Source organism: Camelus ferus, chromosome 18 (genome assembly GCF_009834535.1).
Source record: "Camelus ferus isolate YT-003-E chromosome 18, BCGSAC_Cfer_1.0, whole genome shotgun sequence".
NCBI lineage: Eukaryota > Metazoa > Chordata > Mammalia > Artiodactyla > Camelidae > Camelus > Camelus ferus.
Window position 1 is genome coordinate 30,984,413 of NC_045713.1, and position 142,649 is coordinate 31,127,061.

At 47.1% G+C, this 142,649-nt stretch overlaps 3 protein-coding genes across 5 annotated transcripts in view; 2 read left to right on the forward strand and 1 right to left on the reverse strand.

Moving 5' to 3' along the window:
* The first annotated feature begins 2,779 nt into the window (after positions 1 to 2,779).
* Positions 2,780 to 29,667, forward strand: GGA2 (golgi associated, gamma adaptin ear containing, ARF binding protein 2). 3 transcript variants are annotated; one of them, XM_032460868.1, is made up of 17 exons: positions 2,780 to 2,971; positions 9,860 to 9,944; positions 10,728 to 10,803; positions 11,700 to 11,798; positions 13,069 to 13,192; positions 14,412 to 14,515; positions 15,497 to 15,577; positions 16,060 to 16,197; positions 18,393 to 18,474; positions 20,351 to 20,476; positions 21,216 to 21,338; positions 21,620 to 21,648; positions 22,028 to 22,161; positions 23,724 to 23,881; positions 26,067 to 26,236; positions 27,204 to 27,314; positions 27,998 to 29,667. In XM_032460868.1, exons 1-17 carry the CDS (start codon positions 2,866 to 2,868, stop codon positions 28,106 to 28,108), a joined length of 1,857 nt encoding a protein of 618 aa, XP_032316759.1. In that variant the 5' UTR covers positions 2,780 to 2,865; the 3' UTR covers positions 28,109 to 29,667. The 3 variants fall into 3 exon arrangements, with proteins under 3 accessions (XP_032316759.1, XP_014421852.1, XP_006193193.2); XM_014566366.2 differs by lacking the exon at positions 2,780 to 2,971 and adding an exon at positions 3,221 to 3,239; XM_006193131.3 differs by lacking the exon at positions 2,780 to 2,971 and adding an exon at positions 7,080 to 7,131.
* Positions 29,668 to 37,169: 7,502 nt separating this feature from the next.
* Positions 37,170 to 96,375, forward strand: COG7 (component of oligomeric golgi complex 7). The gene is given in 18 exon segments (XM_006193119.2): positions 37,170 to 37,555; positions 41,453 to 41,601; positions 41,907 to 42,023; positions 44,802 to 44,970; positions 53,651 to 53,733; positions 54,494 to 54,616; positions 63,685 to 63,883; positions 65,147 to 65,274; positions 66,235 to 66,389; positions 72,299 to 72,415; positions 74,319 to 74,384; positions 79,293 to 79,479; positions 81,102 to 81,242; positions 86,451 to 86,534; positions 90,610 to 90,724; positions 93,524 to 93,667; positions 96,074 to 96,219; positions 96,221 to 96,375. Coding segments are annotated over 18 exon segments (2,313 nt in total). The 5' UTR covers positions 37,170 to 37,386; the 3' UTR covers positions 96,242 to 96,375.
* Positions 96,376 to 101,003: 4,628 nt separating this feature from the next.
* SCNN1B (sodium channel epithelial 1 subunit beta) overlaps positions 101,004 to 142,649 on the reverse strand; it is a 55,523-nt gene continuing 13,877 nt past the window's right edge. Inside the window, 14 exon segments of the mRNA XM_032460876.1 lie at positions 101,004 to 101,618; positions 101,620 to 101,904; positions 102,156 to 102,231; positions 103,511 to 103,572; positions 104,217 to 104,274; positions 104,349 to 104,424; positions 104,973 to 105,090; positions 107,389 to 107,496; positions 107,775 to 107,938; positions 109,805 to 109,908; positions 119,017 to 119,207; positions 121,308 to 121,584; positions 123,939 to 124,045; positions 124,047 to 124,258. Of these exon segments, the coding sequence (XP_032316767.1) occupies positions 101,523 to 101,618; positions 101,620 to 101,904; positions 102,156 to 102,231; positions 103,511 to 103,572; positions 104,217 to 104,274; positions 104,349 to 104,424; positions 104,973 to 105,090; positions 107,389 to 107,496; positions 107,775 to 107,938; positions 109,805 to 109,908; positions 119,017 to 119,207; positions 121,308 to 121,584; positions 123,939 to 124,045; positions 124,047 to 124,250 (1,926 nt within the window). The 5' untranslated portion in view covers positions 124,251 to 124,258 and the 3' untranslated portion in view covers positions 101,004 to 101,522.

Genomic DNA, 142,649 nt, shown 5'->3' on the forward strand with positions numbered 1-142,649 from the left:
CCAGCCACATAGGCCATCCTTGGTGCTGCCGTTCTGTCTGGAACACTCTTGCCCACCTGCTCTTCCTGCCCTTTGCCTGGTCACCTCTCTCAGCCTTCAGATCTCAGGTCCATTACCATCTCTTCAGGAGAGCCCCTGACTTCCCCCCGGAAGTTCTCTTTCCTGTCATTAATCGTCTGCATGCAGTCAGAATTGATTGTGTAAAGAATGTAATTCATTCTGCAGTTATTTGCTAGTGTCGATTGTTAAGTCCACCAGGACAGAGACTTTACCTGTCTTGTTCACCACTGAACCCCCAGTGCTGAGAATGGCTGCCTGTTTCACACAGTAGGTGCTCAGTAAATATTGTTGCGTGAAAGGCCCAACACACATCTAATTGAATCGAATGGCCAGGGTGAGCAGTCAAGCACACAGTCACTATGTTTAGTTACGATACTGTTTTGCAGTGTTCAGAAACTTCACATCATTTGTGGTTACTATTTTCACTAGTGAATTACAGGATATGCTTTTTTTTAAGCAAAGAACGTAGTACAAGTGGGGCTTGGCACTCATTAAGCTCATTATCATGCCCTGGGGATCTCCAACTTAGCCTTCAGATCTGGGCAAAATGTTGGGGTCCCAGCCTTTCCCTCCAGGCTGGAGTGCCCTCTGTTCTATCCCTCCGCCAAACCTGATTGCAGTAGGACAGCCCAGCTAAGGAAAGGGAGGCCTTCTCTATCTAGGGAACCCCACTTGGCTGAGTCCATTCAATCCTGTCCTCATTCATTCACTTGACAAACACCTACTGTGTGCCAGGCCCTCTAGGCCTGGGAGTGTGGAGAGGAATTAGACAAAGCCTTATGGATGGTGGGGGCTCAGTCCCCAGATTTTTGTTCATTCAGTCATTCAGTGTGTTAAGCTTTTAAAAATAAAACACAAATGAACGAAAAATAGGCTTCTGCCTCAAAGAGCTCACAGTCTCATGGGTGATTAACAGTTGTAATAGTTAAGAGGTGGGGGGGCAAGCAAAGTGATGGCAGGGATGTGGATATCCTTGGGTGGGGGGAGCCAGTCAGGAAATGCTTCCTTGAGAAGAAACTGAGTGGTGGTTTTTCACTCTTCATTTCAGATAAATAGGGAATAATTTTTTATTATATAAACATTTTTTTATTGAGTAGTAGTCATTTTACAATGTTGTGTCAAATTCCAGTGTAGAGCACAATTTTTCAGTTATACATGAACATACATACATTCATTGTCACATTCTCTTTCGCTGTGAGGCACTACAAGATCCTGTATATATTTCCCTGTGCTACACAGTACAATCTTGTTTATTCTATATTTTGAAATCCCAGTCCCTTCCCACCCCTCGGGAATAATTTTTTTAAAGTCCCATGCAATATTTGGGACATACTTATGCTAAGAAATTATTTATAATTTTCTGGGGGTGGGCAAAATGGGTGAAGGTGGTCAAACAGTACCAACTTCCAATTATAAAATATGTAAGTCCTGGGGATGTAATGCACAGCATGATGACTCTAGTTAATAATACAGCATTGTATATCTGAAAGATGCTGAGAGAGTAGATTTTATTTTTTTATTTGTTTTTAATGGCGTTACTGGGGATTGAACCCAGAACCTTGTGCTCTACCCTCTGAGAGCAGATTTTAAAAGTTCTCATCACAAGAAAAAAAAATTGTAACTATGTTTGGGGCTGAATATTAACTAGATACATTGTGGTGATCATTTTGTAATGTATACAAATATCAAATAATGTTGTACACCTGACGTAAATATATGATAATTTCTCAATTAAAAAAATTCTTTGTCGTTTGTTTGAAATCTGATTCAACTGGAATTACTACATTTTTATTGGATAAGTCTGGCAGCCCAACCCTGAGTTTGCCAGGCAACAGAGGGAAGATGTTCCAGGCTGAGGGAACAGAACATGCGAAGGTATGCAGTGGGAAAGAAGGAATTGAGGTACAGTTAGCTTCTATCTGGTGTTAAGAGCTGAGTAAGGAGTGCCAGAGGATTCAGTTTCCACCAAGAATTATTCTGTGTCTATTAAGTGCCCGAACATATCTTTCCAGTTCCTCCCCTTTGTTTCACTGTCTCAAATGCCTTTACAACTGTTAGTGGTATATAACTGATAGCAATGCAAATAATTCTTGTCTATAAACATGGAAATTAATCCTGTGTGCTGGATGGATAGCCAGTTTTGTGTCCCTTTGTGCATCTGTTCCAACATTCCTTTTTTTCTCTATAAACTTGCCCTTTTTCTTACTTTTGAACAGACTGTAGCATCTGCTTGGTTCCCTTACTTAATTAAAGAGTTAGAGAAAATATTTAACACGTGTTCATTCTAAAATGTATGGGAGCCATGACTTTTTTTTTGGTGTGGGGGGTAGATTATCCTTTGACACAAGAAGTAAATATCCTGTACACTCACGGTGTAATGTATTATGGAGGGAAGTGGGGCCTGTCCCTCTCCCTTCCAGGAAGATCCTCTGGAATAAAGATGTTAGAATTATTCGTTATCTGAGACGTAAATTTAACAGGGCGTCCTATATTTTATGTTGCAACTCTACTTCTGCAGGACAAGAGGGCGCAGGCCTTGCGAAGTTGACTTGATGAGCTTTGACCCGGTTGAGTCTGGGAGGACACTAGGCCAGCCCGACCCACGCCAGGTGGAAAGACCTTACTTAGCGAGGCAGCGCCCCCCGCCCGGAGCCTGCGCGGAGGCGGGGCCCGGTGGGCGTGACCTCGCAGGCCCCGCCCCATCACGTGCCGACCCGCGCTGCCGCGTCGGCAGGCCCGGAACGCGCCAGACGCCGGCGGCGAAAGGGTAGGGGTGGCCGTGGCCTCAGCGGCGACGGTGGGCCCATGGCGGCAACGGCGACGGCGGGGGCGGCGGGGACCGGGGCCCCGGCTGGGGCCGAGTCGGCCGAGGGGCCCCCGGGGCCGGCGGCGGCGCTGGAGCTGTGGCTCAGTGAGTAGCCAGGGCCGCCCCTCGGCGCGGGCGCAGTGCCGCACGTGAGGCCTCCCTTCCCGCCTCCGGGGGCCTTTCTTCTGAGGCAGGCCGGCGGGCAGGTGGCCGCGGAGAGGCCGGCCCTCGGGTAGCGGGGCTGGGCCCGGCGCGGGTGGGAGGCTCGCCCGGGGGGAGGCCTGGAGAGGAGCCCCAGGAATCCGCCGAGGCTGCGGACCCCACTGCCCCCGCCCCGAGTCGCGGTGCATAAGCACTGTTAACAACATAATGGGTAACGTTTATTGAGCTTCGCTTTTATGCACCGTGCTAAAAGCTTTTCAGCCACTGTTAATCCTCATTTCGACCCCGAGAGACAGCTTCTGTTACTAACCCTGTTTTAGAGATGGAGACCTTTAGACCCAGGGAGACTGAGTCGTGCAAGATACGCATCCTCTGGGAAAGCTCTCTCTGGCTGCCGTCTTTAATGTCAAAACAAGCTCTTTTATCTTTTGTACTTAGTTGGCTCCGGCCGGACTTCTTAAGTGTATTGTCTCCAATAAGCTTCACGACAGTCCTGGGGGTCGGGGTCGTTACTGTCCTTTTGAACTGAGATGCAAAGGGGATAAAGCATATGCTCCTTGTATTGGGCTCTGCTAGCGCTGGGAAACTGAGACGCATAACCCAGGGACCTTGCTCACAAAGACATTTTTTAGTGGGTTCAAGCTGGCAATAACAGCACCTTGTTACAATTGACGCACATTGGAGCCGGGGGACGCGTTTGTTTAACGTGTGGTGGTAGGAGTTGCTTTGTTTACCTGGGGATTGCCTTAGCCAACACAGTATTTGAGTGGACAATGGAGGCAACATTTCAGATACAAGAAACTGCATGTGCAGAAGCTGGAGACAGGAGAGTGTGGAGCATTCTGGGAAGAAGGAGGTCAGTAGTGCTGAAGTGCAAAGCCTAAAAAGACAGTGCACACCTAATTGGGGCAAGATCTTCAAGGGCCTTGTATGCTGCAGAAAGGAGTTTGGAGTTTATCCTATGACATGGTGGGGGAAGTGAGTGCTGGAATTTTCAGCCTGGGAATCTGATCAAGTACACCCGGAGAAAGTATCACCTGCAGCCATGTATCACCTGCAGCCATGTGGAGAGCCGAACTGGTTAGGGATGGGAGAGTTCAGGCAGAGTAGATAGCTCTTCTGCTAGTATGTAGGGGCCGAAGTAGGACAGAGGTACTGGGATGGAGAGTAGAAATGATTAGCTGCTACAATTAACAGCCTTGATGCATTAGAATAGAGGCAAGAGACTGGAGGAATCTAGAATGGATTCCAAGTTTCAGGCTCAAGTAACTACTTGGTTACTGATGCCTCAGTTGTGAGGAGCTGGTTTAGGAAGGAAGAGACTGTTGAATGGTGGAGTTTGAGGTGCTTTTGGCACAAAGAAACTCTAGGTGGTTGGTGGGCTCCAGAGAGGATAAGAGCTAGAGGTCACTTTTGGGGTGTCCAGTTCATTGGCAGTGAACTTGTCCAGGGAGGCTGTATGCATCAAGAACAGAGGTTTGCAGCCAGAGCATGGAGAACCGCCTCATAGAAGAAGCAAGTGGGAAAAGCAGCCTGGAGACAGAAGGCAGAGCCTACTGGCAGCAGGATGGTAAGGGGTAGGGGCAGCCACAGATCTCTAAGGAGGGTGTAGTTGGTAGCTGGTTTTGCTGCTGAAAGAGTAGGATGAGGAAGAGTAAAGGGGAACATTGAATTTAGCAACTAAAGGGTCACTAATGAGATATCTTTGCATTGAATGGTGGAGACAGAAGGTAGTTGACTAGGAGGCAGTGGAGTTGCAAAAAAGTCAGATGGGCTGGGTTAGAGGACAGCTAGCAGCTGACCCAGGTGGAGGAGAAAAAGGGACTGTGGCTGCTCAAGGAGGAGGGTTCTTCAGCTCTAGCTGTTTGGGGCCGCTGTGGTCCTAAAATGGAATCTTCCAGTTGTTCAGGTGGGGCTAGGACCTACACTAATAGCACACCCCCCAACCCAGTCATGAGAACCAAAAATGCCTCTAGATGTTACCAGATGTGCCCTGGGGGAGAGGGGCAGGCTCACCTCTCCCCTTTCCACCTGAGACCCCGGAGTGCTCAGTGGACTTCAGAAATGTATCTTGTCTTCTTCCTGGTTGTGTGACTTCCCCTGATCTCCTCCATAGGAACAGAGAGAGTGAACTGTGGTTTAAACCAGCTTTGTGGGTGGTGGGGCAGGGTGGAGATGGCCCTGTGGAAGGACCCCGGGTCCAGGTTGGGGGTATGGCAAGAACAGGAGTGTAGTGGAAGGAGGAACGCACCGTGCGTCTAGGCTGGATGGAGAAGGAAGTCACTCTGGGGGACCTGAGGAACCTTGAGCTTGGCTCACTGACAGATCTTGCCTCAACAAGCAAAGCAGCTGTGTCTCTGGGGTGGGAATATAGTAACGTGTCCCTCTTGGGGTTGTGAGGATCAAAGGAGTTAATACTTCTGAAGCAGTGAGGACAGTGCCTGGCACGTAGTGTTAGCTATTATTATCGCTAGTCTTTTTAGTTGCGAGTGACAGAAAGCTAAGTCATGTTGGCTTACCAAAGAAAAAAGGAAAAAAACATTGGACCAAAAATTGGAAAGGAGTGGTTCCCCAAAGGAACATCGGGAAGCTGTTTCACCAGAAGCTCATGCTTTAAAAATACAAGTAGCAGCTTCTGTGCGTTCCGCAGCCACCCTCCCTTGGTTTATTTTGGTCATTGTTCCACATGCCTGCATTTAGAGCTGCCTCATTCTTGTTAAGGAAAAGACTCCCCATGCCCCATTGCATGCATGGAGGTGCTTTCCGTTGTTTAACCAGCTCCTTGTGGACACTGCAGGTTGTTGGGAGTCTTGTGCTATTGGGGCCTCTTGGTCTCTGGGTTTCTAGCTCTGGTAGTGCTGCTAGGGAGGCAGTCACTTAGGGTTGGGTGCTCGGTAATGCCTTTCTTCCTTCCACCTGGACCCACCCCCAGGTGATATGTCCTGTCTTCCTTCCAGCCTCACTTTTATCCCTCCCTTGGGGATGGGAGTGGTCTGGGTTGCAATCTGTGCAATCTCTTTATTAAAAATTTTTTTATTGTGGTATAGTCTGTTTACAACGTTGTGTTAATTTCTGATGTACAGCATACTAGTTCAGTCATACATATACATATGCTCATTTGCATATTTTTCATTATAGGTTACTATGAGATATTGAATATAGTTTCCTGGGCTCTGCAGTATAAACTTATTGTTTTGTGCAATCTATTTAAATTCTCTGAGCTTCTCAAGGGCTGAGCTCACTCTTTGTCTTGGAGCCCAGCAAAAGACATTCCTAAGGTGGATCTGGGACTTTCAGTTCTGTGTGCTTAAATGAGTGATTGCTTGAGTGTAGGGGTCCTGTTGAAGGATTCCCCCAGGCAGTGAATACTGCTGGAGGGTTGAATTCTAAATATTCCTCAAGGTGAATGCCTCCCCACAGCTTCAGGGCTCACCTTACTAGCACAGGCTGCTCCTAGCACCTGGGGCATGACCCTCCCTAGTGGTTGGTTGGCAGCTGATGTGAGATGATTTGGCGTTTGAATTAATCACTCTTCGATGAACCATTGCACTCACAGCTGGAGGTCTCAGCTGTTTTCTTAATACCTCCCACTCTGTAGCAGACTTGAAATGCATACAGACACTGCTTTTATTAAGCAAATATATGGCAGTAGTCCTATGTTTGTCCTGCCCAAATGCCAGCTAAATAGACCGCCTTGGTACCCAGGAGAGCCTTTCTTAGTGCACCAATGGGGCTGGGATAGTCGGGAAGCAGAGAAGGGCTTCAGTGAGTTTCTACCTGGCCAGGCCTTTCTGGCCCCTAGCCACTTCTTGAGGCAGACTGGAGTCAGACAGGGCTGGAGGGCTGCCACGGCCTGGTCAGACCCAGCTGTTGGTCCTCTGGGGGTCATTTTCTCTGGAGCTGCTCAAGGCCCTTGAAATAGCTTGGCAGGGTGGGATTAGGTGTTCGGAGACCCAGTAATTTCAGAAGTGGAATGGCCGTCTCCTGATGTCAGCAGTGTATCAGCCAACTGGCCAGACTGCAGAGCAGAAGATGAATCATTCATTCATTTGTAGATAGCCGTGCCATGCTGCGGGCTGCTGTAGGCGCTGGAGCATGGGAAGGTGAGTGAGACAGACCTCATTCCTGCCTTGGGGAGCTGATAACTTGCTTAGTGGTAAGAAGGTCATAGAAACTAGTTCCCCAAAGAGACCCCGCCTTTGTCAAGGAACCGAAGACTCAGCCATGAGAAACTCTCGGGCCCTGGAATCAGGCAGACCTGGGATTGAATGTTTGTCATTTTCTAGCTTTGTTACTGCGCAGATTTCTTCATCTGTAAAGTGGTGAGATAATAGTACCAACCTCAGTGGTTCTGAGGGTTACAGGAAAGGGATGCTTGAGTGTTTACTCAGCATGGTGTCTGGCCCACAGTAAGTTCTTAAAAAACAAAAAAAAGTGGGACAGCTATTACGATTATTGCTATTATTTGGAGGCTGTGATAAACCTTGAGGGAATCCTCATGAGAGAGATTATGTATTTATAAAATAAAAAATCTTACTTTATAGATCTATTTACTACTTGGCCTTGGTTAAGGTTTTAGGACATTTATTAGCCTTATAGAGGTTTTCTTCTTTCTTTGGAAAAGCTGGTGGCGTGGTGGCAGGGGATGAGGGAAAGAGCTGGATTCTGCCTGGTGAGCTGGGGTCCTGCCTTTCCCCAGGTCCAGCCATGTACTGAGGCCGGATGCCTTTGAGGTGTCAGTCTTGACGTTGTTGTGAACTGAAACTTCATGAAGCTTAAATGGTATAGGATTATTTTAGATGAGTCAGACCTTCTTAATCAGACTCTGAGAATCATTGCTTTAAGTTTATTTCATGAGTAATTATTTTGTACCCGGGGGTCAGGCATCGTGCTAAGTACCGTAGGGAATATGTGGCCTCTGCCTTTGAGTTTTGAATAAACTCTTGAAGTTCAGGTGTAGTAAGTCCTGTGTATTTTTAAGGTAAGAGGCAGAGGCTATTATGACAAGATTAGCTCTCCTTTATTGATTGCTTAATATTTGCTGCTATACCAAGTGATTTAGACACCGTCTTTTAAAAATCTCATGACTAGCCCATGAAGAAGGTACTGTTTTCCATATTTTATGGTTGGGAAAACAGGCTCAGAGAGCCCAAGGACATGTAACCAGTAAGGGATGGAGCTAGAAATCCCATCATATAAGTGGGGCATGTAGAATGTGGGCCTTTTGAGAAGGAAGAGATGCCTTCTGTTTTGTGGGGGTGGGAGATGAAGAGATCAAAGAAGTCCTCATGAAGAAATGGCTTTTGAATTGGGACTCGAAGGGTGAACAGCATTTCGAGAGATGGAACATAGGGAAAGAGCTTTGAGGAGGAAAAAGGTGAAGGGCATGTTGGAATTGATAATCTGATGCCTTCGCTCTCCTTTGTTGTCTCTTTTTTTCACTTAAGATGGAGTTGGTGGGAGGAAGATGGGTGATTGAGTACCTGTTCTTGAATCTCATTGTTGAGTGGGGATTCATATGACTTCTACATGACGGAAATGTGCCTGCAGTCAGGGAGATCTCAGCTCTGGTTGACCGAGGAGTAATCAGGAGGAAGGAGAAATAGTAGCAGCTGGAGCAGTAGGAGGAGGTATTTGGGTGGAGATGGAAATTCGATGGGCCTTGAGAAATGGATAGGATTTTAAGAGGAGAGAGTGGATATTCAGGCAAGAGGAATGATATCAGAAGTACGACCCTAAGGATTACATGTTTGCGGAGCTTGAAAGAGCTTCTCTGTCAGGACCAGTAAGATATTTCATTGGAGAGGCAGGTAGACCAGGATGGGCTGGAGAGTGGGGAGTAGGGGAAATGTTATGAAAAAGTGGGTCAAAGACAGTCTTAGCACCTCCTCTGTGAGAATGTGACCTGGTTCAGTCTGGGGCGGGACGTGTGGAATGGGCATCCTCGTTGCTGGGCAGGGATTCCTGGCGGCAGCAGTGGGAGGAGAGGAAGCTGCTGCCATCTAGCACCAGGAGAGATACACACACCCCTGTTTTGGGAAGGTCAGGGATTGCCCCTCCCCTCAGTGGAGCTTGGCCTCAAGTTAGGCCTTCTGATAACCCTTCTTTCTCCAGGTATCTCTTGCCCCTGGCTATGCCCTGTTACCCTTCATGCCCCATGTCCTCAGATTCCATCCAAATATGAATGTTCCAGTGCGGGAGACCCTAGCATGATTGGATGTGGGTTCCTTGGGCTTGTGTAAGGTGGCAGAGAGGGATGGCATCTTGAAGAGTGAAGGCGAGGAGATCTCTTGCCAGACTGGACAAGCCACTGACATGTGAAGAGGCTTCTCACATGGGATGGTCAGGGTTTCAGTAAGCAGAGGCTCGGATTTAGGGCTGTTACTTTGAGGACATGGTGGGATGACTAGGAAGAGCCTAGAGCCTCATGGTGTGTTCTAGTCTTCCTGTCTCATAGCTGAGAAACTTATGGGTAACTCCCCAGATGCTGGCCCGTGCCCATCCTCATTGCAGGGCCAATGGCCTGGGCATGAAGAAGTGCACATCGGCCAGCCCCTGCGCTGGGACTGCAGCCCCTTTCAGGACAACAGCTTGTTACCCAATTTGCTTGTTCACTTGGTTGGCAGACATTCCCTGAGACTGTATCCTGGGCCAGGCACTGTGCCTGACAGTGGTGAGCAGCACAGGTCCCTGTCCCTTCCAGCTGTCTGCCCACTGGCCTGATCCCCTCGAGGTGGGGTGTCATTGCCTTTGGCTGTCATTTGGGGAGGAGGGCGGTTATGTTCTTCTTTATTATACTTTCTTCAATTTCATTTTTTATTTCCTTGACAGATAAAGCCACAGACCCAAGCATGTCAGAACAAGATTGGTCAGCCATCCAGAATTTCTGTGACCAGGTGAACACTGACCCTAACGGGTAAGGCGGCTTCACACTCAGGCTCTGCTCCAGGGCACTCACACTGTGTGCCTCCGGGTCTTGGTATTGTTCTGCATGGCCGGGCTCCGTTTCCTTCTTTTTTTTTAATCCCCCTCCATGTTTTCCTGAGAACATTATTTTTCTAGAAATAGCAAATTCATGTGGTTTTCTAAACAGAATAGGCAATTTGTGAACTGGCAGTTATTTTAAAAATGTGAAATTGTGTTATGAAACACTACTGCTGAGGAGACCTGAGCGTTACGGATAGAACATAGCCAGGGTGCCTGGCAACGCGAAGGACCAGCTTGTTCTTCATAATTTAAATGCCGTCTCCCTGAAGAAAAGGCAGGAAAAGGCTAAGATTTTGTTAAATTTGGTTCCCAAAGTATCTGGGTGGGAACTGAAGGAACAAGTCAGTCATCCGGATGTATCATCTCCATGGCGCTGACTCGTCAGCATTTTGAAACGAGCAGGAAGTTTGATCGCGCTTTCTGCCGTGGTGTTGCCTGAGCAGTTACCATGTGACGGACCGGGTCTGTGCTGCTCACCACCTGGTCACGCACAGGTCTGGGAGTTGTAAGGGTGGGGTGGCTGGAGGGATGGTGTGCCCTGGAAGCATGGCTGCAGGAAGGGTCAGGGAAGTCGGCCTCCTTTGGGGGCTCATGCGTGGCCAGTCTGGGACCTAAGCCCCTGGAGGAGAAGGGACTGTACTGAGTGTACTCAGCCAGACCGGTTAGCATGGTCCTCTCTGCCCAGAATCCAGGTGTCTTTGTTTTCCCTTAGCCCAACCCATGCGCCCTGGCTGCTGGCCCACAAGATCCAGTCTCCACAAGAGAAGGAAGCTCTTTATGCCTTAACGGTGAGTTTGGCTTGCCTCTTAGCCTAAGCTCTCTTGTCCCAAGGCTAGTGTTTTGGTGCTGGGAGAGCCTCTGAGAGGTTCACCTTCACTGGCCTTGCAAAAACAGGCGGGGCGGAATTCTGGCCTCGGCTTGTCCCATCCTGGATCTGTTACTGGAGAGTAGCGTTGAGCCTGCTTTGGGAGAAGGAAAAGAAGGCTTCATTTCCTTTTGCCCTTTTTAGACCAGAGCTGGCAAGGTCAGGTGTCCACCGGGCCAGACTGGTAGCAGAAATGAATGAGGCACTGGGTGGGGACCAAAGACCTGGAGAGCCCATGCCTAGTCCAGAGAGGGCAGCTGCAGTGCAGGGCGGGCTGGCTGCTGCTGGGCCTGAGTTTGGGCCCAGTGTTGCTAGAACTTCCTGGGTTTTTGTGTTTGTTTTTTAAGAGAAACCAGAAATCCAGATTTTTATATGAATTCTCTGAATTTTTCAGTATTGGTGACTGTGAACTGTTAAATAATAGTGTAGACCAAAGAAAACATTTACAGGTCCAACTTGTCACTTGAGTGCCAGCAGGTGACCCGTAGTTTAACAGTTCTTGGATATTACATAATCCAGTTTCTGCCTCCGAGGAGAAAGGAGGAAGCGATCTCTGACCAGTTTCACCTGGCCAAGGGGTCTCCTTAAAAGGTGGAGTGATTTTAGGGTACCCCCACTGAGCTGTTTCCTGGGCACAAACCTATCTGTTACAAGAGCAAATAGGCACTTTTTTTTCTTAATCTGAAAGCGTCACCTTTTCTCCCACACTTTAGTGTCCTCATAGTCTTGAGCCATGGTTCCAGCAGATACTTACCAGGTTTGAGATGAACCCTGGGGCCAACGGTTTTCCCCTTCTCTGGAGGTCCTGTGTCTGTGCAGGTGCTGGAGACTTGTGTGAACCACTGCGGAGAGAAGTTCCACAACGAGGTGGCCAAGTTCCGCTTCCTGAATGAGCTCATCAAAGTATTGTCTCCAAAGGTGCGTCCCCTGGGCTTGGCCCTGCTCACTGTACTGCGCGCCCCCCAACCTTCAAACTCCTGTCACCCTTCTTGGCCTAGAGGCAGGCCTGCTCATGGACAGAACCTGCCAGCCTGTCCCAGGTTTGTGAGAGCTGAGAGGTGAAAACTTTCCTCCAAGGTGTGTTATGATGGTTGCAGTCATCAGCTGATCCCTGCCCTTGGATTGTTAGCGTTTTCAGATTCTCCCTTTAAAAATGGCCTGATAGATGGGTGTCCTAGAGGCGGGTGAGGAACTCTAGCTGATGGGCACAGGTTTCCTGGTAGAGAGCAAGAGATGTCAGGTGTAGCTGTAAGTTTCCTTCTTTCCTTGTCCTCCATAACCCTTTCTCCTGGCACCTGTCTTAGCAACACCATTTCCAGGTAACTGACAGTAATGGAGATTTCCTTTGCCACTTGCCAACAATTCTCTCCTACCAACTGTGTGTCCTGTGATTTAATTCATTTCTGATAATAACTACTCAAGGTTAGGACAGACCCCACAGGTTAACAGCTCAGTCCTACCTGTGCTACCCCTACTTCGGACACCAGTGAGTCTTAGGGATCCCCAAGCTGCTTGCACTTCTTCCTGACCAACTACAAGTTCACAGGTTCCTCTGAGCCCCTCCTCCAGGTTCCATAACTCACTCAAAAGATTCACAGATACAGGGAAGCACTATACTTAGCTAACATCCCTTTGTTATAAAGGATATAAATGAAAGAGATACATAGGCCAAGGTCTTGGATGTGAAGGGGGAGCAGAGCTTCCGTGCCAGGAACTGGGGACAAGGATCAGATATAATCAGATATATTGTTGGTTTTTTTTTTTTTTTTTTTTTTTTGATCTCCATAATCTTTCTATTTAATCTTAAAAGGATTTTTTGAGAAATAATGATTCAAAACATTTTAATTTCAGCAATTCCTTTCACTTCACCTTGTTTATATTCCAAATACCTTCTTATATCCTACACTCACCCCAGTCAAAAAATGAATGTCCCCAGTAGCTGTAACCTAGGCCAGTATACGGTGGGATTGAATTTTAGTGGCCTTAGAGGTTGGCTCCTTGAAACCCAGAGAGAGCCCTGGGGCTGGGTCCCAGATAGTTTGGCCTCTGGCTTTGCCTCAGCTCTCAGCCAGCCTTCGGCAGCTCCCTTCCCTGGGCCTTAAGCAGCTATCTCTTCAGTGATAGTTTGGGCCGGGCAGCCTGCTAAGCCCCTTCCAGCTCTGTAATTTTCTTGCCTTTTTGTTTTCAGTACCTAGGCTCCTGGACCACAGAAAAAGTGAAAGGAAGGGTCATTGAAATACTCTTCAGCTGGACAGTGTGGTTTCCAGAAGACATCAAGATCCGAGATGCGTACCAGATGCTGAAGAAGCAAGGTCTGGCTGCCATACTTAACATCGCACTGCCCGTTCACAGTGGTTCCTTCTTGCCTTTTCTGTGCTTTGTCATTTTGGGTGAAAGCTGGAGACCTTGTGTCCAGCAGACACAGCACTAGAGGCCGACACAAGTACTCTTCATCCTTGGAAGTGGGCAGACCTTTCCCTCTGGTAGGCAGGAGTTGAGCTGGGTTTGAGACAGTTGTTGCTATGGTTACCCTCACTATACCAGGTTTCAAATACAAGTGTTAGCATGTGTTTAGGGTGAGGGCTGATTTGCTAGAGAGTTTCTCTCAATATCTGCTCCACTCTTAGCTTTGGGTGTCTTCTGCTCCACACCTCAGAGGGGTCTCATCCCGTTGCCTTTCCTGGCAGTAGGCCGTTACAACTTGTTACCCTGTGCCCGTTAGCCTGGTGGTGGTGGTGGTTCTATTCTGATTAAGCCTCGATCTTGGCAGGCACCGTGTCGCTGGCCTTGGTGGGACCTGTGTGTGACCCTGCCTCACCCCAACTCGGGTCTGAGCCCAAGACATGTTCCTGCCCCTTCCCACGGGGCACAGGCTTTTTTTTGTCCCTTTTGTCCAGCTGCAGCAGGTTCTCACCACTGCTCGGAGGACAGCAGGGTTTGTTCTTCCCCCAGCAGAGTGAGGCTTTCCTTCTGGGGAGAGAAGGGTTTCAGTGGAACATCCAGTCTCTCCCATTCTTTTTGGGAAGACCGTGGAGAATGAGCCTACTCTTCCTGTGTTGCAGGCCCCTGGGGGTGTCCTGTGTGGAAGCTGGGAGTCCACGTTCCTTTTCTCTTGGGCTCTGTAGAAGGAGGGACCTGGATTCGGGATGGACTGTCTTCCTGTCACATGCACTCACGTAACACCTCTAGGAGTACCAGGGATCTTGCACTAGTTTCTGGGCCCCGGGAGGTTATGATCTTCATAAAATGATCAGTAGTTTTATAGCGTAAGGCTCATAGTCCGCTAGCCTTAGGGTCTGGTTCTGCTCTGATGTAGTTGGCTCTGACATGCCCATCTTTGTGCTGGTTCCGTGGATTCTCCTGAGGGAGGATGCAGAGCTTTGATCATACCCTGGATGTATTCCTTTTCAGTCGTTGACAGTGTTTTCCTGGCGGGTCATCAGGAATCAGGGGTTTCTGGACTTTATACTGGATCCTGCTGAAGTCAGCGGGTGCCTGTGTCAGTATAACTTTATGAATTGCATGTTTTAGGAATCATAAAGCAAGACCCTAAACTTCCAGTGGATAAAATCTTGCCCCCACCTTCTCCCTGGCCCAAGAGCTCCATCTTTGATGCTGATGAAGAAAAATCAAAGGTAAGGTGCTTCTTCCTGACCTTGGTGGCCTACCTGGAGTCTGACCAGGCTCCTCCTTTTAGGGACTCTCCTGAAATGTCCCTTGATCCCTGAACCAAAGTGTGGGAGAGTGTGGGGAGGTAGGTTGTGAGCTCCCTCTGGAGGGGGTGCTAATGAGTAAGGTAGCATAAGGTCCGGGTGTTTTTTTATGGTAGGCCAAGTATTAAGTACCCCGTGCCTTTGGTACCCTCTGCCTTCAGCGGCACCTCTCGGCATGGGTCTGCCCTTCCCTTGGATCTAGCTGCTGGCTGTAGGCAGAATGAGCAGAGCTGTGCTAGGCTCTGGGCTGCCTTTCCCAGGGGACTCCTCTCCCAGTGCCGTACAGTTGCAGAGGGTGGGAGGAGCTGGGGGGGAGGTGTGGCATGAGCTTCTGAGAATGATACTTTGGTGTCAGCTAAGCTACTTAAATTCTCTGGGCCTCAGTTATCTCCCATCTTTCCTGCCATCCATCCAGCGAACATTGAGTGACTCCTCTGTGCCAGGCATTTTGCTAAGCACTAGGAATAAAGTGGACAAGGTTGCCAGGGTCTGTCACATCACAGCATGTGGTCCAGGACAACCTCAGCACTACTTGGCGTTTTGTGCCAGGTAGTTTTCTTGTTGGGGGCGGTTGTGTACCATAGGATAGGATGTTACAGTGTCCCTGGCCTCCACCCACTAGATGCCAATGCACCCCCAATTGTAACAGCCGCAAGCATCTCAGGACATTGCCATGTCCCCTGGGGGATATACTTCTCCACCTCCTTGCCCCACTGAGCACCGGTGGTCTCTGGGGGGTAGTCCTGATACTGACTACTGTGTTACTGCTGTGAGGATTTGGGGAGCTGTAATGCGTGTGAAATGTACGAGCTGTTAGTGTTAATTCTGTTACTGCGGGTGCTGCCACTCTGGGCCATTTGACACTGGGGGAATTAATTTCACCTGGTCTTGTTTCCTTTTCAGCTTCTGACAAGGCTTCTGAAGAGCAGCCATCCTGAGGATCTTCAGGCTGCAAACCGGCTAATCAAGAATTTGGTCAAGGAGGTGGGCATTTTCCAGTGGGTTCTGCAGAATCAGTGCATGTGAGTGTGTGCTTCAGGGGGCGGGTGCCCAGTTGGCTGCGAGAAGGGATGGCCACCCAGCCCTGAACTGGGGAACAGCTGTGGGCTCCCTGAAGGGTAGCAGAATGGTGACTGGAAGCAGAAGCCGTGCTGTGTGCTTCCTAAGGACATCTGTCCCAGAGCTCAAAGCATTTCATGAATGCCAGCTTCTGTCCCACTGACCAGTGTTGGTGTGAGAGCCCAGGCTGGGGAGTCTGTTTCTCGGAGGGGTTAAAGCTGGTGGTGCGAAGGAGCAGATGGCCAGGTCCACACCCCGCACTGTCTGTCCCAGGAATTCCGCCGAGTGTTGTGGTGGCCTCCCCGAGCTCTCCACAGTGCGGTGCTGCGGTGCCTGTCCCTGCCTTATTCATGCTTTATCCAGGTCTTCTGTGCCCTCACTCCCATGCTCTTCTTTTCTCCCAAAAGGAACAAGAAAAATCAGAGAAGGTGTCCAAGAGGCTGAGCACAGTGGAGGAAGTGCGGAGCCACGTGAAGGTCCTGCAGGAGATGCTGAGCATGTACCGCAGGCCAGGGCAGGCCCCACCAGACCAGGAGGCCTTGCAGGTACTCTTCCTGAAAACAAACAATTCAGACAGCACTGGGTATGTACTAGAGATACTAGAAAATGCGCACTTTCACAGGGTAATTGGTATGTTTTGACATGTGTATGTCCAGGAAGCCATCACACAATCACAACAGTAAACATGTCCCTCACCCCCCACCCCTAAACTTCCTCATTCCCCTTGGTCATCCCTCCGTCCTGTTCCTCCATCTCCCCATCCCCAAGCAGTCACTGATGTGCTTTCTGTTCTGATTAGTTTATATTTCCTAGACTTTTAGACAGTGGAATGATACAGCATTCCCTTTTCTTTTGGTCTGGGTTCTCCCCCTTGATATAATGAGATCCAGGTGTGCCATGTGAATCAGGAATCTATTCCTGTTTGTTGCTCAGTGGTGCTCTGCTGAGTGCATGTGCCACAGTATGTGTATCCATTCATCTGTTGATGGATATTTGAGTGGTTTCCATCTTCGGGTGATTATGAATTGAGCTGCTGTAAACAGTTGTGTACTGGGTTCTGTGTGGGTGTACACCTTCCTTTCTCTTGGGTGAGTGCCTAGGTGTGGGATTGCTGGGCCATATGCTACGTGTATAGTTAACTTTTTAAGAAACTGCCAAACTGTTTTGCAAAGTGGTTGTACCATTTCATAACAGCAGTGTATGAGAGTTCCCATTCCTCCATGTTTACACATCTTGAGATCTTTCTTTTTAATACATTTATTGAAAATTTATATAACTAAAAGCAACCGTCACCACTATCTAACAAGAATATTTTAAACGTTCTTTATATATTCTGGATACAAGTCCTTGTCAGACAATTTTCTCCTCTTCTGTAGGTTGTCTTTTTACTGTCTTGACAGTGTCTTTGAAAACAAAAGTTTTTTATTTTGAAGTTCAGTTTATCTTTTTTCTTTTGTCGCTGGTGCTTTTGGTGCCGCAGCCAAGACGCCACCACGTGGTGCAACAGGTGGCAGCGGCACTGAGATGCCGTCTGGGGCCGCCCTCCTTGGTCTCTCTGGGCCTCCCCACTCTGCCTCTCTGCGTTCCAGCTTCTTACGCGTCTCTGCGCAGGAGAGATGGCCTTCACGTGGCTCCTTAGTTTACCTGTTCTTCCGTTTCACAAAGGAACTGGTGTCTTACCCAGTTCCCGAGAGGGAAGTCTGTCCGGCCAGCTTGGCTCACGTATCTACAGCGCAGTCAGCTGTGACTTCGGTTGGGTGGTTAGAGAAGCTCCTGCTGGCCTTCTGTGGCTGGGGGGCAGCACTCCGCAGGGCGGGCGGGCTCGGGCCAGGCAGACACGCCGAAGCTCGTGCCCGGGGTGGGCTTGCCCCAGAGCCCCTCAGGGAGGTCGGTCAGCTTGTTGGGCTTTTACACAGCACAGCCTCCCCCCAGCCCTCGCCCGCATGATAACCAGCTACGAGACCGGAGAGGCAAGAAACAAAACTCCGTCTTTATAATGCATGGAGCTGACTTTGGAAAATGCGGCAAATAAGCACTGGCAGGTAGGAGCCAAGCCAAATGCGGCTTCTGTATAGGCAGTTAGCTCTCAAGAGCAAAGCAGGAGGAAGGGGCGTCCTCTCCTAGACTCACCAATCAGATACGTCCCTTCACCAGCCCTGGGAGAGGGGGCTGCAGGCAGAGGGAGGCCTGCAGTTAGTTAGTTGAGCTTCCCTGCAAGGAAGGAAGCCTAAATACAGAAGCTGTCTGTCTGCCTTAACGGTATGTGGAGGGTGAAGTTGTCCGGGGGTGCACTCCCTGGGAAGAGGAGGAGATTTCCCGGCTGTTTCTGAGGAGAGTGAGATTTAGTTCCGGGAGAACCCGTGGTGGGGCTCGCGGGAGAGTTGCTGTAAAGGGACTACTGGCGTCGACAGGAGCTGGATGGCAAGACTGGATGTTAGTTTTAAAGCCAGGGCAGTCACTGCAGGGTCATCGCATTGTTAAAAGCTGTTCTGCGGCCGTGGGCTCGCGGAAAAGAGAACTTGAAGAGAGAGTGCTGTACACACTGAGACTTTCGATTCTTTTCTGAACCAAGGTCTTGTCACCTTTTTAAAATACTTTTAAAAAATGGTTAACTGTAGCCCATACTCCTGAGACAAACACCTGCATCATGAACTGGGGGCAGACTGCCCGGACTCCGCCGCATCACACCCAGGGCCTCGCCGTGGGGCCAGGTGTGTGGCGAGCAAGCTCTGTTTTCTAGGTCGTGTACGAGAGGTGTGAGAAGCTGCGGCCCACCCTGTTCCGGCTGGCGAGCGACACCACCGACGACGACGACGCGCTGGGTGAGGGCCTTGGTCCCCACGTGTGGCCGGCACCCAGGGCGCGGGACAGATGCACTTCCTGCTGTGCTGCTGCGCCGGAAGCCAGGCCGTGGCCTCTGGGCTGTGTGGTGGTTGGGCTTGGGGAGGTCGTGACCTGAGTTGATTCTTCTGACTTCAGAGGAGTCTAGGCTTGAACAAGAAATCAGCAGGTCTGAAAGCACACGAAGGGTGGAAATTTACTGTGTGGATTGGGTGTGAAGGGGGTGGAAGAAAGAAGATAGCACTGCAGGTCTAACAGCAGTGAGGGGCACATGGGGGAGGTTTCACACCCTCAGTGGCCTCGGGGGCTGGGCTGGGGGTGGTTAGTGAGGTGGCTGTTGTGTGGAAGGGACCAGTGGAGAACTGTAATGCTGTACACAGGGACTGAAACATTTCAAACTTGTATTGTGTTAAGTCTAAAAGACGTAAAAGGGTTAATTCTTCCATTCCCGTGTACTCTTCACCTTTTGTTAATCATTACCAACCCATGGCCGGGCTTTTGCTCCTGTTTTACCTGTACTGCTCGGTCCCTTTGTACTCCCCCTGACCCCAGTTCTGTTTTTAAGCAAATTCCAAACATTTCAAAGTAATCTATCAGCATTCACGTTTCCCTGAGCATTTCTTTCTGACCCTAACCCTCTTTTTTCCTTTCTTTTTTTTTTTTAAGTTTGTTCTAAATCAGAACTGAGAAAGAAAAAAACCCTGCTTTGTTATTGGTTGATATTTAAGTCTCTTTTGGTGGATAACACCCCCACCCCCCACCCCTTCGTTCTTTATTTCGTGCATGAAGAACATGTCCTTTGGCTTGCTGGAGTTTTTCTTGGTCTCAATTTTCTGATGGCATTTCCCATGGTATTTAATGTTTCTCTGTTCATGATATTTCTGAAATTCCTGATTTCTTACACATTCAGATTGAAGTCCCATTGGGGGCTGTGATGGGAGCAAGAATACTGCATAGGTGATGTTAAGAGGCCCTTGGTATCTGGTTTTCTGGGTTGTGTGTGGGTGTGTGTGTGATCTAATTACTGTCTAAACCCATTCTTGAGGTCAGAGGTGATCGAATTTAAATTTTTAAGCAACTTGCACATGCCGGATCACTTTGCCAGGTGAATTCAACCCTGTGTATTCAATTTGCAATTCCCATCCAGTTTAAAAATTGACAGGAAATGAATGGTTGATCAGTCTTGAAGTCCTCTTCTGGCACTGGGGCCTGCGGTGTTACACATGGCCCCTGGCTCTGTTGCTCTTCTCTCTCTCTCTCTCCTAGGAGAGATTTTTTTTTGCAGGTAAACCAGACTGTGAGATACTCTTGACATTTTTGAAATCCACTGTGTATTTTATACTTACAGGACATTGCAATTTGGACGTCAAATTTTCATCAGAAATACTTGACCTACATTTAGATTTTATAAAATTTACAGGTGAAAAAGTAGATTTATGTACCAGGTTGTTACCTACACACTTAAAGTTTTCCAATAACTGAGTAAAGCACCAAAAATTTCTTTTGATATTAGTACCCACATTGACAAAATAGCTTTAAGTTTTTGTTTTAATTTAAAAATTAAAGTTTTAGTTCCTCAGTTGAAAGAGCCATATTTCAAGTGTTGGCCATCACATTGGACAGTATAGGGAAAGAAAGCGAAAAAATTTGGTCCCTTCTACATCCTGAGAAGAAAAATGCTGGGCTTCAGGGATTGAGTGGCTGGGCCTGCTCGGGGCCTGATCCCACGATCTGGGAGCAGGAGGCATGGGTGTACTCTAGCTGGGAGAGCCGTGACAGCCACTCTGTGGAATGGCTCAGAGACTGAGATTGTTGGTAGCTAAACCAGGGGGTTCTGATTGTCCTCTCTTCCTTCAGCGGAGATTCTCCAGGCAAATGACCTCCTCACCCAGGGAGTTCTGCTGTACAAACAGGTGATGGAGGGCCGTGTCATCTTTGGGAACACAGTGATCAGCTCCGTGGGAGACATACCTGTCTCCAGAGGTATGTGCAGAGAGCCTCTCCCCGCCCTCTGCCATGGGGTAGCCTGCAGATCCCAGGAAGAAAGTGGATCCTCAGAGCATTCGGAGTTATGGTGTAGAAATGAGAGAGCGTGCCCTCTTTTCCCTTTCTTACGGGAATTGGTCTCATCTAGGCAGCCTCTGTCCCATGTGCCACTGTGGCCTGACTGCCAGGCTGGACCCTGGCTTTGGCTACACGCAGAAGCAGGTGGCTGTATTGTGACCAGGTTTGGATTTCTTCTCTCTGGAGTGCTTACTTATGGGAGCTAGACACAAAAACAGTGATATTCTTCAGAGGTTCCCATTGCCAGGCTAGCTAAATCAGAATCATCTGGAATACTGGTTACAGTGCAGATTCTTGGACTGCTGAACCAAGGCTGGAGCTAGGGACCCATGTTTCTATCCTGCACTGATCAGCTATGGTCAGAAACCTCAAAAAGCCTCTGAGCAGGAGCAGTCAGCTCTGCTGCTGCAGGGTGAACAGACCTCCGGAGGATTCTGTGACTGCTGGGGTGGGAAGGCAGCCCCTCTGACTACCTTGTATTTCAGAGGCCACTCAAGGCAGTGAGTCAGGCTAGGCAGCTGAGGTGGAAGGTGTTTATGAAGGGAGGGGCGATGTGATGTGTTTTGATGGGGAGGAGGCCTGAGGGAAACTGACAGCCTTTGAGTGGAGACTTTTCCCTTATTCTGATTGACTGGCTTTGCTAACTGTCTGTTTCTAGTCTTTCAAAATCCAACGGGCTGCGTGAAGAACTGCCCCCTGATTGACTTGGAGGTGGACGGTGGATCTGAGCAGGCTGGGACTCCGGTGCCCTCGTTACTGCATCAAGACCTGGCAGCCTTAGGTGAGGGCGAGTGTTTGGGGAGCAGGCACAGCCAGGGAGAGTGTGTGAGCTGGCTCCCCTGGGGGAGGGCATGCCTGTTTTTAGAAGGAATTGGGTCCACCAGGAAGTTCGGAGAGGTCCTCCTTGCACTTAGGCTCAGATTTACCATGAATGAGTTGAGTGAGTTTGGGTAGTTTGTTTTGTCTAGGCTTTCTAAATGTTCTAGAAAGGATGGGCATGGTATTGATCTCCAGTTTTGTATCAGGTAGAGTTACTGACGTGCTCCTGTCCCTTTCTTGCAGGAATCAGTGATGCCCCAGTTACCAGCAAGGTAAGGAGGCCCTTCCTCGGGGCGGGAGAGGAGAGGGCAGTGCTGCCTGGGTGGGGAGGGGGGCTCCAGCATGGCCGGGCACTCGTAGACTTGGAGGTCTGAAGCCTCTCCCTCAGCTGTACTGTCTGGCTTGAACCCCTGGAGGGAGATGTCTTTTTGCTCTCCTTCTATCCCTGCCCTCTTCCGTCGCATCCAGAGTCCTCCTTACTAAAGTTCTGCTCAGGAGTCCTGTTCTCTTGCTCTTTCTCCTCCCACCCCAGGAAATGGAGTAGCGGGCTGGGCTGCAGCGGCTTTAGGGTCAGGAGATCTGTGCCCGGTGTCACCACGGCTCCTAGTCATTCATACTCTGGCCTTACTTTAGCCATTCCTGGTTTGACAGGTTGCTGCTCAGAACTGCTGTCAGGAAGAGAGGAATCCCACTGCCAGCACACTGCCAGGTGGAGGTGTTCAGAGCCCTTCTGCAGAAAGGAACTTGCTGGATCTCCTCTCCCCACAGCCATCTCCAGGACGTCTGTGAGTCTGGTGGGCAAGGAGCGTGGAGGGGGCCGCCAATGTGTGCAGTTCACAATTGCTGTGCGGGGCCCAGGCAGAAGGGCCCTGGGTACCGCTCTCCCTGGACGGGCTGCTTGCTTTCTGCTCAGTGTGCGCCGTGCCTTTTACTCCCCATCCTAAGTCAGGAAAATACATGCTTTGGCCAGGACCTCCTTAAAGGGGTTTAGTTAAGGAGTGATAGCAGTGAGTGCTGGTGATGTTTTTGGTCCTTATACGTGGGTTTTTGCTTTCCTGATTTTGATGTAATTTGAAGTAAAGCAAAATTAGATCACTAGAGAAATAGATAATATAGAAAGGCCCAAATATCACTCCTAAAAGACAGTTTTGAATGTTCCTTGTTTGCTTTTTCCGTATGCATGTAGTAATATGTTATTGTGGCTTATTTTTACACAAATGAGATTAGAATTTCCAAACTGTACTCCAGGGTGGTTCTTTTTAAAAAAAATTTATTTATTATTTTTTAATTTATTTGGTTTATTTGGCAGGGGGAAGGTAATTAGATATTTATTTATTTATTTATTTATTTATTTATTTATTTATTTATTTTTAAGGGAGGTACCAGGGATTGAACCCAGGACGTTGTGCATTCTAGGCACACCCTCTACCCCAGGGTGGTTCTTTAATATCACATATCTTTGACACATTTTTATACTAGTTTGTATAGATTTACCTCGTTATAATAGTTTATAATAGTTCATATACGTTATATGCATAATATATCTTTAATCATTTTCTTCTTGTGGGTATTTACATAGCTTCCCGTTCGGAGGCACTTGGAGTGTTTCTGTAATACAGATGTATACTATGAATATAAATACACTCTCATAGATCCTGTCCCTTTGCCTCTGGCAAGGCTGGAGCATCTTGCCTTCCCCCAAACAGCCTGAGAGTCTGCGCCCCTGACGGAGATCGCAGGGCTCTGGGGATGTGATATGCTGGGAGGTCATTCCTGTTTGTACCCATAGGGGCTGGCTTCCTAGTTTACTCTTTCTAACTGCTCCACAGGGGGCCAGTAGTTCTAATTTTGGTCAGTTAACTTCTGTCTGGACTTTAGTTTTCCAAAAATGTTTTGATTTGCATCCCAAATGGACAAGATCATGAAGAAGTATGAATGAAGTGGTCAGTGTAATTTGTGCTGTCACCTTGCTAGCTTATGTCACTCTGTATGGGAAGCTTGACCTGCCTGAGCTTGTCAGGGACTGCCTGACGAGTACAGTGTTAATTAGGTTATTGGGTCCTTATCATGTGCACACATTCCACTCAGTGCTTTTCATACACTTTCTCATTTTTCTTATGACAACCCTATCAAGTAGACACTAAACTATCCCCACTTTACAGATAAGAAAACTGAGGCATAGGTTAGATAACTTGTCTAAAGTCATATACCCTTAAATATGTATATAAACCCACATACACATGCATATATATTTATTTTTCCCCCTTGTTCTTCAGAAAGCCGAATCACAGATTCCTAGGATTCTCTACAATTTTTGCCAGTCTTAATATTTATTATTTCTTTGCAGGAATTATATTCCACAGAAAAGTATCCCCAAGGAAGTGCCACCAGGTACTAAGTCCTCTCCAGGTTGGTCCTGGGAGGCTGGCCCATCGACTTCTTCCCCGTCTTCCCAGAACACACCTCTGGCTCAAGTGTTTGTCCCTTTGGAGTCCGTTAAGCCCAGTAAGTACAGTTTCACCCCCCCCCCCCATTAGACACCCAGCTTTATCCACGCTGGATTGGTAGGAGTGGCTCTTAACCTGGTGAAGATGAGTGGTGGAGAGAGGCTGCCTGGGGGAGAGGATAAGGTGGATGGCTTCGTGGTCTCCTAGCTAATATTTTTCTTAGTTTTCTCTGTCTTTAGGTTGACACTGAAAGTTATTGGCAGGTAGAATTTAATTAGAGGGCTTGAGTCCACTCAGGGACATGATGCTCATTCATTTGGAATTCAGGAAGGAATGTTCAGTGTGATGAAATAACTCAAAGATGTAACTAGAAGGAGAGGAAGAGTTTGGCTGGCGATCCTCTTCCTCTGGCGATCCTCATTAAAGCAGGAAAAGTGGATGCTAACCTCCCTTACAAAGGAAAGGAAAGTAAAAGCCCAGCTAAGCCAGGTGACTGCCTGTGGTCAGCGCGCTGGCACGTGAGCAGGAAACAACTGGGGCCTTCGGGTCTAGGGCCTCTGGCCCCTTTCCTGGGCACAGGGCCCTCCTGGGGCTCAGTGTGGTGAGGTCAGATCGCAGAGGGCCTTGGAACCAGGTAGAGGAAATAAAGTCAGCAAGCAGTGGGAGCCCTTTGCACGCTTACTTTATTTTTTTATTTAAACATAATACGTGTTCAGTGTTAATTTCCTGGTTTTGATCATTGTATTGTGGTTATGTAAAGTGTTAACATTTGATGAAGCTGGCTGAAGGGCATATTGGAATTCTTTGTGTTTTTGTAACTTTTTATAAATTTGAAGTTATCACAAAACAAAATTAAAAGCAAAAATTGTTCAGTATTGTTTCCAAAAAGATAGAGCAGAAAACTAAAAATCATCTGTACCATAACCGTCTAGAGATGGAAGTTCTGTTAATGTCTTATTTTCCTGTCTTATCTATGTATATACATACATACATATACTTAATAAATTGGCACTGTAGCATATATAGACGATTTCATATCCTGCTTTATTTACTGTTATAAGCCATAGCAGTGTTTCATGCTCTTAAGTACTTTTCAAAGCCTTGATTTTTCTTGGATCCATACTTGTAGCACTAACAGATGTACTGTAATTCATTTATTCAGTTCCTTTCTGAAGGATAATTTGTTTCCAGCTGTTTACTGCGTGTGTTACAGTGAACATCCCACTGCAAAAACTGGAGACCCACTTTTTAAACTTTCCTGATTATTTCATTTGGATATATACTTAAAAGTGGAGATACTGAGTGTAGACATTTAAAATGTTGACCTTCATTACCAAGTTCCCTCCTAGCAAGATTGCCCCTTTCCCCATACACTTACTACCATACCTCATGAGTCTTTTCAGTCTTTTAAATCTTTGAGATTTTTGTTTTTAAACTATATTTTTCTAATATAGTGCATTTTGATAAGTGATGTTTGTCATGAGATAAGGATCTTCATTAACATTTTTTCCAGATGATTAGCCAGTTGTCTGCCATTTATTAAAGCAGCCACTGATTTTGAACTATGTGCTCTTAGCATGTTAAATTCTCATTTGGGTCTGTTCTGTATGCTTTGCTTGAACTGCAGTTTGTACATATGAGTATTTGTTAATGCAAATAGCCCTACTCCCCCTCCTCTTTTAATGGTTAGTCTCAAGTATTTTTTTCCCCCCAGAATTAACTTTAGAATCATTTCTTAGCTAAATTAGAACAATCCTTTTAGTATTTCCAAAACCTGTTAACTTGAAGAGCTCTGCTGTCTTTACAGTTTTATAAGTAAGAGATGTGTATGTGTGTGTAGTCATACGAAAGGGACCAGAAGGATGTAGGCCCGGATGTTAGCAGTGCTTGTTTCTGGGTAGAATTAAGGGTGTTTTTTATTTCATTCTTTATGGCAGCCTATATTTTCTGTAGTATTCATACATTATTTTAATCATAATCATTTATTCCTCAAAAAATTTTTTAAAACTGGCAGTATAGTAGGATGGTTGGATGGTGGTGGGGAGAGATGGGTTTGGAACGTCATAGGGGTCCAAGCAGAGATAATGAGGACTCGGGTTGTGGTGGTGCAGAAGGGTTAAGTCCAAGCGCTGCTGTGACCGGAGAAGCCGCAGCACGGGTGACATGTGCACGTCTCTTTCAAGCACGGCTGTCTGGGGAGTTTGTAGCGGCACTAATCCTTTGGTTGCATCCCTCTCTGCCAGGCAGCCTGCCTCCTATTATCGTGTATGACCGGAACGGGTTCAGAATCCTGCTCCACTTTTCCCAGACTGGGGCCCCTGGCCACCCAGAGGTGCAGGTGTTACTGCTGACCATGATGAGCACTGCCACCCAGCCTGTGTGGGACATCATGTTTCAAGTGGCTGTGCCAAAGGTGAGGCCGCTGCTGACCAGCTCCTTTGAACGTTTCCATAAAGATTGTCATTTTTCAGCACCAGGTCCATGGCTGGGACATTACTGATGAGGTGTAAGGTCAGCATCTTCACTCAGAGTAGTTTCTGATAAAGGGGGAATCTTGTCAGCTCATTTACCTGGGGCTTCTTGAATGTCTGACTTCAGATGTGGCTGGATTCCGGATAGGTTCTTAAATAATTCCTTTAGAATCTGTCACTTTCCATCTCTTTGGACTTTGCTTTTCCTTCTTGGAACTGTTCTCTGACAGACTCCACAAGCAGGGAAATGGCTACTAGCATCTCCTGAGTTACATGGTCCTTAACCCTTTTGTCTCAAAAAGAAGCTCCCCTGGCCTGAGGCGTGCATGCTGATACCCAGGAGGGGGCTGGGATTGGCCTTGTTGGTGTTACTTGCAAACCTTGGGCCAGTAACTTGTATTTTAAGGGACATGAGGTACTGCGGCCAAGTGGGATATTATTTCCCTTTTTCAAGGGAAGTAGATCTCCAGTAATTAACAGCCATCCAAGAATCACAAAAAAAATGGGGAAGGGGCATGTCCTGAAGAAAGCATGCAAGGCAGACAAAAACAAACTGTATATCTTCTAATACTCCATGGTGGTTTTGTAGGGTATGTAATATTATTACCTCTGTCTTATAAATTATCTGTCCAAGGTTCAGAAAGGTTAAACACTTTGCCCAGGATCACAGAGCTAGTAAGAGGCAGAGTTAGAATTCAGCCCAAGATGTGCCCTCACTCTTCGTGCTGCCTCTCAGAAGCCAGCCACTGACCACACAACTTAGATACGTCCGTGTATAGAGGGAAGGGTCTTCTGGGTTCTGTCATCAGTTGCTGGGGTGGCGGCCCAGCTCTCCTGGTCCCCTGGTCTCCCTCACTGAAGCTGCCGTTTGTTAGGAATGCGTTATATGTTGGGTTTTTCCCCCGACAGTCAATGAGAGTGAAGCTGCAGCCAGCGTCCAGCTCCAAGCTTCCTGCTTTCAGTCCTTTGATGCCTCCAGCTGTGATCTCTCAGATGCTGCTGCTCGACAATCCACACAAAGTATGTCCTGGTATCTATGATAGCAGGGAGACAGGGGCCCCGGTCTCTAGGGAGGCAGCTTGATGGGTGGGGAGAGGTATATTGAGGTCTTGCCCTGAAGTCTCCACCTTGGTGGAGAGGGTGGAGCTCATGCTTAGCACATAGGAGGTTCTGGGTTCAATCCCCAGTACCTCCGTTAAGAAATAAACCTAATTAATAAACCTGATTACTTCCCCTCAACCCCCGAAACAACAAAACAAAAAATTGCTAAAAGAATTTAAAAGAAGTCTCTGCCTCTGCTTTGGTTGGGCTGGTGGTGGACTACCCTCACTGAAGTCCACTTTGGGGCTTATTGAAAGATCTGTGACGTTGTCATAGCTGGGAACCAAGGGAGTGGTACACACTCTCCCTAATATCATGGAACCTTCTGGAAGGGTGAGGCCAGTCTCTTCCTTATTAGCTGGTTTCTGCCCCAGGACTGCAACAGTGTGGGAGGACTTCAGAGATGCATGCCTGGCCCCCTTTGTGTTTGTAGTCCTGGGGGGGTCTAGGCCAGGGTGCTCCTGCCATACAGCTCGAAGCCCTTGCCTGCGTGGAGTTTACAGACATACCCTGTTGCTGGGTTACTGTTGGGTGGGTCAGGGCTTTGACTGTGGGTCTCTGTGTCACTCCCCACTAACTCAGCATCTTTCATCTTTGCCCAGGAACCCATCCGGTTACGGTATAAGCTGACATTCAACCAGGGCGGACAGCCTTTCAGCGAAGTAGGAGAAGTGAAAGACTTCCCAGACCTGGCAGTCTTGGGTGCAGCCTAACTCCGCAGGACAGACCCTGCCACCCAAGCTTAGGCCAGTGTTACTTTTGCTGTGTAGGTAGGACTGAGCACAGTGATTTAGTGCAGAGTGCCAAGAGCTCTATCCTGACGTCAGGCTCTGGATGCCAGCCCCTGACTCGCTCTGCAGATACTGTGTGTGTGCGTGTGTGTGTTGCTGGGGGGCCGAGGGGGAGGGTAGAGCAGGGCTTGGGAAGTGAGCAGGTGGGAAATGCTAAAGCATTTCTGGTAACCACCTGCTGTAATCATATCTGGTTTTGCATGTCGGTGGACACTGTCCCTGCCTCAGGTTGGAGGTTTTATAAGCCAAAGTTGTTGTTTTTTTCCATTTATTATTATCTTTTCATTCATCCACTCTGTGCCTTGTCAGCCTTTGAAAGTCTTGGTTGCTCCCAGGCTGCTGTTCTCAGGGACCTTCAAGGGACCTGGTTGGTCTTGGGGCAGAGAGTGTCTTCTGGAGCCCTCTCTTCCAAGAAAGACCTAGTCTCCACTTCCATTAGCGAATGCTGCTTGCATATGTTCGGGTCGATCTTCTAAATGGAATGCTTGTTGCACTGTTCCCTAGGCAAGGGGCTGCCTCTGGACCAGAGGACCACACTTGGTGGGCCAATCATGTCCTTTACCACTGTGCCTTAGAATCACCATAGATGGACCCTCCAGGGCAGAGGGGAGAGCAGATCCCAGGCCTTATTCAGGCCTCAGGTTCCATGGGTTGGGCAGCCTGTCTGGACCCTTCCTCAGGACCCTCATCTCCATTCTCATCCTCTTTCTCCACAAGCTCTTTGATTGTGATACCATGCCAGTCATTGTAAATCATAGCGAACAGGCTCGCCCTGGCCTGTTGACTTCACAATCCAAGATGAAGAACTGTGATGCAAATAAGACATGAAGAGTTTAGCAGTGATTTAAATGGTGACTAAATATAGAAAGTCGTTGAATAAATACCGGTGTAGCAAATGTATTTTGTGGAGTTTTGAGTCAGTAGGAGATGCAAAGCCCATTGCATTTAGAGACGACAGGCTTAAAGGGAATGCTCGTCTGTTGAAGTAAGGAAGACTTTCTGAAGGATATGGAACCTTTAGAGCTGCTTCAGTGAGGGGAGAAGCCCTGAGGATCTGAACTATCAAGCTGGAAGAGAGGTGGATTTCTGCTACATTCATGGTTTGAAGGGAAAATCAGGCTTATAATCCATTAATACTTAGCATCGACTCTGCGCTAGTCATTTGTGTATGTTTTGCAAGTCCTGATTGGTGGGAGAAGAAAGCTGAGCTTGGCTGAGATGGCCTGATGAAGGACTTCAGGATCTGAGGAGGATTCTCAGATTCTCCTGTCTGGGGAGGATTCTACCTCAGAAACTGCAAGGCCCAGTTTGGGCTTCTTTCTTACAAACTCTGGTACTTTACAGTCCAATCTTTCACCTTCTACATATAAGTGAAAATCTACTTAGGGGATGGGACCTATTTTTTTTTTCAATAATTCAAGGTATGCTACTTTTAAAGCAAATGTGAAAACTCATAAAACAGAAATGGGGTGGTTTCGTTATTCGTCATGACTCATGTAAGATTCATTTTAACCTAAAATTCTCTGTTGAAATACTGTGTAGCTTTTATATGCTTTAGCTGTTTCATAGTCATCATAATGATAGTGCCTACCTGTGAAGAACTTCCATCAAAATGGGTAGATGAGACCTACACATGAGATCTTTATCCCATCGTTCAGTGTAGACCCACTGTGCGAGTGAACCTTCTGTCTTCAGGGAGACAGCCTCCCAATGGTGCTCTGAGGATTTGTGATACCATGCCAGCCATTGTAAATCACAACAAGCAGGCTCGCCCTGGCCTGTTAACTTCACAGTCCAAGATGAACTGCATAGACTTAGCTGAGATTCATTTCATTTACTACTTGCCTGTCCCCACTGCCTTCCTGTATGTGAACAGACTTGACTTACCCATAAGTATTTGGAATTTACCTCAGGAAGTAAAGCAAGTTTTCAAAGTTTTGGTGAGGTTCAAATTAATACTGAGATCCAGGAAATGTCCGGGATAGAAAGATAAAAAACGAAGAGTAGTTGGAATCTACACTCCTACTGAATCTAGTCAAAAGCAGAAATCCTTATCAGTATACTTAAAACTAGTTGAACACACTTACTGTGAAACAGTTAAATTTTGTAAACAAGGCTGGGCAGTTCTAAAATTTGTAACCCTTTCACCAAAATCTGAAGCAGATAACTTTCAGCCTATTTTTTAAACATTTAAATTTATCCATCTTTATATGTTATGCCATTCATTGACATTTCTCCTGTTTTTTCCTCTTCATCCTAGTTTTAAGAAATTTACAGTAATCCCCCTTTTTGGCCGGAACTGCCATCTTCCAGGTAGGGCCTTCGTGTGGCTCCTGGCGCCCCTCATCCCACACGCTAATTCGCCAAAATGACCAACACGGAGGGAAAGAGGAGAGGCACTCGCTGTATGTTCTCTGGCCTTTTAGAAAACTTGGAGTTGTTCCTTTGGCCATGTATATGCGAGTGCATAAGAAAGGGGATAGTGTGACATTAAGGGAACAGGTACTGTTCAAAAAGGAATGCCCCAGAAATGGCACCACAGCAAAACTGGAAGAGTCTGAACTGTGCAGAGCCTTTTCTGGGGAAGCAGTCGCATTAATAGCTCAAATGGACCATGTGATCATCTTAGTAGATATAGAAAAGGCACTTTTCTCTCCTTGTTAATTCCTAATAAAAGTCAGCATCATGCTTAACAAGGAAACGCTGCACAGCGGCCCAAACACAGAGGGTTTTTTTTTTTCCCCCCCTCATTTAAAAGGCCAGAGATAAGCGGAGGGTATAGCTCAGGGGTAGAGTGCCTGTTTAGCATGCATGAGGTCCCAGGTTCAATCCCCAGTACCTTCGTTAAAAATAAATAAGTAGGCCTAATTACCCCCCAAAATTTAAAAAATAAAAACAAAGCTAAATAGCTTTGATTAAAAAAAAAAGCCAGAAATAGTCCAGAACCATCTGTGGTGTCAACTGAAAAAAAATGTACAGCTTTAAAGTGGAGAATTATGTTTTATTTGGTGGGTTTACTAAGACGATAGCCCTTAGATAGCTCTGAGGGACTGTTCCAAAAAGGTCAGGGAGGGACCAGGATAGAAGTTTTTGCTGGAAAAAAACAAAAACCCATGTATTTTGAATATCAGAAAATTACTACTGATCACAAAAACAGACATCCCAAGTTAATGATTTTAGTGCTTTGTATGGGATGATGCAAGAATGTGGGCCTATTGAAATCGTTCCTTTAATACTTTGATACACATCTTAACCATCTAGTGCCAAGTGTCCTGTTTTTTTCCATCCTGAATTCCCTCAGGCTACACCCTGAGAGGGTGCAGTCACTGGTGGCTTGATGGCCCTAACATCCTTTGTTTATGGAAGTGGCAGTCAGCATTCTTTGTCCACAGTGGTGTATCCATCACAGAGGCATTAGGGACCGAAGCTCCAACCCAGGGATGTGCTCGTCAACATGTCACAAGATGATGGCTTTAGCTGCTGACATTCTGGGCCACAGGAAGGGAGTCCAGGAGGAAGGAATAAAGGAGAACGTTAAGATTTCCTGAAAGTTACACGTGATATTTGCATTCACGTCGTACTGGCTTTTTAGTAACATGGCCACACCTGGTACAAAGAAGGCTAAGAAACTATATTTGCATACAGTGCCACACACTTGGCTACCAAGGAAGAAGGGGAGATTGGACATTGAAGTAATTTGTGTACGTAAGACACTGTGGCAGTCTATCCGGGGAAGGAAAAAACAGTGCTTTTATATTTATCGTATGACCCCAGTTTAAAACCAAACAACCCAGATATTTGTATTCGTGTATTACAGTGGTAATCTTTGGGTCACAGAATTACAGGTGAGTTTTCTTTAAATTTTATCTGAGTTTTCTAACATTTCTAAGCTGAAAAATTAATGCTCAATGTTAGTTTTTCAAAATTAAAATACAAAAGGTGGAAATTCTTCCCTCCAACCCCTTTACCCTTCTAAAGGAGACCATATTACTAATTCCTCATCCGTCCTTCGAGATAATTTAGGAATGTTCAAACAAACTGTTTTGTACTTTGCTTTTCTTAAATGTAACAACATAGATGGCTTGGAGATAATGCCACTATGAGTATGAACTGCTTACTAGAGAAAAAAGGACAGCCCCCGCCCTCCTGTCTTCTAATAACAGATGGTATCAGTCGGTCCTTTATATGTTGAATGTGCTTTGTATTAAAACTGGCCCATGGACTTCCTGACAGTTTCCATGTATCCCCAGCCACTCCCTTCCTGTGGGCCCCAGCCAGCTTGAGTCTGCCCTGCCACCTCTCCCTCCTGCCTTGTTCCTGGCAGCCCTGCACGCACAGCGACACCAGTATGGGTTTGGGAGTCAGATTCAGTTTCTAGTTATTTTGCCACCTCATGCAAGTCACTTAACAACTCTGGGCCTTGGTTTTTTTTATATTTTTAACTGGTAAAAATGTTAAAAATCTACTTCTTAGGTTTTGGTGATGATTTAATGAGGTCAACAAAATACCAGACCCCATAGGTATGGTGCTATTATTTCTCCTCGAATCACCGCCTCTGAGAGTTCTTTTTCACGTTACCACCTAAGTTGTGGTGACTTCCACTTCATCACTTTGTTCATTTCAGAACCTCTCCTGCTCACGTGGAAACGAATGAAATTTTGCTAAGGACACTAATATTTGCAGAGACAGCAACAAAAGGTTGCTTTAATAAAATCTGCCCATCCCCTCTATATTCATTAAGATTAGGATCAGCTGCAAGAAATGGGGAAAACGTGGGGGGAGAGTATAGCTCAAGTGGTAGAGCACATGCTTAGCATGCATAAGGGCCTGGGTTCAATCCCCAGCACCTCCTCCAAGAATAAATAAATAAACTGAATTACCTCTCCCTACCCACCCCCGAAAAAAAGAACTAAAGAAAAAAAAGAAACAAGAAAAACCCGAAGTAACAGTGGCTTAAAAGATATTTAGGTGTCTTAGTTTCCTGGGACTCCTGAACAAAGTTGGGTGACTTAAAGCAATGGAAGTTTATCGGCTAGAAGCCTGCAGTCAGGGCCACGCTCGCTCTGAAGCCTGCAGGAGAATCCTAGTGTCGTGCGGCAGTCTTCAGCATTCTTTGGCTTGCAGCTGCGTAACTCCAGTCTCCGCCTTCGTTGTCATGTGGTGTTCTGTGTGTGTCTTCCATGACCATCTTCTTATAAGGACCCTGATCATACTGGATTAAGGGCTCACCCTATGTCAGTATGATCTCATCCTAACTAGTTGCATCTGCAGTGATGTTATTACCAGATAAGGTCTAGGAGGTGGACGGAATGGAGACACACAATTCAAAGCATAACACTCTTGAATTCAGAACCCCAGAGGTGGTGAAACTAGGACTGGTGTGCAGTCCTCGGTACGAGGCACCTGCATGCCTTCAATCTTGTTGCTCTGCCATGAGTGACTTCCTGCCTAAGAAGATGGTTCAGATGACAGTCTTAATTCCAGTCATCATATCCACATTCCATCAGCAGGAAAGGAGGAGAGTTGTAGGATATAGACCATTTTTTAAAGAACACCTTGGAGTCCCCCACATTTAAGTTCTCACATCCCAGTGAGTCACCCAGAACAGTCACATGAACAGACTTAATTGTACAGAATACTGGGAAATGTCTTTATTTTGAGAGGCTGTGGATCTGCAGGGGAAGACAAATCAGAAACTAATTGGCAGTGTCTGCCACACACTCCTGATGCTTTTTCATCCCATGATTTTCTGATACTCTTCTGATTTTTCCCCCGGTTCTTTTTTCCCCCCTCGAAACTTCCAAATATTGGTATTTTGTCAAACGCTTTATCCTTAATCTTCATCCCTACTCTACCAAATCTCCCCGAAGTACAGATCTGACCCTACTATTTCTCTAGTCACAACTTTTTGATCATTTCTACCTACCTTTTTGGATTAAGTAAAACCAATTTCCCGAGCATTCCAAATTTTCCACAGTATAGCCTTATCCAGTCTTGGCCTCATCAGAACCTGTTTCCTTTTTTTTTTTAACCCGCCTTAACTCTAAAGGCTGTGAGGGTTAACGTGGAAGTGTAAGCGAAAGCAAGTTTTAATCTGTAAAAGTCTGTAAACATATAAGGAATCTATGGGTGAATGGGTCCTATGCTCTAGCCAATTCGGATTCTTCCCTGACCTGTGAATTTGTCCAGTAGAAATGGAGAGGGCTTCCACACATCTTGGCTCTGCCGAGAAAGACCCTGTCTCTTCTAGCAAACATGCTTTGTTCCAGTGATCCAGACAATGCAGCTGCAACTTGATTCTGGTCACTGGGCATTTCCCTGTTATTTTTCAGCTGTTTCCTTCTGCTGAGCTCCTGTGCTCTGCTCACAGGACAAACACACATACTAGACAACAATATTATACGTCTGGCAGTGGCTGTTTGTACCGTGCTGTGATATGCTGGGACACCTCCCTAAACATGGGGTAGCAGGGGAATGTATTAACCAAATTTAAGAACCCGAGAGGCAGTGAGACTAGGGCTGGTGTGACAGTCCCAGATCTTTCAATGTCCTCTCCTTCCACTTCCAGCAGCCATGTCCATAAGAGAGTTACTCATGGGCAGGTGTGGTAGGAAGCAAATCTATCCCATGTGAAGCCAGTCTGGGTGACTTGGACACCCGTTACGCCCATTTAGGGTCACAGTTGGCATATCGCAAAAAAAAAGTGGTCTCAGAGGCAGGACTTTTGGCTATGGCCCAGTAAGGAAAGGTACAAGATAAATATACAAAAATAAAGCATGTATCACAAGAAACAATACGAAAATCAAATTAAGAAAATTCCATTCACAATAACATTAAAATGAATACAATACATTGGAATAAATTTGACAAGTGTAAAACATTTGTAATGTACAACTACATGATATTGCTGACAAAAGTTAAAGAAGATCTAAATTGGAGGTTCTCAACCAGGGCTGAGTGTTCCCACTATGGGACAGTTGGCAGTGTGGAAACATTTTTGGTTGTCACAGTTTGGGGGGAATGCTACTGGCATCTAATGAGTGGAGGTTGGAGCTAAACATTTGTACAATGCATAGGACAGCCCCCACAGCAAAAAAATTACCTGGCTCCAAATGTCAATAGCACCAAGGTTGAAAATCCTGCTCTAAATAAATGGAGAGGCATTTCATGTTCATGGATTGGAAGACTCAATATTGTCATGATGCCGATTCTCAAATTGATCTATGAATTTAATATAATCCCTATTCCAGCAGCTTTTGGGGTAAAAATTGATAAGCTGATTGTAAGATGGATATGGAAATGGAAAGGGTCTGGTGTAGCAAACCAATTTTTTAAAAACAAAATGGGAGAACTTACACTACCAGATTCCAAAACTACTATAAACTACAGAATCAAGACAGTTTGGTATTGGTAGAAGAATAGGTGTATAGATGATGGAACAGAATCAAGAATCCAGAAACCCTGAAACATTGGAGTTTGGAGCAGAGAAAGGTTTATTGCAAGGGCCGTATAAGACTTAAAACACCTGAACTCTCCAACTCTCCAGGGAAGAATTTTTTATAGGCAAAATTTGGGGAGAGGTCCAGATGTGGGGTGTGTGACCCTCCTCTTGAGTGGTGAGGTGGTGAGGTAGTAGGGTGGTGTTCCAGAAATCTTAATCATGAGCCTTCTGGTTCTAACCAGTCTGTGGTCCATGTGCTAAAGTTACCCTCCTCCACCTGGGTGGGGGCCTTAGTTGCTGTAGAACTCAGAGATTTGTATCAGATTGTTACGTATATCCTTGGGGAGGAACGGGGACCTTGTACCTATTTCTTGACTGCCCTGCGCTTTCATTTCTTGGCTACCTTTCCTTTGTTTCTGCATCCCCTCACTCCTCTAATCAGTAACTGTTTGAATCTGCCTTTTAAAACTGGGAAAGTCTAAGAGGTTGAAACCTTTTTCCTACAAATGAGAAGTGGACATGGAAAGGCTTTTGCACTTGGGAGGGTCCCACTGGGTCCTGCTGTGTTTCACTAGGGCAGGGGGTGGGAGCAGAGATTAAGTGTAAATGGGCAGGAAGGAAATTTTTGGCCGATGGAAATGTTCATATGGAGATAGCACAACTTTCTAAATTTACTAAAAATCACTGAATTGTGTATTTACAGTGAGTAAATTTTATGTCCTGTAAATTATTAACCAATAAAGCTGTCTTTAAAAAGCTCAGCTCAACACGGAGGGGAAGGGCATATTGTAGAGGCTCCTAAGGCTTTTGAGCATGCCATGGAACGTGATCAGTTTGCTCTTAAGAAGGCGAGTGTACCAGTTTTTCTAACTTGTGGATTTAGCTTCTTAGATACATAGAGTCTTCAAGAATTACTGTATGCACTGAATCAGAGTATGCCTGGGGTAAGAATGATAAATGGCAAAAAATATTCACAACTGTACACAAAGGATCTTTTTGTTTTTGAAAAATTTGGTTCCCATGACAAAGGAGGTCCTCCCAGGTAGTCTCTTTTCTGAAGTGGCAAATTATTTGTTTCAGGTTAGAGGAAACAATGAGTGCAGACTGGTGAGTTCCAGCGTGCTGTGTTTCAAGAAAAGACAGGAGGCTAGAGCGATGGGAGGAACCGGAAAAGTGGTGGACAGCGGCCAGATCACATTGATTCATCTGTCCCCTTTGGGAGAGCAGAAAAGTATCGTAAAGAGTTCAGGCTTTGCTTGAGTTCAAATCCGCACAGTGCCACTTTCCAGCTCTGTGACTTTGAACCAGTTGCTTAACTGCCTCAGCTCTTCCTCTTTAAGTTGAGAAGAATAACTAGGCATAGGACAGTGAGGACTAAGTGCGCTAATATACGTAAGGGCTTTAGGAGTAGGCACATATCTCAGGCTCAACAAGCACTTAAGTTAGCTGAAGAAGCGGGATGCTCGTACCTGCTAGCCGCTTTCAGACCGGAGTAGTTCCTGAAACGCGGCAGTCGCTATGGTAACGGCCACCTACTTCCGGAAGAAGTACGGCGCGCGGCGAGGGTCAATCCCAGCGGTACACCTCAGCGAGCTGGCTAGGGGGCCGCGGAGGGGCCGTTCGGCTGCACTGTAGATTCTCGCCCGGCGCCTCCCAGGCCGGCCCCCAGTGCTCTCGCAGGGCCGCCCGCTTCTGCAGCCTCGTGGCCGCCCGGAGCCAGCTCTTCAGGCCTGGACACCGAGGCTGCCGCGGTGCGGCCATGGACTTCTCCAAGTTCCTGGCCGAAGACTTCGACGTGAAAGAGTGGATCAACGCGGCCTTCAGGGCTGGCCCCAAGGAGGCGGCGGCCGTGAAGGCGGACGGCCACGCGGCCACCCTGGTCATGAAGCTGCAGCTGTTCATCCAAGAGGTGAACCACGCCGTGGAGGGTGAGCGGCGGGCAGAGCTCCCAGGCTGGCCCGGGGCCCCGGGGGTGCGCGCAGCGGGCAGTGAACGCCCGCGCCTCGCACGGACAGAGCGAGCCCTGGCCCTGTTCTCCTTCAGTCCCTATGCGGACATCCGGGAGAAGGTCTCAGCCCGCTGCTCATCTGTCTGGAACACTTGCTGACTAGGGGTCTTGGTTTTCCACCTCTGGCGGTGCTATCAAGCTTCCTTTTAAAACTTGAAAGGGTGAATGTAAAGAATGTTAAATAATAGTCAACTGATCCATACACTTGGCAAAAGCATATTAAAGGTATATAGAAATGACAGAAATCTGGGAAGCTTGTTTTAGTGGATCTTCATGTCAGCGAGGAAGTGGGTTGGCCTGACTGAAGACTAAGTATCGATACAACTAACGAGAATAGTTAATTATAATAAATAACACACACCAGCAACAATTTCTGTGACTCATGGACTGACTTGGTTTTAATTCACTGCATGTTCATTCAGTACCTACTGCAGCGCATCTCTCTGCTGGGCTCTGTGGGAAAGATGGCTCAGACGGCTCACACTGGGAACTTATGGTCCAGTGAACAGAAATTTGTAGATGTGTTCAGTGTTTAAGGAAAGGTGGGGCGGAGGGACGCTTTATTCCACTGTAGATTCTTTATTGTACTTTGCATCTTTTACTAATTTGTGAACGTCTACTCTGCATGTGTCAAGAAATGAGCATGGAGGGTGGAAAGTTTACCATTCTGGAGCTTGCTGCCTTGTGGGGAAGATATGTAAACAGTTAACTTACAACTTACAGAGCGGGGTGGCTTTACTGAGAAGAGAACCAGGAGCTGTGAGAGCTGGATGAAGGATGCAGTTACCTCTTGTCTGGGAGAATCACTGGATGAAGGCTTTTCCTGTGTTAGGTCTTGAAGGAAGACTTCACAAGGCAAAGATGGGAAGGGCATTAATAGTAATATGATAGCAGATATTTTAGTCCTTGGTATGTGTCAGGTACTATTTTAAGTGCTTTGTGTGTATTAACTAAGTAGTTATGTTATCAACCAGGGGTGATAATGCTGCAGCGCCACCCCCCCATTTTGAAGTTGATGGGAGTTTTTTAAGTTGTTGCAATGGTGGGGAATTTCACTATGATGGATATTAAGTGGAAGGACCCCTAGTGATGCTTAATGCTTGGGACAGTTCTGCACAGTGAAGAAGTGTCCTGGCCAAACTGTTAATAGTGCCCCCCACCCCACTTTTGTCATGATTATCTAATTTAAACATGACAATAATCCTTATTCTTCCCACTTTTTAGTTGTAGAAACTGCAGCAGAGGGAAGTAACTTGCCCAGCATTGCGTTGCTGGTAATGAATGGGGGCCTGGAGTTTGAACCCAGGCAATTGGTTCCAGAGCCCAGGCTCTTACCCATTATGCTTTACTGGCTCTCTAGTATTGAAAGGAGAGGGAACCACGCGCAGAGGCATATGGATATAAAAAGGCCTAGCCCGTCCAGAGAAAGGTGGGAAGTTCAAACAGAGCTTCATCAATAACATCAATAAATACGTTATAAGTATTATTATTGTAGGAGGATCACACTTTAATGGGGGAAACTTCTGCTGGAGATAAGGCAGAGAAGTCGATTAGGATCAAACTGTGTGAAAGGCCTTTTTGGCCATCCTGAGGGTTTGGATTTCATCCCATGGGCAGTAAGAAGCCTTTGGAGGATTAAAGCTTTATTTTTATGGAAGATGAGACAAGGGCCCAAGTCTGCAGTTACTGCGGGGATTTAAGCAGGAGTTGTTGAGGGCCCCTAATAGGAGGACTGATTTGTTCATTCATTCAGTCAGCAAATATTAATTGGGCGCAATTTATCTTCCAGGGTCTATAAATACGTTTTTGTACAAGATTCTTTTCTTAGGTTGGAGAGGTGCGCAGGGGCCAGGTCATGCAGGGATTTTAATGTTATGTTAAAGAATTTGGATTGGATTTAAACTGAGCGTAATGGAAAGGTACCGGAGGATTTTCAAGCAGGGGAATGAGATAAGTTTGATTTATGACCCCATTCAGGAGACAGTTGCTGTGGTCCAGAAGAGAGATGAGAGTGGCTTCATCTGGGGTTATGGCTGTGGAGATGGTGAGAAATGGGTAGATTTAGGATGTTTTTTAGGAGGAAGAAAGGGGAGGACTTGCTGATGGATTGGAATGAGGGATGAGAGGGGGAGAAAATCAAGAATGACAGCAGAGTCTTGAGCTGAGCAACTGTGGATGGAGGTGCCGACCGTACAGCGACGTAGAGAGGATTTGTAGTGAACATCCATATACCCACTACCTCGATTCTACAATTTACAGTGTGCTGTTCTTGCTTTATCACAAATCCACTCATGTATTTTATTTTTTGATGTATTTCAAAATAAGTTGAAGACATCAGCACACTTCATCCCTACACATTTCAGTTAGAACCCTAAACATTACACAGTTCAGTACTTGATTATAGCTTTCTTTTTTTTTTTAAACTAGATACTATTTACAGACGGTGAAATGCATGGACCTTATCTGACCAGTCTGATGGGTTTTGACAGGCATACTCAGCTAGTATATAACTGAACCCCGCGTCAAGATATAGAATGTCACCACAGGATGACACACCAATATGTACACTTTATATTTTCTATCATTTGTATATATTAGTTTTTAATAAAATGATTTCATTTAAAAAAAAAGATACAGAATGTTACCATCCCCCTCACAGTGAAATTTGGCCCTCACACTCCCAGAGGCAACCATTGGAAATGATGCTTTTAAAATGGATACAAGAATGAACTAAATTGGGAGGGGCTGTGGAGAGGGAAAAAGAGGTACATAGGGAACCAGCCAGGCCTGGAGAGTGAGTCAGGTTCAGTAGGCAGGGGACCAGGTATTAAAAGCCACTGAAGTCTCTGTGCTTTGAAGAAGTCTTTGTGCGTCCTGCCTTTGTTTTCTTAGTCTTAGAACTTTAGCCGCAGTCAGTGCTGGAGGCAAATTGTTATTTTTTGGCAGAGTTGGATGAACAGGTCCCTGAAGTGTGTCTTCAAGATGTTAAGATCCCATTCAGCACACTGCTGGAGCGGGAGGCTCTGGACTTCTTTGGTCGATTCTCCAGTGAATTGCGCTTTCAAGGGCTAGAGAATTATGCAGTTAACCCTCCCATTTCCAGATAACACATCATGGTCTGCAAAGATTTGGGATTTTATTCTACAATTGGGATGTCTGTTAAAAAAACGCGAGTTCCTTGATCTCACTTGATCTCTTACTGAGACTTAGTAAGAATCTCTGGCAGGTGGCCTAGGGACCTGCATTTTAACTGCATTCTAGCTGATGCTCATGGTTTGCATTTTGAAAAGAACATGACAAGCAGGCATTGGGTCCAGACACACGTAAGGCTTTGGTTTCAGCTCTGTGGAATCTTGGGCAGGTTACTTAACCTCTCTGAGCCTTAGTTTTCTTAGCTGTAAGAAATAGCTGCCAATGATTGCCATGGATGTTGAGTGGCATGATGTATGCAGAGCACCTGGCACAGAGCTGGCATCCACCAGTGTCAGAGTCCGCCATCCTCCTTCCTCGAAACGGGAGTTACAGTTTAACTCAGTGGTGGAAAACAGTGGATACTGGGTCCGGTTGATGGCTCATTCCTAGTTAAACCACGCGGCCCTCACCATCATTCTGGGGAAGACAGTGTCCTGGCAGAAGCCCTTCCCACCCGCTCCCCACCCACCTCCCCGCCCACCAGCCCTTACTTTCCACAGGCTCAGAAAACTGCGCGGTTAGTAGTGACTTAGGAAAGATTTGCTTTCATGTTGTCTGATTTATTCATATTGTTCACTGGTGAGTGTTCCGCTGTTCACTTTTGGTTCTTGGGTTCTCGCTGCAGAAACAAGTCACCAGGCCCTCCAGAACATGCCCAAAGTGCTCCGGGATGTCGAAGCCCTTAAACAGGAAGCCTCTTTTCTGAAAGAACAAATGATTCTCGTCAAGGAGGACATTAAAAAATTTGAACAGGACACGTCTCAATCGATGCAGGTATTTTGGCTCCTGTCCTAAGTGTTGACTCTTGCTTTCGGGAGATGTTCACTTTCCTAGTGGGAGGCCCTCTTACCTCAAAATTCGACCAAGCACTCAGACGACTCTTCTGTGTGATTCTTTCAGCATCTTCATCTCTCTTCAGCACTGCTGAACGGCTTAGCCGTGTGATCAGTGCTGTACGGGGTACAGAGGGTCCCTAAAGGCGGGAGCGTGCCAGGACACTTACGTTTCGAGTCACTGGCAGCAGGTAGAGAAGATGGAACTGCCACTTCCTTAGTGCTTGACCCCCATTTCTCTTTTAGGTATTGGTAGAAATCGACCAGGTGAAGTCGAGGATGCAGCTTGCCGCAGAATCTCTTCAAGAAGCAGATAAGTGGAGCACGTTGAGTGCTGACATCGAGGAGACATTTAAGACTCAGGTAGGTGTCTCGTGTAGGGGATGCTGTGAAATCCCTTGAAGGAGGAACTTGAGGTTTGGAGAAACAAATGAGACAGCTCTGCCACTCAGGATCAGAAGGGATAGTAAATAACTGGGTGTGGAAACATTCAGGCACGGGCTGGGGAAGATCTGAGACTGCTCTGAGTATTCCCACCCTCTTTAATTTCTACCCGCTGCTTGACTGACGCCTCTTTAGTCACAAGAGTGAATTCAGGAGAAGCCTCAATTAGAAAGGCAGAGGAAAGGAGAATGTGAAACTTGGACTGGGGGGCCTTACACACCATGGGACCTTGGCAAGTTACTTCGCTCTCCCAGGTGGCAGAGTGTGCATGGAAAATAGTGACACAAATGTTGATACCTGGTTATAGGGATGACATGAGATGATGTCTTCGATAAACTCTCTTTCAACCGTAGAGCAAAATAAATGTTATCCCTTTTGCTATTTTTAAAAACTTTTTTAAAAAGTTATAAATTCCCGTGGGAAGGAATGAGTAAACAGGACTGAACAGTGAGGAGTCCTTCTCGCAGCTCTGACCCTCCCAGTCCCCTGATTTCCTTCTGCACACACACCCTGTTACCAGCTTTGTGCCCGTCCTTCCAGATGCGCATACATGTGTGTTCCCTGCCTTCCCCCCCCCCCACAAAGGTAGCACCTTGTGAACACTGCTTCGCACGTGGCTTTTTTCACTCCACAGTCTATCTGTTCTTCTGTATGAGGTGTCGTTATCTTTAAGTTGTAACAACAGGTAGAGCCCTCCCCTTCCCGTTCCATTTCTGAGCCCCTCAGGGCACTTGACGCGTTCAGTTGATCCAGGCTTCAGTTGATCCAGGCTTCATCCACGTAAGTTGCAAATCTCGCTGAATTCCTGGCCCCTGTGCATGAGAGGGAGTGGACTGAAATTGCATCTCTGATTTGAATAGTAGCAAACTGTTGTTAGTTAGCTGAAAGTTACATCTTGGTTTTCTCCTCCCAACTCACCTGATATTCAGAACTAACTGGACTCCAGATGTATCCAGCTGGACTGCCCCAGGCGCTTCAGAAATGGAATTCATTATTTCTGTCCAAAGCCACTCTCCCTTTGCTCTGCTGGTTAATGGGTCATTTTCTATGCAGGTATCTAGCTGGGAACCTCCGCAGTCCTTAACTGCTCCCTCCTCCCCAGGCCTCCATGTTTCTCTCCAGTTGCCTGTTCTTTCTCTCCCGCTGCCACCGCTGTAGTCAGGCTTTCCAGTCCTTTTACTGCTAGACCATTGCAACAGCCGGCCACAGGCCTCCTTGCCTCCAGGGCCCTTCCCTGCTTCTGGTTTATCCCCTGCCTGTGACCAGGGGGCTCTGCTAAAGCAGAGATCGGCTCATGGCATTTCCCTGTCCTTCACGCCCCCACCCCCGTTTCAACCTGTAGCGAGTCCCCGTCTTCTCCCGGATAAACCTGAAGCCCACTCACAAGGCAGCCTTTCACCACAGGGCTGTGTGCAGCCCGTGTTTTCAGCTGCTTCTCCGGCCACTGCCTGCATGTGATTTGCAGCTCTGCCTGCTCCGGACTGTTAACGCACCATCGTCTTTCATGCCCGAGATCCCTGCCTGAGCTCTCCTTCCTCTCCTCTTTTTTACAGTAGAGTAGGCCTCTGCTCGTCCCTCAGGGTCTGACTCAAGTGTCACCTCCTTTCATCGCTCTCCCTGCTGGCTCCTCACCTCTCGTAGGGAAAATGAATGGCTCCCTCACCTTTGCTCCTATAACCCTTGAGCCACCCTCTTAGACTGGGTCATAATCTTTCTGCCCCAGTACATTGTGAACTCAGGGGCTGCACGTGACCTTCCTCGTCCTTGTGTCTCAACATCTCATACAGTGTCTGACGCGTCAGAGACACTGCTGAAATGACATGCAGTTACTTATTACTCTCTTAATTCTTTTTTAAAAATAGCATTTATTTTTCCAATTGTAAACATCATTTATATGTGTCTTAGAACATTTGGAAAATTCAGAAAAATACAGGGAAGAAAACAGAATGATCCTTATTCCTATGTCCTAGTAATATTTTTTTAGTATCTATTAGGTGTTTTTCTATGTATTTGTAATAATTTGTACTTATATATACCTTTTGTATGTATGCATATTTGATAAGTAAATATACATTTATGTATGTTTTAGTGTTTATATGCTTTTTAAATTTGTTTCACGTAATATTAAGTTGTAAATATTTTGCTATGTAATTAGTACTTTTCAAAAACATTATTTTTAGGCGCTGCACAATATTCCACATGCCATTATGAGGGACCCATAATTTATATTTTATTTCTTATTATGGAAGATTTAGATTCCTTCCAGGTTTTGGTATTATTTTGTTATTATAATTCATTATAATGCATTAAAATCTCTGTGTCCCTCTGATTATTTCCCTAGACAAATTTCTAGAAAAAGGAAATACCAAGTCAAAGAATGTGAATGTATTTAAGACTGTGGATGCATATTGCTAAATTGCCTTCCAGAAAGAATATAAATTTAGACAGACTTTTTTCTTTGCACCCTTCCCAGCAATAGCTGTTACACCTTTTCAGAAGTTTTTCGAATTGTTAGGAGGAAAATGGCACTTTCTTGTTTCAATCTGCATTTATTTGAATACTAATAATAGTAACCATAATATGCCTATGGGCCATTTTCTTATTTTGTGAACTCCTTTTTCATGTATTTTGTCCATTCTTAATTGAAGTAGCAAGGGAGTTTTAAAATAAATACCCTCTATTCTGGTCTTTTCATAGGACACAGCTGTGATTTCTGCCAAGCTAACAGGCATGCAGACCAGCTTAACCATGCTTGCTGACACCCCAGACTACTCAGAAAAATGTGTGCACCTGGAGGCACTGAAGAACAGGCTGGAGGCCTTGGCCAGCCCCCAGATTGTGGCCGCATTCACCTCTCAGTCTGTAGGTGAGTGCTGGCCGTTTCTCATCTCTGTGTGCACTGCTTTACAAAGCTAAGGCTTTCTGAATCTTCAGCCTTTAGAATGTCTTAATGTTGATTAAATCACATAGATTGGAAGTCAGTCTCTAACTTTATGGTGGTTGCCTGTTCTTCAGCATTTTATATGAGCTTCTTCAAAATACAGAAAAGTTGAAATCACTGTCGGTGAACATACCATCTAGATCCTAGCGTTGGCATCCGCCTCATTTGCCTTCTCCTGTATCTACCCACCTGTCCATCTCTCTATCCATCCATCATATTTTTTGGATGCATTTCAAAGTAAGTCGCAAACATCAGTACACTTCCCTCCTAAACACTTCAGCATTCACGTCAATAACCAGAGCTCAGTGTTCGTTTATGAGTCTTCCTTTTTGGGGGTAAAGTTTATGTTTAGAGAAATGTACAAGTCTTTAGGATACCATTTGAGTTTTGACCCTTATCAAGACCGTTACGCTGCTTTATTATTTTCCAGTGAGTTTTTTCAACAAGTAAGTTTATCTGACTCTCCCTTTCCTTTTCATCCACAAAACTATTGGTTAAAGAGGAAGAAGCAGCCGTAAAGCTGTTTTCTTACCTTCACAGCTATTTATGTTGGCGGAATGTAGTCTGTGTCCACTGCCCTGCTGCCTGCACTCTTGCTCATATATCATGCAAGCGCTTCTACCCTGGGGGTAAGGTTCTCCTGCACCTCTTCTGTTGAAGGTCTCCAACAACGGTGTCATCACCAAACCCGAAGGCCCAGTATCACTTTATACTTTTCTGTTTCTTATTGTCAACAACAGTTAACAAGGTTTTTTTCCCCCTCCTGCTCTGAAAATGCTTTCTTCCCTTGGCTCCTGAGACATAGCATCAGTCTGGTTTTTGTGATGGTGCATTTCTGATGATGCAATTAAATCATAAGTTCTGATATCCTTTTTTTTCCAATTTAAAAAAAATTTTTTTTTATTGCAGTAACGTTGGTTTATAACATGTAAGTTTCACGTGTATGACAGTGTATTTCTGTATATACATACACTGTATACACTACAGCATGCTCGCCACCAGAAGTTCTGTATCCGTTCATCACCATACAGTTGGTCCCCTTCACCGACTTTGCCCCTTCCCCTCTGGTAACCACTACTCTGTTCTCTGCATCTAAGTGTTCGTTTTTGTTTGTTTGATTTGTTCATTTATTTTGTTTGTTTGCTTTTTATAGTTCACACGTGTGAAATCATATGGTATTTGTTTTTCTCCATCTGACTTATTTCACTAAGCATGATACTCTCACGGTCTATCCATGTTGTTGCAAATGGCAAGATTTCATCTTTTTTTAAATGGCTGAGTAGTATTCCGCTATATAAATCACATCTTCTTTATCCATTCACCAGTTGAAGGGCATTTAGGTGGTTTCCATATCTTGGCTATTGTAAATAATGCAGCAGAGATAAGTGCTGATATCTTTAGAGTTCTGTTTGATGTTTCAGTTAGTTTTAGGATGGGTGGGTTTGCTGAGATCAGGATTTAGTGTTTTGAAAAAAACCTATAGCTAGATAATTGTATATATAAATACACAGACATGTGCATGCTTAAATTCTAATCATACATAAACGTTACAAAATTTCAGTAGGCTGAATTTGACCATATAATTTATTATTAAATTAGGACACTTTGAGAGGAAAAGGGAGTGCTTTTAATAATGTGACTGGGACAACAGGTATAAACCAAGACAGTCCTGGGCCAGCTGGGACATACAGTCTCTCCTGTAGCATACAGTCCAGAACCCTTGGTGTTGTTGATTTTCTGTTTTGTTTCTGTATTCTCTATTTCACTTATCTCTGCTCTAATCTTTATTATTTCTTCCCTTTTGCTAGCTTTGGGTTTAGGTTGTTCTCCCCCCCGCCCCAATTCTATAAGATGTAGAGTTTACGTTGTTGATTTGAGATCTTTTTTTTTTTTTTTAACTGTAAGTGTATACAGCTATAAATTAGCTCCTGGGGCTGCTCTTGGGGCATCCCGTAAGTTTTGGTATGTTAGGTTTTTGTTTTCATTTGTCACTTTCTAATTTCTCTTGTGGTATCTTCTTTGACCCATTGGTTGTTCAGGAGTGTGTTGTTTAATTTCCACATATTTGTGGGTTTTTCCAGGTTTCCTTCTTCTGTTGATTTTTAGTTTTATTCTGTTGTGATCCAAAAAGATGCTGTGTGATTTATATGATTTTAGTTTTTAAAAATTTGTTAAGACTTCTATTGTGGCCTAGGATGTGGTCTGTCCTGGAGAATGTTCCATGGGCACTTGAGGAGCATGTGTATTCTGCTGTTGTGGGATGGCATGCCCTGTACTGTTAGATCTGATTGGCCTGTGGTGTTTGTTCAAGTCTCTGCTTCCTTAGTATCTTCTCTCTGGTTGTTCTTGACATGTTCTCTGCATGCACCTTCTGCATGCCCTGTCCCTTCTCTTTTTCACCCCCGGTGGTACTTTTTCATAGATCACATTCTGGAATTTTTTTGTTTGTATTTGTTTGTGTTTATTCATATTTGTATGCAGGCACTGTTTTCTGGGTCTACTATTTACTGAAAAATAGTGAGCGTGGGAGCTCCTTGGAAACCCCTCCTTGTTCACCTGGAATTAGTTGAGAGCTTTCCTCTTGCCCTTGATTTAAAGGCTACATTCTCTGTTGTGCTGTTCAGTTGGCCAAAGAGAATGAATTCGGGACTCATCTCCAGCCTTTTCATTTTATATCTTCCCCATTTGCCAGTTCTTTATTTTGAGTCTTCTCCTGATTATCAGGATTCTAAGACTGGAGTCGGGCCTTTGGAAAGTCACCATCTGGCAGCTTTACTCCTCACATTTTCTCACGAATTTGTTGCAGCTCCAGACTGTGGAGCTCACTTGTGTGGTTGGGGTGTACATCCAGTGATGTGAGGTTGGGGAAGTAGGAGTGGGGGCGGCAGGGAGGTCATGGCTCCATGAATTTAAGTTTTTTCCTTTCCTTCTGGGTGAGTTGATTACTTGGTGCTGGAATCAGGTTTGAGAGAATGCCCTGTGGGTCAGGATCATGGACTTTGGTTTCGGGGTAAGCTGTGTTTGACAGCTTTCATTCACAAATTTGAATCAGGCTTGCTTCTAGATTCTACACTTTGTAGGCAGGATGCCGATTCAGGAGGGCGAAATGGCACTTTTCAGCTCTGTGGCTGTCCCACTGCTGAGCTGAGGTGGAAGCGGCCTTCCCATGCCTGCCCAGGCCTCCCTTCGCCCCCAGTCTTTGCCTTTCTCCCATGCTTCTCCATGCGTGTGTCCAGAGTTCTCCCAGCATCCCCACTCATGGGGGCGAGAATGATTGCATATCTGAGTGGTATTCTCTGAAGTTTGTATTTTCCTGACTTCCGTACAGATGAATGGCATTGTGTTTTTCTTTTACTGGTTAATTTTGGTGAATATCAGGAAGGGTTTTTTTCCTCTGCAAAAAAGTAACATGCTCTTTAATTAGTCATCTTTCCTAGAAGGCCTACGATGCTTTTTTATCAGTTTTTAAAGAGAAATCTGGTGAATTAGCACATTCCCAACACGTTACCCCACAATCTTGATGTATACCTGCCTAGTTCATTTTATACAACCAGTGAATCCAGTTGATAAATTGAAGCAACTTTTTGTAGCATAATTTTACATATGGCAGGAACATTCATTTCTTTAAGTGATCTGATGAAAGTATTAAGCATTTTAAAAGCACATAGTGCCTTTGTAACTCATGGATTCCTGCCCACTACAGTAAGGTCTGTTGGCAGGTCTCTGGAGTCTAGCCGGGTTATTGCCACACTGGTTACTGTTACAGCTTTTCCTTCTCAGAAGCTTTTTGGGCTTCCCAGAAATGAAGGGGGAACAAAGCAGATATAAAAAGGTTGGGCACCTGTTAGCTCAGGTTTGCTTTTGTTTTTCTTTTTGTTTCCTTTCCTTTGTTAAATTATAAGGCTGTGGCATCTATGTTTTGGCCAGAGGGGGGCAGATGGGAGCCAGCGATGGTGCTGCAGTATATATTGGGAGACTGCTGAAACTGTCTCCCTGCCTTGTGATCCGTAAGCCTGGAAGCAAGTGCTTTGTTTAGTCATTTCCTTTGCCCTAAGGGAAATATGTCAGAAACTGCTTGATACTAGACCCGTAGAGTCCATTGCTATGTGTTGAATGCTGATATTTACCAAATAATTTTCTTATTCCTCAAACCACTAAATACACGAATGTATAGGAGATCGAGTTTGCTTGCTTTTTTGTGGTTCCCATCTGGTATAATCAAAGTAGGAATTTTCAAAGGGGTAACCAACTTGTAAATATCATTTAAAAATATTAGTTACATGAGGAATGGAGGGGAATACAAAAATGCATAAGAGTGCTACCCTTCAAAGGCCCCACAGCTTGGTTGAGGGCGAGGCTGGGAGAAAACAGGTACACAAATAGTTTTATTACAGGCTGGAATGTGCAAACTGCCTCCGGCCTCCCCAGCATGAAGGAAAATCAAGGAAGCTTTTATGAAGCATCTAGTATATGAGTAGAACCATGAAAGATGAATTAAAAATTTTTTTGTTTTTGACTGTTATATGATACATGTACAGGTTATTGAATTTTTGAAAATTAGAGAAAAATATGAAAAAGAAATGATTTACCAGTAAACTCACCACCCAGAAATGACTCTTAGTATTTTCTTCCAGTTTTTTTCCCTTTGCATACATCTTTAAAGGAAAGTATGTACATTGAGTATATGCAATTTTGTATCCTCCCCCCCCCCCAGTTAACAACATAGCATGAGCATTTTCCCTTGGGGGTAAGAGTTTGATAGGTGTGGAGAAGCATTTAGAGCAGAAGGAATAACATATATTTGAATGGTACAGAAATGGGAAAACTCAGCGACTGTTTTGGGAATAATAATTAAACCCATTTTAGTGGAATGAACATTGGAAAATGGTCAAAGGTGAGGCTGGAAAGGGAGGCGGGGACAGAGCATAGTTTGCCTTGAACAGATTAAGGAGTTTCTATTCTGGGAATGATTTCATTGTTGTTAACAATTTATTAGTCAATTTACTGAGGAGTGTGGCAGAGTGGAAGGACTGTTGTTGACTTTGGAGACGGGCAGACCTAGTTTTAAATCTTTGGGCTGCTGTATATTAGCAGAGACCTCAACTTCCTGCTCAGTAAAATGAATGTAGAGTACACACGGTACGATTCTTGGGAGGATTAAACAAGACAGGCGCGCAGCTCCTGGTCCAGAGGAGGCGTTCAGTGAACATTACTTCCTTTCTCTTGAACCTCTCATTCAAGACCCTGTAGCTCTCGCAGTCACCCAAAGGGAATAATTCTTAAGGAACTCCTAAGGGTTCTATTTGAATGACAGGTACGTCGTTTCTAAAAAGCCATGAAGCTCAGCAGATTTTTCTAAACTACAAATTGGAAGTCCAGACCCATAAGCGAGTTAATTGTTTTTTTTTTCCTTGAATTTAGTAAAAATGTTTCCTTATCATCTACAATGCTGAAAAAGTTAAATAGGTCTGAAGGTCTCATAGGGAAAAATAACATTTTCTTTCTCTACCCAGTCCCAATCCCAGAAGGCCACTGCTTTTGACTTCTCAGAGCTGTTTTTCCCTGGCACTTCACTTTCTTTCTGCATAATAAATGTATTTGACGTAACATGGGGAAGCTTTGGAAGAAGTCCTGTGAACGGAAGGTGGGCTAGCGTATCCACAGTGACCTTGTTTTGATGTTAGTACCTACCCTGCATATTGAAGGCCTTGGATATTATCCTCGCTGCTGTTTATATATACCCATGCATTTAACCAGGAAAATGAGCAACAGAGAGTGGGGGAAGAGAAAGGTGGCTCTCAGAACACACCTGGCAGCTCGTGCCCACTGTCTACACCTAGGTGGAAACAGGGTGGACTTGTGTGGACTGATAAGGGAAATATTTTAGGGAGTGATTTAGCATTTGTTCCTATATATTTATTTTATTTAACAGATACTTACGACATGTCTCCTACGTGCAGGGCACTTTGTGAGAAGTACTTCCTTATGTCTAAGGAGAATGTGAAATCACATGCAAAGCAACATAAGTGAATGTGGGGGACTCTTACCTTTTATTGTCAGTGCCCATGCTGCTTCCTGTTGGTGCTATAAGGTTATTATGCTGTTTGTTTATAATTAAAAATCAGTTATTAATATGAAATGATAAGAACCCATTGGCCATATCTTGCGCTTTGGGTACATGAGGTAGAGACTAGGGACCACATCTTATTCACATGAAACCTGTGTCAGTTTAGGATTCTTTTGGTTGCAAGTGCCAAAACCCCAATTCAAACTGGCTTAAAGGAAAAGGAGTCTATATTGGCTTATAGAACTGAGAAGTTCAGGGATGTACTTCCTGCAGGCCTGGCTTGATCCAGGAGCACAGACTATGTCATTAGAACCTGGTCTCTCTCTCTCGCCATTTCTTGGCTCTGCCTTTCTTTCTTTCTTTCTTCCTTTCTTTCTTTCTTTCTTTCTTTCTTTCTTTCTTTTTTTTTTTTATAACCGAAGTATAGTCAGTTTACAGTTGTTAATTTCTGGTGTACAACATAGTGATTCATTTATACATACAGAAACATATACATATATGTGTACATATTCCTTTTCATATTCTTTTTCATTATAGGCTATTACAGGGTATTGAATATAGTTCCCTACAGTGCTGTACAGTAGGACCTTGCTGTTTATCTGTTTTATATATAGCAGTTAGTACCCGCAAATCCCGAACTCCCAATTAGGCTCTGCCTTTCTGTGCGTTGGCTTTACTTCAAGGCACAGTCTCACATGGTGGCCATTGCAGCTCTAGGCCTCCGTTCTCACAGCTCAAGAAGAGGTCCTGGGATTAACCTTGATTTCATTTCATGTGCAGCTTTGGCACCTCTGAATCAGTTACTTTGATTAGGTGGATCTGGGGCCCTGGTAGGCCAGGCCTGGGTGACGTCCTGGAGCCATAAGCGGAGTCAGCTCCACTGGAAACATTTGGATCTAGGGGAATGGAAAGCAGGGGTGCGGTTGCCCAGAGGAAAACCAGAGTTGTGCTAGCAGGAGGGCAGTGGATGCTGCAGGAATAACAAGTCCACTGCGAGACTCTACGGTACCCAGCAGGGGCCCTGCCCCAGCAGGTACTCACTGGTGGTTTTGAATTGAATTGGTTATATTGGCAAGAGCCTAGAAATCCTTCTGTGGTTGCCAAAGTAGGTTTTCTATTTCTTTCTGTTGTCCAAATCAGGAACTTCCCTCAGTTTTACAAATTTATCTATTTAATTTAACGTACTGATCTTGAAAAACGTGAATTCCTCTTTAAAGGCTAAAGTCCCCCATATTATTATTTTTAGGTTTTTACAGTGCTTTTACTAAATGGATTTGCTATATTGGCAAATTCTGCTTTATTATTTGTTTCAAGAAATAACAAATTCTGCTCTGTTGGGTAGTAATTTTTTTTAAGATTGTGGTTATATATTTAGAGCAGTACACGTTGTAGCTGTTTCTTTCTAAAAATATTCTTTGATGACACATCAAAATGTTGAGTGTTTAACAGAGTGTGATAGGATTACGCTTCTTTTTCTTCTGACATATTCTGTTTTCCATTTTTTTCTGCCATGAGCATGCTACTTATGCTGAAAAGCATGCTATTTAAAACAATCATTAACTTGCTGCAGTTTTTAGAGTGCCTATCATGTGCTGTGCTAATTTCTAGAAACAGTGAGGCAAAACAGGAAAGATCATGGTTCTCGTGGAGCTTGTATTTCCAAGGGTGAGAAAGACAATAAGCTATTATACAAGTAACTAAGGGTGACAAAGGCTGTGATTAGTTCTGTGAAGGGGAAGATCTGATTGGGAAGGACCCTTCTGATGAGGTGAGAGCCAGAAGATCATCCCAAACATAGTAAGTACAAAGGCCCTGGGGAGGTGAAGAACACGATTTGTTCTTGGCACCTGACCGAAGGTCTGCTTGTGTCAGTATTTTTTCATTCTTTTAAAAGACTGAGTCATATGAACTTGCTGTTTTTGTAGCTCAGAAATTGTTCAGTGGCAGCAGCAGCATATGGTCCAACCTGTCCCATGGCTTAGCGGCCCTGCCGTTGACCTGCAAGTGACTGGCACTCTCTGGGCTACAGTTTCCTCACCTGTGTGATGAGGTTGCCTGATGGTTATTTCAGAGGCCTTTTTGTCACTGACAGTTTTCGATTCTAGTCAGGGCCAGGACGAGGTGAGGCAGGTAAGTTGCCAAAAGCACAGAATTGAAGGAGGTGCTCATTCCGCCCTTGCATGACCCAAGAGTGAGAGCCTCCTCTGTTTCTGCAGCCTAGCCCTGATTCCAGCTCAGTTTTCTGCTCACATGTCAGGATTACTTTGCTAGTGTATAACCTTAGCAATGTCTATCAGAGATGCTTATTGATGCATTAGCCTGAACAAGCCAGGGCTTGTGGTGTCGGATTGAGTCACGTGTTCTGCCCTTTACGTATTTTTCGTATTTTTGATCCCCGCACGTGACTTCACTGTCCAGGGAGGAACTTCTGGATACTGGTTCACTCTCAGTTCACATTTATCCTGCTGAATTCTTTCTCCTGGCTACAACAGAAAGCCTGCTAACAGTGTGTCCATGTTTTATGCTGTTTTCCTCTAGATCAGTCCAAAGTGTTTGTGAAGGTTTTCACTGAAATTGATCGGATGCCCCAACTTCTTGCATATTACTACAAGTGTCACAAGGTGAGAAGCTGTGAGTGATTACCACTGTGGAGTGCTTGTAGAACTGGGCTACAGAATCCCAGTTTCATACTCTGAAAGGTAAAAATAGTTGCCTCCATGCCCTCTGGCCTTTTTCTTTTGATTAGCCAGTAGGTGGTGCTCTTGATGCAGCCTGTGGATTCATTTAACGGCACATTGGGAAAAGTCACCAATTTTCAGCCTCTTTTGTATTTATAGCAGGATTTCCCTTTACAGATTGAAGAGTTGTTTTCATTTTTCCCATTTTTGTCTTTTAAGGGAGATTCATGTCATAAGCTTTATTATGCCTTCAGCAAGCCATAAGAATTTTATCTCTTTTCTAGAGTTGTTGAAGTTACTGCAAATCTTGACAGCTTCCTGGGCTAATTTAATTCCTTCAAGTCTCAAGCCCATGTGTCTTTTAAGCAGTAGTGTTAGGTCATGAAGTAAAACACACGCCCGTGCCCACCTCTGGTAGCACGCTGCGTGGAAGTATGTTGGCATGTTTTGGGGGCATGAGTGAAGGAGAAAGGGTCACTTAGAGGACAGCAGATTCCAGCTCTGGATGGTGATCAGAGCAGGTGACTGTAAAAACTTTTTTTTTCTGCCATTTTTTTTGAAGCGAGTGGACATCAGTTTGTACCTGACCGCTTGGGTGAGTAGGCAGGGGTAAACCGCTTGCCTCGGTAGGAGGGCAGGGCAGGTTTAGCAGGCAGCGTGTCTTGGCCCACCCAGCAAGGCCACCTTTGTTCTGCCTTTGCAGGTGCAGCTTTTAGCAGCCTGGCAGGAGCTGTGCCAGACCGACCTCCCCCTGGACCGGCAGCTCACTGGCCTCTACGACGCCTTGCTTGGCGCTTGGCACACACAGATCCAGTGGGCCACGCAGGTAACAGCTCTTTGGGGGTCTAGGGAGAACAAAGCCTGCAGTGCTGAGGTAAAGGGCGACGCCCGACTGCAGAGCACAGCTCGAGGAGCCCTCCCCATCTGCTGCCATCACCAAGGTGGGTGAAAGATAAGCTCGGAGACCCAAGGCAGGAAAAGCTCTAGGTCTCCATTCAAACTGTTGTTACCACTCTTCTTGGTATCTTAAGTGGAACCTGACGGGACAGTGTTGCTTGTGGTTCTGCAGGAGGGCCCATGGAGCTCCTGGGGAACACTATCTTCTGATCTAAAAGCAGGAGGCCCTCAGTCAGGTGGTGCTTGAGTGACCAAGATTGTTTTTATCTTTGGGTGAAATTACCTGGCTTAAAGTTAGTTTCCCTTGTTCTCACAATACGCCTAGAGTAAGAGGAAGGGTATAACTTTAAAGGGCACCCTCTGACGTAGGGGAGAGGTGAGACAGAGGAACTTCATTTCATTTACTTTCAGGAACTTTCCATCACTTACTCTCTCAAAGTCTCAAGGCATTTTCAGCCATGAAGTTCTGAACCTTTGTTCCTTGTCTTGTGATGTGATAGATCCTCTTTTTAGAAGGGGAAAAAGGCTGTCTGTGTCTGAGGAAGACTAGCTGGGTCTGTGTATGGTGTGGCTTATTATATTTTCTTCAGAATTAGTTGTGAATCAATTCAAATGTTTGTCAGTTGTTTGCTGGAATGAACCCGACTGTGGTTGGAGAGAATTCCTCCTACAGGGCCATGTCGCTCAAGCTGGTTGAAACACTCTTCTCCATCCTCATTTCTTTGTCCCGAACCAGCCTCATTCAGACTTAAAAAAACAAAAACAAAAAATGAACGAACAAACAAAATGGAAAACAACCTCCTGTAGAAGTTTCGCAGGTTTTATATAATCATCCATTTTCAGTGACCCTGCCCGTCCGCACTCATTGCCATGACCTTGCCTGGTCCACTGCTTGTATCATGAGGATGAAACCAGTTCACGGCCACATGTGCAAATGCCCTTCGTCATCTCGGAAGAAGATACAGACTTCTCACACTTCTATTTGGGCCTCGTCCCAAATTTTGTAAGGCATAAATTTATGCTGATTTATACTTTTGCCCCGTGGCCAGTTTTCTTTTGAGAATGTGAGCATGGTAGGTGACCGTCATCTCTGGAAGCTCAGTATAGTGCAGATGAAAACCAAAGGTGCCAGGGTAAATGTGTCTGTGAAGATTTTTTCCCCTCCTATATATGTGTGTGTATATATATATATATTTTTAAATTTTTATTTTCATATATATTTATCTCTGAAATTTATTCTTAGGTACAAATCGGTGGGAAAAGAGAAAGCACCAACAGTTAGGTCTTTTTTACTTCTTTCCACAGTCACTGACATTTTGAAAGAAACTGAATACCAACTAATTTAATAAACATTTCAAATACCTTGACCCGTATCAAAGCTGGTCCTACAACACTCGTAGTTGTAAAACTCTGTGGACATAGGTATTTTTGAAATGCACAAGGAGGGGAATACATGCTAGCATCAAATCAGTCAGTTAATTTGATAATTATCCTGGAGACTGTTCAGGTGTATAGCTGGAGAGCCATTATCCAAAATAGCTTAAATTCTGTTTCTAAGCTCCTCTTCCTCTTACAAAGACACACTTAATTTTGTGGAAAATTTCAATATTCAATTATCAAACATGATTTTCCAGTCACTTATCAACCATTTATCTAGAATATTTTGTTAAGGTGGTCATTATGATACTTGCAGTAATAGGATGAAATAATAGTCTGTGTCAAATTAGCTCTTGAATCATCAAATGAAACAAAATCAGTAAGTAAGGATTTCTTGAGAGCCACTTCGTCTGGTCTTTCCAGCAACAGCATATATATTTTTTAAATTGAGGTATAGTCAATTTACAATGTTGTGTTAATTTCTGGAGTACAGCATAAAGATTCATATATATATATGAAATAACATGAAATAACATATAACATGAAAAGGAATATATATATATATATATATATATATATATATTCCTTTTCATGTTCTTTTTCATTATAGGTTATTACAAGATACTGAATATAGTTTCCTGTGCTGTACAGTAGGATGTTGTTGTTTATCTATTTTATATATAGTAGTTCGTTATCTACAAGTCCTGAACTCCCAATTTATCCTTCCCCATCCCCTTTCCCCGCTGGTAACCATAAGTTTGTTTTCTGCGTCTGAGAGTCTGTCTCTGTTTTATAAATAAGTTCATTTGTGTCCTAAAAGATTCCACATATGAATGATATCATATGGTATTTTACTTTCTCTTTCTGGCTTAACTTCACTCAGTATGATGATCTCCAGGTCCATCCATGTTGCTCCTAATGGCATTATTTTATTCTTTTTTACCCCCCAGTATTTTAATATGAAAAATTTCTAACACAGAAGAAATTTGAAAGAATTGTACAGTGAGCACCAATGTACCCACCTCCTGTGTTCTACCATGAACATTTTGCTATATTTGCTTTATTACAAATCTGTCCATCTATCTGTTCATTGACCCATCTCATTTTTTGATTCATTTCAAAGTAAGTTGCAAACATTCAGTTCAGAGTATACATATTCTTAACTAGAGTTTAATATTTGTTTACTGGGTTTTTTTAAAGATAAAATTGTGGAATACAATGATCTTAAATATGCCACTTGATTAGTTTTGACAAATACTATTTCCCCTAATCTCCTACCAAGATGTAGAACATGGCTGTCACCCTAGGAAGTTCTCTTGTGTTACTTCCCAGTCAGTCTTTGTACCAGCATCCCTGAAGGCAACCACCATTCTGATTGTTTTCCCACCGTAAACTAATTTAGCCCATTTTGGAATTTCAAGTAAATGAAATCATACAGTGTATGTTCTTTTGGTGAGGCTTCTTTCCTTCAGCATGGTTTCAGAGATTTATTCATGTTGTTGTCTGTTTCAGTAGTTTGTTCCTTTTTATCACTGAACATTCTTACATTCATGGTCTGAACATACCACACTTTTATTTATTCAGTCTCTTATTGATGGATACTTGGGCTATTTCCAATTTGGTGCAATCATAAATAAAGCTGCTCTAAACATTGCTCTGTTAAGTCTTTCTGTGCACAACACAGGTTCATATCTCTTGGGTAAAGACGTGCGAGTGGAATTGCTGGGTTACAGAGTAGGTCTGTATTTAGATTTATTAAGAAATTGGCACTTTTCCCAAGTGGTTGTGCTTTTTGCATTCCCACAGCACAAGTGTGTCAGAGTTCTGATTGCCCCACATCCTTGCTAACATTAGGTGTTGTCAGTCTTTGTAATCTTAGCCATTCTGGTGGATGTGTTGTAGTATCTAACTTTTTAATTTGCATTTCCCTGATGACTAAGGATGTTGAACACCTTTTCATGTGCTTATTGGCCATTTGTGTATCTTCCTTGTGAAGCGTCTGTTCACGTCTTCTGCCCATTTTTAAAAATTGTGTTATTTGCTTTTTTAGTATTGAGTTGTAGAAGTTCTTTATGTATTCCAGATATAAGTCCTTTCTCAGGTATGTTTTGTAGATATTTCCTTTCAGTCTGTGGCTTGAGCAGAAGTATTACTCTTGATTTTCTGTGAGGGGGTTAGCCTTTAAAAATAATGCTTTATCTGACATGGAAAGATGTTCACAATGTAGTTTTGAAAGAAGAAAAGCAGAGTACAATCTGTTTTTGTGCAATAAATATACATATATCTATATGTGTTTAAAATTTAAAAAAATTTTATTGAAGTATAGTTGATTTACAATATTGTGTTAGTTTCTGGTGTACAGCAAAGTGATTCAGTCATACATATATGTATACATTTTTTTTTCCATTATAGTTTATTACAGGATATTGAGTGTAGTTCCCTATGCTATACAGTAGGACCTTGTTGTCTATTTTGTATAGAGTAGTTTGTATCCGCTAATCTCAATCTCCTAATTTATCCCTTCCCATCCCCTTTCCCCTTTGGTATTTAAATTTTTTTAAATATATTTTTATTGAAGTATAGTCATTTTACAATGTTGTGTCAATTTCTGGTGTACAGCATAATGCTTCAGTCATACATGCATATACATATATTTGTTTTCATATTCTTTTTCACCATAAGTTACTACAAGATATTTTCATATTTAAATTTTTTTTTCTCCTTTGGTAACCATAAATTTGTTTTCTAGGTGAGTCTATTTCTATTTCATAAATAAGTTCATTTGTGTCCTTTTTTTTAGATTCTACATAAAAGGGATATCATATGGTATTTGCCTTTGTCTGACTTTCTTCACTTAGTATGACAATCTCTAGGTCCATCCATGTTGCTGCCAATGGCATTTCATTCTTTTTTATGACTGAGAAGTATTCCATTGTGTATATACACCACATCTTCTTTATCCAGTCATCTGTTGGTGGACATTTAGGTTGCTTCCATGTCTTGGCTATTGTAAATAGTGTTGCTATGAACATTGGGGTGCATGTGTCTTTTCAAATTAGAGTTTCCTCCAGATATATGCCCAGGAGTGGAATTGCTGGGTCATATGGTAACTCTGTTTTTAGTTTTTTGATCTTTTTTTGTTCTATTTTTAGTTTTTTAAGGAGCTTTCATCCTGTTTTCCATATTGGCCGCACCAGTTTACATTCCCACCAACAGTGTAGGAGGGTTCTCTTGTTTTCTTCTAGAAGCTTGTTTAGGTTTTACATTTAGTTCTATGGTCCATCTTGAATTAATTTTTGTGTACAGTCTGAGGTAGGCTCAGATTGTTTCTGCGTGAGCTGTTTAGGTTGATTCTGTGGCCCTAGTTGTTGAGTTTGGTCTTACAGTCTGTGAACTTTTTGGTTGTTCTTTGGCCAAAGACCAGAGCATTTCCCTTCTGCCAGCTCACTTTAAGGGAAAGGGGACACCTTTGAGTATACGGGACCTGTTGGTTGGTCAGCTGAAACTATGAAGTTTATAGTCGACAGTTCCAGCTGACCAGCCAGTTAGAGCTCTTTGGTGTAGAGTCATTTAGTCTGTTCCTCCAACGCCTCAGGTCGTTACGGGGGAGATGAGTGAAGTAGTTACTTATTGTCCAGTCCTTTCTCACCGTACAAGGAGAGGAGTCAGGATTTCTTTTTCTAGACAAGAATAGTTTTCATTTTCCTCCTTTGGTCCCTTCCTTTCTTGTAGTAAAATGTTTCTTTGTCCAATCAGGAAGTTGGACTGGGTGATATCTACAGGTCTCTGTGGTTCTCTTATGTTTGGGAATCATGAGGAGAATACATTGGATGGAGACAGAGGAGGGTTTGTATTGGTGCAACATTGTGTGGAGGGATGGGAACATACAGTGGAGGAACACTGAATTCAAGACAGGGGTTTGGCTTTCTCTAGAAGATAGCGAGCATCTGGGACAGTGTGGGAGAAAGATGACATTCCTGTTTTAAGAGTGATTTTGGTGTCAGAACGTCACCTACGTAGTTCCCCTGCCAAAAAGTCTTAGCCCTAATGCTCTCATGAGGGAACATGTGGACAAATCCAAATTAGAGACTGTTTTTGGAAACAACTGTCCTAGACTCTTCAAAAATATCAATATCATAGAAGAGGAAAAAGGCAGGGAATTATTTAGATTAAAGGGGACAAGAAAATGACAACTAAATATCATTTCATGATCCTGGATTGGATTCTGCACGATGACCAAAAAAGCTATCACAAACATTAAAGGGACAGTTGAGGAAATTTGAACATGGACCATAGCAGGTAAAAAGGATTACATCAAGTGTGATTAGTTGTGGTGCTGTAATAGAAGAGATGGCCTTATTCTTAAGAGATACATGCTGAGATATTTAGGGGTGACATGTCATGATATCTGTGATTACCTTTCTGTCGGTTTAGAGAGAAATAAAAATAAAGCAATTGTGGCAGAATGTTAATTGTTGAATCTTGCAATACTGAAACATTTAAAATGTAAGAAAAATTCTAAAATAGCACTTAATAATACTAAATTTGTTGGTGGTGAGTAGGTGGAGTGGTGAATTGATGAGGAAAGATTTAAAGACAGGCAGGCAGCTTTGTCTAGGATGGTGAGAGTAACATGGCAAAAGGCATCCAGTTAAAAAATGAACAATTATTGTTTGTTTTAGTTCTGTGAAAAATGTATTTTGACGGGGGTTGCATTGGATCTGTAGATTGCTTTGGGTAGTACAGCCATTTTGATAATGTTGAATCTTCCAATCCAAAAGCACAAGATATCTTTCCATTTCTTTGTATCATCTTCAGTTTCCTTCTTCAGTGTTTTACAGTTTTCAGAGTATAGGTAACCTCCTTGGTTAAGTTTATTTCTAGGTTTTTTTGTTGTTGTTGTTGTTTTTGATGCAATGGGAATGTTTATGCCAGTTATAAAATTCTGATTTTTGAAGTGAAAAAAAAAAAAAAATGAAGGGCCACAAATGGCAAAATAGCCTTCTTTCTTCTGGGTGAGTTGTATTCCATTACGTTTATATGCTGCATCTTTTTTAGCCATTCATCTATTGATGTGCACTTAGGATGCTTCTGTATCTTGGCAACTATAAATAATGTTGCTGTTAATAGCAGGGTGTATGTATCTTTTTGAATTAATTCTTATTTTGTGGTTGGCTTTATTCCACAAGTATTTTATTAATACTTACATGATGGAAGTGCTGGTGTCACTAAAGCTCTAAATGTTCTTAGAAACAATGAATAATATGACACAACATTGTAAAATGACTATAACTCAATAAAAAAAGTTTAAAATAAATAAATAATTAATTAAAAAAGAAACAATGAATAGTGCATATATGTAAATTTTAAAATATGTGCAGTATATTGTGTATATGTATTTACATGCAATACATTGTATATGTACAGTCAAATTGTAACAGTTCTACCTAATAAAACTGAAAAAGAAAACAGAAAAGAACAGATGTGAGGACTTGGTAACTGATAAAGGGACCAAAAGAAAGGAAAGTGAGAAGGGAGGCTTTTTTCCTAGTTAGATGCAGATGCTCCTGACAGAAATAAGAGGAAGCTGAGACAAACAGGCCTGGGCAGGTCAGTGGGAAAATAATGAATGCCAATTTGGGACATTTTTAAATTCCAAGTGAGAGTGGCTCAGCTTAATGGTGACATCCAGTAGAGGGCTGGAAGCTGCTGCTCAGGAAAGCTAAATTGGTCACATTGGTATTTACTGGGTTAGGTTCGAATTTTCTCTTGTTTCTTTCTCTCAGACTCCAGCAGTGATGTTCATTAAACCAAATTGGTGTTCACTGATGTTTTGTGAATTCTCTATGAGAATTTCAAAATTTTGTTTTCGACTTCGGTAATAATCTAAGAAAAAAAAATGTAAGCATATTTTGGATCGTATACCTTGACCACCTCATAACCAGTTGCTGCCGTGCAATTTCAGTGGGTGCATTTGTGTCAATAGTCACATTGGTACCCCGTGTTCATTGGTACCCCAATGAAGAGAGAAAGAGACGAACTTAATACTTAGATGATGGAAGTGCTGGTGTAACGTGAGTCCTGTCGAATGCCATCGCCAACTTGGTGTTTCCTTAATCGTTTGTAGTATGAATAGAGACGGGGCAGTGTGAGAATCCTCATCACACGCCGCGGGGAAGGGCCAGCGTACTGAACCCAGAGGAACCTGTGCGGAGGCAGTCAGATCATACTATTGATGAGAGAGGCAGTTTAGAAGCAGTATAACATCTTCGTCTTTCCTAAGGGAGTGCTGGTTCAGTTTCCTTCCTAGAATAATCTATTCACGTTTTCTGTTTCCTCTTGAGTCAGTTTTAGTGAGTCGTATGTCCAGGAATTTTTGTCCATGTCATCTAGGTTATCCACTTTATTAGCATACAGCTATTCATAATATTCTCTTATCTTCCTTTTTATTTCTGTAAAATTGATAGTATGTCCCACTTTCATATCTGATCTTAGTACTATGAGTCTTCTCTCTCTCTCTCTCTTTTTTTTTAAGTCAATCTAGGTAAAAGGTTTGTCAGTTTTGTTAATCTTTTGAACGAACCAACTTCTAGTTTTGTTGATTTTCTTTATTGATTTTCTGTTCTCTATTTCATTTACTTCTGCTCTAATCTTCATTGTAACCTTTTTTTCTGCTAGCTTTAGGTTTAGTTTCTTCCTTTTCTAGTTCCTTACTTTGTACAGTTAGGTTATTGTTGAAATGTTTCTGCGTTTTTAATATATGCGTTTGCAGCTATAAATTTCCCCCTTTGCACTGCTTTTTCTGTATCCCTTTTTCATTTCCATTCATCTCAAGATATTTTCTAATCAAACTTTGAATTTATGGATTTTATAATTTTTAAACTTACACTTCTTTTGCCCTTAGTGTTACATAAGAACAGTCTTATATCTTGTTTCATGTTTGTACATATTTAAGTTACATTATAATAAAAAAGCATTTAATCAACACTGGGGCTTGCAAGAATCCCCTAAATGTACTGTGTGCACTTTTCAAGTTTTATCTAAGAGATCTGTTGTATATACAATGGGAAAAACATCTCTTAATGACTAAGTGAATGTGAACTCTAAAAGGCTCTGGATGTGCTATTCCTGGTGGTCCTCAGAAAAACAGATAAATCCATCTTACTGAAAGTCTGTGTCAAGGGGATTGGTGGCTGCAGGCTAGTCTGCAAATGTGCTTAAAAGTCCTCCAACCGATTCTGTGAATTGCTTGTCTTTAATTCCATTTGCCCCCCCCCCCAGTCCACACCCTCCCAATTTCTGCATTTCGTCTTCTCTCTAGCCAAGTTTTGGTGACCATCTAGCTACTATACGTGATAGATTTAAAAATAGTTAGGCACTTGGGGCCAGTGAATAGACACGAAGTAGCCCATTTTTTGGACAAAGTGCAAGTCTTGCTGGTTTACTTGGCTCTCTGAGCCTGTTCGCGCTGGCGGTGAGGAAAGCTTGGGGCTTACAGCTCTTGACTAGACAGCCCACTTTCCAGCTCTCGGAGGGCTTCCTTTGAGCGATCCAGGAGCCCGCTTCTTTAGAAGGTATGCCCCCCTGCGCTAGCGCCGATGCCTCTCCCTCTCCCTGCAGGTTTTCAAGAACCCCCACGAGGTGGTGACTGTGCTGCTGATTCAGACCCTGGGGGCCTTGGTGCCCTCTCTGCCCGTCTGCCTGAGCTCGGGCGTGGAGCGGGCTGGGCCCGAGCTGGAGCTCGTCAGGCTGCTGGAGTTCTACGGCGCCACCGCCCACTTTGCCAAGGGGCTGGAGATGGCACTGCTCCCCCACCCACGTAAGCATTCCTCCTCCCAGCTCCCTGGCTTGTCTTCACTCGCTCTTTTCGAAGCTTCTGGGGCCTGAGTTTGTTTGCCTTTGCAGATGACTGATTTTACAGAAATGGAAGGGTTCACTGTTTTCCTTCTCAACAGATATGGAAACCTTTTCCATGAAAACATTGCCATTGTGGAAATAATTGTGCTTAATATATTTACCTAGCTCCAGTGCAGCCTGGGTGCTTCACGCACTCTGGGGAAGTGACAGACACTTCTGCAGGGGCTTAGGACGTACAAGAGGCAGGCAGACATTCGTGGCAGCGAGTTGGCAGCGAGTTACGTTGGAAGGGTAGCAGCCTTTCCCTTTCACAGCATCACAGAACCTCAGACAGTTCAACCTAAAAAGTAGGTTTAAGAGAGCAAATGGATTAGAGGGAGTTTTTTGATAGGACAGCAGCAGGGTTTTCAGGGCAGGGATGCTGTGTTAGGACCCAGAGTGGCTACAGGGAAAATGGGCCTTCCCCAGCTGCCGTCTGAGAGCGAAGCACTCCTCACTCCCATTCGGGCAAACAGTGTGTGTTCCACGTTTCCCCAAGCTGTTTCCCATCCACGTCAAAAGCATCATAAACTTTTAAGTCATATAGACCTCATGACAAAGGCTGCTGTCAAATCAGGAAGTCGCTTCAGGAAGGCCTGCTTCTGCCGTTCGGCTGCTGTGTCTCACTAACTTGGTTTATTTAGTAGTTATTCTCCTTAATTACATTCACGTATAATTACCTCGGACATTCCAGGGAGTGTGTTTATTGTTCGAGTTCCTGGTGATTCATAGGTGTTTTTGGCACACTCACTGGTCAGGTCTCGGCTGTGGGAGAGGCACAGTGGATGTGGGTGCTCTTGTCCCAGCAGCTAAAGAATGTTGAGGCCCTGCTTCCTGCGGGAGCAGAGTGGAAGGAAGGGACGGTCAGGAGCAGGCTGCCTTCCTCCCACTGGTGATGGACATTATTGAAGAAGAGATTCTTGACTCTGACGGGTTGTAGGATTAAGGGAGCTGGTATCTTTAATACTGCTTTCGGCAAATACTACACAAAGCGTAAATGTGTCAGAAAATTTTACTGACATGATGGTTGCAGCTTCCGTGAATGATGGAAGCAAATGAACAGAATGTGATCACCCCTAAGATGAAATAGGAAAAGTTCCAGTGGCATTCCTTTCACCTCTTGTTTCTCAGCAGTTAATTTCCACTTCTTTGTTCATTCTTGCTTTTAACTTCTGATTCCCTGAAGATGAGCACAACCTGGTGAAAGTCATGGAACTGGTGGATGCTGTGTACGGTCCGTACAAACCCTACCAGCTGAAGTATGGTGACATGGAAGAGAGCAACCTCCTGATCCAGATCAGTGCGGTGCCGTTGGTAATGTCACAACGCTGGCAGTGGCCACTGAGGAGTCATTCTGTTTGCCAGGCGTTGGGTTGGGGGTGGGATGCACTGCGGAAGGTGTGAGGTGCCGTCAGGAACGCAGAGTAGGAACAGGTGTGCAAAAAGTGGGCTCTGAGAGCTTCCTGGGCCCTTGCAGTCCAAATGTAAAATGAGACCACAGATACGCTACCAGTTTTTTATATAAAATCCCCGATAACGAATGGTCTAGCAAAACGAGAGGCTTAAACCTTCTCAGGAGTAAGTTGATCATCTCCCTGATTCAGTCATTTGTTGTTATGCAGTCTTTTGTTTAAAAAGGCAGGTATGCAAACAGACCCAGGAGCTGCGCGTCCCTGGACTGTGCTCTGGGGCCGGGTTCACCAGGTGGGCACCAGAGGGGAACAGAGGTCATGTCCATCGCAGATATTAAGGCTGTCTCGCATGACGTTAAGTTGACGTTTAAGAGTAGATCCCACGGTAGTTAAAATCTGCTGCCTCCTGCCATTTTTTCGTTTTCTAGGAACACACTTAGGAAGTCTGTTCTGCTTCAGTTACATTCTTGCCCCCGAAGGAAGCATTTTCCTCTCACTACATTCTTTTGGTGTGTGTGATACGGAGAATTCAAATCCTAGCTTGAGAGCCAGAGGGAAAGATGCCATCTTAATCACAGGAGAGGGGGAAAGGGATTAAAATAAAAATAAAGATGACTAAGGATTTGATGATGCTTTTTGGCCAGGAGTTAATTTCTGGGCTCTCACTGGCCGCTGAGACCCTTCTTCCTTAGGTCAGGCTCTTCGACGGCTGTCACAGTCTGGGACTGCATTTCTCACGGCCCTATTCAGTGATTTTACCATGAATGAGGAGATTTGAAGCCCCCCACCCCATCTTAATGTTGTCTATTCGTTTGTTCTTCAGTCTGAGGCAGCTTTTTTTTTGTCTCTGTTTGCTGACCAGGAACACGGCGAAGTCATTGACTGTGTGCAGGAGCTGAGCCACTCTGTGAACAAGCTCTTTGGCCTGGCGTCTGCAGCCGTTGACAGATGCATCCGATTCACTAATGGCCTGGGGACCTGTGGCCTGCTGACAGCTCTGAAATCCCTCTTTGCCAAGTAAGACTCAGGCGCTGGGGTTAGGGCCAGCCTCATTGGAAAGCGATGTCTCTCCCAGTTAAAAATGTGTATGTCCTGCATTCCTGCTATGAACCCTGGAGAGGCCCTTGCACCTGAGCCCAAGGTGGGGGGATTCCTGTATATATATACATATTTTTTTATTGAAGTATAGTCAGTTTGCAATGCTGTGTACAGTGTTTCTGGCGTACAGCATAATGCTTCAGTCATAAATGATCACACATATATTCATTTTCATACTCTTTTTCACCATAAGTTACTACAAGATGTTGAATATAGTTCCCTGTGCTATAGAGTATAAACATGTTGTTTTTCTATTTTATACTTCAAGGGGGGATTTTTAAGGATGTTCATTGCAGCAGTGTTTGTAATGGTAGAGCATTTGAGGCAACCTGAATGTCCATCAGCTTGGAAATGGCTAAATAAGATACAGTATATTCCTACAATGGGAGTTCCCTATGTGGCAGCTAAGTTGTTAATTCGATCTACACAGAACGGTATGGACAGATCTCAGAATATACTGTTGAGTGAATAACAAGTTGCAGAATAGTATATAGAATTTCACACAGTAAGTGAAGAGAACATACAAAAAGTAGGGTATATTTTCTGTAGCAGGGTTCAGCAAACTTTTTCTACCAGGGGCCAGATGGTAACTATTTTAGGCTTTGAGGGCCTTACGGTCAGTAGAGACGGACAGTGCACTGCCTTCGTAGCGTGAAAGCAGCCTAGACAACTCATAACATGAATGGACATAGCTATTCCAGTAAAACTTCATTTACAAAAAAACCAAGAGTGCCTTTTTTGATACTTTAAAACGCATTGTGTATTCCTACAGAATAGGGGTCAGCAGGCTCTAGCTCATCAGCCAAGTCTGGCCTGCCGTCTGGTTTTGTTAAAGTTTTATTGGAGCGCCCCCGTGACCACTCACTCACCTGTGGCCTGCGGCTCCTCACTATGAAGGTAGAGTTGAGCAGTTAGGACAGAGAGCTTGTGACTCTCGAAGCCTAAAATATCTGGACCTTAACAGGGGAAGTTTGCTGAGGCCTGATGTGGAAGGTTACTCAGCGGACTCAAAACACCGGTTTTCTCTGGGGAGATGGGGAGGGATTAAGGTGGTGGTCTTAGGAGATTTAGTTTATTTATTATTTTCTGATTTTTTTTAAAAAGGAACATAAGTTCACGTATTTCTTGTGCAATTAAAAATATAAAATAAAAAATATATAAACACCTTGCTAAGGTGAAAGAAGCCAGTCACAAAAGACCACGTTATGTGATTCCATCTATACGAAATGTCCAGAACAGGCAAATCTATAGAGACAGAAAATAGATTGGTGGTTGCCTAGGGCTGGGCACAGGGGAGCAGTTGGTGGAGACGGGATGACTGCTGAAAGTTATCGGGTCTCTTTTTGGGATGGTGAAAATTGTTCTCAAGTTGATTGTGGGGCTGGCCGCATAACTCTGTGACTACACTGAAAGCCCTTGAATTGTGTGGTATGTGAGTTATATTGCAATAAAGCAGTTAGAAGAAAGAAAGAAGGGAAAACCAAAATTTACTTAGAAAAAAGAGAAAGAAAGAAATCACCATAAGGCTGGATTCTCTGACCTATGCATCTGAGGTGTAACAGCCCTTGGGAGGTTAGATGCTTCAGTCTCTAGCTTACAGACAAATACATTCTTAGGCTCTCCAACGGATTGTGTTCTAGGATGAAGTCGCCCTGAGTCTCAAGAAATTCCTCATATTGAACGGAATGCTCTTTTGCTGTCGTGGGTTTAGGGAGCTCTTGTCATTCCAGAAATACTAAGCATGGCCCAGTGAGCCCTGAGGGTCCTTGGACCCGGTGCTCTTGGTTGTTGCCATGGGCAGCCTGCACCTTCCAAGGGCAGCTCGCGTGAAGGCATCAGGGCTGCCGAGGACGCGGGCTCTGCTCGCAGATGAAGGGGGGGCCCGATGCACCTGGACGCGTTCCCACAGAAAGAAACAACAGCAGCAAGTTTAATCAAATAAAATTTACCTCCTCTCTGCCACCAGCCAGGATTTTGTGGATGGAAAATAATTTTTTTTGAGATCTAAAAATTTTATTATAAAATAACAAAAGTAGTGCTTTTAGGAATTATATCTTTTTAAATCTCATTACTTTTTTTTTCTTTTTTTTTTTTTTTTTTTTTTGAGGGTGGAAGGATTTGATTGATTTATTTATTTACTTTTTTTTTTTTTTACTGGAGGTACTGGGGATTGAACCCAAGACCTCATGCATGCTAAGCATGTACTCTACCACTGAGTCATAACTGTCCCCCAGTTTTTTTTTTAATATGAAAAGGTATAAAAAAGTGAAAATCTTTCTCCTTCCCCTCCTTAGTCCTCCTCAGGAGTCACAGGTTTTAAACATTTTGCTTTTAGTCTTCTCATTCTTCTTTCTAGACTTTAAAGAAGATCTTTGTTTGTTTATCACATTTCACTGCTATGTCTTGACTCCCAGCTCTGAAAAGTGAGGAGCTGAGCTTCCTCAAGGCTGGTCCTCTCCCTGGTCCCTGCACCTCCCAGCTCTTGTCTGTTTTTTTTCACTTTTAGTCCTTCCTTTGATTGCTTTAATTACTTAGTTTTAAAAAGCAATTAAAAAAACATTAAAAATTCAAACTGTGCAGAAGGATAATTGGTGAAACCAGATCACCCTCCCTGAAAGGGAAGGTAAATCATGAAGCTACCAAAACAGCTGGTGTTTATGAAACTACTCGAGGGAAATCAGGGTGATGCTAACTCGCACAGGGTTCGAGCGGTACCTCGCTCAGGAGTGGGGAGGCTTCGCGGATGGCGTTCAGGAAGGCAGGGGAAGGAGGGTGGAGGATGCAGAGGGGACAGGAGGAGGCTGACCTAACTGGAAGTGGGTGGAGCCACAGAGCACAGCGCTGCCGAAGTGTCAGAGTAAGGGGCTTCACGGTTGTGACAGGAGCCTGGGCCAGGAGTCAGAGCCCCTCGAGCTCAGTTCCTGCCTCTGCCACTTACCAGCTGGGGTCTTGGGATGGGTTAGTGCCCCTCTTTGAGTCTCAGTGTCTTTTATTTGGGTGAACTGCTGGTGACAATAGCTCCTGTCCATGGTGGATGTGGGTATCGAGTAAAAGCATGTAATTAAAGCACCTAACACAGTGGGTCTCACGTGGTAGAGACACTTTATTGTGAGAGAGAATTGGAAGGTTTGAGGACAAACATGATAAAGACATGATGTGATACACACGTCACATGCCAGCCACGCTGTAGTCGAACAGTCCCCCCCGCCCCCACCGGTGCTCTGCGGCCTGCTCACCGTCCCGGGGACTCTGTCGCAGGGGCTTCTGCAGAGCACGTGCAGCGTTGGATGGTGGATACTTCGTCTCGTCTTTGTCATGGTTGCAGGGTGGTGACACAGCTGTGTACCTTTCTACAGCTAAAGCACAATTGTGTTCCTCAGCAGTCCCCTGCCAGTGTGTCCTGGAGTCCCCCAGGGACTGATTCCCCAGGAAAGCTGTCACCTCTCTGGGTGCGAAGGGAGGGCGCCTTGGTGGCATTTTGGCTGTGTAGCTTGTCAACTTCAAAGCTTAAGGCCTGCGAGGGGGGAGCAACAGCAGCGTCTGTCCTCGGCAGAGCGGACCGCAGCACGTCCCTCCGCCTGCTCCTTTGGGTGGCCTTTCTCGGCACCACTCAGACTCACTCCGCTTGGCCGCGCCCTGGTCTTCACATTCCGCTGTCCTCACTAGGGCTCGTGGTTTGGGCAGGGCGAGAGGTGAGACTTGTCATGTGTGCCGGTGTCATGGGTTTTAGGGAGCCTCTTGGCCTCTAGAGCACATGACCACCCACCTTTGTCCTTGCCACCCTCTCCCAAGGACATGTGCTCGTGCATTCATGTTCCAGGAACTATACAGTTGGCCCTCTGTATCCAAGTTTCCACATCTGCTGAGTCAACCAACCGTGGATCGAAAATATTCAAGAAAAAAAATTCCAGAAAGTTCCACAAAGCAAAACTTGAGTTTGCCACATGCTGGCAACTATTTACATAGCATTTGCATTGTATTAGGTATTATAAGTCATCCAGAGATGATTTAAAGTACATGGGAGGATGTTCATAGGTTATACGTAAATACTGTGCCATTTGTATGTAAAGAACTTGAGCATCCACAGATTTTGACAGCCTTGGCCGCAGGGGAGGGAGAAAAGGGTGTCCTGAAATCAGTCCCTCACAGATGCTAAGGGACTTCTGTACATCCTTGAAAACAATACCACAGCACATCCGCTTTCATTTTATACTCTTCAGGGAACTCTCGTATGTATTATTTCATTTACTTTATTTTGTCATCATGACAGCTATGTGAGGCAATGCACAAGACGTCATCAAGTCCATTTTAAGATGAGGAAACAGGCCCGAAGACACCCAGGTACTTGCTCAAGACTGCAGTGCGGGTCTTTCATTCATTACGCCAGCCCCGTGCTAGTTTCCTGGGGATACGGTGTGAGCGGCAGAGGGACAGTCCTGTTCTCCCAGAGCTTCTAGTCTAGCGACAGCAATAAACATTAAACACACACATTAAGTAAGCTATTTAGTTATACTTGTGTTGGGTGCTACAAAGGAAAGTATGTGGTGTAGGTGAGAGCAAAGAGCACAGGATGTGAGGCTGGGTTTTCAGTTTTGAATCCAGTTTCATGCTCCTGCATCATTAAAGTCAGGCTCTGGCCCACCATGGAGCTCAGCTGTTTAATCCAAATTCAGGAATCTGAATGCTGCACAGGTGCCCAGGATGTCAGTGAACCGCCTTATAGCATCCCAGGTGACAGTCGGGGATTACAGTGGGACCGTGATGTTTTAAAGCCGTTCTTTGAATCAGCTTCCAAAGAAATGTGTCAGTTAGGAGGAAGGGGTAGTTTACCAGCATCCTCTCTCACCTGGTTGGTCACGGAGTCTTGGTCTCGCTGGCTGTCCTCTTCCCCTTAAAGCTGCTCTGCCTGGCTGTGGAGAAAAGGGAACCCTCCTGCACTGCTGGTGGGAATGCAGTTTGGTGCAGCCACTGTGGAAAACAGTATGGAGATTCATCAAAAGACTAGGAATAGACTTACCATATGACCCAAGAATCCCGCTCCTGGGCATATATCCAGAAGGAACCCTACTTCAAAATGACACCTGCACCCCAGCATTCATAGCAGCACTATTTACAGTAGCCAAGACATGGAAACAGCCTAAATGTCCATCAACAGAGGACTGGATGAAGAAGATGTGGTATATTTATACAATGAAATACTATTCAGCCATAAAACCTGACAATATAATGCCATTTGCAGCAACATGGATGTTCCTGGAGAATGTCATTCTAAGTGAAGGAAGCCAGAAAGAGAAAAATACCACATGAGATCGCACATATGTGGAATCTAAAAACAAACAAACAAAACAGAAACAGACTCATAGACATAGAATACAAACTTGTGGTTGCCAAGGGGGCAGGGGGTGGGAAGAGACAGACTGGGATTTCAAAATGTAGAATTGATAAACAAGATTATACTGTATAGCATAGGGAAATATATACAAGATCTTGTGGTAGCTCACAGTGAAAAATTAAAAATGTGACAATGAATATATGTATGTTCATGTATAACTGAAAAATTATGCTCTACACTGGAATTTGACACAGTATTGTAAAATGACTGTAACTCAATAAAAAATGTTAAAAAAAAAAAAAAAAGCTGCTCTGCCTGGTGGGAAAGACAGAGAGGCCTTTTTGTGGTCAGAGCTTATAAGTAGAGCCAGCCCTCAGTAGGAGCCTCTGAAGGTGCTCTTAAGGTCATTAGCAGTTCGTCCAAAGCTGTCTATTACAGGTGTCTCTAGGTCTGAGGAGTTTATGACCCACCGCTGCCGTTTCTCCTTTCCCCACAGGTACGTGTCCGACTTCACCAGCACTCTCCACTCGATACGGAAGAAGTGCAGGCTGGACGATATTCCTCCCAACTCCCTTTTTCAAGAAGATTGGACAGCTTTTCAGAACTCCATTAGGTAAAGTGGGGGTTATAATTAAGCGTGTGCCTAATGTACTAAGCATAAACATGCATAATATAATACATAAAAATGGTAAGTGTGGGTTTTTTTGAAGGGATTCTCTTTGATTTTCTCTTTCACTGGCTTTTTTTTTTTTTAAGCAAATACTTTAGACTCTGAAAACAAGCCAATAAACAAAAGACCAAACCAAACACCAAAAAAGACACCTCTTGCTCTTAAAATATTTTAAAAAGTCCTTTATGAACTCATCTTCCTCAGGGATGTAAATTTTTTATATTTGGTTTGAGATTTTCTCTTTTCTTTTAGCCTGTAATTTTTACAGACCTAAAGTAAGTTAGAGCTTTTATTTTAGAAAACCCACAGCTGATTGGATCCTGTTTCTGTGGGCCACTAGGTAGACACTCTGTTGCCCTAAGCCCTGAGGTCTGGTGGGAGTGTCATTGGCAGGGGCCTGAGGAGTTTGGCCCTGATGTGTCTAGCCAGAGAGTGCAGACTGCCGGCCTGTGGCCGGATCTGACCAACGGGAGGTTTTGTTTGATCACAACATTTAACAAAATTTGGATTAGTCGCCAACACGTAGAAGCCAGATTGAACATAACCCTGCTTTCCAACATCACGTAAAATTCAGAAGCTCTGGAAGCACTGGGCCCGCGTCCTCCCAAGGCCACGGTCCCTGGGGGGCGGGTGGCCGAAGCCCCCGGTGAGCTAAGGGTGCGTTCTCTGTTGTGCCGTGGTTCTTCCACTCCTGTGTGGTCTGACAAAAGTATACCATCGACCTGAAGTACAAAGCAGTCTGGAAGTTTCTTTTCCTTACAACCATTCTTCACCGGTATACATTCTGAAAAGGCTCCTTCCCCACTTACAGTTCTTGCCTGACCCCTGGCCTGCGTGTTGCGTGCAGGGTGCCCGCCGCCTGTGTAGGTCTCAGTGCGGGGGCCCACGGCAGGGCAGGTCCAGGCCCTCCAAAGGTTGACTTTAATCAGCGTAAATCCAGGACCTCCTGGGGCTGTTTGGAGTATCTCCTCGTGGGCTCCGATCTGGGCTTTTATTTTTCTGATGAAATCTAATGTTCTAGATGCTAATACCCCTTATCAGCTGCGGTGGCTTAGTATACCAGAAAATATTATGCACCAGGTTGTTGTGTTACACCCGAGGTGAGTGGAATATTTCACTTTCTCATAAACCTTTCTTATGATGGAATGCCTAGATACCCTGGTGATTCTAGGCACTTATAGAGAAAGTTAAAAGTTAACTAGACCTAAGATGTTTTTAATCCTTGGATTTGTCCTGACATTATAGTTTGGTGTTGAAGGACTCAGTAGCTGGAGTTTGAGGTCAGCATAAAATTACTTGAAAATTAAAGGATTATTAAATTCAGAAATGTTGATCGTTCAGGCTTATCTCTGAGAAACAAAATGGATTAATCTTCATCTGCCTTTAAAGTGACCAGAGAGAAATATTAATTCTAATATCAAAACAGGTTTCCCTTGTATGCCTGGCAAATAGCAGGCTCTCACAAATGTTAAATAATGAATTTTCGTTTTTCAAATTTTAGATACAAAGTATTTCCAACCCATTTTCTTATGGGCAAAGCCCAAAAGCAGCCTCAGGATTTTTGGAAATGTAAAACTACGTGAGATCGTGTTGTGTACAATTGTGGTTCATAGCAGAGAGGCCCGTGACAGGACGGTATTGGAAGGCACCAGCATTCACCTTTTCCAGGAATTACTAATTAATGAAACATTTTAGGCAGGCTATCAAATGGTTAAACTGCTTTCCCAGAACCCAGCACTCTAGCAAAAGGGGTGAATAGTTAGAATTTTTATGAATGAGACAATGTTTGTCCTGTAAAGTCGGCATTCCAGATACTTGAACTTGAAGTGCTTTTCGTTTTGTTCAGGATAATAGCCACCTGTGGAGAGCTCCTGCGGCAGTGCGGGGACTTTGAGCAGCAGCTGGCAAACAGGTAGGAGAGGACTGTGGGCGGGTCCCTGGCTCTTGGGGAAGAACGTGATAGGATACCCAGCATAGCCTGACACCACGGACACTCGAGGATTCTCTGTACCTAGGATATGAGGTGTCAGTATTGTCATCATTCAACATTTATCTAGCGGGGAGGCTACAGCTCAAGTGGTAGAGTGCATGTTTAGCATGCACGAGGTCCTGGGTTCAATCCCCAGTACCTCCTTTAAAAATAAACCTAATTACTTCCTCCCTCTACAAAAAAAGAGAAAAAAATTTATCTGAGCACCTGAACAGAGCAAGGCTCTGATCTACTTGACAACAGACACATAATTGGTTAGATATGGAAGTTTGTCTCCAGAACAGGCTAGATTCCCGCTAGGTTCCCACTACATGTTTGTAAGTCAGTTATTGGGAGTCAGAATACATTTCCCCATAGAAATGGTGTTGTAAGTGGTGGTGAAATCCCCTGGGGCCAGTCCACAGAATCCAGATTATCCCAGCCAGCCCGCCTTCTGGGTTCTGCAGCAGAATTCTCTGCTACCCAAGGGGTGTGTGTCAAAGGAGGATTTCTGGGACCAGGCCTAGGAAAAGTCCCTTCTGCACCCTTTCTTTGTCCTGACCCCTGCCCGAAGTAGCCCCATTCAGACCATTTCTCCCCTCAAAGGACTTCAGCTTCCCACATGTCCTTTCTTCCTTTAAGTGTAATCTCCCATCGCCTTGGTGCAGTGGACTTCTCCATTCTACAGGAGTTCAGGGGAAGAAGTCTGTTTGAGACTGTGGGGTGAGGGCCTAGCACCAGTCCCTTCTCCTCTTTCTTGGATCAGTCTTTGTTGTCCTAAAGTCGTCTCTGCAGGAGGGAATTTCTGGCCCTGGTACAAAGTGAAATGAAAGCTGAGGCCCCTGGTCCGGGTGGGAGGTAGGGCTGAGCTGCTGTGGCCGGAGGTCAGACTGGCCGCGGGGGTCAGAGCTCTGAGTTGGCCGTTTCTTCTTCTCACCCTTTTTTGTCTTCCTTCATTTCTGAACCCACGGATTGCCTTCAATTCCCGAGATTTTTCACGATGGTTCCCATTAGGGGGAGGGTCTTGCTGCGGGGTAGAACGGGCAGCTGTTGCTCTTCATAACAGAAATCATGTGACTTCTTGGAATGAATAAGACCAGAGCTCCACAGGCTCACGGTGGAATGTGTGTAAATAATATCTTAGATGCCCCCTTCCTCCCTCCCCACTCCCACACACACACACGCGTGCCCATGTTCACACGCGCGTGCATGCGTACACATGCACGCACACACGCACACAGACGTGTGGTGAGGGGACCCTGTGGTGAAGGGGTGAGTAGGTCTGGGTTCACAAGGGCCCCTAAGAAAGTCTGAGAATTTGACATTTACATATTTGAAAGAAAGGCATGTAGCTTATTATTTTATTAATTACAGTAGTAATTACAGCCTGGGCCCAGCTCATTGCAAACATTAAAATTTGCAGGTGTACAAAGTAAAAACGGAAAGTCTACTCACCCTAAAAATTCTTTGGAAGAAACATTAACAGCACCCCCACCCCCAGTCACATTTATTGAACCCTGACATTAAGGACTTTACATGACTTAACTCAATGGTCCTCCCAGGGGGTCCAGAGAGGTAGGTACTACCCTTACTCCCATTTTTACACATGAAGGGACCTTGAGGCACAGGTAATAACTTTTTAGGTAAAAGAAATTATTTGTGAAAATAGCTGTGTCTGAGGCAGTGCAACTGAGAGGCAGTGATTTGAACCTGGACGTCAGCGGAGGCATCCAGAGCGTGTGTGTCATCCCCACATCATCCTTCCTCACAGATCAGTGTCTGTGCTCAGACTTGGGTTTCTCTGTGTAGGTATCAGATGTCTTTCCATAAGCAGAACATACAGACAGACTCGCCTTACTCCTTCAATGAAGATGAAAATTACACTGTAAGGGGAAAGGAAAGATCTGGTTGAGAAGATGACCCGGGACATGATGGATGCAGGCTGAGTCCCTCTACCTGCATTTGCAGCCCAGAGAGGCTGAGAGCCTGGCCTGAGCCTTGGCGTGAGATGAGAATAAATTGGGCGTAGCCAAGGAAGCCGTTTTAAGAGGTGGCGTCATTCTGGAAGCACTGCGTCTGGAAAGGGAAAAGACTTAACAGCCACCATCTGTGTTCCCATCAGGGAGCCCATGCGTGTGGCCGCTGCCTATAAAGCTTATCTTATCTCCCTATCAATTTCACCTGTCGAACCCAGACCTCGACTAAGGACCACTCCCCTTGGGTCGCAGAGGCAACAGCTCGAAACACCGCAGATTACTTCAGCGACAAGAATGACATTGGCTACTGGGCTTTTAAGATCACCTGCCTGCTGACAGGGATCATTTTGTGATTTATGGGCTGAGTAAAGCAAGGTCAAGTTGGGTGTCACCCCAGGGACTTCTCTTGTTCTGGGCAAGTTGGGTGAGATACAGGGAGATTGCCGTGGCTCCTCTGTACTTTTATGGTGCCCATCACTGGCTTTGGGAATAGTGGTATTGCCACTAGGACAAGGTCTTAGGGGGCCAGTTCAGTGGGACAGTCAGATGTGGGGAATACAAAATAAATGTCTAAGTTTCCATGGCTGAGGAGTGGGCAACAGCTTTTCAAGAAAAGGAAGTGAGTTGAGGAAGTGGATGGAATTGTAATGTCAGGCCCTCCCTCTTCTGCGCGAACTTACTATGTTAATTAAAGACTCATTAATCCCATTAATCTCCGAGCTTCTTGAGGGCAAGCTCTGTGTTTAGTCATCTGGTATCCCCAAGACCTAGCTTGGAGCCCATTACAATGATGAGACAATGTGTCTTAATGAATGAGGAAACCAAGTGTCCATTTCAGCATGGTTTAGTTCACAATGTTAGGAAATAAGATTTTAGTGATTAGATCATTGAACGGTGACTGTCTGGATGAAGAGGAGTCTAGGGGAAAATGTCATTAGTTCCTTGGGGTTGGAGCTATATATGTTCCAACATGTAAAAAGTAGTCAGATTTGGTTTTTATTGTAGAGCATACCACTCTGACATTTTTAACTGTAATCTTTAATACTCAGAACATTCCCAACAACGATTTTCTTCAACTGAAGACTGATGCCACTTTCCCCGAGACTGAGGCACCCGTTGCAGTAACCCCGAGGAAGACAGCTGACTTCTCGGAGGGCGGAGATGAAAGCTCAGCTCTCACCTTCCTCCTCACCAAACCCAGGGTCCCCTCTCATTCAGAGAATAATTAAGGAGCACCTGCCATGTCTCAGGCACCGTGCTAGGCGCTAGGAATTCAGAGATGACGAGAGCTCTCTGTGTTTCAGCCTCACCATCTAGTGGCAGAGAAATGGGACAACTTGTGATAAGTCTGTAAGAGAGGTGAGAGGCTGGTGAGATCCGAAGACTGAGTTCCTGGGGGGAAAGACTGGGCAGAGGTGGCGCCCCTGGGACTGGTGCTTGCAGAAGGATTAGGATTTTCCCAGGTGGACCAAGACGGGCATTTCAGATCAAGGGAACATGTGAACAAGGCCTGCAGGGCTAGGTGGGGGTGGTTGGCATGGTGGCAGGGATTTTGTACGGATGCAGGGGCTCCAGCGATGGAGGGCCCTGGGTGCCATGCCTAGGTGTTTTCACGGTCAACTTCTAGTACTGCTAGGAGAGTGGATACTGAGGGGTCTTTGGGCAAAAGACAAAATCAGCTTTGCCTTTTGGAACGATCATGCCATTAACCCCGTAGAAGGACAGACTGAGTGGAGCGTGGAAGGACCAGAGGAAGGGAAGGCTGCTGTGATCCAGACCAGAAATAAGGAAGACTTGGAAGTAAGGCCATGGCAGGGGCAGGCCCTGGTTTCACAGATAAAAGACCCATCCAAAATGATCTGTAGGCTCAAGCAACAGGGAAGACTGTAACTTGACCTGATTGGCAGAGGCAGGTGGCTGCTTGTGATGAAGGTCCTGTCCCCAGGGCTGGTTTGTTAGTACAGGCATTCCTGGACAAACACATGAGATTTGTGTTTGAAAAAGCGAGTACCTAACAGTGATTTTTTTTTCCGTAAGAAATTATTGTTCAGGAGGGGCTGGGGAATTGGGCACACTTGGGATGTACGGCAATGCCTCATCTCCTGGCTACATAGCTTCACATAATTCTGTACACATAGAAATGCATAGGCTGAGTGGTGAAGTTGGGCTGAGGAGAAACAGAATGAAGATTTTCAGCATCTGTCAGGGGAGGTCGTCCTTGTTGGAGACAGAGACTCCACTCCCCCAGCAGCACTAGAAGTTGATCATTCCGTAGAACCTCCTCAAGGCATTCTTCCTCTGGAAAGTGCCAGCTTCTCTCAATAGATCCCTCTAAACCACAGAAGTCAGCTTTACAGTGTCCATGAACACAGACAGCACACGGGCCCGGCGTGCGTGAGGGTGAGGTCCTGCAGCTGCCGTCACTGTTCTCCGGGGTCCAGCTGTCCCGCTGCCATGTCTGACGCCTCTGTGACGATTGCTGGAGCTGGTGGCTCCCCGTGGCTCCCCCTGGCTCTGACTGTTCCAAACAGTGATGCTCATATAGCAAGAAAGTTCTCCAAAGAAAGGACACAGTATTCCAGACTGTAGTGAATTGACAGCCCCCTTGTAGGCTGGGCATCATATTAGGAGGATGGAATATTCTGTTAAGAGTGAGTGTTAAATAGGAAATAAAAACACCTGGTGTTTATTGTGCCCCTGAGGTCCAGCTCCCTCGTAAAGGATGAAGGACATCTCCATTTCTTTAAAAAATGGACCCTAAATCAGTCTGCCTCATGAGGCTATCCCAGGATTGCGTACGGAGCAGTCCGAATGCTCTGAGAACAAACTGCCATACAAATAGCTCAGGGTGTAACGGTCACCACTTTCGTTGCAGGATTTTGTCCACAGCTGGGAAGTATCTCTCTGATTCCTACAGCCCTCGGAGCCTGACCGGTTTTCAGGATAGCATCTTGACAGACAAGAAGAGCTCTGCCAAGAACCCATGGCAAGAATACAATTACCTCCAGAAAGATAACCCTGCCGAATACGGCAGTTTAATGGAAATACTTTATACCCTCAAGGTATGAGACCAGACTGATGGCATTCTTGCAAATGAAAGCTTTTCCCTTGTCACTTACCCTTTCCCTGACCCAGGCTTTCCCTGACCCTGTCCCTGCATGTAGGGCTTGGGCTGTGGTGTGCCCTGCGCCACATCTCTGTCTCATTTACGTTGGGGTTTTAAGATGGTAATCAGCTAAACTGGGTGGGACCAGTTGAAATACAGCTGTAGGGGTCGGGAAAATGGAGCTTTATTGCTGACTGAAGGTGAGTTAGAGCATGTGGCTCTAGACCTGAAGCCAGGCAAGCTTGCTGTTCTTCCCTCTGGAGGTAGCCCCGTCGGCAGGACAGGCGGAGCTGGATGGCCCCTGGCCCCACGCAGGGACAGTCCCCTGTACGGAGTGACAGAGACGGGGCCAGAACGTGTGCTGCCTGCTGGTGGGCAGAACCTGGAAAGGTAGAGTCCAGCCCAGCAGCCAGAGACGTCATTTCTCTTCCCCAGCGGAGGAGTGAGGATGGAGAGAAGCTGGGAGTGCCTGTCTAGTGCAAGTGCCTCCACGTGGCACTCCTCCTGGCTGTTCCTTTAGTTTAAACTCTTGTTTGTCTGCTCGCTGCTCTTGATGTTGAGCTTTGGGCCCCTGGGGTCCAGGGGCAGGAGAACCTCCCCCAAAATGGGATGAGCCACATACTCCCTGGGAATGGCCACAGAATTCCTCGAGGGCCATGGCATCCTTTCCAGAACCACCTTACCTCTCCCCTGCCCTCTGGGTTTGATTTGAATGTCAGCCTCTTGGTGATGAGCAGAGGATATACTGTTGGCCCCATAGCACGAAATCCAATCTGAAATTCTCCTGGTGGGCCTCTAGCTCTGGAGGTGATTGCACAGGGTGCCTCAGGATGTCTGAGGCCTCAGCATCACCCTTGCAGGGCCCTCCCCCACCTTCTACACCGTGACCCACCAACAGGCTGCATTTGAACTTGACAAACACTTCTTGAAGCCATTCTGCAAGTTCATTCATCCATGCTTCTGTGATTAGGTTAAAGCAACACTGTTTATCTTTATTGCTGATCTGATTTATGTCTGTTTGTTGTAATCGGTTCATTTATAATAGCAAAACTAAGGCTGCGTTTTCCACCCCTGTATTTTCTCAGGCTCTTTGGAGTACCCTGGGACTCACCCAGGTTATTCAGACTCTGGTGTCCAGCCGAGTGTAATTGACCTGACCTCGCTGGGAATCGGGGCTCTGTCCATCACTCTTGTTTATAACAGGGCACTTCTGATCATTTTTCCCTTCCTCCTCTATCCCTGAGGGACAGTCACAGGTTAAGTTTTCCTAAACTGCCAATCCATGAGCTTGTGTTAGCTTCAATGCATCTGAGTCACCTGGGAAAGTGAATTAAAAATACAGGTTTCCAGGCTCCAGAACCCTGCTGGATTCAGATTCTCCAGCTGTGGTGGAGCCTGGGTATCCATAACTCAAGTGCTTCCCAGGGGCTCCTGGCGCAGCCAGGTTTGGACACACTGTTGCAGGGCACCCTCTTCCTGTTTTCCTCTCAGTGGCTTTTCAAAATGTTTAGCTGTTTAGCTAATACCTTGGTTGGATTCAGGGCCTAACAACCTGCCTTCCGGGTTTTCTTGTCTCAGGAAAAAGGATCAAGTAACCACAACCTGCTCTCGGCATCTCGAGCGGCCCTGACTCGCCTTAACCAGCAGGCCCACCAACTGGCTTTCGATTCGGTTTTCCTGCGCATCAAACAGCAGCTGCTCCTCATTTCCAAGATGGATGTGAGTGTCTCACCGACTGCATCGGAGAACGCACTCCTCGCCGCTGCCCGCTCCCCTTCTGCCCTGGGCTCAGCAACCCCTTCCCTGAGCTTTGGGAGGTGCCCCCTCTGACTCTCCTAGGCTGGAAGTCCCGCTGTACAGGGTGACTGTTCCCATGCAACTCATTGCTCAGCAAGAATGTCTTAGCTGTCGTTGCTGCGACGCTTCATTTTCAGGCTGTTTGCGGATTAGGGATTATTACTGTCGCTTGATTAATCTTCACCATCTGGAGCAGCGTCGCTGTGTCCTCTCAGGGAGAAGTCAGGGAGATTACGTGCCGCTGGATCGGCTGGCTCAGGCCAGTGGAGCTAACTGTCTGGTGAGGCTGGACTGTTTTCATGCCACAGACTTTTGTGCAGACTTGGTTGCGGAGCTGTACTCTGGACAGCGCCTCTCAGCTTTGATCTGATGGTTCTGAGCGGCGTGGGGGGCTCTGCTCTTCTCTGTCCTGGGTACCTTTTCTGAGTGGCTGTTCTTGGAACTTCTCACTTTCCTTGCCTTGCCACCCTCTTCTTTTTTTTTGGTTGTCCTGATTCCTTTTCAAGGAACTGCCTGTCAGTCATTTTTTTCCTCTGCTGGCTCTGACTTCCCCAGGTTCAGATCTCAGCTTTCGTTTGGGATTTCTGAAACAGTTCCCTGCCTGGTTAACCTTTCTTGCTGACTCCTCAAGTCTATCTAGATTCGGCTTAGTCTTTTGGGAAAGATCCAGTTATGGGCCTTTACTAACCAGGAGATCCTTTTAGGAAGTCCTTTGCTTTCTGCTGCCCTCTGGGAAGCATACTCGGCGGGGAGCCCTGGGCCACTCACTTATGCACTGTATGATCTAGTCAAGCCTCATGCAAAACGCCACGATATCTACTCCAAACAGATTTTGCATTTCCAGCGTGGGCAGGGCGGAGGCGTGTGTGAGGTGGTGGGGCGGTGGCCACCGCTGTCACAGCGGAGCGGACGCGATGCCGATGACCAGCAGCTCACCCGGGCACCACGCGTACGTGGTCTCGTTGGGTCATGTGGCTGAGGCCGTTACTTCCTCTGTGAGCCTCAGCTCCTCCTCTTTAAAATGGGGATAGAGTAATTTTCACCATACACATAAGTGAGGATTAAGTGAGAATTTGTATACGATAGAATTTAGCACAACAGCTGTCACGGAGTAGATGCTTACTGAGTGGCAGTTCTCTTCCTTTCGGTGATTCTCTTTTTTTTTTTTAAGTTATGACAATTTTTAAAAATAAAAATTACGTATATTCCTTCTGAGAAATCCAAGCAATACAGGAAAGCACAAAGAAAACAAAAGGCAGTAAACCCCTTCAATATCCCACCGCCTGGAAATCATTAGGCTGGACATCTCCTCCTGCCCACTGACATGCCGAAGGCTGGGCAGGCGTCGGTAGACAGATCCTTAGGAAGAAGTGGAACTGTACCCGTGTGCTGTTTTTTTAAAAAAACAGAATGCATACTGTATAAATTTTATTTGAATTTAACTAGAAAAAGAAGATAAATTAAATGAAACCAAAGGATTGGTTGAACTTGAGAGAATAGTTTCTTCACCACAAAAGATTCTAGTTCCCAGAAGATCTCTCCAGGGTTAAGAAGAAAAGATTGTGAGAACTGGTAGATTGGAATCATTTTTTCTTAATGTTTTATTTTGTCTTATTTATTTTATTTTTAGGGGAGGGGGAGGGAGGTAATTAGGTTTGCTTGTTTATTTTTAGAGGAGGTACTGGGGATTGAACCCAGGACCTCATGCATGCTAAGCATGTGCTTTACCCACTTGAGCTATACCTTTCCCCCTTGGAGTCATTATCTTTTGTTAAGCACATTTCCGTTTAAGACAGATACTGCTCTGCCTGCCCTGAAAGCTGGTGGGATTAGCATTCCTTACATCTCTCATCTCCCTTCCCCAACCTCCAGATGTGGTTGCTTTTATTATTTGTATCTTGTCAGAGGTTAAAATCTTGACCTTCTGTTCTGAAACCTTAATTCTCCCAGTTATTTGGTCTCAGTTCTCCACTGAGACGGGGGTGGTCCTTCCCACCTGTCCTCTCCCCTCTGCTTCTGAATTCCATGCTCGCTGTTAGGCCAGGTTCAGGGTTGCTTGCATCTCACCTTCTCATGCAGGCCTCACTGCAGCAGCTCTGGAGGGCGGGCGCTGGGAATGGACGCAGGCAGCTTGGAGATTAGGAGGAGTTCCCCAGAAAGCACACAATACAAAGGCAAACACTTTGGCCTTAAGATTTTGAAAATTAAACCCTGGTCATTAAATGTTTGTTTTTAATGTTGGCTGGTAAATCGTATTGCCCTTTTTACATAACAAGAATATAAACCAACACTCTATTCCCTTTCTGAATAGCTTATTAAAGTTTACCTACATTATCTGGTGACAGATGGATAGAAAAGCCCCTTTGAAGGAATTTTTAAATACATTTTGAACCACTGAAAAATAATCTAGGCCATTTCCCTGTTGACCTCTTCAGGTCCACCCTCTCTTCCTGCTTTGTAAGGCCCTCCCTCACCAGCCCACTCTGTCACACCCTTACTCCAAAGTACTTTTCCACTCTGGCCCTTCTTGCCCTCTGCCCTCCGCCTGCCTGATCGCCTCCAGCGTTGCTCCTCCCACCTCCCCTGTGAAGCTTTTCCTTCCCCAGCCCCCAGGGCTTGTCCTTTAGGGGCACTCGGTGATGCTGGCCTTCCCCACGATTCAGCCCTTGCCCCTGTCCTCCCTGGTGTGGCTCCTGGCCTCCCCTTTCTCTGCCTCTCTGGCCTGTACCACCTCTGCTCCATCTCTGGGCCCCTCTTTGCCAAGACTTTACCACTTGATTGTATTGTTCTTTTTAAATCTGTCTCCATCTGTTTCCATGGCCACTGCCCTAATTTGAGTCCTCATCATCTCTGAATTGCTTCGCGAGCTTTCTGCCTGCCCCCTCACCCACAATCCTCGTCAGAGTAGCTGCATGAATCTTCGTAAAGCATCACTCTGATTTTGTCTCTCCCCATTCAAGCCTCTTACCTGGCTCCCCACAGTTGGTATGATGGTCTATTTTGGGGGGAGAGGGAGGTAATTAGATTTATTTATTTATTATTATTTATCTATTTATTTATTTTGAATGGAGGTACTGGGGCTGCATGCACTCTACCACTGAGCTGTACTCTCCCCACTGTGATGGTCTACTTTTAAAAATTTGATTATGAAAATTTTCATACATATGCAGGAGTACAGGGCAGAGTATAATAAACCTCATGTCCTCATCAGCCTGCTTTGATGATGATCCACTCTTGGCTGTCCTATTTCATGTATACCCCCTATCTAAAGTAAGAACTCTTAAAAAAATAGAATCACAATATCATAATTACCCCTAAAAAATAAAATTAAAAATAGTTCCTTAGTATCATTAATCAGTGTTCAAATTTCTAATTGACTTATAAATGTCATGATTTAACTGTTGGAATCAGGATCCAGATTAGCTCTGCACATTGGGATTCGTTGATAATGTCTTTTATATTCTTTTGAACTACAGATTACCTTTGCCATCTCTCTCTCTCTCTTACTCTCTCTCCTTTTCCCTTGCAATTTGTTTGTTGAAGGTAGAGCCGTTGTCTTCCCAGCCTCCTCTCTCTGCACCCCATGCATCCTGTGGCTGGTCCCTTCTCTGACCACCTTGAGCCCTCACTCCCCTGAACTCTGATTGTGTGAAATCTTACATCTGCCACTGAGAACTGTCGAAGAGGAAGCCTCTGTGTGTGTGTATGTGTGTGTGTAGATGTCGAAGAGGAAGCCTCTGTGTGTGTGAGAGTGTGTCAGAGGGTCTTGGTGTCCCAAGGAGAGCAGGAACCAAGACGTCCGTTTCTTTGTCTCCTCTCGACAAAGCCTGGCATGCAGTGCTCAGTGCATGTGGATGATTGGAGTGACCCATCCCTGCGGGGTGGGAGTTTAAAAAAAGTAGGGTATTTTGAAGGGAAAGAGGATTCATTCTCAGAAAAGAACAAGGAGTTTAAGAAACTGTAGGAGCAGGGATGGGGAAGAAAGGAACTTGTCTAGAGCAGGAAAGTTAGAATCGAATTGGTGCTGGAGAGCAGGGGGAGGACGGTGGAGGCTTGGCCTGGGCTGGGAGCCCAGGGGTGGATGTGGTCATGACATTCCCGGAAAGCTACTTAAAGGATCAAGCAACCAGATCGGGCATCAGGTGGCTGCAGAGAGCAGCTACAACGTGACCTTGGGAGTCACTCCAAGAGTCCAGCCAGAAAGGGCCTTGTTTTCCAGGCTGGCTTTAGGGTGACTCAGGTAAGTATTAAGAAACTAGATTTTCTGTGTAAAGGTGTTCCAGGCTGAACTCTGCAACCACGTGCTTGCTGGTAATTGGTCTAACTCTGTCGAGGAGGCCGGGAAGGCTCCCACAGTGATAGCACAGGTCCACCTTCCATGACGAAGGAAGATACGTTGGTGCCGCAGGTCTCCAGACGGGGGTCCTGCAGGGGACAGAGGGCTGCCAGCGGGGCTTGAGGCTCCTCCTCACCCCCTTCCCTTTGAGTTCTGAATCAGCGGAGAAGTAGACCCAGAAAGCAGGTGGGATAAAAGCAACAGCTTAAACTTAGTAAAATAGTATTGGCGAATGCGGTTTGGACATTCCCGCAACCAGACAGGGCTTCCCAACCTCTGTCCCAAGATGCGGGATTCACAGATGGTCTCTGTGGAGGGTTCTGGGGAGTCCTCGTCCCTTTAGAGTGCTGACTGATGACCCCCGAGTTAGTGAGGCTCCCTGTGCCCAGAGGCTTTTGACCTGTTGCCCCCACCTAGTGGAGAAACTCAGACCAAAAAACATCCAACTCTTGGGTTCAATCCCCAGTACCTCCATTAAAAAAAAAAAAAAAGAATGCCCAGTTCCTCCTTTCACGTACTGGGGGAGGTAAGCAGAAGGGATCCGTTCCCATCAAAAAGCTGAGTTGAGGAGGTGGGGGTTCCTCTTTTATGGATCTACAGGGATGCAGAGAGAAAGGATGACTTAGAGAAGAGAAATCCCTGGTCTGCCATGTGGTTATGATCCTAAATCCCAGCTCTGAGCAGACAATGTCTATGGGGGATGCTGTGTTCTTCCTGTGTGTTCCAGCACCTGGTGCTTTCCCGCGCTGCCCGGTTGCTATGACGTTGATCGCTTCCTCTCCTTCCTCCCCTAGAGCTGGAGCACAGCTGGCATTGGAGAGACCTTGACCGATGACCTGCCCACCTTCAGTCTCACCCCTCTGGAGTACATCAGCAACGTAAGAGCCTCTGTGCGCCGGTCTCCACGCTGGTCTCAGCGCTGCAGCCCTCGCCTTGTCTTTTGATTCTGGCCCTTCTGGTTAAAACAGTCCTTACCGCACCACATCTGTGCTGTCTGCACCTTTGCTTTTGGATAGTCTCCATCCATATCCAGGACTTTGAGGAAATGCAGCTGATTTCCTTAAACCAGCTGGTGAAACACACGCTGGTTTCAGAACCTAACACATTCCTGCCCCTCCTCCGTCCCTCTCAATATGAGGTGTGGCCAGAGCCTGAGGGCATCAGGGTGTGAATCCAGTAGGAGATTCCGATTTGGGAAGACAGGAAGCAGGAGGCTGTGTTTGGATTCTTTGTAACTTTTCAGAAGAACATTGTGTCTTTAGTTCTGAATTCCAATTCAGAAAACTTGTAGTGAGCAGCTACCGCGTGCCCAGCCCAGGCTGAGAGCTCTCATGTTCAGTTCCACAGCAGCAAATTAATCTCTTAGCAAGAATTATGGTTATAGAGACTTAATACTAACAAAGAACAGAATAAGCCCAACAGGGGAGCAGGGGCACTTGGAATCCTTTCCCGCTTCACCTTGCACTCCTGGGAGTCCATGGTCACCCAAGACGTCTGTGCATGGCCTTCCCTTTTTTTAATTTTAACTTTAATTTTTATTTGAATTGGTTTTTTTAAAGCTTTTTTTTTATTGAGTTATAGTCATTTTACAATGTTGTGTCAAATTCCACTGTAGAGCACAATTTTTCAGTTATACATGAACATACATATATTCATTGTCACTTTTTTTATTTTCACTGTGAGCTACCACAAGATCTTGTATATATTTCCCTGTGCTATACAGTATAATCTTGTTTATCTATTCTACATTTTGAACTCCCAGTCTGTCCCGTCCCACCCCCCCGCCCCCATGGCCTTCCCTTTCACTCCTTCCTGCAGTCCAGCTCCTGGCGCTTAAGTGTCAGTGTGCATATGAAATACAGTGTAGAGGTAATGTACCCGCACCATGGATTCCACACACTGGGGGAGATTTCTGGGATTTTCAAGGGTAATTTTGAGATGGGTGATTTCTACCTTAAGCTCTCACTTTAGAACTCACCCCCATGCAAGTTTTGACCACTGTAATAGAAGCAAAGGAATTTTGAAAGTAAATATTGTGCAGTTAGAAGCAGCGCGTGGTGAGCCCGCTGGCGGGCAGCAGTGGGGACGGCAGTCCAATCCCTCCCTGTTCACTGGGAGCAGCGTCCAGTCCCAGGTGGCAGCTGCTTTCCTGCTGTTTTTTAGGGCATTCGTTACCCAGTATCCTGCACTGAGGGGACTGAAAATGTGGGTTCGTCTTCACAACCAATGGGAATAATCTCATTTTTAGAGTTGAGACAGTGTGCATTGTAATCTAAACAGATTCCAGCATTCCAGCAATGATGTTGCTAGAAAGGTTTTGAGAGGTTCTCAAATTGATTTTAAAGTTGAGGAAACCGAGATGTAGAGGAGTGAGGAAGGCAAGGGTGAGTTTCTAGGTCAGGGCCCTCTCCCACCTACCGTGACTCATCAGCCCCCAGGTAGCTACCGCACCTGATGGCCTGAACTCAGGAAGTGAACGTTTATTGAACACTGCATGCCAGGACAGTGCTGGGCTCTTATCGGTGCCTTGAGATAGTGCACAGTCTAGATAGAATTTTATCTCAACAACAACCCTGTGAGCCAGTTGTGGGCAGCCGTGTTTCACAGGCAAAAGCACCATTCTCTGGGGGCTGGGAGTGGGGCGGGGAAGGTCTTTATCCAGCGGCTGCTCTGTTTGGATGCCAGATGCTTTCTGTGTGTCGCACACAATATTAATTTCATCCTCACCACAGCCCTTTGAAGTAAGTATGAGATCATGCTCATTTCAGAGGTGATGAAACAAGGCCCCAACACGTGAAGTAAGTTGTCCAGCGTCACACAGTGGTAGAGCCAGAACGCAAACCCAGGTCCTCCTGACCGCAAAGCTTTTTGTTTCTCCTGAGTCACTGCGCTTACCCAAACAGGACCTCAGGGAGTATTTGTTGGATATTTGGGGATAGTGGACGACATCTGCAGGTGTGATGGTGGGGACCCCTTCCCACATTGATTTCCGAGAAGTAAATATAGACAGAACTCCTGAGAGAAACCTGGCATCGTGGAATCTCTAGGAACCATGCAGTCCCCACAATCTAAGGCCAATTAATTGAAGTTTGAGATGTCAGATTATTGAAATTTTGCACCTAATTGACACTTTGCCTTGCTGGTGAATGCCCTCACTTACCCCAAACTACGTGAACAGTATAAAGGGATGAAACAGGAGAAAATGTTTTGAAAGAAAGCAACATAGATGTAAGGCATGATGGTGATGATTCTCTGTTTCAAGTAAAACTAGCTCTGTGGACTTAGTCAGGCAGTTTTGACTATGGATGAAATAAGTACCGAACATAGGAATGTGCCTGTGGTCTCTGCACATAGTAGGTATTCAGGAAGTGCTTACTGAATGGAATTAGAATGGAGACATTCTAACCCCAGAAGTCAGCATCCTTCTCCTCTTCCAGTCTGGGGAAAAAAGGATGAATTTGTTGCCATTTCAAGCTGACATGTACAGCGGTTGTGAGGTTATTATTAGTGAGGTTAAGTGACCACTTGTCTAGTTTGAGTGAAAGATTATGCTAAGTAAATGAAAGGGAAAAGTGCTGATTTAATTTAAATCAGCCTCTTTAAAGGGAGACCAAACTAACAATTTTTGTTAGCATGATGGACTACATTAAATGTTTAGAAATGAGGGTGTAATCATCCTGTAGTCCTCTGGGCTGGTAGATTTTGGGGAGTCTACCTTAACTTCTGGACACCACACTCTTAGAGGGACCTGCCACTGTGGAGATGTGTAGACCAAAAGATCTCACTCTGATAGTCCTTGGACTTTTAGCTTACCAAACCAGCATCGATTCTAAGTTGGAATGAATGTGTGGAATCAATATGGAAGCGAAAAAAAAAAGCAGTATCAGGCTCCAGTACCTTTTTTTAAAAGTATATATTGCATTGTTGTAACCTGGAGATCAACCTTATTTAGAAACAAAACGTATACTTTCCAAAGTGGGCATAGAGGGAACATACCAGCAACATAATATAGGCCATATATGACAAACCCACAGCTAACGTTGTACTTAATGAAAAGCTGAAAGCATTTCCTCTAAGATCAGGAACAAGACAAGGATGCCCACTTTCGTCACTTTTATTCAACTTGGTTTTGGTGAATGTAGCCACAGCAATCAGAGAAGAAAAAGAAATAAAAGAAATTCAAGTCAGAAAAGAAGAAGTAAAACTCACTGTTCGTGGATGACATGATACTATACATAGAAAACGCTAAAGAAGCGACCAGAAAACTGCTAGAACTCATCAATGAATTTGGTAAAGTTGCAGGATACAAAATTAACACACACAAGTCAGTTGCATTTGTGTACACTAACAACAAAATAGCAGAAAAAGAAATGAAGGAAACAGTCACATTTACCATCGCACCAAAAAGAATAAAATACCTAGGAATAAACCTACCCAAGGAGGCAAAGGACTTGTACTCTGAAAACTAAGAGACACTGGCTTTTTTCCAACAAAATTCTCCCTCCTTCTGGTTAAATCACCTAGAAGGGAGAGACCCAGATCTAGATCCAGAAGACAGGGTTGGAATTCTTGCTCAACCACACACTTGTTGACATTAGCATCTTATTGGTTTTTCATCTATGAACAGTAATAATAACTTATATTTACACAAGTGCTTTAAATTTTACAAAGCCTTCAGTGTCCATTACTCATTTGAGGTAGAGCTTGCATTGAATGCATTCCAAAAATATTGAGGCCATTAGTGAGAAGGATGAATCTATGATCTACATGCAAACTACTGTTGGTTGCTTTAGATGTTGCCTAAACCAATATTACCACACTCCGGAAAGATCAGACCTGGGGCTGCCTCAGGACTAGCAGTTCTGTCTGTCTGCCACTTGCCTTCTCGTGAATGTACCGCACGACATAATTACTGCATCAATGCTGGGCTGAAAGCGCTTTCTTTTGTTTCAGATCGGGCAGTACATCATGTCCCTCCCCCTGAACCTTGAGCCGTTTGTGACTCAGGAGGACTCTGCCTTGGAGCTGGCATTGCATGCTGGGAAGCTGCCGTTTCCTCCGGAGCAAGGTGGGAGAGACCCGCAGGAAAGGGTGGTGGGCTCAGATGTGATTACATGCTCGCTGTAGCGCCTTAACCCCATCACATACATCCTCCACACTGCCACTGAAATCATTGTCAAAGTGCAAAATAGTGGCTAGGAAAGTCTGGGTCCTCTCTGAGTGCACCCTCCGAGGAGCTTCTGCAGGCCAGAGTGGGTTAGGGGAGGAGCCGTCCTGACTTTGTCTCACCGTATGTGGAGCATCCCTGGGGAGGAGAGCAGAGGGGCACTCCACCAGTGCCCCTCAGCTGGGAGGTGGTGGCAGGCGGGCCCAGGGTCATAGGCACTTACTGGTGGCAGAGTGACCTCACAGGGCAAGGGTCCCACCTGACTCTGTCTCTGCTCCCCCTCTGTGTGGCCCACATGCCAAGAAAAGTGGCACCTCATAGGAACAGTTTTTCTCGTTAGGACAAAAATAAACTCTTCAGCATAGAGGTTAGCATTTCCTGTCCAGATGCCTCTGGCTGTAGTGTGCTCCCAACTCCCCAAGGCTCTTGGGTCTCTAAACTGATAAGATAAAAGTACAGTAAATTAAAATCTTTCTTTTTTCTCATTATCTGGGCCTGACAGATTTGAAGAGGGACCGCATACTCTCTGATCGAAAATCATCTTATTCCTAACAGTGAGCATTATAGGCCTCCCTCTGTAAGGCTGAACAAACAAACAAAATAATCACTTGGTAATATAAAAGATTCAGCAGCTCAGGAGGAGGTACCACAACGGAAAATAAAATCACATCGAGAGGTTAAAAATAAAGGATTGTGAAAAGGCATCGCATGTAAATGCAAATAATAAATCAAGATCACTTCATCACTATTAGATGAAGTTGAATCAAACCAAAAGATAATAAATGGGACTAAGTTGTTCTTTGTATTGATAACAGGTGGATTCCACCGTGAACCTATAATAGTCAGGTACCTTTATGTGTCAAATAACACAGCACTGAAATACAGAAAGAAGAAGCTGTCAGACATTAATGACAAAACCACGTACTGAAAAAACCACTTGTTCCTCTCCTTTAGGCTTTGACAGATTAAAACGGAAAATTAATGAGGAATTATTCAGTATAATCATACTTGATGGAATCAGTACACCAAGCTTTTTATCCCACAGAGAATCGGCATTGTTGTCAAATTTCTATAAATTGTTTACAAAAATAACACAAGTAAAATCTCCATGAGTTTCATAGGGTTACAAATACTAAGGTTACTCACATATAATTCTTGAGACAAAGAATAATCCTATTTAAAATTCAAATTTAAAATATGAAACCTGTTAAGCTAAACTATGAGTGAATATTAATTCATCTTAGAGGTAGGGAAGGGAAGACTTTAAGACTTTGCAATAAAAGACAGAAGCTGTAAAGGAAATTGAAAGATAAATGATAAACTGGAAAAAATAGCGACATCCATGGTAGATGATGGTTAATGTCCCGATTTTTTTGAGTCCTTACGAATCAGTAAGAAGATGATGAATGCCCACAGGAAATAAGCAGACAGCACGCAGGCATTCCAGTGAACTAAAACATACAGAGAAATGTTTAATTTCGATAATCCTCTAAGAGCTGCAAGTGAAAGTAGGTTATATCATTTTATAACCTATCAAATTGACATATATATATATATATATATATATATGTATACACATATGTATTTCTAAGTGTTTATGCTTTGCATGGGCGATGTGGAGGAAACCAGTTTACATTATGCAGTTTAAATTACTGGACGACTGTCTGACATAAAATCAAAAGCCTTGGAGATGTATAGAGCTTTTAGATCAGATCTGTTAAAATTTTTAAAAATTTTTTATTTAAAAAAAAATTTTGAAAAACTAGATCACATCCCGCTGGTATTGCCGGTTTCCCACGTGCCTTCGGGCTCCTCTCGAAGCAGATGGTGCTTTTACCAGTAACTTCATTTTCTGTGTTGTCAGTGGTAGTAGTGGTCATGGTGGTAGCGTTTTGCTTGTTTTCTTCTAAATGTGTGATTGTTCTCTGCGTGGCCCCATAGTTTTTTTTTGTTTTTTTTTTTTTGAATGTTGCTCTCATTTCTCCCCTTCTTTCCACTTCTGCTGTCGGGTGTGCCCCTTCCTCTCGGGAGCCAGGCCCGTCTCTCTCTTGCCTGGACGGCTGCTCTGCCGCCCTCCTTCACCCCATCTCAGCCTGGCAGGCCCTCCCCGCACGGGCTCGTCTTGTCACAGCCTTGCTGGGAACCTGCAGGGGTTGCCTGTTTCCTACTACACGGGCTGCACGTGGTTCTCAGGGTGCCCTCTGTGACCCGGCCCTGACACGTCCCCAGTGCTCCCAGTGCCCACTTCTCCCCGCGCCTGTAATCCTTCTAACACACACAGCTGCCGTGCACATAGCACTCAGTGTGTGGCAGCCCCATGCCCCGGGCCTCGTGTCATCCCCACAGCAGCCCTGAAAGCCAGGCCATCTTACTGATGAAGAAGACAGTCTCTGAGAAGTCAGGCAGCACCCAACTCCTTGGTCGGGTTGGTCTTAAACCTGACATGCTGCCTGCGTGCTGACCATTGCTGCCTGCCTCCCGTGCGCTGTGCCAGCTCTCCTGCCTCCTTCCTTTGGGTGTGGGGCTCCCCCTCCCTCTTACTGCCTGCAGAGCTCCTGCTGGCCTGCATGGCCACACTCAGTCCCCAGCCTTCAAGACCTCTGAGATTGCCCCATCACCCAGAGCGCCCTGTAAAAGCTGTTGGTGGCAGGGTTTCCCTGACCAGGTTCTGTTTCTTTGGTGACTTCTTTCCCCCTCCAGGGGATGAACTGCCCGAGCTGGACAACATGGCAGACAACTGGCTGGGCTCGATCGCCAGAGCCACGATGCAGACCTACTGCGACGCCCTCCTGCAGATCCCCGGGCTCACCCCGCACTCCACCAAGCAGCTGGCCACCGACATTGGTGGGTCCCTGGGCGGGCGGTGGGAGGGACTGCTCTGGCCAGTTGGATCTGTCAGTCCCTCTACCCTCCAGGAAGGTCTTCAGCTCTGGGTTTGTCTATGAAGCTTTGTTAAAAATGCGGATTGTCTAGGCCCTGCCCCCAGAGATTCTGACAAAGTCAATCTGGATTGAAGCCCAAGGGATTCTGACAGTTGCCGAGGCTGAGAACCATTAAGGGGAGAACCATTAAGGGAAGCTGAGATGGGCTGGGATGAGTCGGGCAGACTTGTGTGATGCTGCCTTCCCGCACCTTGCCCGCTGCTTGTTAATACAGTCGCCATCCAAATCGACATTAAGCTCTCACTACGCGCCGGGCGTGCCAGGCGGTGAGCCAAGCACTCACACCCACTGTCTTACGCAATCCGCAAAACTTCCCTGTGAGGTTGGCGCTCCTGCCTTCATTATACTGATAAGGAAACAGGGGCTCAGGGCAGTTGCATCATGAGGCCACCTAGGTAGGGTGGTCCTGTGGTCTTCATCAGAATACCTGCCTGTCTCCCAGCTGACGTCAGGGCGTGTGTGCCCACCTGCTCCCGCTGGCACACATCCCTGGAGGCAGTACTGCCTGGGGGGAGGGGTGCTCTGAGGTGGGGGTTACTGCAGGCAGGTGGTAGGGGAGGCTCCCCGGCCTCTTGGTATCATTCCACTGACTTGCCTGTTCTTGGAGCCTTCAAGGGTGAGGGTGGTGGGAGCCTCAAAGATCAGCTCCTGGGGACCCAGCCAGAGCTTTGACCTGCGTGACCACAGGGCCACGCCAGCCTCTTGTTTTGCCAGAGAAGAAATAGAAGTGAGGCGCTTCCCTCTGGCCCCAGAGCAGTGAGGGAGGGAGCCGGGCCTGCAACCCAGCTGCGCTGACTCCCTGCGCTGTGCTCATCCCGGGTCAGCTCTCAGCAGTTGCAGGGCGACAGCCGGCTTGTCGTCACCTCACTGGGCACGTGTTCAGGGAGGAGATGAGGAGATTCGAGTGTTCGCTCGTGGTCCCTGTTGGCATAGGTGGAGCACTGAGGAGAGGACCAGCTGCAACTAGTTCGGTTTGTCCGCATCGCGTCTCCCAATCTGTTAGGCTCCCCCTCCAGATCCGCAGTGGCTTAGCTGTGAGGAGTGCGGTTAGGGGCCAGGAAGCTGCCAGATGTGACACGATAGAGAGCGGTGAGGTCTGTGGCAGTGCGTGGCCACCTTAAAGACGTTCAAATTAAGCATTAAAAAGAAACAAGCCCCAAACCCCCTTGCTGGCTAAACAAGATACCATAGTAGATCCTGGGCTACCGCTTCTCAGGTCCTGGCTTACAGCCAAGCGCAGCTCACAATTTTATGGATAAGCGTGTGCAGGAGGCAGGTGCCTGACTGGCGGTGCCCTCCCCAGTGGGGGACAGGATGTGAGCCAGCCAGGGCAGAGCGGGCACCTCCTGTGGGCTCTGCTCTGAGCCCCGCCTCAAAAAGAGGACATGGGGAAGACAGAGCCTGCCCGGAGTCAGGGAGAGAGACGAATGTGGGCGGGCCGGGATCAGAAAGTAAGGAGAGACCAGAGGGAAGAGGGAGGAGCCGGAGGAGGCGGCCATGCCTCCCTCGCCCAGGCCCAAGCCGCCCTGGAAGGAAGAAGGAAAGGAACACCCATTTATTGATCCCCATGTCATGTCAGGTGCTTTCATGGTCTTTATCCCACTTCATCCTCTTAACAGTGCTGCCTGACAGGTGTTAGCCACATCCGCAGGTGGAAGGACTCACCGAGGTCACCCCAGCCTCAGTTTTCTCCTCCACTTGGCCGGTGCCGCCCAAGCTTGCCTGGTGTTTAGAATGGTGGGGCTGCTTTTCGGAAGGACAGGATTCTTCAACCCTCTCTTGGAGATGCTCATCGACGTAGCCTGGGCTCAGGAATCTGGCTCTACCTTGTACCCCAAGGGCTTATCTGGGAGATGTGGGCACTGTCCTTGCCTTCACTGTAGGGCTCCACTGCGAAGTCTTCAGTGCGTGTGTTCCTGACCCCTTGGGTTTTCCACGTGGTCCATGGGGTCGTCTGGGGAGCAGGGCTGGGAACCCAGGAGACCCCAGTGTAGAGCTTCTGGTGAGGTCAGCTGGTCGTGCTGGAGAGCTGAGTGTGTGGTGAGGGTGGGGATGGAGATGGCGGGGATGTTGGCAGCTCCTTTGTTGAATTAGAATTCCTAGGTTCGGGCCTAGCGCACAGTCAGGTTCAACCCCCTTGGAAAAACCCTCAGAGTCAAGGCCTGCGGGCTGAGGGCAGACCTGGCAGCCAGCACGTGGGGGCCTGGGGGACACCTTATTTCTTAGGGGAGGGGTGGGGAGGCCTTTTGGGGCTCATCGCGTTGGTGCTGAGTCTGTCGGCACTGCCTGTCTGCTCCCACCTGCACAGACTACCTGATCAACGTGATGGACGCCCTGGGCCTGCAGCCGTCCCGCACCCTCCAGAACATCGTGACGCTCCTGAAGACCAAACCCGAGGACTACAGACAGGTCAGCAAAGGCCTGCCCCGGCGCCTCGCCTCCACGGTGGCCAGCCATGCGGAGTGTGGACTACTGAACCCCGGCACCCGGCTGGCAAGAGGGCCGGGGCTAGGGTTCCAGGGCCACAGAACTCTCCAGAATGGATTTGGTCTAAATATCCACCAGAGATTGGCAGAATTTGTTTCAAAAAGGCTGGGTTCATTTGTATAATCAAAAAAAAAAAGTTGTAAATTAGAGGTGCATTATTTATTAGAGGGGAATTTTCAGATGATTTTTTTTAAATGATCTGATCTTGCAAATGCAATGAATACATACTGTGAAATGAAAGAAGGCTGTTTTCTTTCCCTCTTTCCTCAGTGAATATTTGGGTGCTTCCCACGGGCAGTGCTGCCTGCGCTGGGGGTGTGGCCGGGAAAGAGGCTGTGGAAGAGGGAGGGAGGGGGAATTGGGAGGTGAACCAAGACCACCCCAGATGTTAGTGCTGGGGGCGGAGAGGGCACCGGGGGCTGCAGCCTCGTAACAGCTGGGTGGGCAGCCCCGGGCCCAGAGGATGTGTGGCGCTCCAGGGGTGTTCAGACCCCTCAGCCACGTCCACGGCCAGCAGTGGAAGTGAGAAGTAGGAGGTGGGGTCCGAGAGGAAGGGGTGGGTCACAGAGGGTCCTGCAGGCTGTGGTGAAGACTGTGGCCTTTCATCTTCCCTTTTTTAAAACCCGTAGGATGTAGGTGCTGTCAGGTTTGGGTTGTTTTTTGTTTGTTTTCTGTCAGTAGCTTCTGTATGTTAAGATTGTACTTGGCTAAAAGGAACAGAATAATGTAATTTGAGTAACTTAAACAAATCAGAATTAATTTTTCTCAGTAACAGGAAGTCAAATGATGGTGGCTTCAGGCTGTGGTGTAGTGGCTGGACTGAGTTAGGACCAGGACCAGCCTTCCTGTGACCTTGACCTTCCCCTGCGGGCCTGGTGCCTCATCCTTGCAGGGTGACTCCTGCACCTGCAGGTACGGCATCCAAGCAGCAGTTTTGTTCCCTCCACCGGGAGGCAAAGGCCTTCTTAGAGACCCCCGCCGACTTTCTCCTCAGCCTCATTGGCTCTGCCAGGTCGCCGGACATGCTCCCAGCTGCAAGGGAGGCTGGGAACTCAGGAACAGGGCTGGCATCCACCAGGGTTTCTCAGCCTCAGCACTACCGATGCCTGGGCTGGACAGCTCTGTCGTGGGGCCGTCCTGTTCCCTGTGGGATGTTTAGCAGCATCCCTGGCCTCCACCCACTGGATGCCGGTGGTACTGCCCAAGTCGTGATAACCAGATCACCTCCAGTAGAGAAACCCAGGCTTAGACCAGCCAGGATTTCTTGCTGCCTGAACAAACTGGGAGAAAGGGAGGCAGCTGTTTCTCTCAGGGTCCTTTAATGGAATTGAACGTGCACTGTGTTCCGGGCCCGGGTGAGCTTTACTTGTCTCCCATCCATGTCTCACAGCAGCCTTGGAGGCTGGGAATATGATGCCCATTTCACACACAAAGGAACTGAGGTTTAGAGGGGTCTAAGGGGCTTGCCCTGAGTCACTCAGCCACACTGTGGCAGGTCTGGAGCTCAGAGCGAGCCCGGTGACTCTGACGCCTGTGCTCCTGTCAGCCGGGGCGGGAAGCCTGCGGTGCGGCACCGAATCCCAGCTGGGTCAGCCTGCTCGTGCCAGCCCTCCAGAGTGGCAGGCTGCACCTGCGGCCTCTCCACGACCCCCACCGGGCTGCCAGGGCCATGTCTCTCTGGGTCTGTCATCTAGGGATTCCCACACGCTCTGTCCCCACATCTTTGGAACCAGTTTGGCTAGCCCTGAAAGAGGATCAGCTTGCCAACCTGCGCCAAGAAAAATATTTTGGTTTCTCACGTGGTGGATCACAGACTGTCCCTGGCAGGGGTTGAGGCTGGCTTTTGCCTTGAAGTGGGAGCTGGAAACCTGGAAGGTGAAAAGTGCCGTTTTAAAGTGACCTTTTTGCAGTGACCTCTGTGCCAGTGTTGGTGAGAGCCACTGGGACGGGCTTCGTCCCAGCTTCGCCACCTCCCAGCTGACCTTGGGAAAGTCCTTCACCTCTCTGGCCTCATTTCCTAATCTGAAAAACGGGTCATATTGGTACCTAACTCACAGGGTGATTTGAAGAGCCATTGAGATACAGTGGGGGCAACAGCACGTAGTAAGTGTTAATTTCATAGTCCTCCAGCATCTCAACCTTCCCTCCCTTTGCAAGTAGAGACAGAATGCCATTTTCTGGGTAATTTTGGCCCTGCTAGCCTAATTTGTCAGCTCTAAAAGGCTCTGATGGGGCCTCAGATTAGAAATAGGACTGCCTTTTTCTCCTCTGGAGCTGGAGGGGAGAGGAATGCTTGACCCAGGGCCTGCTCAGAGATGGGGCCATCATCCATCTTCACCTCAGCCCTCAGTACTCCCCAAGAGAGGGAGGGATGGCAGCCAGCGCGCATGTCAGCCTGGTCCCATCTGACTTCTTCAAGCAGCTCTGGGGGCAGGAAGCTCCTTCCCACTGCTGCTTCAACATGTCTCTGAACCAAACCTCTCATGGGAGTCTGTAAGGGGCTGCCCACCATAGATATACCCAGCACTGGCCAGGCAGCATCTCCCATTCTCAGTCGCAGTAATCGGTTCAGAACGAGCCTCATTCTCGAGGCTTCTGCTAGGACACTGTGAGGGAAAAGTTTTCTTCCTGCTGTGGTTGCTGAGCTGAGGGAATGGAGTCTGAGGCTGTAGGGGGAAGAGTAGCACATGGAGAGAAACTGTTTGAGAGGGATGTCAACACAGGAGAAAATAAAGCCAGTAGCTGGAGAAACCACGAGAGCTAGGTGAAACGCTGGATACAGCCATGCCTGAAATCCCTAGACTTTAATTATAAGAACCCAATGACTTCCCTTTTTAGCTTAAGTCAATTCAACTCAAATTAACTTTGTGACCAAAGAGCTGGCAAAAGGAGCTAAATAATAATCATTGCTTTGCTTGCCCCATAGCATCACATGAGATAATAAAAACGAAAGCCCTGGGCTCCTCTGAGGGACTGGTATCTTATGACCACTGTATTCTTATGGCAGCAAGAGGATGAAGTTGGAGTCTCACCTTTGGCACTTACTGAAATATCGATCTATTCTAGTACCTTACTTTAACCTCTGAGCATCAATTTATTTATTTGTAAAAAGGAATGATCGTATTTCTCAGTGGTTATGAGAATTCAATGAAATAAGACTTATAAAGTACTTGGCCTGGTGCCTGGTGTGTGGTAAGGGTTTGATACAATGTAGCCATTGTTTAAAAACAACAAATGATAATAGTGAGTGTAGTGACAACTACCACCACTGCTAATAATAAAAGTCCCAGTCATCATAGTAAGTGTGGTAACAACCAAGAATTGTGACTCCACAGACATGGAAAACAAACTTATGGTTACCAGGGGAGAAGAGGGGTGTGGAGGGGTAAAATGGGAGTTTGGGATGTGCAGATAGTAACTACCATATATAAAATAGATAAACAGCAAGGTCCTACTGTATAGCACAGGGAATGATATTCAATACTTTGTAATAGCCTATAATGAAAAAGAATATGAAAAGGAATATATATATATATTCACAATGCTGTACACCAGAAATTAACACAACACTGTAAACCAACTATACTTCAATAAAAAAAAGAAAAGAATCATGACTCCAGCCTGCAGACTTGCTGGGCCCTGAGCTGGGAAACCCGGCTGCCCCTACGCCCTCCCCACTCAACCACCAGCAATGCTGCCTTTGGCTGGAGCGGCACCAAGCCTGCGGCCCCTCCTTCCTCCACAGGTGCCATCGTGGGCATTTATGGGAGAACAGCTTGTTTGCCTTCCAGGCTGAGAACCCAGGTGTTCTAGACCAGCTGGGCTGGGCCCACGGACACCCAGGCTCTGAAGCCAGAGCTCCTTCACCTCCGGGGCTGGCAGGTGACAGTAGGTCAACTGTCTGCAGCTGCCAGATCTCATTCTTCTTTGATAACGGCTCCCTGATCTCTCTTGGAGAAGCCCTTGGGGTTGCCACATTTAGCAATGAGAAATACAGGGAGATCAGTTAAATATGAATTTCAGAAAACCAATGAATGATTTGTTAGTATACTATGCCCTCAACATTACATGGATATAGTTCTACTGAAAAATTAATGTGTTTATCTGAAGTTCCAATTTAACTTGACAGCCTGTATTTTATCTGGCACCCCTAGGAGCTGTGTCCCCACCACCCTCAGATGATGTGATTCTGCTGGGGGCTAACTGGTCTCAGGAATGGGCAGGGTCTGGCCAATCCCAGCAGCCTACCAGCTGGGCACACTGATTGGTTCTGAGACAGGCATGTGAGCCAACCACTGACCAATGAGAGAACAGCCTGGGAACTTGCTAAGACAACTGGAAAATAGTTGCTCTCTCCTAGCTGGGTTTGCTAAGCTGGAGGTGTGTTTGGTGTTGCAAATGGCCTTTTGCTACCACAATGTAAGGAAAGCCTGCCTGGGAAGGCAGAGAGAGAGGAGACATCGTTCGAGTTGCTGGAGATGCTTTTGCTTAAGCCAGTTTGAGTGTTTCTCCCCGCTGCCCCATACCTCCCTTTTTCTCTGTTCTTACAACCCAAAGAAGTAAGTTGGATGATGCTGAAATAGTCATCAGGCCACTGCTTCAGGGACAACTTGAAAGAAACTTTAAAAATCACCCGCTTGGGCCTTTCCTCGGCCAGGCTGCTGCTCTCAAGTTAGTATGGATGCCCTTCCGCCCCGAGAGAGGCATCCGGGCGCTCTGGCTGCCCAGGCGGACAAAGAACAAAGCTCGACTCTGTTGTTTTCTACTTTTACTTTCCAGAACAGAACACGGGCCACCTGGCAGGGCCCCCGATGCCTGATGCTCCTCCTGCTCTCCACAAACGCCGCCCTCACTAAACCCTTTCGCTCGGTCAGCCCAGGCCAGGAAGGAAAAGAATGCTGATTCTGGGGACAGATAGCACAGCATGCCCGCCTGGGGGCAGACGGTGACTGTCACTGGGAGGGAAGTGGCCCGCCTCAGGAGAGGAGGCTCGGGGTCTGGAAGCCTGGCTGAGGGCATCCCAGGCCAAGGATCAGATCAGGCTGGGGCTGTGCGCAGAACACAGCTCCCACACCCGAACCAGCACCACAACCCCATGGAGGACTGGGACTGGCCAGGGCTGCTAGCCTCTCCGGAGAGGGACAGACTCTGGCCTTGGACACCTATCATCCTGGCCCTGTGGAGAGGGCATCATAAACAGGGCCTTGGGCAATGGTCTCGGCTGCTCAGGGCTGAACTCCTGGGCTTCCCGGGATGGGCAGGGGCAGAGTCTAGACGGCATCACCCTCGGTGTCCGACTCAATGACATCCAGTGGCTGCAGACGCAGGGAGTCGTAGTTGGGGGGCGGGGTGCCCGGGATGGGCGGGAAGCTGCTCATCAGGATAAGGCTCAGCACTGGGGCCAGGGGTGACCACGTCAGGCTGGAAGCTGAAGTTGGTGTGGGCCTCCACCAGCTCGGCCACGGTGGGCGGCGGGCCGGCGTAGCGAGCCTGGGTCCGCCGCTGCCGCAGGCTCTTGGCGAGGGCCACCAGCTTGATGATGGTGATCCACACAAAGTCGATGATGATCTCCCCGAACTCAATGAGGCACAGTACTGAGCCCCCCATCCAGAAGCCAAACTGGCCGCCCAGGTTTGAGAGCAGCCAGACGATCTATGGGGAGCAGGGGACTGAGGGCCTGGCAGGGGTGGGGGTCAGGCCACCAACTCCTGCCTCAAGCCCAGCCTCGCGGCTTTTATGAGGGGGCGTTGTTGGCCAGGCAGGGGGAAGGGGTGCCGGTCTCAGCCCACGGAAATAATTTGGGACTGCTTACGGGACATTCCCAGTTCCTCTGTTGGGCTTGGGACCCACCCCACCCTCGGGGTGCAGGGTGGAGGGTCAGCAGGCAGGGCCCCCACACTCACATTATTGGCTGCTGACTCCTCAATGATGCGATAGTTGAATTCTTGGAAGTAGATGTTGAGCTTGACAATCCCCTTCCTGCAGGAGGCAGCAGGAGGGGCTGGTGCCCTCTTCCCGAGACAGACAGACAGACACAGACAGACACACACACACACACACACACACACACACACACACACACACACACACGAAAGGCAGCAAGGCACACACCCCATGGGCCACCCTGCTCTGGCTCAAGCTTCTTACACAGCCTCTGTCAGGCATGGTGAGGTCCCAATGAGAGCCCTCTAGGCCTTGCGGCCACAAGAGAGCATCTTTACCCTGCCCCCATCCTGTGCGCCGCTGTCTAAACCAGCTTTCTAAAGGATTCTCTGGCCCAAGACAGACCTGAGGATCGGCTCTGAGCACCCCCCACCCCACTCCGAGTAGACTCTGCACAGAGTCCTAAGCCTTGGCCCTCTGTTGGGGGACCTGGGGCAGAGAAGGGGGCTGAGTGGGCTTCCCCCCTGCACCTGATGGGCCTCAGGAAGCCTCTGCTCTTTTACCTCTAGGCTTCTGCCTGGCACCAGTTGCCTCTTCTTACTTGTCTGAACAGTTCTTCCTCCTCCTTGGAGGGTTACTTCAAGTGTCACCTCCTGATACACACCTCCCTTATCTCAGGCAGAAGGTGCCTCCTTCCCTGCTGGGCTCCCACAGGGAGGGTCTTGTGCAGACTCTCATCACCAGAAGCCCTGTTCACATATCTCTTGTCCTCTGGTCTCGAACTTCCTGATAGTATGAACCTTGTGTCTTTCTTGTGCTCAATGCGTATTTTTGTTGAATGGATGGAAAGATGGATGGATGGACAGATGAGTGGAAGAATGGAAGGATGGACAATGGAGGAATAAATGGATGGATGGATGTGTGGGTAGACGGATGGGTGGAGGGGTGGATGGACTGGTGTGTGTATGGACGGGTTGGTGAGTGGAAGACTGGAAGGAGGGATGATGGATGGATGGGTAGGGGTGGGTGATGGATGGGTGGAGGTGTCGGTGGATTGGTGTGTGTGTAGATGGGTGAATGGGTGGAAGACTGGAAGGAGGGATGATGGATGGATGGGTCGGGGGTGGGTGATGGATGGGTGGAGTGGGGGTGAACAGGTGACAGAAGGAAGAACAGGCCATCCTTTAGGAAGTGGCAGGCTCTGAGCCCCTTGGCTGGCCTTTCTCTCACTCCAGTGCTTCCTCCTCTAGATTTGCCTGGATCTGACCAGTGTGGGAAGATGTCTGAGTAGCTGCCCTGTGTTCAAACCCCTCCCCGGAGGCTCTGGCTCCTCCTCTTTTCTGCTTTTCCTGCCCCACCCAGACTCCAGCCTCACCTGCTTAAGGTGATATTGGTGCTTTGGTCCCGCTCCTGAGACAAGACATGGAAAATCCAGTCCTGAAACCCAAGAAAGCAGCTGAAATATATGGTACCTGCGGCATCCCCTCCCGGTCAGGGGCCCTGCTACCGCTGGAGGCAGACTACAGCCCTGTATCTTCCTGAAGCCCCCTGGGGCCATGTGTTGACACAGTGAGGAAAAGGAAGGGAGCAGTGCATGCCGTGGCTGCTGTTTTGGGGAGAAGGCACTGGGGTCTCCCTGCACCAGCTCTTTCCCACCTCCAGCCCTGGCACCTGCTGTTCCTTCTGCCTGGAGCCTCCTCCCCTGCCCACCCAGGCAGGCTCGCCCCATCCTCCAGTTTGAACTCAATGTCACCTTTTTGGGAGGTCTTCCCTGACCACCCTCTCTAACGTGGTTTCCCCCAGTTACTCTCATCATCCTGTTTCCTTCCTGTACAGCCTTTACCACACCTTGAAATGATCTCACTTCTATAGATTGCCTGTCTCTTCAACTAGAATGTAAGCTGCATAAGCAAAGGACTGTCTCTCGCTCACTGCCGTGTCCCCTGCACAGTGCCTGGGGGGACACTGGTGGAAGGAAGTGGAAGGAACTCTCTCAAGTTCCAAACGGCTGGCAGACACGCCCAGCCCTGCCTCCGGCCCAACGCTGGGCAGCCGGGGGCTCGGCCACGCGGCTGGCTTACCTCAGAGGCCTCAGAAGGCCAGTCGGCCATGGAGACGGTCATCTTGTACTGGGTGTCACTGGAAGAGAGGAAGCGGCCAGTTGCTGTCTCCGCACGCCCCGCCGCCCGCCCGAGGCTCCAGGCCGCACTCACTTGCAGGACTCCTTACAGACGTCGATGCAGGACTCCCTCTGCGCCAGGCTCGTGCGCAGGGCTGAGTAGCAGTAGGCTGAGCAGGAGGGGGTGGTGGGGAGAGACTCTGAGCAGGGCTTGTGCGTTGAGCCTCTGGCTGCCCCCTGCCCTCCTGGCCCTGGGCCACTCTCTTGTCACCCCCAACCCTGGCCCGAGGGTAGGGGGCGGGCTGGGGCAATGGGGCCTTATGGAAAGGGATGGGTGATCGGAAGGGATAACGTTTTCCCCCCTCGTCCACACATTTTGGTAGTTTTAAGAGGTTATGGGCCTCTCTGCCACCAACAACACCCACACGCCCACTGGTGTTTAGACTCTGGCCTGGACTCCAGCTCAGCCGTGAGCCCAGCAGGGGCTCCTCTTCCTGGCACTTCAGGCCTTAAGTACAGATTCTCCCCCAAACATACACGTTTCAAGCATATGCTTTATGGAATCGAGGAGTAGCGGGGAGCCAGGGTGAGAGGGGCTGTGGACTGAGGAGCTGGCCTGGGCACCCCTGGGCCCTGCTGAGGGCGTGGAGCCCTGCCCCTCCCTTGCGGTCAGAGCCTCTGTGGGCCCCGGCTCCCTGCTGGGGGGCTCCCCACTCACCCCAGTCTGGGAACTCCATGTTGCTGCAGTATTTCTCCCCGCGGGGCAGTGGGTACAGGTAGTGGCCACAGCTGCAGTTGGTGATCATGTGGTCTTGGAAGCAGGAGCGAATACAGGCCTGGGGTGGGGGTGTAAAGAGAATGAGATGTGACCGGTGAGGTCCCCGCCCCAGCCCCCAGGGCAAGGGCCCAGGGAGCTGGGGGGCCTGGGGGAGGGGATGCCCCTCCCACTGAGAAGCAATGGTGAGGTGGCCGAGCTGCGCCCCGCAGTTGTGGGGGCTGTCCTGCCCCGGCCCTGAACCCCACAGAGACTGGCTGGGCTGCAGCTCCCTGAGGATGCCCCCTGACCTCACCTTTCAGAGTCGGGGCCCCCCAGATGACGTGGGGAGGGGTGGCTTGTTCCAACACTGAAGCTAACTCTTAGGGAGCTCCTGCTCCGGGAGCAGCAGCCTCCTGAGCCCAGGGTACATGGAAGGGCCCAGAAGGGAAGACAGGCAGGCTTGCTCCGTGTTCCTTCTTCCCAGAGGGAAACCCTCAGGGAAGGCAAGGTGATCTCTGAATGCTCAGTGCGATGGAAGAGGAAGTGATATTCTACAGAATGTCCCCTGGTTGGGATGCGGGTAGGGAGAAGGGTGGACGCAGCACCCCCAGGGCTGGATGTGGTGACTCTGCTCTTACTGGGTTTTCAGGTCACTTGGACCTGGTTTCAGTCCACTCAGAAAGGAGCTATGTGTCGCGGGGCCGGTCTTTGTCCCCGAGCCCCAGTTTACTCTGGCAGCTCCTATCGGGTAAGGCGGGGAAGTCAGCTTGCCGCTGGGCACTGGAAGCTGCTGTTCCTCACGTCTCCACTGTCTAGGTTCCCAAGTCCAGCCTCTGGAGACTCCCGACTCCCACCCCGGAGCTGCCCCACCCGCCAGGCTCAGCTCCAGGCTCAGCCACGGAGCCCACGTCTGCTCGACCGCCCCTCCTGCCCGCTCCTTCCCAGGCTAACACATCCTGTCCACATCCTGTGGGCTCCCTGCAGGAGGAGGTGGGGGCGGTGGCCGATGAAATGGCACAGCCGGGAGGGGTGAGTGGGGGGGCGAGGTGGGGGGCAGTGGGGTCAGAAGAGGAGCTCTGACCTCAGGCAAGTGTCTCACATTCTCCCGGACCTCCTGGAAAGTAGGAGTCCTCTCTGGGGCCTGACTGAGGCTGAGGCAAGGTGAGACAGGGTGGGGCAGGGTGGGGCGGGGGCGGGTGGCCAGAGCAACTGACCAGGGCCCGGGTCTTTGCCAAGGTCTCTGGCCAGAGAGGTGCCTGCCCTGGACAAAGCAAGAACTGAGGTTTCTCTGGAATGAGCTCTCCAGGGCTGGGCCTGGTGCCTCCGTGGCCTCCTTCTCTGTGCTCCCCACCTCCCTGTGCAGCCCTGTCTGTCCATCTACCCCTCAGAGGCTGGGAGATTCCTTGAGTCCTCCGTCGCAGGCAGAAGCCCCTCCAGACAGGAGAGTCAGAGTACGGGGCGCACGGGGTCAGCGGGACAGAGTGGGCAGGCAGGTGGGCACAGGGGAGGGTGGATTCCTGTGACTAAGGCAAAAGAGAAAACCACCCCCTGCTCAGGGCTCTCAGAACAGGGGCAGGCACCAGGCTGCCCCCTTGTTAAGCCTCGGTTTCCTTATCCTCCAAAGCAGACTGGGCTGGCAGAGACAGTGGCAGCAAGTGGTCACCTTTGTCACCTTTGCAAAGATTCAGCCTGTCCTTTCCACTGGGGTCAGGTTTGAGGCCAGGCCTCCCAGGCTGACCTTGGAGATCAAGACAAGAGGGGAGCCCCCAGCTGCAGCAAGGAGGTTTAAAGCCAGACATAAGGCGGGACTCCTCAGGTACATCGATGAGGCATTTTGGACTGGGGTCCGTAAATCCCAGTTACCTCATTCCTGGTATCTACAGCTCAGGGTTGTTGTGAGGATTAAATGACTTTATATGTGTGTGTGTGTGTATATATATATACACACACATATATATACACAAACTATATATATATTTAGTATGTTAATAATTCTTATAATAAATGCTATTAATAAGCATTAACAATAATAATTAATAATTAGTATTGTTACTATACTAATAATATACTAATTGTTAGTATCTTACTGCTTCGTAGGAGTACTGAAAGGACCAAATGATGGTGTAATCTATGTTAACCCTTAACACACACAGGGCTCTTCTTGGGAGACTCCAGAGTGAGATCTCTAGCACTCTGGGCACCCCCAAGGGCACACCTGCCAAGTGGGGCAAGAGGTCCCCAGACCCTGGTGACAACCAGGACTAGAATGGCTCCCCAGTTCCCCGGCGCTCTGTGGTTATGAAGATCCACCAGAGCCCGCCCTGCGGGCACCAGCTTGCCCAGCACCCTCAGGCTTCAGGCCAGGGAGACGTCCCACCTGGATGGAGTAGGTCGTGTTGTAGTGGCTGTAGAGGTTTCGGATGGGGACATCGGAGCCGTTCACGGTGCACTGGCTGTAAGGCTCGCCCTTGCGCTGCAGCCTGTCCTGTGTGAGAGGTGGTCTGTGGGGGCCCTGGTCACCCCCTGAAGCCTCCCCGTCCCCCCGCCCACCGAGCTCGCGGGCCTAGGGGATGCTGAGAGTGGATGGAGGCCGAGGCCCCAGCAGGTCCAGAGCATGGCTGGCCGGGGTGGGGTTCCAACCAGAAGGCACGGCAGGTGTGGCCGGTGAGGAGGCGCAGGGCTGGGGGAGGCCCGGGTCCCCTCCTCTCAGACCATGGGAGGTGGACTCTGGGCGAGCGGGCCGCCCTTGGGCTGCGGCCGTACCACCATCACCCCGATGGACGTCTCCGTCCCCGACATGGCGTAGATGCCCTCGTCTTTGATGAAGGGGTACGACCTTTGCTCGTGCAGCATCAGCCGGGCGCCGGCCGTGGACGTGAGGAAGGGCACGTAGTCTTCCTGGCCCATGTCCAGGATCAGCTTTAGGCCTGAGGGGAACAGGAGGCCTGAGGGCTCCCTGAGCGCCCTCCCCCAGGCTGCAGGGAGACCCACCACCCACTTGTCCAAGCCCCCTCCAGCCAAGGGGATCTCCAGGGTCTGCACAGGAAGCTGGCTCCTCTTTATGAGAATCCAGATTTCTCGCTGCCTCTAAGGCCGCCAACCTAGCCCAAGCCACCATGGTCTCCTCACTGGGCTCCTTGTACCCCCCACCCTGCCCCCATGATCTCTTTTCCATGTGGCAGGTAGATCTGGGGGCACAGCACAGCTGGCCCCACCTCAAACCACACGGGTCCTCATTCTCTCCATTTAATCCCCTGAGCATCCATGCTCCTTCCTGCTGTTGGGCCTTTGCAAATGCTGTTCCCTTTTGCAAATGCTGTTCCCTTTCGCAAATGCCGTTCCCTCACTGTGGAATGCTAGTCTCCACCCTCATCTTTCACCTAGAAACTCCTGGTCTTCCTTCAGATCTCAGCCCACGTGTCACTTCCTCCAGAAGCCCTCCCTGACTACTGAGTCTGGGTCTCAGGTTCTTTGTTATATGCTCTCCTGGCCCTGGAACGTTCCTTCCAAGTACCTGCCTCCCTCTTGAGGTTCTTCTTTTATTATCTGTCTTCCTTCCCCATTCGACTGGTCCCTTCTTGAGGGCAGAGACCAGGACCCAATGTTTTATGCGCCATGGGACAGGGCTGGTGGTTAGGACAAGGTGGTGAGCATCTATTGAGCACCTGCTGCATGCTGAGTACCAGGCTAAGGGCTTTATCTACACGATCTCACTGGTGCTCACAAGAGGCATATGAGGTAGGTACTATTATTGTCCCCACTTTACAGATGAGGAAACGGAGGCACAAAGAGGTGAAGGGACTTGTCTGAGGCCACCCAGTGAGGAAGTGGGAGTTGAGGAACTTCCAAACAGGCAGCCAGTCTCCTTGATCTTAATCATCTTCCCTTGTAAAGTGAGGTGACTGGCACCTCTGTGATACAGTGTCTTCAAGGGCACAGGGGCGGGTGAAGGGCAAGCAGCCCACACGCGACCCTCTTGACCAGCAGTTCTGACAGTTGCTGAATGACACCGCCTCTTTTTTTTTTTTTGACACTGCCTCTTGGTGGCTGGGGAGGTCAGAACCTAACGGGGGAGGAAGGCTTTGCTCCCCTCATTGTCCCTGTGCCCAGCTCACAGCCCCAGAGTCACAGCTGAGCTGAGTCCACCAGCCTCTCTCCTGAGACGCAGCCTCTGCCCTCACCCCCTCCCCACTTCCTCACCTCCAATCACTGCTTCAACCTCTGTCTGTCTTGCTCAAGAATTGCACAGAAACGAGGCTGAGAGCAAGGGCTCTGCCTGGGCTGATTGTGTGATCTTGGGCAAAGTTATTTAAAACTTCAAATATCCGCATATATTGAGCACATGCTCCTTGCCAAGCCTGTGCTGAGCGGTTTACCTGCATTAGGTCACGATAGTTCGACCACATGTATACTCTGCACTCTGCTCTGTACCATACTGGGAAACGAAGGCTTTGGGAAGTTAAGTCTCAGCTCAGGCTCACCAGGGGCGTAAACAGTCCAGCTGGGATTCCACCTGGTCACAAAAGCCTGCACTCCCGACCACTACACTGACTGCTTCCTCACTTTTCTCATCAGCAAAATGGGCGCACCAGTCACCACCCCAGGGATTTACAAGTGTTGGGTGAGGGGACTGAGAAGCCATCTGCCCCCTGCCCCACGGCTGCTCCTCCACGTGCCTCCTCCCTCTGACCTCGGTCCTGCCCCTCGACAGCTGATGGTTAATTCGGTCTTTCAGCCTCACATGATAGGACTTAAAGCCTCACACTCTGGCCCCAGGACAAACCAAGACTTACCAAACTCAGCTCCAGGGTTGGATGAAAGGAGGGCCTTCTCGGTCATGCCCCAGTTGAAGATATAACAGTTGCCATAATCAGGGTGGAAGATGGGTGTGAAGTTCCTGGAAAAACCACCATCAGCTGGGGGTCAGAGCCCACCTGCACCCCAGCCGTGCCTCCCCTGACCATGCCACCCAGGGCTCGTGGCAGAGGGGGTCTGTGAGCCTACTGCTCAGGGAGGCTCAGGAAAGGACAGGTGAGCAACAGGTCAGTCTGTCCATCCCCCTGCGCCCACGCACCTGCCAGAGAGGAGATCCCCAGACTCCCTTGCGAAAGAGGGGTGGACGGAGTCTCTCTGGGGTTGGAGCTTAGACCCTCTGGCTTAACCATAGATTATGAAAAAGAAGCTTATTTGATGTTTTCATTTGTCTCACGTACGGGGTCCTGTAAGCCATGAAGTGGATTGAAGAGTGGCCCCCAAAAGAGGTATGTCCACGTCCTAGCCCCAGGGACCTGTGAATGTGACCTTATTTGGTGTTTGCAGATGTAATTAAGGATCTTGAGATGAGATCAGCCTGGATTATCCACGTGGGCCTTAAATCCAACCACAAATGTCCTTCTAAGAGACAGAAGAGGAGACACAGGTCTAGAGGAGAAGGCCACGTGCAGACGGAGGCAGAGACTGGGGTCACGCAGACAGCAGTCCAGGAACACGTGGGCCCATCACATGTTAGACAAGGCAAGAAAGGATTCTCGCCCGGAGCCTTTGGAGGGAGCCTGGTCCTGCTAATGCCTTGATTTCCGACGTCTCACCTCCTCTGTGAAAGAGTACATTTCTGTTGTTTTAAGCCACCCAGTTTGTGGTCATTTGTTACAGCGGCAACAGGGAAATAACAGATCGTAAGAGAGAGGGGGCAGCTCCAGGCAGTGTTTACTCCAAGGAGCTGGCAGGATCCAGACAGGGGACCTTGGGAACTCAGGTAAAGAGGGAAGTGGACAGAGATGGGGGGTTGGGCAGGGAGGCTGGATCAGGAGAGGGTGCAAGCAGAGGCCGCCGGGAAAGAGAGCACTTCAAAACGAGGTGTGAAGGGCCCTATCTAGGGTCCTGCCTCACGTCATGGCAACGTTTCCTGAGGAAATAATTCAAGAACAACACAAAATGTTTGCATAAGGATGCTCATGGAAGTAATGATAGCATAATATAGCTTCAGAAAATTCAGTTGATGTCCATTGACAGATGACTGGATAAAGAAGATGTGGTGTATATGTATACAGAATGGAATACTACTCTGCCATAAAAAAGAATAAAATAATGCCATTTGCAGCAACATAGATGGACACGGAGATTGTCATTCTAAGTGAAGCCAGCCAGAAAGAGAAAGAAAAATACCATATGATATCACTCATATGTGGAATTTAAAAAAAGGACACAAATGAACTTATCTACAAAACAGAAACAGACACACAGACATAGAGAACAAACTTATGGTTACCAGGAGGTAAAGAGAGTGGGAAAGGATAAATTGGGAATTCAAAAATTGCACCTCTTTGGGGAGTGATGGAAATGTCAGCTATCTTGATTGTGGTGGTGGTTTCATGGGTGTATACATCTATCAAAATTCATCAAATTGTACATCTGAAATATGTATAGTTTACTGTACAGGAGTCACACCACAATAAAGGTGTTAAAAAATTCGGTTAATATGGAACTTCACAAACATAAAAAGTCGAGAGAATGAAGCCCACCAGCAGCTTCAACAATCGTCACCCCGCGGCCAGTCATATGTCATCTCGACCCACCTCCCACTCTCCCTCCTGTGCTACTTTGAATCGAATCTCAGACATCATAATCTTATTTGTAAACATTTCTATATGTATCTCTAAAAGAACTCTCAAAAAAAGTATTACTATATTAAAAATAACTATAAAAATTCTTAATATTCAGCTTATATTATCTCATAAAGGTCAATTTTGGTTTTACAATTTATTTGTTTAAATTGGGATCAAATGTCATTGTCACGTAATTGCTTAGATATGCCTTTTAAATCTCTTTTAATCTATGGCTCCCTTCACCTTTTGGGTTTTTTTTTTTGTTTTTTTTTTGTTTTTTTTTTTTTTTTGCAAAATGGCTGTTAAAAGAGTTCTGGTTTCATCTGGCTAATAACTGAAGAGGGACTGACACAACTGAGGGTCGCACTTTGCACTCTCAATGAATAAATGGTTTTGGACAACGTGCACCAGTGGTGACCAATGCCGGGTGTGTTCTGATGGACAGCCTGCCTGGGAAGTGACCTTACCCACAAACAAACAAAACAACAACAACAAACCCCAGCCTTGAACAGGCTCGAGCACCTGTCTCTACCGTTTACAGCAAATACTAGAGACAGAGGAACAAGGTCAAAAGCACCACAGAAAGTCAGCCTGCAAAACCCAGACTCCACAGGATACATAACCCAGTTTCTTCAATGGATAAATGGTGAGAGGGGAAGGGAGGCAACCTACAGATTGAAAGAAACTTCAAAGATGTGGTTACAGTTACAGTGTGCGGACTAACTGGATCCTGATTCAAACAAGCCAACAAAAAAATATGACATTGACTGTCCTTCAATTTTTAAAAAAAGCTGTAATACAGTACAAACACACACACATACACACACACAAAAGCCTGACATTGACTGATGGTTGATGGGATTGAGAAATCATTGTCCATTTTCTTTCCCAAGTAGGATAATGGTATTGCAGTTCTGTTAAGGGGAAAGTCTCTCTCGCTCATAGATACATTCTGAACACCGTACAGATCAAAGACTATGATGTCTGGGATTTGCTGTAGCATAAACAGCACAGGACAGGATGTGCGCCAGGCTTAATGGATATGAGTGGCAGGTCAATGTGAGTTCATTCTACCCTGTTCTATCTGTGTGTATGTTCTCAGGTCTTCATTAGAAATAGCTTTGAAAATGCCTTCTTGTGGGGAGGGTATGAGCTCAGTGCCAGGGTGCCTGCCTAGCATGCACGAGGTCCTAGGTTCAATCCCCAGTACCTCCATTGACGTGAACAAACTTAATTACCTCCCCTGAAAAAATGTTAAAAAAAAAAAAAAAGTCTTCTTATTTTATTAAAAACAGGAAGGAATGGGACTCAGGGCACCAACGGAAATGCAGAAACATCAGTGGAAATGTTGTCCTTTCTAAGTCTTCCCTCCTGTAAGATTTACTGCACGATTTCGTGCACGTTCGCCTCTTTAATCCTCAGAATAACCCCAGGAGGTCAGCTGCTACTTGTCCCGATGTTCCGATTAGGAAGCCATTTCCTCGATCTTTTGTCTCACCCTCTGCGCCAGCAGAACAAGGTGGGTCCCAGGCAGGCTGTGAAATCTGATCTGGGAGCTGACCCTGCCCGCCCGACACATGTGAGCTACTTACTCAACCTTTGAGCTTTGGTGTCCTCAACAGTGAAAGGGAAATCAGGAAGAAACCGCCTTTCTTCACCCAACAAACATTTATTGAGGCTGGCTCCGGGCTGGCGACACTGAGACAGACAAGACAGTCCTGCCCTGGAAGCTCACGGCGTCAAGGAGGACCTGCAGGGCATCACGGCGACTCTCTCCTTCTGACACGGGTCTCCGGCCTGCCCACCTCCATCCATCTCTAAGGCTCCCACCCCATCCAGGCCACCAGCCGCTCCCACCTGGATTCCTGCAGGAGCCTCTGCTCCCTTACACAAAGCAAGAGCTTTCACTCTTGCTCCCTTACAATTTTCCTCCTGCACAGCGTCAGGACAATTGTTTTAAACAGCCCACGGCATCCCCCTGCTAGAACCTTCCAGAAGCTCCTTGCTGCCACAGAATAAAATGCAGTGGGTGGGTATATCTCAGTGATAGAGCTTATGTTTATCATGCACGAGGTCCTGGGTTCAACCCCCAGTATCCCCATTCAGAAAATAAAATAAAATGCAAACGCCCTACTTGGCTTTCTCCCTGCTGTTCATTACACTCCAGAGGCACTCCAAGATGTTTCCAAGTTCAAGGGCACTGCTCCTTGTGCCTGGAATATTCTCTCAGCATCTCTTTCAAAGTACCGATTTCTCCTCATCCTGCTCTGAGACCTCCCCTGACCTCCCTGTGTGAAGTTACTACCCAGTGGCTTGTTCATTTCCACCTGCTTATTCCCTTGAAGGCATGTGTCAAAAGCCGAAACCATCTTCTTCATTTAATTGCTTGCTTATCAGCTGCCTCCTGTTATAGACACAGTCACAGTGAGGGCAGCTGTCTGTCTGCAGGGAGAAAGAATTTAGAGGCTAAGAGCCCAGACCCCAGGAGCCAGCCTGTCTGAATTTGAACTCCAGCTCTGTCGTTTACTAGCTGGTGAGCTTGGGGAAGTTACTGCACCTCTCTGTGCCTTGTTTCCCCACCTGTAACACCAGGGCCACAACAGCACCCACCCAAAAGGACCGAGGTGAGGGTTGGAAGCCAAGCACATTGAAATACTGAACAAACTCACCCCTCTGAGCTCAGAACCTGGCATTCAGTAGACTCAGTAAATATTTGTGGGATAAATTATAAGCCGTGATAAGACTATCAACGGAGATAAGGCTGGAGGAGTGGGGGCGGGGTGGGGAGTGGGTCAGGGAAGGGCTCTTGGAGGAGGTGAGGTCTGAGCTGAGACTTTAACGATGAGTAACAGGTAGTCTCACGGGTGGAGAGGAGAAAGGGCACTCCAGGCAGAGGGGGCACAGATCCAGGCCCAGATGAAAGAAATCGCTTTGGGCCCGCGCTACAGAGCCTCTGCATGGGCTACGGAATCTGGGCTGAGGCCCACAGGGAAGGAACAGAGTAGGGCAAACCGGCTGAAGCCAGGCACTGCTCTGGGAGGAGAGACCCCGCCCCAGGGGCGCGGAACACGGTGTTCCCGAGGAGGAACCTTCTGGGACATCTATAGCTCAGGAGCAGGAGGCAGCTCTGGGCGTGACCAGGTCCCCTCCTGTCCTGGGCTGCACTCTTAGTCTTGCCAGCTATGTGCTTGCTGACAATGTTCTTAACCTGGAGAGGCTGCTCCCAGCCCCAGCCACCTCTGGCTCCAGAACTAGGCGTTTCCCTTCCCAAAAACCTTTCCTGGGACAGGGGCTAGGCTTGTAGACAGAGACCAGCAAGCCTCTGGAAAAGACTGGGAAACAGAGCATCCTAGCAGGAAGCAGTATAACAGGAGCAGTACTGTGTAGTAGGGGTCAGGAAAGGCTTCCCAGGGCAGAAACTAGCTACCCAATCCTGAAGTGATGATGATGATGATGATTAATAATAATAATAATAATAATAATAATAATAATAATAATAATAATAATACTTATATATGCCTAGATCTTGGTTTCTAAATACCACTCTCCCATGAAAGGAACTGGGGCTCCTCAGACAAATGGCAGACTCTAAGACTGGGGTATCTGGCAGTGCCAGAAAGTAAGGAAGTACTTTAAAAAAAATGGATGGGGACATGCCAAAGGGACACAGGAGCCAACTGAAGGAGCTCTCAGTGGCCAAAGCTGGAAGAATTTGAGTAAGAAAATAAATAGTGTGGTATTGGATTACAACCCAAATATACACAAGTCCATACCGGTCTAAATAAATGATGGACTAAATAAGCAAATGGAGAAGAGGCCAATCTTCCCTACAGAAGAATTGCAAATAGTGTATGTTCCCCTCTCCAGAGAGGTGGAGTTTAGTCCCCGTCTCCTCCGGCCACCACCACCACCCCGACTCCCACCTTGGAGACCCTTTCACAACACAAGAGCACCGGAGGGGAAGTGGCTAGCTTGCAGCGGAGAAGCCCGAAACAGAACACATTAACCAAGTGAGAAAGGTCGACATCATGGGTGGTGTCGTGGGGCTAACACTTACCCCGATACGATGTGACAGAGAGGGCACCTCACCTGGGTGGCATTCTGCCCCCAGATCCATCTTATCTGTATAAACCCAGGTCAAGGGCTTTCTATAAAACACCCGACCAGTGCTCTGAAATGGTCATAGTCACCCAGAACAAGGAAGTGTGATAAAGTGTCCCAGCCAGAGGGGACTTAAGACTGACAGCAGTGTGGTCTCTCGCATGGGATCCTGAACCAGAGAAGGTCACCGAGAAACTGACAAAATCAGTTCTTAAGTTTATGTAATAGTGATGTGCCCACGCGGGTGTCTTAGTTCTGACAAATCACGGTAGTGACGGAAGAGGTTAATGTTACGAGGAGCTGGATGAGGAGTACAGGGAACTCTGTGTCCTATCTTTGCCACTTTTCTATAAACCTAAAATCATTACACAATAAAAAGTATTTTTAAAATGCTCCTATAATTCTGACCACGTGCTGAGCACTGTTCTAAGCACTTTATCTGTGTTAACTCATTTAATCCCCAGGAGAGCCCTATGAGGTCATTTCACTACCCCTGTTTTCCAGATGAGAAAACAGAGGCACAGAGAGGCTAAGTAGCGTGCCTGGCAACACACAGGGCTGGCATTCAAACCCAGGCGGTCTAGTGTCAGGGTCCAAATGTGGTGCACATTTTCCTAAAACTGCAGCTGCTGCGTCTTGAGCATTTGCTACATCCGAGGGGGAGAGGATGAAGTCAGAAACAGAGTGAGGTGGCCGGAGTGTCTAGAGCCCAGCCCCAGGAGGGCAGAGAGAGGCACGTGTCCCCCAGCACTGAGTCTCAGGCTGATTCAGGGAGGCGTGTAACCGGTCGGCTGTGGGAGTGAGACAGGAGGACTAGGGGTTCTGTGCCACCACCTTCCACTCAGACTGCCGAGGGCTGGAGGAATAGGCTTGGGAGGGGTGGGTGGGGAAGGAAGGTGATGATCTCAGTTTCTGATGAGGTGGTGGACTGATGCAGGCGGGCCTGGCCCAGGCTGCCACCTCTGCCACTCACCAGCTGTGTGACCTCAGAGACGTTGCTTAACCTCTCTGGGCCATGATTGAGTCATATAAAATGAGGGGAAATAATAGTACCTTTCTCATGGGCTTGTGGCAGGGTTAAACTGGTTTCATACATGCAAAGTGCTAAGAATAGTGCCTGGCGTATCAGAAGGGCTCAGTAAATGTTAGCACTATTATTGAAGAATGAGTTCCCTGTCAAATGCAGGTTTAATGAGAGCAATGTTGCGTCCATCAGTATTTTCAGCCTGTCACGCATATCAACACATTTCATATTCAAAATAACCCTGTAGACTAGGCACTGTTATCACCTATTTTATGGAGAAGGAAAATGGAGGCGTATCAAGGTTAGGACGCTTGTCCAAGATCACATAGCTTGTAAGATAGAGCAAGGATTTGAACCCGGGGGTCTAACTGCAGGGTCCGGCATTGACCCCTTCGCTAGACTTACTCCTCAGCCATGGCCATGCCCCATAAGTTCTGTGGCCAACACCAGGTTTTCTGCCTGCCCATCAGCCATCTTCTCTTTGGGGACCACCCTCCATCCATGTGACCCAGATGCGACTCGCTTTGGAGGGCACCATCCTGGCAACAAGCAGGCCATCTCCAGTAGGTCCAGCCCAGCCTGGTGGCCTCGGGACCTGGATCAGCCCAGGAAGCGGGCGGTGCAGTTCAGGGGCCGGGCTGTGTGCAGGACGCATGACTTGGAGTCCTGGGATCCAATGGGAAAAGCTCACACGTTAGGCACCAGGGACCTGACAGCAGATCCCGGCAGATCCTAGCCCAGCCCACTTTCCCACCTGACTCTCACTCCAGGGCGTATTCTGACCGAGCAGACAGGCCATCTATTTGAAATTACAGTGTTACATCTGTCTGTTTCAGCTGAGAGAGTAAAGATGAACTTACGGCCAGGGCACCAGTCCACTGGGTACCCAAAGGCAGAGCTGCTGGGAATGTTTGGGCAAATGTGCTCTGAACCAAGTCCCCTGGCCCAGAGACAGGGGTTGCAATCCAGCCTGCAACCAGCCAGCCAGCCAGGCGGCCGCCCACCAGGCAGGACGTGTGCCGTCAGTGGGGACACCATCTTGCAGCTCTTTCACCTGTAGGGCTGTCCTTTTCTGACTCGCATGATGGACCAGGGGTACAGCTCTGCCTACTCGGTGGGCCTTGATACCCTGACACTGCCTACAACGTGCCCGTCCACGAGTACCTGTGCATTCTGGGGGACAGAGGGTCTGTAACTGTCAGGAGATTCTCAACAGAGGTTCACAAAGGTTCCTGAGTTGCCTGACTTGGGCTGAAACCACAGTCCCAGGGAGGGTGAAACTAGTAACCTGTCACTCACCCAAAGCAGCAAGACTCAGCAAGAAGTCCCTTTGTCCAGAGGCCCGAAGTGTGGGAATTTGAAGGCCCAGACGAGGACACCAGCACCTCTGGGAAACGGGACTGGCCGGGGCCCAGGTGCTGTGCCCCCCACACCTGGAGGCCTGGCCACGAGGCCGGGGGGACCCTGGGGCCTCCTCAGCTCCGCCTGTGCCCAGCTAGCTGCCCCAGAGCTGGGGACAGAGCTTGGCTCTCAGGCCCAGGGTTTGGATGGTCAGAAGCCGGGGAGGGAAGGAGGTGGAGATCCGTGGACCATTTGTTAGAGGACCTCAACATTCTGCCATCCTCTCAACACTGGGGATTGTCTGGGGAAAAGAGCATTGACATGGACACCTCCAGGGCCCTGATCTAAGTGCTGACATGAGCCAGCTCATTTACTCGTCACGGGGAGCCTAGGAGGTGGGCACAGTTATTGCCCCTGTTTTGGGGATGAGAACACAGAGCAGTAAATCCTGGGGTGCCCGCCCAGATCCCCAGCTGCTGGGTGTTGGAGGGCTAACGGCTCACAGCCACCCCTTCTCCTGCCCCCCTTGCCTGGGAAGTCAGGAGACCCCACCCCATCCTCCTGGGAATGGCGCACAGCCAGAGTGACTGGTGGGGACACGCACAAGGGGCCAGCCCCCAGCTTAAGCGGGGACAGTTTTGTGGTGCCAGTTATGGTCCGGACCTCTCGGCGGATCAGGCGAGGCCTAGACATCACCTGTGACCACATCCTCCCTTAGCCCCTCCTTCTTTCCTTGTTTTACTCTCCTTACAGAACTTTCCTGAAGCGTGTCCCTCATAACTGATGGGCCTTCCACGCATTCCTGTCTCAGGCTCTGCCTCTAGGAAATCTGACCCAAGACACCGAGGCATAGAAAATCGTGGTGCAGGCTGAGCGGCCGAGCCGGGCTGTGGACGCTGGCTGGCGGTGGTGCGGGACGCGGCGTGGCTCTCACCTGTAGCTGCAGGGCTCCGCCCCGAACAGGCAGGCCAGGATCAGCTGCTCGCCCGAGTAGCCCATCGTCACCAGCTCCTGTCTCGGAACCTGCGAGAAGATGTTGGTGGCCTGCAGGGTGTACCACTCTGTCACGGCCTGGGTGGCGCTGCTGAAGTTCCGGAAGGTGCACACGGTCCCACCGCGGCTGCACTGTGGGGACCAAGAGGGGTTCCCGTGGGCTCGGGGCTGCCAGCTGCCCCTCCCCTGGCCATACTGGGGGGCTGGGGCCGCCAGCAGCTGGGCCACTGGGGAATGTGTTTGCACTCAGGGTCACACGGCTGCGCGGTCACAAGGACTCACACACACAGCGCCAGCCACCCCCACATACAGCCTCAGGCATGAGCAAACACACGCCTGCACACACGTGCACAAGACAGACCCCACTTTCTGACATCCGAAGCCATACGATGTCACGCGGTCACCACCAGGCACACACGTGTGTCCCTATACCAAGACTCACACAAGTGGCACCACATTCACACTAAGTGGACAGCAGACACACTCGGAGCCTCCACGCCCCGACTCCTTTCTCAGTCCCATCCCGAGACTTCCAGAGGCAGCTCCCTGGAGGCCGTGTGGACCATGGCGGACTCAAGACTCGAGGTTCTACTTCCCCCTTGGCTGGGGAAGAACAAAGCCTTGGCAGCCTGAGCTGCCACCTCGCCACAGCCAGTCCACCACGAAGCCCTGGGTCCCCTGTAGACACAGAACAAACTAGACCCAGGGACTCCAGCCTCGGCCACGCTGCCTCTATCGGCGCTCATAGTGGGAGCCCAGGAGGCCTGAGGGAGAAGCTTCTCCTCAGTTCTGAGACAGCCCTCATGGGCCAGCTCAGGGCACTGTCCTCAGGCCCGTTCCTGGAGGTCCTCGTCCCCTCTGAGGGAGGTGAGGATAATATTTAAGGCTCAGTCTGTTCTTAGGACTTCAGGTCTATTATGCCATTCAGTTCTCACACCAACCCTAGTCCATCACTGTGAACACACTGAGGCCCAGAAAGGTTACACAGGGGTGACAGGAGCAGACGCCCGGCCCACGTCACACCCACGCAGCACCGGCCTGACCCTGAGAGCTGGGGCAGCCACGGGGAGCAGCCTGCTTTATAGATGAGGAGATGGACACAGGCAGCCGGGTAACTGTCCCCCAAATCAGTGGGGCGTTGGGTCAGAGCTGGCACGGGGCCTCTGGAGTCCTGTGCTTTGTGCTAGTTTGTGTGGAAAGGTGGGGGTTTGGGGCTGTGGAAGTCCTGACCACGCTGGGGCCATGGGAGGCAGTGGCCACCTTCTGGGGGGTTTGTACAGCCCCGGCCTGGGTCCCCAGCCAAGGCTGATTATAAGAATCACCAGGGAGCCTATTAACAATACAGATGCCTGGGCCTGGGCCCAGAGCTGCCCATTCAGCTTCCCCAGGAGTGGGGCCCCGGGATCTGTACAGTCACAGAGCTCTGCAGGGGTCCACAGACATAGACAGGGGCCCCTCTTCCCACTTGCAGGCTTGGGGGCACCCCAGTATACCAGTTTTGATTTAATGACTGTACTGCATGGCTGTGGTTTTTCATCTGCTCAATATTTATGCCCCTGTCTTTTGATAAGAGTTAAGTTTGCCTTTCAGGGGGCCATGCCTTCCCCAACCCTTGCTCAGTCCATGTGGTCTCCTAGAGGCTGACATCACCCCCAGCTCCGGGACACATGATCCAGGGCTAGCCAATCACGAGAGCCCATCCTCCAGTCCACAGTGACTGGTTTAGGACATGCAATCTGATGATCAGTCCCAGGACTTTTGCTGGGACCACTGGGTAAAAAAAAACAACTCTGTTTCTGGGAGAGTGCTAAGCTGGCAGGATATAAATCTGGTATTTCCAGGGCCCTCCACGTGGAGAGAGCCTGCCAGAGAGTGAAGTCAACTGAGAGAAAAGTTGAACCAAGGTGGGGAGAAATGGAGTCCTGATGACAGCATTTGATCACCTGGATCCAGCCACACCTGAACCCAATCCACCCCTGGACTTTTCAGTACGTGAAATAAAGAATTCCCTGTTTTGCTTAAGCTAGTTCGAGCTGGGTCACTAGCATCCAAAAGTGTCCTGAATAACATACCAGCTACTTCTATTTTTTAAAAAGCTCTGCAAACATACAAAATAGGCAGTGGCTCCAGCAGTCTTTCCCTCAGCAAGACCCAGATTATTTAAGGAAAGAAATTCCCATCAGCATTACTGGACAGGGCCCTTTGCTCGACCTGTGCCCAGGGCCCACTTACTAGTCTCATGGCCACTTTGCACCCGTGGGCACTGCAGCTCCTTCCAGGTGCTAGGCTGCTGCTTGCTGAGCCGTTGTGGTTGTCCCCAAAGAGGTCAAGGACTACTGGTTGGTGGGGGTTCTGCTCATCGATAAAGACCAGAGGCGTGTGGTTCCAGATGGTGAAGTTCAGGGCCCTGGTGGCATTGATATGGCTGAGTTCGGGAGCCAGGATCCTCTCCAGGACTGCCTCCATCAGTTCGTCCAGGTCCTTCAGCAAATGCTTGACTTTGGAATACCTGGATGGAGGGAGAGGGCCAGGCAGGGGGGCAGCTTCAAAGCAGAGCGACTGCAGTCTGGGATCCCCTCCTGCTCCAGCTCTGCCACCACATGTGAGAAGAATGCCCCCACCCCCAGCACCCACCTCTCTACCCACCCACCCATTCATCCATGCATCCTTCCACCCACTCACCCACTCAGTCATTCACCAAGTATCTGGTGAGCACCTACTATGTGCCAGATCCTGTGCAAGGTACATGGGATGTTACAGCAAACACGACGGACCAGGTCTCTTTCCTTATGAAACTTACATTCCAGTGAGAAGGGATCTTAAGAGCTCATGGTTCTAGATCACTTGCCATGTGCCAGGGGCTAGGTGCTCCCTACGTCTCATTTTATTTAATCTTTGCCACAGTTCTGTGATCATCCCACACATCGATAAAGAAACTCTGGGAGTGGCTGTGATTTCCCGAGCTCACCCCACTGACGAGGGGCAGAGCGGAGATTGGAACCTGGGTTTGGTGGGCCCCAGTAGGTGTGTTTTGTGTACCCAGGGCCCTGACGTCTCCCTCCCAGGAGGGATGGAAAATGTAGAGGGGAGGGGCATGTCTGTGATCCTAAGATCCTAATTCTCCAGCAGCGATTTGGAGGACAGAAGCCAGTTTCAGGAGGGACAAGGTGGACGGGACTGCGGGGTTGTGCTCCAGTATCTTTTCCCAGCCCCTGAGGCTCCCATATCGGAAAAGGTGACCAGTCAGTCTGGTAGAAATGTGGCCCCACCAGGACCTGGGTGGGGGCCCCTGGCCTTGCACCCCAGTCACCCCACACCCGATTTACTCAAGACCCTGCCCTAGAGTGTGGTCTCCAGGGTGTGTATGTCAGCTCTGGCTGGAGGACTTCCTGCGGGAGAGGGCACTTTAACTCTGGTCCTGGTACAAAGGCGTACAGCACCCAGAGCTGACACCGGCTGTCCCCTGACCATCACATCAGCTACCCACGTGCACACAGGGAGAGGAAGATGGGGAAAGGTGGTGGGCTGTGGGGTGGGGGCTGCCATGACAGCCGAGACGGCCACAGTGGCTGAGGGGCTCGGGAAGTTCTGGGTTTGAATTCATGGGCTCTGGGTTTGAATTCTGACATGCGACTTAGTATCTGTGTGACCCTGGGCAAGTGAACCTCTCTGAGGCTCTGTTCTCTCATCTAAAAAATGGGGGGAATAAAATATTTACCCTAGAGGGCTTTTGGAAGGATTCGACGAGACGATGCTTATAAAGCACTTGGAACGCTGGCTTGGGCAGAGTGTGTTGTTACGATAATTATCAAGAGTTTTCTGGAGTAGTTTCAAGGACCCACCCAAGCAAGGAGGAGCCCTATTACTAGAAAGAAGTGACTTTCTGATAGCTGGAAATGTCATCAGGAAGTGTGAATTAGTGTCTAGGACCTTCTTTAGGCTAGAAGGTCCCTGTGTTCCCTGTGACTCAGACATGCTGGCTCTTCTTTCAGTTCAGGCACTAAGCTCTGTCTCGCCCCAGGGCTTCGGCGCGTGCTGTGTCCTCCACCTGGGGCGTTCTCTTCTCTCTGTCTGGCTAACTTCTACTCATTTCTTGGGGCACTTTTCTCTGACTGACCTTCTGCCTCTCCTCAGCCCTGACTAGTTTGGGCCCCCTTGGGTGTTCCCTTCACAGGCCTTGCCATCAAGTGGTTAAACAGCTGATCTGGGGTCAGATCAGGCCTGGGTTCAAACCCCACAGTTGCTCACTGTGTGTCTCTGGGCAAGTTCCCTCACCTCTCTGAATCTCCATTTCCTGACATGTGAACTGGGGCTACCACAGTACCGCCCACTCCTAGGGTGTTGTGTGGGTTAGAATTACACGAGCTACCCAAGGAACACTCAATGCACTGCCTGGAATTTCATAAGCACTCGACATAGGGTTGCTATATATACAAATTTTTTTTAATCCCCACAATTATAATGAATTCAGTATCTATGGGGAAAAGATTAGTGTCTGTTTTCTCTGGTAGGCTGTGACAAGGGCCCTTGTTTTAGTCACTGACGTATCCCTGTGCCTAGAACAGCACCTGGCAATAGGAGGTGCTCAGTAAATACACACTGAATCAATAAATAGGCACTGATGGGCCGGAAGGCAGGGACTACCAGATATTTTTTGAGGTTCTTTTTAAACCTAGGAGGGTTACAAATTTTGAATTTGACTTGCTGCAAAGGTATAAAAGCAAAGAAGAAGACAGAGAGAAAGAGAGAGAGAGAAATGGGAAAAAAGGAAGGAAGGAAGGAAAGATGGGAGGAAGAGGGGAAAAGCAAAAAGAAAAGCAAAGCAGCCCCGCTGAGACCGGCCGGGCTCCAGGGACCACCTACTGGAAGGGGCTGGCGTTGCAGATGGTGACAGCGGGGAAGTCCATGGTCTTGAAGCCGATGGAGAGGGAGACGCTGACCTCCCAGCTCAGGTAGGTCCTGATGAAGACTGCCCCACTGCCAACAGACGATGGCGGCGAAGAGCAGGGTGATCACGAACCACATGGCCTTCTTCTTGGGCCCCTCGCAGATGATGCGCTTGGGGCCATGGGTGTTAGTGTTGTCACAGTACCACACCAGCAGTTCCTTGTACGTGTAGCCGGGGCCCTTCTGCAGCCGGTGCAGGCACTTCAGCAGGTACTTCTTCATGTGCATTGTGGCTCCTGCAGAGAGACCCCGGACAGCACCATCAGATCCGACATCGGCCTTGCGTCCGAGGATGTCCCAGCCGTGGCCAGAGCATGGGCATGGAAGATGGGCAGACCGGCCTTCTCTCTACCCGTCCCTTCCTTCCTGCCATCTATCATCCATCCTTCCAACCAACCAACCCCAAAGCATTTACTGAGTGCCGACTGTATGCCAGGCACTGAATTAGCCCCTCTGGCCTCAATGGTGAGCAAAATGGACAAAGTTTCTTCCTTCTGGGAATTTCCAGCTTATCAGATAAGTTACTTACACTCTCAACTCTTCAGATTCTCCAGGGCAAAATGGGGATACCTGGATCCAATTTTTATAGGATTGCTGACAGGCTGAAATCAGGTGAGGCATAAAAAGTGCTAAGCACAGCACCTAGCAGACTACATGCTCAGTGGACTACTCCACTGTCACTAGCTGTTGGCGCTGAGACAGATGTCCATCAAATAACCCATCAAAAATGCATAGTTACCAAGTGTGATAGGAAGGATTGGGACCCTGAGATCTCAGAGGTGGAAGAGGGTGGTGGTGAAGAATGGGGACTCTGGAGCCAAACGTCTGGCTTTGACTCTGAGCTTTTTCACTTTCCAGCTGCGTGACTTTGAGCAAATCACCTTCTCAGGACCTCAGTTTCCCCGTCTCGTAAAATGGTGGAACAACGGCCTCCACCTCTTAGGGTTGCTGTGAAGACTGATTGAATAAAAACATGTAGAGTGTGGACAAAGGTCTGGCACTTAAGTGTCAGCTACTGTTGTAACAAAAGGGAGCCCCACCAAGCCCCAGGGTCCTTGGAGAAGCTGAGTTAAGGACAGAAGAGGAGTAGGGGGGCAGGAGCAGAGGCTGAGGGGGAGGAAGCCTGGGGAGGTGAGTAGAGTTGGACCACGTGGGGCCTCAGGGGCCACGTTAAGGATTTGGGTTTCAATCCCAAGACAGCTAGAGCTGTGGAGTTAAGGACGTGTGATGCCGTCCACTCTGAGGTCTGAAAAGAGCGCCCCAGCTGCTCGGTGATGGACTGGAGTGGGGTGAGGAGCCCTGGCGGCTGGCTGCAGGTCGGTGAGGAGTGGGTAAGCTTTCTGAGACTCTGTTTCCCATCCGCATGAGCAGACAGGGTTCTTGTGGTGCTCACAGAGCCTGGAGCATGATGGCTTCTCAGGAAATACCTCTTTCCTCCTTCCTTCTTCCCAGGAACCTTCTGTAGGAGGACCCCAGCTCTTTCCTGGGGTCCCAGTTGGCCAAAGGCCACCTCCTTCATGAAGCTGTCCTGACTCCCTGGCTGAAATGACCCCTGATCTTCTCTGAGAGCCTCTGCCTTTCTGGGGGCCCTGTGGTGGGCAGGGCAGTACCTGCTTCCCAGCACCCTCTCCCCTTGCTCAGATGTTTCCTCAGGTGAACCCCTCCCCCAGTCTCAGCTGCTGTGAGTGTCCAGGCAGACTACCACCCCTAGCTCAAGGTGGGGTCTCATGACCCCAGTTTGGACCACTGGGACTCAATTCCATTACTTTATGCTGGAATAACTGAGGAAGAGACCTCCCTGTTAGCTAAGACTACTAAGCTGGTGGTATTTGGCATCACAGATGGGGAGACTGCCTAAGAAGGCCAACACAGAGGAAAGCAGAGGCAAAAGATGGAGAGAGAGATTTCTGATGATATCATTTGAACACCTGGATCCAGCCATTCCTGAAGCCATTTATTTCCAGACTCATCAGACATGAGAACCAATAAATTATCCTCCTTACTTATGCTGATTCAGACTGGATGTCTGTCATTTGCAACCAACAGAAAATAAATTCACCTTGTTCTACTCTGTGTCATAGTTTCTTGTCCTGTGGCTTCTCACTCCCATGAGATCATAAGCTCCCTGAGGGTAGCAGCTCTGAATTCCCAACAAGCCTAGCACAGTGCCTGGAACTCCACCGAACAGCAAAATGAATGCCAGACCTTCATGTTTAAAGAGAGATCTTAAACATACCCAGGCACCTCCACTCCTGACCTAATTTTCTGACCCAGTAACATCCCTCAGCTTCCTTGCCAAAATATTAGAAGCTTTAACCCTCTAACTCCACTGCCTCTGCTTTCTGATGGAAATCGAGCTTCAAGTGCCTGTCCAGACCATCATGGCTATAGGACAGACATTCACAGACTAACCCAAACCCCACCTTTCCCCAGAGGATTCATTCCCTGCTCTGGGATAATAAAGTAATAATAATTACAATAAAAACAACTACAAGAGCAACATCGAAGCACAAGTGTTTACCTTGATCTAGCCACTAACAGGACTTCATATGTCATTTAATTCTTACCCATTATTATCCACAACCTTAAACTTGGAAAGGACCGGGGCTTCACCCGTCTTGCGTAGTCCAGCAGCCCAAGGTCCAAGAGATGAAGAACGCATTTCAGGCTCCAATAAATAGTCGGGGTAGAAACAGACCAAGGGCCTCTTTGATATCTACCCTCTTCTATTCTCATTTAATCACTCCGATTCAGTCAAGAAGAAAGTCTCAGGTCCTTAATTTCTGTCTGAGCCCCGCTTATCTCCCAGTTTAACAATGAAGCCTCAGGCTCAGAGCCGCGTCATGCAATAGTAACTGGTGGGAATCAACAATCTTCTGTTTTCACTGGCTTTATTTTTTAGAGGGATCTTCTATTTATGGCAAGAGATACTACTGACTTTTGCTTTAGGTTCATAAATACACTTAGGTAAAAAAAAAAAGAGAGAGCGAGAGAGAGAAAGACTTAAAGAAAAATACTGAGTAAACCATAGTGTTACACGCAACAAGAATTGTGACCACAGGGAGCAAATAACCGTTTATTGAGAACTGCTTACCTCCTACAAGTCTGGTCCCTTGGACCATGAGCCAAGTAAAAATCAATAAATGCTATAAACAAGTTTATGTTGTTCCTGTCAGGTTTCACTGCCAAGGTGATAGACGGTCTGTGTTTGGAATGTATACACAGCTTGTGTAGAAAGGTTTGAATCAGCTTACAGCTTAAACCAACCCAAACAAGCCAAGTGGAGATTGAGTCCAGGTATGGACGCAGGCAGAGTGGATACCGTCATGCTTCAGAGAGTCCCAGATCACTATCTACACTTTGGCCCGGAACTCATGGTAAACATTCCTGGCAGCCAATGCAAAAACAATTGATGCTGTGTACAACGGTTTCTGTTTTCTTAGAAAAGAAAACATCTGCTCACTTTCAGAGACAAACTGTTCCGGAGATCGGACTCCGTGTCCTGGGGGCACAGTAACTGGGTGCCCAGTTTGTGTCTCTACTCATTATTTTGACAAAAGACACATCAGTGCTATTAACACGGTCAGTTCTTCTGAACCTTCTGCATGAGGGGTTGCAAATGGATGAGCCAAGAGCTGTACTGGGTTTGCAAAAGTTTTTGTTGTTGTTGTTGTTGTTTTGTGTGTTAGCACAGGATTTTTAAAAAGATAATTTCCTTTTGTAAATAACAACTTTATTGAGATACAATTCACATACTATATGACTCATCCATTTAAAGGATAGATTCAGAGGATTTTAGCGTATTCATGGACTTGTTCAATCATTACCAACATACACTTTATTTCTTTAAAATTTTTTTTTAATTTCTAATTTTGAGGGGAGGTAATTAGGTTTATTTGCAGATTTATTTATTTATTTAATGACAGTACTGGGGATTGAACCCAGGACCTTGTGCATGCTAAGCACACACTCTACCACTGAGCAATACCTTCCCCCCACCATATACTTTAAAATGTTTTCATCTTCCCCCAAAAAACTGAACCCATCACCAGTCACTCCTCACTCCTTCCTCTCCCCTCCCCCCACCCCAGGCAACCTTTATTTTTTGTCTCTATAGATTGTCTGTTCTGGACAGCTCGTATAAACAGAGCTGTATATTATGCATTATATACATTTTGTGGCTGGTCTTTCACTTAGCATGTGTTCAAGGTTCATAACGTTGTACCATGTATCAGTACTTTATTTCTTTTCATTGCCAAATAATATTCCATATTATGGATATATCACTTCTTTTTTTTTAATTCATTCATCAGCTGATGGACATTTGGATTGTTTCCACTTTTTGGCTGTTTTGAATAACACTGCTATGAACAATCACGTACACGTTTTTGTGCGGACAAACGTTTTCACTGCTCTTGGGTATGTACCTAAGCGTGGATATACCAACTGGATCATACGGCAATTCACGTTTAATCTTTTGAAGGACTGCCAGACTGTTTTCCAAAATAGCTGCACTGTTTCACAACTCCACCAGCAGTGCATGAAGATTCCAGTTTCTCTACAACGTAACACTTGTTATTATCCATTTAAAAAATTACGACAGCCACCCTTGTAGGCGTGAAGTGGCATCTTACTCTGGTTTTGGTTTGCATTTCCCTTATAGCTAATGATGCTAAGCACCTTTTCACGTGCTTATGGGCCATTATATCCATTATATGCTCGATGTATCTTCTTTTGAGAAATATCTATTCAGACCATTTACTTATTATTTAACTGGGTTATTTGGCTTTTTATTATTAAGTTGTAAGAGTTATTTATATATTCTACTCACAAGTCCGTTTTCAGACACAGGGTGTGCAAAAATGTTCTCCCATTCTGTGGGCTATCTTTTCATTTTCTCTCTCTCTCTTTTTTTTTTTTTTTTTTGACATTTTAATGTAATTTATTTGAATTGCTTCCAGAATCTTTTCATTTTCCTGATGTATCCTCTGAAGCACAAAAGGTTTTAGATTTTGTTGGTGCCTAACTTGTCTATATTTCTTTTGTTGCTTATGCTTTGGTGTCATAGCTAAGAATTCACTGCCTAATCCAAAGTCATAAAGGTTTATTCCTATGACTTACTCTTAGAGTTTCATAGTTTTAGCTCTTACATGTGGGTCTTTGATCCAGTTTGAATTAATTTTTGCATATGGTGTGAAGTGGGGATTCAATTTCATTCTTTTGCATGAGAATAACCACCTGTTCCAACACCAAGACTGTTTTTTCCCCTTTTTAATTGTCTTGGTGCCTTTAGTGGCTTTAAAATGTTTTTTTAATTTAAAGAAACCCTAAATAAATGGAGAGATGTAGTATGTTCGTGGATCAGAAGATTTAATATTAAGATGTCCATTCACCTCAAATCAAGCTCTAGAGTTAATTCAATCTCAATCAGAATCCCAGCAATTTTTTGCAGAAATTGACAAGCTAATTCTAAACATTATCTGGAAAAGTAGAAGAACAAAGATAGAAAAAAAAATCTTTTGGAAAAGAAGAACAAAGTAGAAAGACATACATATAGGATCTGATATCAATACTTACTATAAGGTACAATAATCAGAACAGTGTGCTATTCGTGTGATAACAGACATATTAATCAATGGGACAGAATAGAGTCCAGAAAGAGCCTTACAAAGGACCTCAGGTAATTCACACAGAAAGGACTGTCTTTTCAACAAAACATGTTGGAACAATAGATCTGGATATAAGAAAAAGGAATCTCAACTCCTACTTCACACTAGATACAAAAATTAACTTGAAATGAATCAGAGACCTAAGCACAAGAGCTAAAACTATAAAACATCCGGAAGAAAGTCCAGGAGAAAATCTGTGCAATCCTGAGGTGGGCAAAGATCTTTCAGATAGAACACTGAAATCAGACATCATAAAAGAAAAAAAAAAACAAAAAACCCTTATACATTGTACTTCATTAAAATGAAATCTTATGCTCTTCAAACCACACTGTGGAATCTGTGTGCAGAATGTATAAAGAATCCTTACAAGTCAATAATAAGCTAAACAACCCAATCAAAAAAAAAAAAAAGGCAAAAGATTAAAAAAAAAAAACTACTTCGTAAAAGAAGATATATGAATAGCTCAAAAGCACGTGAAAAGATGCCAGCATTGTTAGTCATTCGGGAAATGCAAATCAAAAACCACAATGAGACACCTTTCCCACCCACGGAGGACTGACAGTATCTAGTGTTAGTGACAATGTGGAGCAATTAAAACTCCCCCATGTGACTGGTTGGAATGCAAAATACTACAGTCACTTTGGAAAACAGTTTGACAGTTTCTCATAAAGTTAAATGGACACTTATATGACCTGGCAGCTCCACTTTTATTTATCCAGAAGAACTGAAAACATACGTTCACACAAAGACTTGCACATACATATTTACAGCAGCCTTATTCATTAGTAATCCCAAACTGGAAACAATCCAAGTGGCCACCAGCAGGTGGGTAAATAAACAAATTGTAGTATATCTATATAATGGAATCCTCTTCAGCAATAAAATGAACAACTATTGATACGTGCAACAACATGAATGGATATAAAGAAGCCATTATGTGGAGTGAAAGAAGCTAGACATGAAAACATACATACTATGTGTATACTACGTGTTTCCCTTTATATGAAGCCCTGGAAAAGATGTATCTATAGGGACAAAAAGCAGATCAGTGGTTCCCTGGGCTCGGTGTGAATAGGATTGATTAGAAAGATACATAAGGGAAACTTTTGGAGGTGATCTTGAGTGAGATGGTGTTAACTGGATGCATACATTTGTAAAAACTCATTAAATGCTATACTTGACATGGAGGCATTTTAGTGTACAAAAATTACATCTAAATAAAGTTTTAACAAAGCACTTAATTAAATCCAGTGCCATCTCAAAATTATGCAAGTTCACATTTTAAAAAAAAATCTTGATTTTTTTCAACTTTTGAAAAATCAGAAAGGTCTGATGATTGTTCCCACATGGCAGCATTCTCCTGGAACTGACTAGCAACTGTCCCTCTAAGATGGAGCCTGTGTGCCCTGGTTCACCCCGATTCTCCCCATTCCTTATCTTCTTAGCCCACTTCACTCATTTTTGAACTCCCTGCTTTGGGGTATGTGGACATCTGACTTTGTGATTCCTGTAAATTGCAGGTCAGATGCTTTCATTAAAATCCCCTGTACTTATTTTTGCAGCAAAACTTCAATTATCCAAGGTTATCAGGGAATAAGGGTTCTGGGAAGCTGGATTTTTATAGGTAATTGAAGGTTAACCTGAAAATGGATTGACTCTGGTTATTGAAAAATCTTTCATGTTTCTGCCCCTGCTAGGGCCGCCCCAGAACATGACTGACTCTTTGTTCTTGAGCACCTGGCCAGGTCAGAGCCATCGATGCGGCTCGCTATTCCAGGCTGGAGACGGTGGGGGCAGAGTTTTGAAGTCGGCACATCAGAATCTCTTCAGGGGCCAGGACATACCCGGGACACCATTTCTATTTATAAATGCAAATATGTGCATTCCGAACACCCAGATTTTGGACTCTAAATACCATTCCTGATGAAAAGGAACCAGGGCGTCTTAGAGAAACGGCTGATACCAGTTTTGGTGCCGGAAATTTACAAGATGAGGCTGGGATGTCTCACCCTATCAGAAAGCAAAAGAAGGTATCAAAGATGCCTGGAGTCGGTCCTTCCTTGAAGGGATGCTCACTGGCAGAGACGGGACAATTTGAGCATCTGTCTTTAAAAAGCATGCAATTAATTGAAACATATTAAATGCATAAAAAATCCATGAGTTCATAGTAATACTGAAAAAAGAGGGGAGTAAGTAGAATATTAATGTTAATAATAAGTAAGTATCATTAATAAATGGGTCCCATTCAGGTTGTTGTACCTGAATTTTGGGCATTAGCAGCTATTATGCTCAATAAACTTATTAATTTATTGCAAGGAACTATAAATTTTGAAATCCAGCCTGTTTCTGTATGGCCCTCAGGCTCAGAATGGTTTTTATGTTTTTAAAGAGTTATTAAAAAAAGAATATGAGAAGTTTGTGGCCCACAAAGCTTAAACTATTAACTCTCCGGTCCTCCTCAGATTTACTGTGTCTTATATGTTTGCACTGAATAAAAAGAAATCCTTAAAAATGGGTTTTCATATAAGTATTTGTACATTTGATTTGTTATTTGCCCCCCCAAATACCTGCTAATTCAGTCCCAAATATCAATCATTGGCATACCACCTTCACAATTTTTGCCAAATCTCTATAGCACTGGTATGTTTTATTCACTTAATATATCGTATCACCTCAACTTACTCTCTTTGCTTACAAAATTCAACCTCATCCTAAGCAATGTTATGCCTGTGAATAAATTTGATGTGCTATGCCATTTTTTCTTAGTACATACTAAGATAATTTCACAGTTTAAAAAAGGGTTCCTCTTAAAAGAGGAAATTAAAATAATCATCCGGATGACCCTTGAGGAAATGCTCTGTTCATTGTTTTCCACCCAGTTGAAGGACAGCATCTCTATCAAGTGTTTCCTCCTGGGTCCTCATGTCAGCCCTTCAAGTATGTTGAGTATTTCAGCCATAATTATGCCCATTTCACAGAGACGGTAACACAGAGGGACTCACTCATGGTCACAGTGAGTCAGGCAAATCTGGAAATAGAAACCAGGTCACCTGGCTTCCAGCCACCTCTCACTGACACGCTTGATGGAAAAACCTGACCTCTTGCTCCTGCTTTGGTGGGTGGTGGGGAAATCTGCAGTGTGGCAACGGCCATCACCTCCTTTGCCCAAGGCTGCAGCTCCTAGAGCTCTAGCCAAATGCAGAGGGACTGATAAAAGTAAGAAGAAAAGTGGCTCCCAGGGCAGCAGGGGGAGGGGCAAAACAGGGGAAGGGGCTTAAAAGGTACAAACTACTAGGTATAAAATAGATAAAATACAGAATGTAATGTACAGCCAATATTTTATAATAGCTTTATATGGAGTTTAAGCCATAAAAATACTGAATTACTATGTTGTACACCTGAACCTAATTTAATAATGTAATTAACTATTCTTCAATTAAAAAAAAAAAGTGGCTTGCTCCAGCCCTCCAGGAGAGGAGACAAAATGGTCTTCTTTGAGCTGATCAGAGATGGAGAATGCTGCCACAAAGTGAGAGAAAAGAAAGGGCAGAACCATATACAGAGCTGGTGTGCATTTGTGTAAAAAAAAAAAGAAAAGGAAACAGAAGCATAGAGACATTTCGTTGTGTGTGGGTAGCCTATCTCCAAGGGGCTGCACAAGACATCTGGGGGCATCCCGGGGAAGGAGATGCGTGAAAATAAGTTACTTCCTTTGCGTCTTTTGTATTTTGGACCGTATCAATGGTTAATCTACTCATTTATTCAGTCAGGAAATACTTATTAGGCACCTGCTGTATACTCAGCACTGTTCTAGGCGTTTGAGCATCCATCAGTAAACAAACAGTAAAGAAATCCCTGACTTTGTGTAGCCTACCTGATCCCAGGAGACAGAAAAATATATATTTAAAACTCCATTTATAAATTTATGCTGATTCGAGTTAAGTTAAAAAAAAATTCTGAATAGCAGCCATCAGATTCACAAAGATTAAAATGTTTTGTAATACCAACTATTGGCCGAACACACCTTTACATGCTGGGGGGTTTAGGTTGGTGCAGTCACTGGAGAGTAACGTGGCAGTCTCTGTTGCATTTAAAATGTGACAGCCACGACCCAACAGTTAGTTCCACGTCTTGCGCACGTGTCCATACGTGCTTGCTTGCACGCATGTGTGCATAGGAAGGCTGGTGATTGCAACACCGTAAATACCCTCAAAACTGGAAACAACCTCACCGGCCAGAACGAAAAGGCTGCTGGGGAGGGGTGGGGGTGGATGGGGTGCAAACTGCTCACCCCAAGCACTATGGGAGCAGAGCAAGGAAGAACAGGCTTAGTGTGGAATCTGGCTGCAGAAAAAGGCTGGACTGGAGCCGTCCCGACAGGTGTGCCTGGAGTGAGTGCTTCAGGTGAGCCAAGGGGCTGATGCTCTTGGCCTCTGGGTGGCGGGGCTGGGCTCGAGCACCCACCTCCCCACCGCCATTGGGCACAAGCCGCCTTGCCCTTTTACCTCGAAGCTTGATACACACATGCTCATTCTCTATCCTCTGTGATGTGAGAGATTGGAAGGCACTGGTTTAGAAGCGCTATCATGTTCATTCCAGCCCTGAAATGCTAAGAATTTACGGCACTGTCAGGCTGAGGTTATGTCTGAGTTCTCTGTGGTTGGGGTTATGGGTGGGTTACTTTGCTCTCTCTCTCTGGGGTCAAGGCAGTGACCACACTCCCTCGATCTACAGAGATGTCCTTTGGGGTCACTGCCCCACATTTTGGGGTGGTGTCTGGGGTGCTGGGAAAGGAAGGGGGCCCATTAGGCACTGAACATGGCCCGGAAGGAACGAGAACAGAGTGGTGACCCTGACAGAGCCAACGTGGGGGTCACAGCCTGTGGGGCACAGACTGCCGTCATCACCACCCGAGCACCACGCCAGGCTCCATCCTGCCTACCTGCCAGCTTGAAGTGGCTCTGCTGTGCCAGTCTGGCTGGTCCTGGGATGAAAGATGAGTAATCATGTCAGATAAGTGCTCAGAGCTGCTGAAGAACACTGGCCACACCTTGCAGGGAGCACGACCAGGGTCCTTGGAAAACACGGTCTTGTGAACAGATGTGGAGCCATAACTGAGGTATTTCCTCCCTCGAGCCAGCTCCATGGAGGCCTGGAGCACAGGAGATCTCATTGCTCAGAACTCAGCACACCATGCAACCTCACCCCCCAGGGACCACTTGAAAAGCAGGTGGCAGGATTCAAAAGAGAGGCATTTGGGAGGAAACGCTTTGTCAACGCCTCATGGCCAACTGATGCTCTTGGTGGTAACGAGGAGTCTGTGGCCCCAAGAGTGGCTACTTTCACCTACTTTTCCCTCCAACCAGCTGGGGACCGAGAGCGATTATACAGGTTGGGTGGGTCTCTTCAAGTTGGAGGAGTGCAGGAAAGAAGCTGAAATCCAGCCCATGCTCTGTATGCCCAGTCGTGGACCCCCAGGGGCTGTGTCCACACAGAGGGGCTCCTTTTTCTCATTTGAAAGCAGGCGTCTTATGGGGGTGGTCCTGCCTAGCATCAGCTTCTGGTCGGAGCCATATTCACCAACATCTGGCTGAGCTGGGCCATATTTTCCAAAGAAGAGTCTCCTATGCCTTGGCTGGAATGTGGGGTGAATTTCCCCCAACACAGGAAAAAATCCAACAAAGACAGAGTTTTCAAGAAAGGCTTACCCACAACTCCCTGGGCAGGGGAGCAGCTCAGGACTTACGTGCTAGAGCCAAGCTCTGGGTTTGAATCCAGGTGTGCTGTGCACACTTAGGGAAGCTACATGGTCTCTCTGTGCCTCCATTGCCTCATCTGAATACTGGGGACAATATTACACCTACCTCTGAGGGTGCTTAGAACAATGCCTGGTTTACAACAACATACGCGCATCAGCTCTTACTAGCTTTTTTTTGAGGGCCTATGCAACTGGCGGAATAAGATTGTTTTCCAAATACAAAAAGAAAACTGCAGTGTTTAAAATGAACGAAACAGAAAAATGTCTGCACACAGATGCCAAGCAGACAAATGCCTCTCAACTCTTAGGTGGTGAAGTGCAAAGGACAAGGAAATTCTCTCTCTCTTTTTTTTTTTTTTTTTGATGCTGAAAGAAATAAAGATCACAAAAGGATGAAGAACCTCAGTCTGCACTTTTCCTTAAGCTTTGGTACACCCTGAGGGCACAGACCCGGGGACAGCTTCCTGGTGACGCTCCACCACCCACTTCTTAAGAGTCACATTTACCAGCTCCTGCCAAGAGCTTAGAGTCAAAAGCCTGGCACCATTTTACTTTTTTTTAAAGACCCACACATACAACATAGGAGCATCAACAATAGTACAAGGAGATCCCTTGTACCCCTTCAGATGCCAACCTGATAATCCAACGTGTAAAGAAAATCTCAAATACACAGATCTGTTGAAAAATCCCACTGCAAAAATAAACACTCAAGTCAGGATGGTGAAACCAGAGCCCACAGTTCAGAGGCATTTACCACAATCTTGCAGGACAGGACTTCCATGTTTAAAAGTGGCCGGACCAGACCAGCTTCCAGGTTTCAGGAACTCAAGTGATGCGTTATTGCTGCCTGCTTATTTTGAGCACCTTCTGGGTTCTAGATCCAACTAACACTGGAAGGATGAAGAAGCTCCAAGAAGCTGCCTCTGAAGACAGAGGCCTCTTGCGGCAAAAGTGCGTCAAGGATTGGCGCTGAAGATGCTGGCTGTCTTTCTGTTTTCAGGGACTAACTGTTCCGATGAATGAAAGCCAATCTGAGTGCCCCCTTCATGATCTGGGCTGCACCTGGGTACCATTTATACTCTCATCAACTTAATATCTTTCTTTACATTGGCTCACTCTTCTTTTCACTTAAATACCTATGTTAGCTTTGTCCTAAGCAAGAATGTTCCTCAAATCACAGGTTTGTTGTTACTAATTATATATGTTTCGATTACACCTCAACATAAATAATTACTGGTGAGATGAAAGACATTTGTCTGCACATCACCTAAAAACCATCTACACACACCACACTACAAAGGGAGACAGATTCAGCAAAGATCATCCCTTGTCTCATAAACGCACCAGATAAGATAAAATGCCTTGCTACTTGGACCTCAAAGACAACCCGCTGTCCTGACCCCACGGCCCCCAGCTGCTGTAGACATTAGGGTTCTTACAAAACCTGTTCTGTAGGTTTCTCCGCTCCTGGGTCTGGGATTATATCAGCCTCCATCCCAGGAGTAGCGTGACAGGTGTCCTGTCTCCCCAGCCAGATCCCGAACTCCAAAGCATCAGATGTGGCCACAGCTGCCATAAAATCACTTTCTTTTTGTGTGGTCTTTAAGGAGAAACATGCGTGCACCTGGCCTTTGCACTGCATGTTAAACCCTGCAGGATCTGTCGTCGTTACGAGGCCAGAGTGCTCCTGGTTGGGCATTTCCCTGTCCACCTAGTAACCAAGTACCACAGGTGGGTTTAAAAGTGACCACACCTTGTAGCGATTAAACACTCACTGCCTGGCTTCTCTGCCCATGGCAAGAAAATATAAATGCACCACAGGAGCAGAAGGATGGGACAAACTATGAGCACAGGCACACAATGGAAGATAGGGAAGGATGATTAATTATTTTTCTTTGAAGAAAAACTATGGATTTCCAGGTATCTATGTGGATAGGAAAAAAAAATGTGGATAGGATTAACCAAAATGTCTATAGTGATTATATTTGGGTGGAAGGGTCTTGGGTTGTTTAAAAATATATATATTTTAGTTTATCCATGTTTTGTAACTTTCCTACAATGAACATATACTGCTTGTATTATAAAAAATAGTAAATAGAAATACAATTTTTTACAGCAACATAGAAAAAAGCTTATGCTAGACTGTTACTAGAGAAAAACGACTACATGGAAAAACCAACTGTCAGAAAAAACAGTTGTTAGGGCAGTGGGAATTATAAAATTTACTTATTTATTTTGGCAGAGGGTGGTAATTAGGTTTATTTATTTATTTATTTTAGAGAAGGTACTGGGGATTGAACCCAGGACCTTGTGCATGTTAAGCATGTGCTCTACCACCTGAGCTATACCCTCCCCTCCTAGGATTTTTCTTTTTTTTTTTTTTTTAATTTAGGCTTTCTAGAACTTCTTAGATGCAACTCTGGGGGAAGCCACAGCGGGGATGCTGGATTGGTTGGATTTAAGTGTCTACTATTCGGCAGAATGGGGGTCTGTCAGAGACGTTCAGATTAGATGTATACTTCAGCTTCTGTTCTAATCTTTGGAACTGTTTTCCAAATTTTTCTCTTACTTTGATAGTTTTTTTAAAAAAAATTAAAAAAAAAAACAGACAAAACGGAGGGGTATTCAATCAACTAGGAAAACCTGTCTGGGGTCTCCAGCAGCCTGGTAATTCTTTCCACAATTTATGCAGAAGGATCTTTTTTTTCCCCTTTTGGGGACGGGGTGAGCCAAAGATGGATTTCAGAAGAGGTGGTGGCATCAGAACTTGTATTTCCTGGATGACTCCTGTCTTCCAAACCCTTGTTGACAGAGTCTTAATGCTGTGTTTGCTTCCTCATTGCCGAGGACTCGGCTACACCAGGCTTTATTCTGTATGATCACAGCTACATGGGAATACACCTCGCCCACCAGGCCCGGTGCCAGGAGCAGTGTCATTGCGTCCTGATGGATGGATGACTTGGGGGTGCCAATGGCGAGCACACAAGCCCTGCCCCTACCCAGCCATGCAGGTGGCCGCTTGCCCAGGGTGGGTGGTGTGTGTTGACAGCTGGCAGGGAAGAATATGGTCAGTTTCATTCGCTCCCTACCTCTCCGCCTGCCAAGGCTGAAGGCAACTTGCAGTGGAGACTATCTGCTGAGCCTTGGAAGATACCAGAGGCGTGAAGGGTAGAGATGGAGAAGGGAGGTGGTTACTGCCCTCAGAAGAAAATGCACTGTCTCAGACTAGAGACAGAAAAATAAGGTCAACTTGGTCATATTTTGAGGCTCACAAAGTAGGTCCAGCTCGCCAGCCTTTCTGATTCTTATTGGGAAACATGAATTATTCTAATATCGTTAAAAATGTGAGCTTTGGAGTCAGACAGACTTGGGTGGAGAGACTTGGACCCACCCCATCACCTCTCTGAGCCTCATTGTTTTATCTGTCAACGGGGCCAGCAAGTGTACTTCCCGGCCTGGGCTTTTAAATTTTTTTTTCCTTTTTAAATTTTTTTCAGTGAGGATTAAAATGAGACAATGCATATAAAGCGCTTGGCATAGAGTTGAACAAATGTTGGCTGTTATTAGGAAAGAAAGGTGGAAGCATGTAGGTGGCCACTGAGTTCACAGACTTCCTTGCAAGGCTGCTTGGGAAAGGACAGGTGCTGGAAGGGGAGTTTCCCAGCTTGATAAAAGAATAATTCGCTTTTTGGACTGTACTTCCCGGAGGCTCAGCTGTCACCGTGTCCCATTCCCAGGAGAAAATTTCAATGGCTCCCGGTGTCTGCAGAATCCAGGCCTCAACCGTACGGCCCCAACCTACATGTCTCTTTCTCTTCCCCTCATTCCCCTTCAAAATGGGTTGGTGGTTAAGAACCTGGGTTCAAATCCCAGCTCTGTCACTTCCTCGCTGTGTGACTGCGTGCAACTGACCTGTCCTCTCTGCACCCTGGTTTTCCCATCTGTAAAACAATGAAAAGTCCCGACTTCATTGGGCCAGTGTGAAGATTAGGCTGTGTATGTGAAGGACCTGGCACCGTGTCGGGTGCATAGAGAGGGAGCGGTGTCTGTGGGCAACTTCCCTTGGGCTTCTCTCCTATCATGTCCGGTGGCCCATTCCCTGGAGTCCATGGATGCTCTGGAAATTCTCCCCAGCTCGCTTTGACTCCTGCTGTTTCTCTCCTGCAGTGCCCTTCCCCCAGGCCCAGCTCCAGGGGACGTCATCTTCCAGAATGGGAGGCGTCTTCCCTCGTCCTTGGCCCCAGAGTATCTTCTGTGGACCAGCCGCTCCTGTTTGATTGGCTCCCATCTGCCTGGTCTCATGGCTACTTAATCCCTTTCTAATCTATCCTACTGGGTGAGGAGGGCCCTGGACAGATCACCGATGCTCGAGCTTGGAACTTTGCACCAGACAGTTGCTCAATAAATATGTCTGGACTTCAGAGCTGGGGGGCAAGGCTGACATTCAGTTGCCATGCCCTGGTATAGCTGCAAGAGTTCTTTATGGCTGGAAATCTTCCTAATTGGAAGATGCCTTTCACCCCAACATTCCAGCGATCACCGTTGCTTATGTGTGTAGGGGTGAACTGGCAGGGGAAAGCACCTGCCACTCTGAGCTGTGTTATGGGTTAAAGCACATGGCCCCCAAGTTCATGTGTTGAAGCTGTAACACTAGTGCCTCGGGATGTGACTGTATTTGGAGACAGGGTCTTTGAAGAGGTGATTCAAATAAAGCCCATGGGGTAGGCCTAACCCGATCTGAGTGGTGTCCTTGTAACAGGAGGGCATTTGGACACCCAAAGAGACACCGGGGTTGCGTGAACGCAGAGCAAAGGCCACATGAGGACACGGTGAGATGGCAGTTGTCTGCAAGGCAAGGAGAGAGAGTCCTGAGAAATCGGCTTTCCCGACACTTTGATCTGGGATTTTCAGCCTCCAAAACTGAGCAAAAATAAGTTTGTGTTGTTTAAGGTGCCCGGTCTGTGGTAGGTATTCTAGCTGCCCCAGTGGACTGACAACAGCTGGAGAGAGAGAAGGGACCCGCAGGCACGAGGGTGCATAGGGCTGATGAGAGAGGAGGCTGGAGGACTCCCTCCAGCACTGGGATAACGGAATCACTAAGTCCATCCCCCACCCACAAGGAGGAGTGATTCAGGCACAGGGGTGAATCTGTTCTTTTCCCCTCAGCCAAGGGATGCCATAACCTTCCATGGAAACACACTCCTGTGTCTAACCACCTGCCTTGCAAGCCCGTCCTCATTACCAGGCTAAAGGCAGTAAGTGGCACCTTAAAACTTTTTTTTCTTTTTTAACTTAGGCAGAGACAAAGAGCTAGTGTCCAGGCTTTTGGTAAAAAGACCTTGCAATTTTCCCACAACAGTCCAGCAATCAGTGGCTTCCTGTCATACTGAGAATAAAAGTCGAATTCCATACCAAGGCCTGGAGAGCCAGTGAGGCGCTTGCCACCTCCAGACTCACCTCCTACCCCTCTCTCCCTTCCTCCCTTCAGCTCTGCCAATGGGCCAAGATCATGCCACCTCAGGTCCTTTGCACTTGCTGTTCCCACTGAATGCCCCATCCCTGGCAGCTTCCCAGCCCTCCTGGCCAAGCACGGGGATCACTCAGTGAGCTCTTCAAACATACACACGCCAGGGCCTCTCTCACAGCAGCTCTGAGTCCCCAGGTCGAGGGATCTGTATATTTTAAGTCCTGCACAGTCTGATGCACAGACCATCTCCCTAGATCGTCAAAGAGTTGCTTCTTCTTTGACGCCTCAGCTCAAATGCCACCTCTGAGAGGGGCTAACCCTGACCCCTCATCCCCCGCAGAGCACTCTAGCCCACAGCCCCGTTTATTCTCTCAGGAAAACCCCACACCGTCAGCAACTATCTCATCTCTTCATTTCCTGTGTGTTTGAATCTCCCTGTGGGTGTGCACTGGCCTCTCTCCCCAGCTCTACCCCAGAAGTAGAGCTTCTCTGTCCAACGCAGAAGCCACAAGCCACACGTGGCGACTCTTGAGCCCAGGAAACGCCATGGAGCTGAGATACGCTTTCCATGTAAAATGCTATCCGGGTTTCAAAGAAATCATACGAAAGAGACATGAAATATTAGTACTTTGCAAGATGAAAACAGCTCTGGAGATGGCATCATCTCATTCAGTTCTTGAGTCAGTCCTGTAAGGAACCACGCCCCCACGGGACAGCCCAAGGTCACCCAGCCAGTGATGGGAGAGCTGCAGTCTGCAAAGGGCTGGCCTGGCCTCCCCAGTACACCTGTGCACCCCAGGACCAGGCCCTGAGTGCCATTCTGTCATGCACAACTCAAAGGCCCTCCCTGGGACAGACAGCGGGCAGGGGCTTCTGGCTGCTGGAGCCAGCAGCCAGTCCCTGCCCTCATGGTCCAGGAAGAGGATCAACCCGTTTGTAATCTCTTATCTCCTCCAGCGCACCCATCCGGATCCGGCTGTGGCTCTCTCAATTTCAAGGACTCTGGGGAGCCGGTCCTGGCCCGGGTGGTCATTCTTGTTCAAATCAGTTGTGGTGGCTGGTGCTGGGCCCAGCCTGACCTGCCAGAGGGCCCCGCCCCTGTCCCCGAAGCTACAGCAGCTGTGGCCTCTCCCCTCCCCGCCCTGTGGCTTCAGGCCTGGAGCTGCTGGCCCTGGGCCCACCTAAGACCCCATCTTCAGGGTTCAAATCTGCTCAAGCAGGGCCCCCAGTGGTATTAGATAGAGACATTTTGGAGGGTTCCTTTGTTGTAAGATGCACAGATCAGAACCCTTTGGAATGGGGCAGGTTTGCAGTGCACAGACAGAAAATTCTCCTGTCTCCAGGCTCCAATTATGTCTTTAAATCGTTGGTTTGAACTTGAGGAAACTGCTTGGGTCTGGTCAGAGATAGTGATTGAAGAAGCCGATAAAGACCTGATTTCCTCAGCGACAGTTGGATGTCAAGGAGTTTGACCTCAAAGGGAATAAAGATCCCACCACCTGGGGGACCGCGGAGCCCCCACCCCAGGTGCCAGCCAGTGGGCCAAACTGTGCACAGCCTAGAGCAATGGTTCTCAAAGTCTGGCCCCAGGCCAGCTGCTGGAGCATCACCCAGGAACATGTTACAGAGGCAGATCCTCAGGCCCCACCCCAGGACCTCCTGTATCAGAAACTCTGGGTTTGAACAAGCAATCTGGGTTTTCATAGACCCCTGCAGGACGTTCCAGGCCACAC

Excerpts from the sequence above, each read along its gene's own strand:
- GGA2 (XM_032460868.1), top strand. The coding sequence starts at position 2,866 with ATGGCGGCAACGGCGACGGCGGGGGCGGCGGGGACCGGGGCCCCGGCT. Across the intron at positions 14,516-15,496 it reads CTGATGAAGAAAAATCAAAG|CTTCTGACAAGGCTTCTGAA; the intron begins GTAAGGTGCTTC and ends TTTCCTTTTCAG. Across the intron at positions 23,882-26,066 it reads TTTGGAGTCCGTTAAGCCCA|GCAGCCTGCCTCCTATTATC; the intron begins GTAAGTACAGTT and ends CCTCTCTGCCAG.